Source organism: Balaenoptera acutorostrata, chromosome 2, assembly GCF_949987535.1.
Source record: "Balaenoptera acutorostrata chromosome 2, mBalAcu1.1, whole genome shotgun sequence".
Lineage (NCBI taxonomy): Eukaryota > Metazoa > Chordata > Mammalia > Artiodactyla > Balaenopteridae > Balaenoptera > Balaenoptera acutorostrata.
Window position 1 is genome coordinate 131,217,172 of NC_080065.1, and position 144,179 is coordinate 131,361,350.

At 40.3% G+C, this 144,179-nt stretch overlaps 2 protein-coding genes across 6 annotated transcripts; both read left to right on the forward strand.

The window, feature by feature from the left end:
- The first annotated feature begins 545 nt into the window (after nucleotides 1–545).
- RBM27 (RNA binding motif protein 27) lies at nucleotides 546–68,412 on the forward strand. Of its 5 annotated transcripts, none has more exons than XM_007194176.2 (21): nucleotides 546–811; nucleotides 13,070–13,188; nucleotides 15,452–15,576; nucleotides 22,841–22,932; nucleotides 23,604–23,797; nucleotides 24,545–24,808; nucleotides 26,661–26,948; nucleotides 29,440–29,574; nucleotides 38,760–38,924; nucleotides 41,502–41,651; nucleotides 44,316–44,460; nucleotides 44,904–45,057; nucleotides 47,081–47,356; nucleotides 48,739–48,879; nucleotides 52,523–52,642; nucleotides 54,000–54,074; nucleotides 54,215–54,379; nucleotides 55,718–55,822; nucleotides 55,925–56,116; nucleotides 66,594–66,704; nucleotides 67,959–68,412. In XM_007194176.2, exons 1-21 carry the CDS (start codon nucleotides 753–755, stop codon nucleotides 68,040–68,042), a joined length of 3,159 nt encoding a protein of 1,052 aa, XP_007194238.1. In that variant the 5' UTR covers nucleotides 546–752; the 3' UTR covers nucleotides 68,043–68,412. The 5 variants fall into 5 exon arrangements, with proteins under 5 accessions (XP_007194238.1, XP_007194239.1, XP_028017668.1 ...); XM_028161867.2 differs by having other exon boundaries at nucleotides 547–811; nucleotides 47,081–47,377; XM_028161868.2 differs by having other exon boundaries at nucleotides 548–811; nucleotides 24,548–24,808; nucleotides 47,081–47,377.
- Nucleotides 68,413–118,538: 50,126 nt separating this feature from the next.
- On the forward strand, nucleotides 118,539–119,872 carry POU4F3 (POU class 4 homeobox 3). Its single transcript, XM_007194179.1, has 2 exons — nucleotides 118,539–118,658; nucleotides 118,976–119,872. The coding sequence occupies exons 1-2, from the start codon at nucleotides 118,539–118,541 to the stop codon at nucleotides 119,870–119,872; spliced, it is 1,017 nt and encodes a 338-aa protein (XP_007194241.1).
- The last annotated feature ends 24,307 nt before the right edge of the window (nucleotides 119,873–144,179 follow it).

A 144,179-nucleotide genomic window follows, 5' to 3' on the forward strand; every position in this document is an offset into this window, starting at 1 on the left:
GGAGTCCAAGGCATGGTTGCCATAGCATTTTGCATAATTTAAGCACAGCAGCAAAGGATACCGGTATGTGTGCCGAGCAAAATGAGTGTGCGAGGAAAAAAAGTAAAATTTTGCGTTCTGTGCGATATGTCGAACGTGAACGTATTGCACGTTGTGTTGCAGATTTACTACAGCTGAGTCATTTCGGGACACGAGTGTGTGCTTCCAGGAAAAAACGAGAGGAAGGAGCCAGGCTGAGGGTCTCGCCGGGTTCCCCCACGCACTTCCAGCAGCAGACAGCGGTATTCCGCGGCGGTCGGCGGCGTGGTCAAAAAAAAAAAAAAAAAAAAAAAAAGGCGCCGCGGTCCCTTTAAGAGCCACAGCACCTTCTCCAAGATACCATCTTGCACCAGGAGTTCACTTAAGCTCTCTACCTAACTTGCTAAATCCCTCCTCCTTCACTGGGTACGACCGGCGGGCGGGGCGAACGAGCCTTTTCATTGGCTTTGCGCGCACGGCCCCTCTGTCTCCTATTGGTTCCTGCGCCCGCCATTTGAGGCTGTCTCCCGCCCTTCTGTGCCGTCAGGCTACGTTGAGTGAGGGCTCTTGGGTTAGTTCCTGTTAGGCCCCGGCCGGGGGAGTAGGTTGAAGTCTCCTAAGATGCCCGGTGGGCTGGAGCACTGAGAGCTGTGAAGAAGGCGTGAGGAGGCGGCGAGGGGTGACCCGCGGCAGGCCCGAACAGCAGCGGCGGCCGAGCCCGCCTTCCCTGCACCATGCTCATAGAGGATGTGGATGCCCTCAAGTCCTGGCTGGCCAAGTTATTGGAGCCGATGTGAGTGAGGCAGGCTGGGCCGGGGCTGGCGAACGTGGGCGTTGGGGGCCCGCGGGGGTGTGGGGGGAGGGGAAACGGCGTGGGGGAGGGCGGAGCGGAGGGGCCGCGGTCGGGAGGTCCCGGCGATGTCTTCTCTGTAGTACTATCACCATTGTGAGGGTGGGGGGGGAGGGAGAGCAAGGGGCGTAGAGGCGGTGTGGCTGGGGGGCCGGGGGGGGGGGAGGAGGGCGGGGAGGACTACGAGGGTTTTTTAAATGTAAATATTGGGGTGCTCAAAGGGGCAGAAGGAAGTGAGGGAATTTAAAACATTGCTCTTTGAGAACTGAGGGAGAAAGCGGGGCTGTCGAGGGATTTTAAAATTTGAATATCGGGATCTTCAAGGGAGTATCAGGATACCAAGAGCTTTACAAATAATATTATTCCGGGACTAAAAGATCTAGAAGCAGAGTATCGAGGACCTTTTGAAAACATGAGAGGAGAAAAGGAGAGTAGGGACATTGAGAGATGTATAGCGATTACTGAGCTCTAAAGGTTCAAGAATATTGAATTAAAATAGGGTAGTTGAAAGAAATTTGTCGGCATCGAAGTGTTTTAGGAATTATCGGGAACCTAATAAATCTATTGAGGGATGTTATTATTGAGGAGTTGATAGTGCCAGGAGAGCTGATGATTTTTAAATACCATTAGGGGTTGGGAAAATTGAGATTTTTGTAAGTTTGGGGGTTGAAAGGACTACCCTGGTATCTAATATTATTGGAGGACGGGCTGGGAGGGGTATACCGACAGCTTCTAGGGATTTTTGGATACAGGTATTGGAGTGATAAAAGGGGTAGTAGGAGGAATGAGTTTTGTAAGTCCTGAGAGGGCAACTGAAGATATTGGGGTGTAGGATTATCGGTTCAGGGCTTGTTTTTTAAAAAATATTTTGGGTAGTATTGTGGAAATATTGCTGGGACCCTTGAAAGGAATAGTGGCAGTATCAACCTTTGGTTGGTTTTGTAAGCATTTTCAAGGGGCAAGGTTGTGAAGTTCTTATTTGGGACACTGGGGCACAGGTAGTCTCCAAAACACATCTCCATGAGCAAAGAGGGAAAGCTGGGGAGGGTTGGAGAGAGGTGCTATCTAACCCTCTCGGGAAGGAAGGCATGGGAAGGGATCATTTGCTGCCCCCTTGTCATTTCTCCTTCTTACTTATCCTCCTAGTGGAGGGGAGGGCTTTCTGGCTGAAAGAAAAGGGGTAGACGAAGAGAAGGGCAGGCTTTGATTCGTTAGATCAGATCACTTTAGTGGAAAAATTGAGTTTTTGCAGAGACGGAAAGAAGGGGTAGTTGGGGAGGTGTGGAGGTATGGTGAAGTTGGGGCTGTTGGGAGACAGCTACTTCCCTGTTTGTCTATTTCCTTGTCCTCCTGAGAAACCCTGTTAACTAACTTTTGTTGTTTTGCCGTTTTGGTTTCTTGGGTTGGGATGGTAACACCTAGGAAGACTCATCTGTAGTCCAGTGTGTCAGCCTTGTGAAGGAAGTAGGATGGGAAAGGGAGACAGCATTAGGAGCATTTTGATGTCTGAAATGATATTTATTTGCTTTCTGAGGACGAGGAGTGTGTGAGTAGAGCACAGGTATGAATAAATGTACACTAAGGGCCTCTGAGTTTTACATTAATGATGGTTTGATTAAAGTGAAAGGGACTTCTGGACACCCTTGAAAGTTTTATAGAAGAATATGGGCCTCTTGAGTGTTCATCATACTTTCCCTACACACAGTAACAAGTTTGGAGCACAAAGATGGAAATGAAGGTGGGAAATCATGAAGTAGATTTAATGAAATTGACCATATATGGAAGAGGCTAGAAATAGAAAAATGTGTATTAGAATATTCTTTACCTTTGTGTTTTTAGTTTTTTGGTAGAGATCCTTTTGAAAGTATTAAATGTGTACTTTATGTTTTGGGTAGAAGGTGACAAGTTTTAACATTATAGTTAATTGCTATTTTTTTTAAAGTTCCCTGAAATGTTTTGGTCTGGGTAGTGTTATTTGGTTTCTTTCTTAATGTCAGAATTTAGTTTGGGTGGGAACTTAAACCTACTAAGGGTGTTTTCACTAGGTTTTTTTTTTTGACTATTTACACTGATTTTTTTCATAGATATTCTGTAATTTTCATGGGTAAAAATTATCTTTCGAAATGATTATTTCTGTTTAGTTTCCCCATTTGTTTTGAGTTATATGTTCAACTTAAAGCTCACATCATGCATCTTTTAAGAAAAATTTTGTTACTTTTTTAGGGTTAAAAAAGATCTAAAGTCACTGCTTAGACTTTAATAATAAAAATGATTTTCCTAGAACTACAAAATAAAAATACTTATTTTTAACTCATATAAGTAATGATTCTGGATGAAGGTGTTAATAAATAGTAAATGCAAATGCCGAGGTCACGTATATTTTCATTCTTAGTATGTTGTCATGGAAGATTATTTTTTGTTTAGACATACTAAAATGTAATAAATGATATGCTGAAGTGGGTTGTATTTGTAAATTTACTTTTTGCATATTCCAGATTCAAGAAAATTTTCATAGGAGATTGGCATGTTGCTACAACATAGCATTTCAGAGCAGTTGTTAGGCTTTCATATAATGTAGTTGCAGTGGATATGTTGGAATCATACTGTAGCTGTGTACATTATTTCCTATTGCACTTTCTTATTTAGCTTAATTTGAAGTTAACTCAATTTAGGGAGTTCCCTGGCGGTCCAGTGGTTAGGATTCTGAGCTTTCACTGCCGTGGACCCGGCTTCAATCCCTGGTCTGAGAACTAAGATCCTGCAAGCCACATGGGTGGCCAAAAAAGAAAAAAAAAGTTAACTAAATTTATAAAAGTTTTTGATTTTTAGGGATTTTTAAGCATGGTCCACCTCGTCATAGTGAAACGAAGGCACGTAACAGGATATTACTAAGCCAGTCCAGTTTGTATGTGATTATTCCCTGTAGACCAATAAGAAATCTCATGCTGTTAGAGCTTATCTGTTTCCTTCCACTCCTTTTGTAGGTGTGGGACATATCTATTACTTTACTAGAGGAAAATGAGAAGGAGGGAGGCTAGAAGAAATGACTTCTTAACTGTCTGTGAGAAACCCAGTACCATTTTTGTTGGCAGTGCAGTAAACGGGAGAGAAACCATCTTAGTCAAGGAGTTTGTCTCTTCCTACCACTGCATGAACAGACTGAACTTACAGATCTTGTTTGGGGTCCTCATCTTTCTTCACTTTCAAAACCTCCTAGGTATCCTAGTTATAGAGACTGTGTAGGGATTATGCTTAAGTAGGACATGTTGTGGTTTCTTTTTATTAGAAATAACTGCTCATTTTAAGTATTTGGACTCCTTAAAGGTAAGGGTCTAAGTAAACCTCGGGGATAAATCAATCACTAGAGAAATTTCTACAAGTTTAGAAAATGTTCAGGCAAGCATTTTTCAACAACAAACATGCATTTCTACCAAAAATGCTGTCTTTTTTTTTTTTAAAGTAGTTGCTGTTTATTTTATTATTTTTTAAATTTATTTATTTATTTTTGGCTGTGTTGGGTCTTCGTTTCTGTGCGAGGGCTTTCTCTAGTTGTGGCAAGTGGGGACCACTCTTCATCGCGGTGCGCGGGCCTCTCACTATCGCGGCCTCTCTTGTTGCGGAGCACAGGCTCCAGACGCGCAGGCTCAGTAGTTGTGGCTCACGGGCCCAGTTGCTCCGCGGCATGTGGGATCCTCCCAGACCAGGGCTCGAACCCGTGTCCCCTACATTGGCAGGCAGATTCTCAACCACTGCGCCACCAGGGAAGCCCAAAGATGCTGTCTTTAATGAGGAATGTTTTAAGTTATTTATATTACATATATTAAATACATACAAATACATCTAATTTACTGCTGCTTGTTAGGCTTATTGTAGAAATTTGTCTTGTGATGGTCATTTTGTAATGTATAGAAATATTGAATCACTATGTTGTGCACCAGGAACTAACATAAGTGTTGTAGGTCAATTTTACTTCAAAAACAAACAGACAAACTCATACAAAAAGAGATCAGATTTGTGGTTACCAGAGGTGGGGGGTGGCGGGAGGGGAATTGAAGATAGTCAAAAGGCACAAACTTCCAGGTATAAGATGCAGAAGTACTAGGGAAGTGAAACATAACTAATATAATTAATACTGCTGCGTTACATATGAAAGTTGAGAGTAAATCCTGACTTCTCATCACAAGGAAAAAATGTGTATTTTTTCTTTTATTTTGTGTCTGTATGAGATGATGGATGTTCACTAAATTTATTGTGGTACTCATTTCATGTATGTAAATCAAATCGTTAATGCTGTACACTTCAGATGTATATAGTTCTGTATGTCAATTGTATCTTAATAAAACTGGAAGAAAAAAAGCTATGAATAACAAAAATTTGTCCTGATAATATGTTTTAAAAAGAGTGATGGGGGGCTTCCCTGGTGGCGCAGTGGTTGAGAATCTGCCTGCTAATGCAGGAGACACGGGTTCGAGCCCTGGTCTGGGAAGATCCCACATGCCACGGAGCAGCTGGGCCCGTGAGCCACAGCTGCTGAGCCTGCGCGTCTGGAGCCTGTGCCCCGCAACGGGAGGGGCCGCGATAGTGAAAGGCCCGCGCACCGCGATGAAGAGTGGCCCCCACTTGCCGCAACTAGAGAAAGCCCTCGCACGAACCGAAGACCCAGCACAGCCAAAAATAAATAAATAAATAAATAAATTAAAAAAAAAAAAAAAGAGTAAATTCTATATTAAAAAAAAAAAAAAAGAGTGATGGGGTTTGTAATACTTTTTGGACAGTTGTATCCATCTATTTATCTATCATCTATCTATTTTAGTAGAGCATCATTATGTGACTTAGGGCATTTAGCTTCTAGTTCTATATGTGATTCACTGTTTGACTTTGGAGAGATTGTCTAACCTTCCTGTATTAAACAGAGTTAATTACTTTAGCCTTTTACCTACCTCACAAATATGATATGAGTATTATGATGCAGACTATAAAAAGTGCTTTGTGTACCTCAGAATCATTAAATATAAATGAAATTTTATGGTTTTTGAAATGTGAAAATATGTTGAACTCTTTGCAAAAAGATTTTACTTACTAATGTTAAGCGCTGCTGCCTCTTACAAAGTAATCAGTCTAGTGCATGACAGGGTTAGATTCTCCTTACAGGCCCTATAGGTAGGGACAAGAATTGCTGGTGAAAGGACTTGGTGTGCAGTTTCTGTGAGTTCAGGTCTTTGTACCTGACTGTGTTTCATTTGACTGTGTTTCATTTCTGAGTGTGATGGAAAAGGCAGCAATAAGGTTCACTGAGGTCATTTTATGACTCAGTGGTCAGCAGGTGTATACTTGGGTTGAACTCTAAAGTTTACATGCTGCTTATAGGTTTGCAGTCCTTATCAAGTTAACTCTGACTAGTAATCTCTGCAGTTGCTCAAATGGGAAGAAAAATCACCATGTAGCAGCTGTTAGATCACATCTCCCTGATAAATAAACTACAAGGGTAAAATGAGTATTTTGTAAATATGTTCTTAAGATCAAAAAGTAGTGATAATTTTCTGAAATGTATGTAGTGGCTTTATAGAATTGGTGTGCCTGTAAAGTCCCTTGGGACTTGTTTAAGGAGACCGTTCACTATTTCATAGAAAGAGACTTATTTTGACCGGAAGACTTCTTGGCAAGTTATAGTATACTAAGTTAGGAAGGTATTTGTTCTTATGTCCTTTGGTCTGCCTCCTAAATATTTCTGACTTCATTCTCCCTGGCCCAATTGTTGTAGGCTAGAAGCCATATATTGCTTTTATAGCCTTATGTTTCCTACCACTGTCTTGTCTCATCCTCTCACAGTGTTGTTACTTCATTATTAATCTCTTTTTTTAAACCATTTGATATTTTGTACTATAATTATTTGTTTTCATTTCCATCTCTTAGCCTTGTGACTGCAGGGCAAGGTCTGTGTTGCTCAAAGTAATTCCATTACCCAGCAAGATGCTTGGCATTTTGTTAAGACTCAGTAAATGTTTAAATGAATCAATGTCCTCATATGTATATTTAGGTTGGTCACAATTAGAAAAGTAAGATTTTGTTTTAGTAGTCTAATTTTCTGGGTGTGCTTAGCTGGGGGCTACTGCACTAGGAGCCATAGTCCAAGTATCACAATGAGATACAACTGAGAGTCATATATTTTCCCCTCCAGATAAATCTAGGGATATTTTCTTCTACATCATATTCATTTATGAAAGCCCCTAATTAATGAAGGGGAATATGAAAGCTTTCATTTGAAAAGAAGTAGAAGTACCAATATTTGTGTTTCTTAATATGAGTTAACAGGTTCTTAGAAATTAATAGTTATTTATTCACTTATACTCTGATAAAATCAACTCAGATTTTACTTATTTTTCCAGTACTTTCTTATCAAAGGAATATTCTGAACATCGATCTCAGTGTCAGACTTCCTGTTTTTTTACTTTTTTATAAGTAGAAATAAAAGCATTATTGCATTACAGAAAATGTAGAAGGGACAGAAGAGGATAAAATTATTTGTATATATTTATTTCTAGTTTCTCTTCTGTGTATGAACTTTCATGTAGCTGTAATTAGACTCAAATGTAAAATTTTTAAAAATTTTTTTTTATTTTTGGCTGCATCGGGTCTTTGCTGTGGCACGTGGGCTCTTCGTTGCGGTGCGCGGGCTTGTCTCTAGTTGTGGTGCGTGGGCTCCAGGGCACATGGGCTCTCTAGTTGAGATGCATGAGCTCAGTAGTTGTGGTACGCGGGCTTAGTTGCCCTGCAGCATGTGGGATCTTAGTTCCCTGACCAGGGATTGAACTCGCATCCCCTGCATTGGGAGGCAGATTCTTTACCACTGGACCACCAGGGAAGTCCCTCAAATGTAAAATTTTTTATCTTGATTTCTCCAGTTGATGTTAGCATTTTAATATTTGTGTATTGTTTCTATAATAATCACTTTGGATGCCTAATGTTTCATAAACATTCAACAATAAGAGTGGTTACTTTGACTTTCCTTTTTCTGTTAAAAAATAATGCTGTTTTTATATAATACATGTATATGTATTTAGTGTCTCTTAGGTACCCATAATGTTTTCTACATTTGGCTTTATTTCCTGAGGTTTGTTTCCCATAAGTACAACTACTAGTCAAAGCGTATGGACATTTTTTTTAAAATTAATTAATTTATTTCTTTATTTTTGGCTGCATTGGGTCTTCGTTGCTGCGCGCGGGCTTTCTCTGGTTGCGGCGCTTCTCTTGTTGTGGAGCACAGGCTCTAGGCATGCAGGCTTCAGTAGTTGTGGCACGCGGGCTTAGTTGCTGTGCGGCATGTGGCATCTTCCCAGACCAGAGCTCGAACCCGTGTCCCCTGCATTGGCAGGCGGATTCTTAACCACTGTGCCATCAGGGAAGTCCTGAGTATGAACTTTTTTTTTTTTTTAATTAATTAATTAATTTATTTATTTTTGGCTGTGTTGGGTCTTCGTTTCTGTGCGAGGGCTTTCTCTAGTTGTGGCAAGCGGGGGCCACTCTTCATCGCGGTGCACGGGCCTCTCACTATCGCGGCCTCTCTTGTTGCGGAGCACAGGCTCAGTAATTGTGGCTCACGGGCCCAGTTGCTCCGCGGCATGTGGGATCTTCCCAGACCAGGGCTCGAACCCGTGCCCCCTGCATTGGCAGGCAGATTCTTAACCACTGCGCCACCAGGGAAGCCCCGTGAGTATGAACATTTTTAATGGCTGTTGATGCACATTAGGATCAGGAGGTTTTTTTCCTGTGGCCCAGTAGCATAGTCATTAGTTGTCTCACCTCTGAAACAAAAATCACACTGAGGTAGAACTTAAAACAGCCCACATTCAGAAACATGTAGGTTTTTCTGAAAATGGATGAGGTTTAGGTAGCCCTGGCTTTTTCCTAAAGTAGTTAGTGGTGTTTCTTGGCTTGGGACTTAAAGTAAGGGAGAACCTTTACTCTTTGTTCTTGGGATTGGGTATATGTCTAAATCTGTAAAGCTGAGGTGCTAGCTCAGTAGATGTGTCAGTACCTGCAATGGAGATTTCATTTAGAAGGAAAAAGACAAATTTGAGGTTTTTATAGATAAGACATTTTTAGGACAATATTTCTGTTCACTTCCCCTGATAAAAATTAATTCTAGTCAATTTTTATTTTTTAAATTAAAAGATAGATAATTGAAACGTTCTTAGGACATTATTATGCAAGATATGAATTTTAAGGAATCCTCATTTGTAACTTCCATTAAACTTTAGGAAATTTCTTTTGTTGGTTCTTTATTTTAACTGAAAGGTGATTATTGGTTGAGATTTACAATACATTAATTTGTTGTGCAGATAAACATTTGAAAAATGTATATGCTGTGATAGATTTTACTTGCATGGAATTGCAGCTGAGTTTTAGTTCCACAGGTAAGCTGTCTGCCTGATCTTGAATGGATCACATGATTTGTCTTTACATATTTACAGATTTAGGTATCTATAAAATGAATAATAATTGATTGATTGTGCTGTTAAGGTCTTTTAAAGACTACAGTAGAATAGTAATTTTAGGTGGATATTATTACCTTTTCTAATCTCTTTGTTATAATGGAAGCCCCTTTTTGTCTAGAAACGTGTGTATTTAACATAGCCATGGCTCCAGAATTTTAAAATCTCTTTCTTTCCAAAATGTACTTGTCCCTGTAGTTAAACAGAAATGAATTTCCATAAGCTTTGGTTACAAATGAAGAGCTAAAAGGTTTTAAATACTCTTCTTGGGTACTGCTTTTTGTGTAAGAGAAGTAGGAAGTGGCCCTGCATTTGTTTTGTAATCTACCAAGGATCTTAAACATGCTCAGATTTTTGTGACACACTTCTGGAAGTCTTGTTGGGCTACTATTAGTATTGGTACCATAGCTGCTACAGTATTGTAATTGTCAGTTTTTAAAGATTATATGGTAAGTGGTGATGAAAGAATAAATAAGAGCAATCATAAAGGTACAGAAAATTACAGCAAAAAACTCCCTAATGTATTTAAGTTTCAACATGACTCATTATTTCAGACTGGCAATTTCCTTCACGGTGCACTTTATGGATACATATTAGGAGCTGTTAAATTTAAATGGTCCCATTCCTTTGTCTGTAAACATGCTTTTGTATTTGGTGCAGAATTCTAACTATCAGTTATTAACAGTCAGTTGTTCACTCACATTAAACAAATATTTAGAATCTGTGATCACTCTTTTTTCTTGGTGTCTAGTCTTTTTTTACTCTTTTACCTTCTTGTAACTATTCATCTTGAGGTTTGTTTTTTTTTTTTTTTTTTTTGGCTACGCGCAGGCCTTCTCTAGTTGTGGTGCACGGGCTTCCCATTGTGTGGCTTCTCTTGGTACAGAGTACGGGCTCTAGAGCGCAGACTCAGTAGTTGTGGTGCACGGGCTTAGTTGCTCTGTGGCATGTGGGATCTTCCTGGACCAGGGATCGAACCCGTGTCCCCTGCATTGGCAGGCAGATTCTTAACCACGCGCCACCAGGGAAGTCCCATCTTGAGTTTTTTTGGTTTTTTAAAAAATTTTATCCATTTATTTTTGGCTGTGTTTGGTCTTTGTTGCTGCCCATGGGCTTTTGCTAGTTGTCGTGAGCGGGGGCCACCCTTCGCCACGGTGCGCGGGCCTCTCATTGTGGCGTCTCTTGTTTCAGAGCACGCCAGGCGCGCGGGCTCAGCAGTTGTGGCTCGCGGGCTCTAGAGCTCAGGCTCAGTAGTTGTGGTACACAGGCTCATTTGCTCCGCAGCATGTGGGATCCTCCCGGATCAGGGCTCGAACCCGTGTCCCCTTCATTGGCAGGCGGACACTTAATGACTCCGCCACCAGGGAAGTCCCCCATCTTGAGTTTTAACACTATCACATCAAGAAGTATTTCATCAGAAGCTACCTAACTCTGCATTTGTTTTTCAGAGTCTGAATACTGAATATATGTATAAGATATCTGGGTGTGTTTAACTCACCTCATTTATCCAGTAATCTGAGTTTTGCCTGTTTCTCACTAGATACTTCATATCCTTACCCAGTGTTATACCTGTTAGGTCATGAGACTCCTTGAAGGTCCCTGTAACATCGGGGAAAATAACATTGCTTCTTTTCTTCCATTCTTACTTATTTTAAAAAATCCTTTCTCTCTGTGTTTAGAATATCTTCCTTATCCAGGATCTGAACTTTCTAAGTAAAGGTAGAGATGTAATTTCTTTTTCCTCTCCTCCATTTGAATGTTGATTAGAACTATACTGATCAAACGTCTTACTGTTCTCAGGAGTGAAATGAAGTCTAGCTACACATCTCTATTTTAAGCTGTTTATGGAAGTGCCAAGGTGGGCATGGCATGGGTAACATTTTTTGAAGGTGGAAATGCTATATATCCATTTTAGAATTTAGCAGTTGGATTTACTAAGGTAATCTGTTCATAATTCTACAAAATGTAATAGTTTTTACTTTAAAATTCCAGCTTTTTTTAAATTAATATGTAGCTCATCATCTGTATACTTATACTCCTAGTGCACTTTGACCTTTGCCCATCATTTTTTTTTATAGTTTTGAGTTTTGTAAAATTGAAAAAATTACAATTTGCTCTCTTAGAATTTGGTGCATAAATGAGCACGGATATTTAAAGAACCAGCCTTGCCTGAAACAGTGTTAATATTGACAATGAAAAAAGTCTGCTATTTTATTGGAATTATTAATTTTAAAAGTATACATTACACTAGAAAGGAAGTAAGGGTGCTGGTGCTTGTTTTTTATTTACTAATCTCATTAAGTTATTGGAAATGTGATTGATACCTTGAACTGAAACTTTTTTTTTTTTTAATTCTTGACTTTTTTGTTTTAAATTTTATTTATTTATTTATGGCCGTGTTGGGCCTTCGTTTCCGTGGGAGGGCCCTCTCCAGTTGCGACAAGCGGGGGCCACTCTTCATAGCGGTGCGCCGGCCTCCCACTATCGCGGCCTCTCCTGTTGCGGAGCACAGGCTCCAGACGCGCAGGCTCAGTAGTTGTGGCTCACGGGCCTAGTCGCTCCGCGGCACGTGGGATCCTCCCAGACCAGGGCTCGAACCCGCGTCCCCTGCATTGGCAGGCAGACTCTCAACCACTGCGCCACCAGGGAAGCCCGAACTGAAACTTTTTAACTTTCTGATTGATGGTAGAGGCCCAAGGATTATAGAATAAGATTAGTTAGATTTGAATAGTGTATTATAGGGATATGATCACTTTGCTTGCATAATGATTTTATTTACTGTCATTCTGAATTTTTTCATTTTACCTTCACAACAGTGCTGTGAAGCCACAAAGGATGTTACTTAAATGTACATTTATGGGGAAAATAGAATATAAATATATAAGTGTGTATATAAATATTTTTTATAACATGGAAACTTTCTATTTCATGTAATATATATAAAATGTTAAGTCTGGCAGATTGCTACTCAAGGATCATGTACCGCCCTGGCATAGGAGATAATTTTGAATGTCAAAGTCAGGTTACTACTGACTAGAAAAAAAAAAAGTGATGCAGACGAAGGTTATCTCTGCTGCCCTTTCACCACTTCTCTTGTCCTTTCTGTTCTCCCAGATCTTTTCTTTCTTGCTTATAGCTGCTGAAGTGTTTGCCAATAAAATTTAAGGTGACATCCTTCTTGTGTTCTCACTTTTTATCTTAAAAAGATCCTTAAGATACTCACTGAGAAGATTAGTAGTGGAAATTGATTGCCGTTTTTAGATGTTGGTGCTTGGGGTTATAGGGAATGGGGAAAGCTGTCGCATCACACTTTCCCTGCTTCTTCCTCATTGATCATGTGGAACAAATAGGTCCTGAGGATACTCATAGTGCTTCTACAGGCTGGGAGTCAAGCTGCAACTTAAGGGTCCATTGCCACTCTTTCCCTATTACCACTGAGAGCAAATAAATGTAGATTTGGTCCAAAATTCTGAGTGTGATTAGAACATTGAAAATAGGAGACAAATTATTTTATAAGAATAAGCAGAAAAAGAAAAACTTACTTGTACTATATATATGCTGTTTGTTAAAATAGTCGCCTTTGTTTGCAGTCACTTTTTAAAATAAAGTTTTTGACTTAAAGCTTTCTAAAATAGGGGTGACTTCATTAATGACATCAGTGTTTGAAAAAAAATGTTTAAAAATTTTTGTTTTCTCTTTGTTTAACTAGATGTGATGCTGACCCGTCAGCCTTAGCCAACTATGTTGTAGCACTGGTCAAGAAGGACAAACCTGAGAAAGAATTGAAAGCCTTTTGTGCCGATCAACTTGACGTATTTTTACAAAAAGGTAATTATTATAGGCCTTCAACCAAGTATTTAAGTAAAGATTTTAAATTTAAAACTTCCCGATAAAATCTTGAAGATAAAGCTTGAAAGGAAGGAAATTGGTCAGGGTCCTTTAAATACTTGAATATACCTATTCATGCTTAATTATTTATTGTGTATTTTGGCAAAACTTTTTTTCCCTTTCCTTCTCTGCTTCTCTCCTATATTGAGGCAGTGGTAACTCAGATGCTTTTTAGGTGAATGAATCCTTTGCAGCTTGTGGTAGAGCCTGGTTGATGGTTGAGGGGTAGCAATTTAAGGATAATGAAGTTGCTTATTCTTACTGTTTATTAGGACAATGAAGGTATCTGTTTTTCTTCTTCTTGGCTGGGGCTTCTTGATATGCAAGAAGAAATGGGCATGATCCTCTTCTCTCTTTGTGTCTTTAACTTCATCATCTTATCAAAGTCTTGTCCGTAGTCTGCGGAGCTTACTAGGGGCCTCCCTGCTGCTTCTCTGACCTCATCTCCTACCATTCCCCCTCACTTTTTCTATTCTAGCCATATTGACCACCTTGCTGTTTTTTCAGCATGGCAGACATGTTCCCAGCTCAGGGCTTTTGAACACTGTTTACCCTTGCTTGAAACATGGTTTCTTATGGTTTCTGGTCTCTTCTCAAATGTCATCTTCTTGAGTGGTTTCCCCTGAGCATCCTGTATACAATATAGTATACCCCATGCCCCTAATCGCTCTCTCCTCTTCCCAGCCTTGCTTTATTTATTTATTTTTTCATGGCACTTGTTACTCCCTGTCATGTCATATGTTTATTTGCCTGTTTATCTGTGTGTATCTCTTTCCCCACCTCCCCTTTGTCTTTCCATTTGTTGAGATTGGTGACTCAGAACCTACAGGCTTGGCATGTAGAAGATACTCATTAAATATTGTTGAATGGACAAACAAGAATGTGGATAATTCATACTTACTAGTTGATCTAGCTGTTGGTAATGAGACGATACCCTTTAACTCAAATATTTACTGAGAAAGAAAAGATAGTAAATATGGCTTCTCAATCTAAAACACAGGATTACATATTTTTGGGGGCATTTTTAAGGGTTTTTATACATAATAAATCTAATACAGGATTCTTCCAGTACCGATGAGTATTTTCTTTTCTAAATGTATTAATTTATATTACTTAGTTTTAATTAAAGATAGTCACGATATATGTCTTTTAAATTACAAAAGTAGTACCTGTTTTAAAAAATGCTTTAGAAATACGGAAGCATTTGAAGAAGGTCTTCTGATCATGAGGGCTTTTGAATGGTCTGATTAATTTGTCTTAAAGTTATGTGTAACAAGAGCTCACAATTTTATAATCATGGGAAATGCTTACTGCACAAATTAATAGCATAAAAAAGTTTATGAAAAGATGCTTTTCTGAAGAAAAATTACTTTGACATTTTAGAAATAGCTATTTATGTAAAATGTGTAATAGTTGCAGTGTAAGCAGAGTCTGTGTTGTACTTCTAATATGCTCTTTAGCTGTTCCTGAGGGGTAGGACCAATGAAAGTGATTTAACTTTGGTTTGAATAACATAATATAAATATTTTGACATTTAATTTGTAATAAATTCATCAGTTTCTCCCCAATTAGTCTGAAGAGTTACAAAATAGAGCAGCCCTTAAGTAAGACACAAAATGATATTTTCATATCAATTCTCATGTCAAAGTTTATTTTTCAACTGAGTTAAAAATATTTTTAATTAAATTTTTGAGTAGGCAGTACATTTAATCTAACAATATAAAGGTATGCCATGAAAAGTCTCTCTCACCTCATCTGCTCCCTTCCCACCTCCAGTGCACAACTTTGTCATTTTTGTGTCCTTTCAGGGTTTTTTTTTAATGCAAATATAAATAGATAAAATATTTAATCTTATATCTTTGAGAGTTGATATTATCAGTATGCATTCTTTTTATAGCCACTCTGTGTTCTGTTCAGTTGTCATATAATTTATTAAATAGTCTCTTATTCATGGACATCTGGGTTGTATCCAATCTTTTACGTACTCAAACAAGCAATCTTGCATATAAATCATTCTGTACATGTGCAAGTATGTTCAAAGGGTTTAAAACCCAGAAGAGGGGTTTTCCCCCATAAGGGTTAGGCTCATTTTTAGTTCCACCAGCAGTGTATGAGATGTCCCACTTTCCTCAGCTTTGCCAATAGTGTTGTCAAACTTCTGGTGTTTGTTTGTGTAACATTTACATATTATTTCTTCTCCTAGAGACTTCAGGTTTTGTGGATAAACTATTTGAAAGTCTCTATACTAAGAACTACCTTCCACCTTTGGAACCAGTTAAGCCTGAGCCAAAACCACCAGTCCCAGAAAAAGAAGAAGTTAAAGAAGAGGTAATGCAGAGTTTTCTTTTGCTTGTGGGCGCTTCTTAGATCTTATTACTAGTATCATTCTTAGCTGGTAGTTGGCCTCTTTAGAACTCTCTTGATGGAAGTTTCTGGGTTTGGGGCATGGTGCAGATTCTTTATCAGGGCTTCTTAGTTCCTTGGACTTGAGGAGTTGGAAGAATTTCAGGTAGCTTGTTTAGTGTTACAAGAAATATTTTAGTAATATTGAGGAGTTCAGGGAAATCTTTTCCAGTGACTTTTAGAAAAAGAAAACTTGGTTAAAAATAGGCTTGACTACCTCAATGAGAAGCACTGCAACGAAGAGTAGCCCCCGCTCACTGCAAGTAGAGAAAGCCTGCGCAGCAACAAAGACCCAACGCAGCCAAAAAAAATAATAAAATTAAAAAAAAAAAATAGGCTTGACTGAAAGTAAAGTATTAGTGAAACCTCAAGAGAAATCATTACATCATTTTCATGTGAAGAGAAACCATTTCTTCTTTTTTAACCATATAGTTTTTTTTACTTAATGGAATTATAAACATCACTTTCAACATAGGAAAGAAAAGGAAAATAAATGTTTTCACAGTGTTGAAGTATAAAAACATGATTTAGATGGTAGTCTAATTGTTTGAACCAAGGAGGAAATTTTACAGAGTTCATTTGTAATTCTTTTTATATATAGATATCGTAGTATTTAGTATTACATGATGAGAATATGGGCTCCAAAATTAGGCTGTATGAATTAAAATAGTAGCTTTAAAATAAGTTATTCTTTGTTTCATTTTCACGTCAGCAAAATGATGATCATAGTAGTACTTATCTCATTGAGGATTAACTGAGATTTATACACCACCCCCCACCCCACACCCTAGTCCAGTGCCTGGCACATAAATGTTGGTTATTATATAGAAGTACTTCCCAACTTTTGTTTTTATTATAATTATTTAATAAACTTTTTATTTGGGAATAATTTTAAACTTACAGAAAAATTACAAGAATAGTACCCAAAACACCTGTTTGTCATCTACCTGGATTCATCTATTGAAGATTTGCCCTGTTTGCTCTCTTTATATATCCTCACCCAGAACTATTTTTTTCTGAATCATTTGGGGGTAAGTCAGATACATCATGACCCTTGATCCCCAAATACTCTGTGTATTTCATAAGAATAAGGATATTCTCTTAGATAGCTTTAGTACCGTTATCAGTTTCAGTAACTTTAACATCGATAAAACACTTTTTAAAAAATATTTATTTATTTGGCTGCACTGGGTCTTAGTTGCGGCATGCAGGATCTTCATTGTGGCTTGTGGGATCTTTTGGTTGTGGCATGTGAACTCTTAGTTGTGGCATCCAGGATCTAGTTCCCTGACCAGGGATTGAACCCAGGCCCCCTGCATTGGGAGCATGGAGTCTTATCCACTGCGCCACCAGGGAAGTCCCCTAACATCGATAAAACACTTTAATCTACTGTCTGTTTTCCAGTTTTGTCAGTCGACCTGACAGTGTCCTTTTTTTATAGCATGTTTTTTTTTCTCTCCGGTACAGGATTCATTCTGAAGATCACATGTTGCATTTAGTTGTCATTTCTGATACATTTTTATCCTCCTTTTTTTTTTTTGTGGCTACACCATGCAACATGCAGGATCTTAGTTTCCCTGACCAGGGATCGGACCCGTGCCCCCTGCAGTGGAAGCGCAGAGGCTTACCCACTGGACCACCAGGGAAGTCTCTTTGTTACAGTTTTAAATGCTAGCTTGATTGAACTGATCCAACATTAAAAGAAAACAAAATGTAGCTATACTTAATTAAGATCACTTGAGATTACTGTCACTTTTTTGTTTTTGGCTCATGCTCTCTAGTTGTCTCATAAAGTCTTTTTAAAATAGAAGGGGCATGCAGCTAGAGATTACCATACCAAGTGAAGTAAGTCAGAGAGAGAGACAAGTACCATATGATATCACTTATATGTGAAATCTTAAATAAGGCACAAATGAACCTGTCTATGAAACAGCAACAATATCATGGACATGAGAACAGACTGGTGCTTGCAAAGAGGGAGGGGGCTGGGGGGGGTGGATTGGGAGGTTGGGGGTAGCAGATGTAAGCTTTTATATATAGAATGGATAAACAACAAGGCCCTACCGTATAGCACAGGGAATTATACTCAATATCCTATTATAAACCATAATGGAAAAGAATATTAAAAAAAAAAGAATATATATATATATGTGTATAACTGAGTCACTTTGCTATACAGCAGTAATTAACACATTATAAATCAACTATACATCAATTAAAAAAAAAAAAGAAGGGGCTCCCAGTATGTTTCTTCAAGTAATGGAAATAGGAAGAAACTTTACTTCCATACTTGATAGTGTGTAATTTTTGGTTTAAGGTATAGGTTAGGGAATTCCTGGCTCTCCAATGGTTAGGACTCCACGCTTTCACTGCCGAGGGTGCGGGTTCAATCCCTGGTCAGGGAACTTAAAAAAAGGTATACGTTAAATCTTTTTATAATAAGTTAAAATTTTTGCAGCGTATGTCCTTTTTTACAGTCATTGAAGGTCAGTGGATTGGAAGTGTCTGAAAGACAGCTCATTTGAATATGAGGAAAATTGCATTATTTTGAGTTTTGAAAGAACAGTTTAAAAAAACCAAATTGTTGCACTATTTCATTTTGTATCTTTGTAGTAAATTCTAATTTTGAAAATTATGAAAAATGGATTTCAGCTTCTGTATATGTATAACTACCCCAAATGATGCTGCCTGGCATTTTCCCCATTTTCCAAGCTTTTATACGTAACTTAATTGTCATTACTAACAAATAATAGCTTGTAGAATAGTGTGTAAATATGATAGTTTATAGTAATTGTTAGATAACATTGAAGGAAGGGGATTTGAGGTAGCACTGCCTTTGGCTAATTATCTCTTTTTCTGGTCTGTGCTCAGTTGATGCAGTTGCTCTGAGCACGGGAGCAAATCTGAGGACTGGCTGTTTTAACTTTCTTCCTTGGTCCCCAGCTACACGATACCATCAGTTTTACAATAAAACTATTGGTCACACAGGGAACCAGGTGGGAGAATTTGGATCATTGGCACAACTCATCCTGAGGCTGGAAAAATACTTGGTATATATGTGCCATGATTTATGAAGCACAATGTGTTCTATCTGCGTTTGGAAAATTACTTCTGAATTTGCTGTGGTTATAATTAGCTGTCATCAAACCCTTTACCCTGTCTGTCTGAGTTCATGAACATGCAAAAGAATAATCATGAAAATAGTGGATCTTTGATATTATAATTCCTTATTCACACTATATCACAATCATCTGAAACGTTAGAAGGCAGTTTTTCTTAGACCCAATGCATGGATTTATGACTGGAAATATGAGAGCCTCTGGCACAGTTTTCCCCCTGTTTGGTTTTTCTGAAAGTACCTTTATTTCACTTAATTTAAAAAAAAGCAGCCCTGTTTTAGAGAATTTTCAGTACACATCAAAAGGAGACAGAATAGTTGAATGAATTCCCAGTATTCATCACCCCAGCAGCTCATCAGCCCAGGGCCAATCCTGCCTCATCCACATACCTGTTTAGTATACTTTTATATCTAAAATGGTCCAGTGGAATGGAGGCTTTCACACTTGTATAGCCCTGATAGACGAAGATAATAAATAATTAAAACTTCTTAAATATGTGTGTAATGATCAAACTTCTAAAAGAAGATGTGAGGTAGAAGAATTTAAGTCAGGTGGACAACATAGAAGAAAAACTTTTAAAATTAGTGTGTCTGGTCATAATCTGATTCTATAAAGAAATTTACTTTTCATATTCTTAGAATACTAGGCTCAAAGTAGGTAAGAGGTTTTGGAGTATGAAGTCTTTACATATACTTCATATTAGTTCAAGAAAAATATGACAGTTTAGTGCTGTGTAACTCATTTCAGAGTAAAAGTTTTAAATAATTGTGGAAAAACATATCCTTACCGCCGGAAGCTCTGGAAATTTTATTTAAAATAGCAAAGAATACAGATTATTTTTGTTTAACTTATATAAAAAGTTTTTATTATGAAAATGCTTGAAAGAAGGCAAAATGTAATGAGTCCCCATGAAGCCCTCATTTCATCTTCAATAATTATAGATCCATGGGCAGTATTTTTCTGTACCTTCAACCACTTTCCATCCTCTTAAATTATTTTTAAACAAATTCCTGACATCATATTATTTCATCTGTAAATACTTAGCAGGTATCTCTAAAAGGTTATATTTTTAAAACCCCCAAGTATTCTTTCTTTTTTTTTTTTAATTTATTTATTTTTGGCTGGGTTGGGTCTTTGTTGCTGCACACGGACTTTCTCTAGTTGTGTTGAGCGGGGGCTACTCTTCGTAGCAGTGCACGGGCTTCTCATTGCGGTGGCTTTTCTTGTTGCGGAGCATGGGCTCTAGGCATGCAAGCTTCAGTAGTTGTGGGATGCGGGCTCAGTAGTTGTGGCACGCAGGCTCAGTAGTTGTGGCTCTTGGGCTCTAGAGTGCAGGCTCAGTAGTTGTGGTGCACAAGCCTTTGGTTGCTCCACGGCATGTGAGATCTTCCCGGACCAGGGCTCGAACCCATGTCCCCTGCATTGGCAGGCAGATTCTTAACCACTGCGCCACCAGGGAAGCCCAAGTATTCTTACCATGTATAAAAATAACAGTAACTCCTTAATATCATCAGATACTGAGTGTTTAAATTTCTATTTGTTCATAAATGTCTACTTTTTCCCCATTTGTTTGAATCAAGATCTAAATCAAGTTCGTTGAACTGCCTTTTTTTTTTTTTTTTAATTCCCTCTTCCTCATTCTCTCTCACTTCCCTCTCCCCAGGGTTACTACTACTATTATTTCTAATACCATGTACTCCTGTTTTTTTCATTTTATGCAACAAGAATCACATGGACCTTTTTTTTTTTTTAATCTGTACAAATCAAGCATTTTATTTAGTTATATAGCAAGGGAGCACTCCTTTATTCTCCACTTAAATACCATGCTTGAGATTTAAAATCATGTTTGGTAGTGTACTACAGGATGCTAAATAAGACTTCACCCATATTGCTTTGGATTTCTTGATATCTTTTTATGTTTTCCATCACCCATTAGAACGATTAGTTTAACTTCCGTAACCTAAACTTGGCACTTCCTGGATGTAGAAGTCATACAGTCCTTTGTCTAGCTTCCTTGTTATGAGATTCATCCATATTGTGCATGCCCTTTGACTTTTTTTAAACAGCTTATTGAGGTGTAATTCACCAACTTTACAAGTCACCTATTTAAAATGTACAAATGTGATGATTTTTATTGTATTCAGAGTTGTGCAGCCGTCTCCACAATCCATTTTAGAACATTTTCATCCTCCAGAAAAGAAACCCCATACTCATTGTCATCACCTTCCAAGTGCTTCCCTTCCTAGCCCCCACCCCAGGCAACCACTAATCTATTTTCAGTCTCTATGGATTTGCTTATTCTGGACATTTCATATAAATGGAATTATACAGTATGTAGTCTTTTGTAACTGGCTTCTTCCACTTAGCATAATGCTTTCAAGGTTCATCCAGGTTGTAGCACGAATCAGTACTTCTCTTTTTTTTCATGGATGAATAGTACCCCATTTTATGAATATATCACAATTTCTTTATCCAGTCATCAGTTGATGGATATTTGGATTAATAGGCAAATGGTTAATACTTTTTGCCTATCATAAATAATGCTGCTGTGAACATTCATGCACAGGTTTTTGTTTCGTTTTATGTTTTTCTTTCTCTTGGCTCCTTTAACTTTTTAAGAATAGTTTTTCCTATTAGAAAGTAGTTTAGAAAATTAGTTTCCGGGACTTCCCCTGTGGTGCAGTGGTTAAGAATCCGCCTGCCAATGCAGGGGACACAGGTTTCATCCCTGGTCTGGGAAGATCCCACATGCTGCGGAGCACCTAAGCCCGTGTGCCACAACTACTGAAGCCCGCGCGCCTAGAGCCTGTGCTCCGCAACAAGAGAAGCCACCGCAATGAGAAGCCTGCACACCACAACGAAGAGTAGCTCCCGCTTGCCACAACTAGAGAAAGCCTATGTGCAGCAACGAAGACCCAACGCAGCCAAAAAATTAAAAATTAAAAAAAAACAAACAAAATGAAAACTAGTTTCCTAAAATTAGAAAAATTCAGAGTGAATTAATACATGTCCATCAAAAAAACCTTAGAAAATACAGAACAGCAAAAAGAAGGAAAAAGTTCTCCAAGTTGATGTCTTTTAAGTCTCTTTATGTCTTTAAATTCCCCCTTCATACTTACCTATATATCTATCTCTCTTCTTCCTTTCTTCACCCTCTTTTTTTCCTTAAATTTTGTTTTGTTGAAGAAACTCAGTCATTTGTCTTATGGAGTTTTGACTCTGGATTTTGCTGATTGCATCCTCTATTTCCTGTAAATTGATAGAAAGAATGATTTTTAAATATAGTCTAATAATTGTAGAGTGTTTTTGTCAGCACCATATGGTTGCCATATTGTGACTGCCATTTTATGTTGCCTGAGTTTTACTAAATTGTTATCTTCTGTTCCATTCATTCACTTGCTTATTTGTGTATTTTTAAGTGAGCTTCTCCATTAGATGGGCATTTGTTTACCTCTTCCAAATGTCTTTACTTCATTTCTCTCTGGTAAAGGCCATATATTTGTTTTGAGATTAACTTCTGTTTACAAACTATAAGAGAATCACTAGTTCTCTATTTCTGGTCAGTCTTGACTGTTAAGTTTTAAAAGAAGCCTTAACATTTCCAATAATTCCAATACCATTTTTCCGTAATTCACATGAAATACTTAGTTTTATAGCAGTGGTTAACTTAACCATTTGTTCCCAAAACGTTTTCTGTGAAATAAATCTGAAGTTCTCCTCAAATGAATTAATGTGTGAATATATTTTGTAATTAGGAAAACACACACCATTTTACTATATGATACTTAGAAATAGAGATTTGCTATTTTTACTGTTTCGGTTTAAAGAATGAGTTGCCGTTTTCCTCCTATTCTCTATCTTAAGTTAGCATTTAAAAATTAACATATTGCTGTTAAAGTAATTTCAGCATCTTTTTTACTTCTTCCTGTTGACCAGCTTTTGGGGATGTGATTTGACTTCAGTATTTCAGTATATGTGTGCCCTCTCGTGTGCCAGAAAGATTATCAGGTGGATGTGTTTTATAATTTATAGAAGGACTCTTCTTGTTTCTAATGAATATCTTCACGTAGGTATTTCAGGAGCCAGCAGAGGAAGAACGAGATGGCAGAAAAAAGAAATACCCTAGTCCCCAGAAGACTCGTTCAGAATCTAGTGAACGAAGGTTTGTGTTTATTTTTAATTAGGAAGACATTGATAACTCACTTTTCAGTTACCTTAGAAGGGCATTAAAGCGATTTTTAACATATGCTCTACTCCTCTCTCTACGCTGATTAAAGAAAGAAAATGTTTTTCCTTCCATTCCCTCTTGTTTTTTGTCTTTGTCATACTTTCTCTTCCTTTTATAAACAGTCTTCATTATGTGCTTTCCCCAAGAGCTCAGGGGTGGGAGCAGTCTCCTTAGAGAATATTAATGAAATGTTCCATTTTGTTAGGGGTGCTCAGTATTAAAATCATCTGTAGCATTTTCTCTTACAAGTAGTGCAGTTTATATGTTGAATCATCAGCCTACCATCAAAAAATTAGTCTTTGTTTAGGAAAACTTTGTTTTGAGCCTTTTGTCTTTTCTAGTTTTAAATATGTTTTTCTCTTACCCCGCCCCATACTTTGGATTCACCTCTTTTTTTCATTTCTCCCCACCCAGTGTACTTGAAGGGAATGTTTTTTTCTTTTTAAGAAATGGATTAGAGGAATTATATGGTGGTTTTATGGCTTTCTGGAAAAGTATAGAAGCTATGAATTTTGGTGAATCAAGGAGGATATTTCATACTACTGATTTGTTTTCAGACTTGGTTTCTATAGCGTACATATGGCTTTCATATCTGTGTATTATAGGACACGTGAGAAAAAAAGAGACGATGGCAAGTGGAGAGACTATGAGCGTTACTATGAGCGGACTGAATTGTACCGTGAGAAGTATGACTGGAGAAGAGGCAGGAGTAAGAGCCGGAGTAAGAGCCGAGGCCTGAGTCGAAGTCGGAGTCGAAGCCGGGGGCGCAGCAAAGACCGGGATCCCAATAGGAATGTTGGTGAGTCCATGAGGCTTCCCCAAAAAACTCCGTAGTTGCTTATCTTCCTGTATCACAAGGGTGCCACAGTGTCCCTTAAAAGTAAATGTACCTTTAATGTGTCTGAACAATGTAAAATCTGGAATTGTCTCAAAAAACTTGATTTTTGTTACAAAGACAAGGCTCTATTCTCAGGTTGGAGTTAAAGGAGTTTGACTAAAAAGAAGCTATACATAAGTGCATCATAATATGTGAGTAGCCTTAAGTTATGTTGTATAATTGAAACAAATGTCCTTTAGTCAACAAAGCTGTCACTGGAGGAAGAGGGTTGCCTGCTCCCCTACCCCCACCCCCGACTGAAAATAATTGATTTGCTTTAAGGTTGCTTAGAGTATTTAAAATTTAAAAGAAAGAAATTTAAGTAGATTACTGGGATCCCAACCACTGATCTCCCAGGATAGCAGTTTGGAAGTCAGTTCTTGGATAGCATTCTTATTAAATGTCAGTAGAGAAGCAGGTCTTTCTTCATTTTGTATTGATGTTGATGTTATAAAAGATGATTTTATGCAAGTTACTGGTCAAGATATGTCACACTGTTGATGTTCCTGGTTTTAGGATATATTAATAATGAGAGCACTTTGAAATATGGACGGCTCAGGAAGTTTACTTCAGTATTCTCATCTTTCTTTTTCTGTGAGAAAATAAATGTAGTTTAAGAACATAGATGTCTGATCTTATTTGTTTCTTGTTTTTATTTTGTCTCTGAAGCAGAACATAGGGAAAGATCAAAGTTTAAGAGTGAGAGGAATGACTTGGAGAGTTCCTATGTGTCTGTGTCTGCACCAACTCCGAACTCTTCTGAGCAGTATTCCTCTGGGGCACAGTCTATTCCCAGCACTGTTACTGTGATCGCACCTGCGCACCACTCTGAAAACACAACGGAGAGTTGGTCTAATTACTATAATAATCATAGCTCTTCCAATTCTTTTGGTCGAAACCCTCCACCAAAGAGGCGATGCAGAGATTATGATGGTAAAAGTTCTCTTCTATATTGTACCCAAAAGTACTAGTAAAGCAAATGTTGCTAGTAGTGCATACCTTTTCATTACAGTCTGGATTTTATTAAAAGGGATGAATGAGGAGGAGAATCTCTTTTGGCATATGCTTCTTTACTTGTTGAGTATAATAGTTTGGCTCTTGTTAACAGAATGTTTAAATTTTACCCTTTAGTTTGTTTTTTGTTGTTCTTGTTACTTCAAACACTGTAAGTATACCACAAACTTTGGTAGACACTAGGAATTGTAATTTCTTTGTGTGGTGTTTGTCCCTGGGAATTTGTTAATAAGCATGTATAACCTACTTACAATTTTAACTTGCTAACTTTCCATTTGAATGAATGGATCAGGCTGTGTGTGTGCATTCATTTATTTTAATTTTTTTTTTTTTTTTTTTAAAGAATGTAGTGTTTATTTATTTATTTATTTTTTGGCTGTGTTGGGTCTTCGGTTCGTGCGAGGGCTTTCTCCAGTTGCGGCAAGCGGGGGCCACTCTTCATCGCGGTGCGGGGACCGCTCTTCATCGCGGTGCGCGGGCCTCTCTCTATCGCGGCCCCTCCCGTCACGGGGCACAGGCTCCAGACGCGCAGGCTCAGCAATTGTGGCTCACGGGCCCAGCCGCTCCGCGGCATGTGGGATCTTCCCAGACCAGGGCTCGAACCCGTGTCCCCTGCATCAGCAGGCAGACTCTCAACCACTGCGCCACCAGGGAAGCCCCATTTATTTTAATTTTTTATTATCGAAATATTTAAATATTTACAGAAGTTGACAAAATAATATAATTAACCCTAGTGTATCCATGATCTCACGTCAACTCATGGGCAATCTTGTTTTTGTGTATACTTCCACCACTTCTCCCTGGCCTGTATTATTTGAAGCAAATGACAGACATCATAACATTTTTTCTCTAAATATAGAATGTATATATTTTTAAATTTTATTTATTTTTAAGTAAGGAATAGAATCACATGATTCAAGCATTAAATCACTCTCACCCTGGTCTTCCAGCCACAAAGATCTCCTTCCCAAGGACAGTTTAATGCTGTCAATTTCTTGTGTGTCTTTCCAAACATAGTCTTTGCTTGTGTACATAAACAAAAACATATATTTTCCCCCACTTTCTTTTTTACGTAAATGCTAGTATGCTATATACTATTCATACTTCATTCATACTATGCATAATGTTTTTTTCACTTAGCAATATTTCCTGGAAGTCATCCTGTGTTAATATATAAAGAGCTTCCTCAGTATTTTTTACGCTTCTTAGTATTCTGTATGTACAAAAATGTGTTTAAACCTGTTTCTTTTTGATGGCACTTTTGAGGTGTTTCAAATACTTTGCTGTTACAAACAATGCTGCAGTGAATAACCTGGTACATAATGCTCAGTTGAATAATTTAAAGTTTCACTTCCTAGATGTAGCAAGAATGGTTGCTTTAGAATAATAGCATGAAAGTAGATAGTTGAAAGTAGATCATCTAATTCAAGTTCCTTATCCCTCCCCACCTTTGTTAAATTGTTATTTAAAATATCTGAATTTTTATTATGAAAACTCAGTAGCAAATGGGTTAATCTAATAGTGGTTGGTAGCCTGTTTTTGATCCAGTTATTTGCTATCTCAACAAAGTGTAGTCTCGCAGTATAGAAAGTAGAGAGTACACCTGCCCCTACCTCAGGGATATGCGATGGTTAACAGAGTAACACTAAGAAGGCTTTAGACTCCCTGGAGAAAAAACACTTCATAAATCAGATTGGTGGGTGTTTCAGGGACTTGTTTGTTTTCTGAACTCTGGGTAGATCATAATAAGATTTATCTTTTATTCTTACAGAAAGAGGATTTTGTGTACTTGGTGACCTTTGTCAGTTTGATCATGGAAATGATCCCCTGGTTGTTGATGAAGTTGCTCTGCCAAGCATGATTCCTTTCCCTCCGCCTCCTCCTGGGCTTCCTCCTCCACCACCTCCTGGAATGTTAATGCCTCCGATGCCAGGCCCAGGCCCAGGTCCAGGTCCTGGACCAGGCCCAGGCCCAGGCCCAGGTCCTGGCCACAGTATGAGACTTCCTGTTCCTCAAGGACATGGCCAGCCTCCGCCTTCTGTTGTGCTTCCCATACCAAGTAAGTATATGTTGAATATTTCTTTAGTGGAGAATTATATTTAGAAGAATCCATCCCTTTTACCTAACTTGACACTGGATTTTAAGTTTTTGAAAAATAAATTATTAATAGAATTTGGAATATATTCCCATAATTAAGATGTTTTTCTTTTTTTTCTATCCAGTGTTACATTGCATTATTTGTAGTACCTCCAAGTGTAAATTTTATTAAGAGTGGCCTAATCTATATTGACCTGGAGTCAGAATCTTGCTAATTGATAGCATCTTAAGAAAGCCAGTGTTTTGAAGAGGTCAGAAAAAAAAGAATATGCCAGTATTTTAGTGAAATTTCCGTCTTTAAAGAAAATCTCTGCGAGAATATTGAAATAATCTTTAAAACATTTTATTATGGAAATTTTCTTTTTTTTTTCTTCCAGTTTTATTGATATATAATTGACGTACAGTACTGTATAAGTTTAAGGTATTCAGCATAATGATTTGACTTGTATACATCATGAAATGATTATCACAATAAGTTTAGTGACCATCCATCATCTCATATAGGTACAAAGTTAAAGAAATAGAAAAAAAAATGATTTTTCTTATGGGGAGAACTCTTAGGATTTACTCTGTTAACAACGTTCATATATAACATACAGCAGCATTAATTATATTTATCATGTTGTACATTATATCTCTACTGCTTATTTATCTTATAATTGGAAGTTTGTGTCTTTTGACTGCCTTCATCCCATTCCTTCTCCCCTCTATGGAAATTTTTGAATATACACAGATGTAGAATAATAATATACCATGTACCATCATCCAACTTCAGTGGTTATCAGTATTCAGCTGTTTTTGTTTCATTTATTCCTCCCCCTCCCCCCACACAATTTTTTTGCTTATTTTTTTTTTTTTTGCTGAAGTAAATTTCAGATGTCATAGCATTTCACCAGTATGTACTTCAGTATGAATCTCTTCAATGATAAGGACTTCAAAAAAAAATGATCAATATGCTGTTACCACATCCACCAAAATTAAGAGTAAGAAATGTTTTAAAATGATCATTTTAAAAAACTTAACAGTTGCTGGTTTAGCAGAAACAGAAATAAGACTAAATTTTTAAAATGTAACTGAAAAAATTCTGGGGCAATAAGTTTACATGTGTACAAAGATATAAGAAAATACCTGCCCAAAGACATATAATGTTTTAAGAGTTGGCAGATTATTTTAAAAAATGGTTGCCATTCAATTTATTTAAGTTGTACTTTTTCAATTTTGGGGGTTTTTTTTAATCTTAATTTTTTTTTTTTTTTTTTTTTTTTAATTAAGGCAATCTTTTTTTTTTTTTTTTTAATTTTTTTTTTTTTTTATTTATTCATTTATTTATTCATTCATTTATGGCTGTGTTGGGTCTTCGTTTCTGTGCGAGGGCTTTCTCTAGTTGTGGCAAGTGGGGGCCACTCTTCATCACGGTGCGCGGGCCTCTCACTGTAGCGGCCTCTCTTGTTGCGGAGCACAGGCTCCAGACGCGCAGGCTCAGTAATTGTGGCTCACGGGCGTAGCTGCTCCGCGGCATGTGGGATCTTCCCAGACCAGGGCTCGAACCCGTGTCCCCTGCATTGGCAGGCAGATTCTCAACCACTGCGCCACCAGGGAAGCCCAATCTTAATTTTTAAAATTATTGCAGACTCACAAGAAGTTGCAAAAATAGTTTAACATGATTCCATGTACCCATCACATAGCTTTCCTGCGGTAATATTCTTTATAGAACACATTTCATTAAAGTTGATAAAGATTCGGAGACATTTAATACATAGATTTGGTCAATAGCAATATGGTTATTTTAACAGTGTTTGTTAGTATTTAATATTGTCACATGAATGGTATAATTATGAAGCTCAAGGTGAGATTTTATTTCCCAGATTAAAAGGCATCTTTGATGTATAGGAATTCTCACAATAAAAGATCTTAACCTCATTTTGGGAACATATCTGTTTAAAAGTTAAATCTAAGAATGTCATTTCCCCCCAACATTTTGCTATGAAAAATTTCAAGGAAACAAATACCATCTAGGTTCTACAGTTAACATTTTACTATATTTGTATTATCACATGTGATCTCTCCATTTTTAGTTTTGATGCATTTCACAGTACATTGTAACATCAGTACACTTAAACATGTTTATCATTAACTTGAGAGTTCTGTAGAACTCTATCACCCCAGAAAGTTTGTTCAGGTCCCTTGGTAGCCATTTTCTACTCCCCCTCTAGATGCAACCAGTTCTGCCATTTTTCCACCCGAGATTAGTTTTGTCTGTTATAGAACTAAAATGTCATTTAAATTAATTATGTACCCACTGCTTAAGCCTGCACATATCAAATTCCTTAATTCTGTTCTACGCCAAAGTAGGTATTTTAAGTGTGAATATCCAAATTAATACTTGGTGTAGAGAGTATTTTTATTAGCTAGGAAACATTAATGCTCTACCTTTCACTTTTGATTGTCTGTAGGACCACCTATAACACAGTCAAGCTTGATAAACAACCGTGACCAGCCTGGGACAAGTGCAGTGCCCAATCTTGCACCAGTGGGAGCAAGACTACCTCCTCCTTTACCCCAGAACCTCCTTTATACAGTGTCAGAACGTAAGTATACGTTTGATTTAAAATTGCTAGGGTATAGAAAAGCCAAGTTTTCTCAGAACAGTCTTACACTTAAAAAAAATACAATTAATTTCTATTTTTATGGACTGTGCTATATAAAAATTATATTTGTGTTTACAGGGCAGTTTACTGTGTGGTTATGATATATAACTGTATTTTAATTTTGTGTGATAATGGGAGAGAAGGGTAAGGCCTTCTGTATTGGAGAAGTCTACTCTGCTGTAGAGTAGCAACATTCCTCCACTAAAGGAATTTTATTTTGAAGCTTCTGTTCAAAAATTGTTCCTCTGATTGAATTTCCAAAGGCTTATCTCCTAAGAGTATACAAAAGGTCCGATAAAATATACCTAATTATTTAACTTGTAATGCTGAAGTGAAGATAGCATCATTTAAACTGTAATATTTAGTGGTTAGGCTGTTTTGTAACATTTATGTTTAACTGTAATAATATGTTTTTCTTGTATCCTAATTCTCTTTTATTTCTTAAGTGTTTTTTTTGTTGTTGGTGTTGGTTTTAGTTGACTAAGCCTTAAAAAAAATTTTCTTCAAAAACATAAAAATAAGGTGGTTGTTTAAAATGTCAGACTGTGAGATTTTCTTTACAGAGCTAGGTAACTTTATAGATAAATTCATCTTTTTTTGTAACTGTGTTTATCATAAACATTTCTTCATCTCTGTCATGACCTGGAGAGGCAACTTAGAAAAGTAATTAAGCCCAGGTTCAAATTCTGCTTCCATCACTTATGTCATTGTGACCTTAGGCAAGTTACTTAACCTCTTTGTATCCTAATTTCCTCTTTTGTAGAATAGAAATAATAATAACATTACTCACCTCATTATGGTTGTTTTGGGGAAGAAATGGATTAATACCTATAAAGCATCTAGAATAGTATCTGGCATCTAGCAAGTTACACGTAAGGAATAGTTATTATAGTTTTGTAGTTATCATTGTCTCCATAAATTTCAGCCTCTCTGAAATCAAACCTGTTATCTTCCCTTAAGTCTCTACTACCTCCACAATGCCTGTCTTTCTTTGTTAATGGAAATAACACCCACCTTATCACCTAGAATTGAAACACTGACATGACTGACTCATTGCTTTGCTTTTTTATATCTAGTTAATCAAAAAATTCTTCCTCTTTTTCTTTGAAGCATCCCTTTCTCTCTCTTCCTGCTGTGGCTTCTGCCCTCATCCACACTTGAATCACTTCACATGTCAGATTATTGCTACACTCTTCTTGACTCCATTACATTTCACCCACATCTTCCCCCCATGTCATACCACATAATGCTGCTAAGCTAGTTTGCCTAAGAAAACCAGCCATGACAGTTCCTTATGAGAACTCTTCAGTGGCCATTATTTCCTCCTAGACCATAGATGAACCCCCTTCTATGGCTTCTCTTTCTATAATCTATTCCTCACTTCTTGGTAGTCTGTTTTCACTATTCCCCCATGTGCATTTTCTGTGGTCAGGCCAATTATAACCTTGTCTGTGCCCCTGTCATGACTCAACTTTGTTTTCCTGTCTTCATTATTAGTAACGTACTCCCTGTCCTGTTTTTGCAAGACCCAGATCTTCTAAGTATATGGGGAACATTATTGCTCTGTTCTGAACTCCTACAGTACCAAAAAGCATTTATTACGTAATGACATATAATTGTACGTAGGCCTACTATTTGATTTCTTTTCATTTATGTAAATCTTATGTTCAGCTGTTCTTCAGAACAGAAACCACATCTGATAGTTAAGTAATTGTCCATACTGTTTCACTTTTAGTATCTCACCGTCTTTAATTACTATAGTGTCTTGTTGCAGTGCTTATTTGTTTTACTGCTTCTCTCATTTTTTTTAATTATGGGAAATTTCAGACATATATAAAAATAAAGAAGGTAGTATAATAAACTGCCACGTTCCCATCACCCAGCTTCAACATGTTTCATGTTGACCAATCTTGTTTCATCTATTCCCCCCTGAATCAGCTCTTAACATTACTTCTTAATGCCTTTTATTTATCTGAGAGTCTTTTGCAAATGACACATTTTCATATTGTTAAATTTAACATTGTGACTCACAATAAAAATTCCATTTTGTTTTTAATTTCTAAAAAATCTGGCAATTACCATTTATTTTAATATTGTTAAATTTAACATTGTGACTCACTCTATAAAAGTTCCTTTTTTTTTTTTTTCCCCAGCATGAGATTTTTATTTTCTATTTCAGATAAGTTATGGGGAAATGTATATCAAATTTTGTGCCCCGAAGTCCAGCTTTTTTTTTTCTTTTTTAATTTTTATTGGAGTATAGTTGATTTACAGTGTTGTTTTAGTTCAGGTGTACAGCAAAGTGAATCAGTTATACATATACATATATCTACTCTCTTTTAGATTCTTTTCCCATATAGGTCATTACAGAGTATTGGGTAGAGTTCCCTGTGCTATACAGCAGGTCCTTATTAGTTATCTATTTTATATACAGTAGTGTGTACATGTCAATTCCAATCTCCCAATTCATCCCTCCCCACCCCTCACCCCTTTACCCCCCTGGTAACCACAGGTTTGTTTTCTACATCTGTGAGTCTATTTCTGTTTTGTAAATACGTTCATTTGTACCATTTTTTTAGATTCCACATATAAGTGATATATGATATTTGTCTTTTTCATCTGACTTCACTCAGTATGACAAAAATTCCATTTTGATTTTAATGAAAAGATATCTGGCAGTTACCATTTATTTCAATGACTTAGCCTAATATTCATTAATTCAGCAAATATTTATGGAGTGCCTACTCTGTGCCAGGCATTGTGCTACACCCTAGGGAGCCAAGATGAACAAAATGTCTGACTTCATGTTTGAAGGTGATTTTTCTGTTATTTTTTAAAGCCAGACTATTTTTGGTATATCAGTAAAGTCCTTTTAGAACTGAAGTTTCAAGTTTCTGTTTTTCAGGGGCTGATAACATTTCCAAGAAAATTTTGGGGACCAATACAGTTAGCAGCTTCTTATTTTGCTATGTTAAGGACTGCATATGAAGACATCTAATATTTCGATTTTAAAAATACATTTTTATACCAAATAAATCAGAATAAACGACAGTCCTTTTAAATTTGGCTTTATGAAATATCACATTTTTTTCCCATTTTTGTTTCAGACCAATAAAGGGCAATAGCTTCCTATTGGCATTTGTGAATTAGTGCTTTAGAAGATAGTCTTATATGCTGTGTCATTGTTTATAAAGAGATTTAGTTGGTGGGCAACTGAACATTTTGAAACTTATAGAATATTCAATATTGGGAAGTTTAAAACTCTACTATGCAAACTGCTTTCTTCCTTTCTTTACAGTTAAAATGTGATTACAAAATTTAGAGAGAAATTTGAAAACCTAGGAGATAGTTCCTGATAATCTAAACATAAAAAATTTTTTTTGGTGAGTGTAGTTTGTTATTTATAAATTTTTTGTATCTTTCTATTCAGTTGATTTTAAAACAGCTTTTTTTTTTAATTACCTTTGAGACAGATAAGTTGAATTCTTCAAATTGTTCAGGTTTACTTTTTAAGCACTGTAGTTTATAATTTCAAGAAAATTAGAACTTGCTTCAGTTCAGATGAAGTAAAAAAGCTATATGTATGTTTGCAATGTAATAGAGAACTTAAGCTATCCTTAAAGTTTTACAAGTTGGGAAAGTTTAAGTTACAGATTTTTTTGGTCATTGAAACTATCGTTAAAACTCACAGCATAGAAAATGTGTGTAAGTGAAGAACAGCATATCAGATGGTATTTAGTTGTGAAAATTATGTCAATAGGGACCCAAATAAACATAGAAAAATGAAATCTGGATTTTTGGAGGTAAGAATAGGAGTCTACTCAATGCTAGGTACTGGGAATATACAGATGAATAAGAAATGATTTTTCTCCTAAGAAGCTAAAAATCTAATAGTGGGAAAGAAATATGTTAAAAATTACAAACCCACAAAAATCAATCATAGTGTATTTTGCTGTTAAAACTAAATGAACAGAGTGCCTCAGAAATGCAGGTAACAAAGGAACTAATTCTGCCTAAAATAAAACCTTCATCTAGTCTGTAATTATCACTCATTTTTGAAGAGGTCAATTGAATGTTGAAAGAAGAAAAAGAATTACCCTACTGGAAAACTGGGTAGGATACATGGGGCTCCTGGTAATGCCATTCAAAACTTAATGTCAGAAATGGTTATAATTTAGAAAAAGCTCTGAAATTTGGTTTTTGTGGAGTTAAGATGTCCCAGATACTCTGAAAAGGACTTAAATAATGAAATGTAGTTGGAATTGTATGCAAAAACACCTATTAAAATCAACTATTTCCTTTGAAGTACTTAAACATTTTACCCAAATTTGAAGTCACCAATTCAGTGTATAGTTTTGGGGTTTTGGGTTTTGTGGGTTCCCCCCGCCCCCTGCACAGGACAGTACCATTTTAAAGTATACTCCCTTTTCTGCCTTAAATCTGACCTGTTTATTCTGCTTCTTTGAAGAAGTAGTAGTAGAAATATTTTGTAACTGCTAAGCTCGTTGTACTGGGTATGTGAAAGAGTAATAGTAAAATATAACATCCTAGATTTTAGAGACTGATTGTTGGGTTGAAGGCAGTTGTCAATCTTCAAGTGAATTTACATAAAATACTTTTATCTTTCGGAAAATACATTTCCTGTTATTAACTATGTAAAATTATTAAAACATTATATTCTTAAACGGGAGATTCCTCATTTAATTCTGTGGAATACATAACATTTTTCTGTGCACAATCATGGATTTCGATGTGTAGAAAAGTCATTCTCCAGTAGAGTCGTCGTATATTCTCTAGAGTTTCTCTCCCCTTGTGTGTTACTTGGATTTGTGTTGCATTAGTTGTCATTATTGCCCATTTCAAATAATGTCTAATGAATATCAAATAAAGGTATTCATCCAAAGAAATACTTAATTGTCATTGGGATACTTTTAATAAATAAACTTTCATCCCTTCTTTAAGTATTGAGTCCTACTATGTTCCAGGCACCATTTAGGCCCTGACCTTTAGAAAGTGTGCCAGGGACCTTGTATTCTAATAGAGAAGACAACATGATAAACATGGCCAATGATTGGAAGGTATAGCTTTTTTATTTTTTCTGATTGAGCTTTTACTTTAAAACTCAGGGGGACTTCCCTGGTGGTGCAGTGGTTAAGAATCACCTGCAGTGCTGGGCACACGGGTTCGATCCCTGGTCCAGGAAGATCCCACATGCCACGGAGCAGCTAAGCCCGTGTGCCGCAACTACTGAGCCCGTGTGCCACAACTACTGAAGCCTGCACGCCTAGAGTCTGTGCTCCGTAACAAGAGAAGCCACTGCAGTGAGAAGCCCGCGCACTGCAACGAAGAGTAGCCCCTGCTCGCCGCAGCTAGAGAAAGCCTGTGAGCAACAACGAAGACCCAACACAGCCAAAAATAAATAAATAAATAAATTTATTTCTAAAAAAAAAAACAGGATTTTTTTTTCTTGTGACTAGTCTTAAAGACAAAATCAGGAGAATTACAAAGTGTAGCTAAAATTTTAGTTAGAATAGACTGTCTTCAACTGACTAGAGTTAACATTAAGAATGTGAAAATGTTGCTGTCAGGCATGTAAGATATATGAATGACTCAAGATAAGAGTATGAACTTAGGATGTTGGCAGTTTGGAATTATTTAGTCGCTCTACACTGATCAAAACGAAATTGAATGAATATGGGAACTATACTCAATATCTTGTAATAACCTATAATGGAAAAGAATCTAAAAAAGAATATATATATACATACGTATATATGTTTAACCGAATCACTTTGCTGTACATCTGAAATTAGCACATTGTAAATCAAATATATTTCAATAAAAATTTTTAAAAAACTAAATTGAATGAAGCTAAATTGTGACTGGCTTATCTTCACCATTATTGTAACCAATTTGATTTTTTTTTTTTAAAGGCTTTAAAATTAATTAATTAATTAATTTTTGGCTGTGTTGGGTCTTCGTTTCTGTGTGAGGGCTTCTCTAGTTGCGGCAAGCGGGGGCCACTCTTCATCGCGGTGCGCAGGCCTCTCACTATTGCGGCCTCTCTTGTTGCGGAGCACAGGCTCCAGACACGCAGGCTCAGTAGTTGTGGCTCACGGGCTTAGTTGCTCCACAGCATGTGGGATCTTCCCAGACCAGGGCTCAAACCCGTGTCCCCTGCATTGGCAGGCAGATTCTCAACCACTGCGCCACCAGGGAAGCCCACCAATTTGATTTTTAAAAACTTTTTATTGTGGAAAATTTCAAATACAAGAGGAGAGCAAATAGTGTAGTTAATTGTCATTACTCATTTAGTGGCTTCAACATGTATCAACATATGGTTAATCTTGCTTTATCTGTAACTCACTCCTGACTTGATTATTTTAGAACAAGTCCCAGACATAACATTTAATCTGTAAAATCTTCATTATATAGCTCTGAAAGATAAGGGATAAACACTCATGCACACAATTACTATACTTTATCACAATCCCAAGATATTTATAACAGGTATTATTGTCAAATATCCAACCAGTGTTCATTATTCCCAGTTGTATCATAGATGTTCCTTTATAGCTGGTTCATTTGAAGCTGGATCCAAATAAGGTTACATATTACATTTAGTTAATATGTTTTTAAGTCTTTATTTTTTATTTTATTTTATTTTTTTAAGTCTTTAAATCTATAACAATTTCTCCTACCTCTTTTTTTTCTCCTTGACATTTATTTGTTGAAGGAACAGATCATTTGTCCTGAAGAATTTTTCCACAATCTGGACTTGGCACATTGCATCCCCTGGTGTTATTTAACACATTCCTCCATCCTCTGTATTTCCTGTAAATTAGAGGTTTAGATCTAGAGACTTAATTAGGGTCACATTTGCTTTTTTTTTTTCCCCCCCCCTTATTTTGCATGAATATTTTATTGATGGGGTTTTGTACTTCCTACTGCAGTATATCATGATGTACATAATACCAAGTTGTCTCCTTTCTGTGTTACAAATATTGATCACTGTGTACAGGTGTTTTCATCCTGATGCATCCGTTTAAAAAGTTGCTCGTGGTTATTTGTGATCCCTGCCTAGATCTCTTGTTTCATTTGGGGTTATAAAAGTGTGATACTCTAATTCTATGATTTCTTCTACATTTATTGGCTGGCATTCTACAAAGTAAAACTTGGGAGTTAACCATTTCTTTAACCTGAAATTCACTTTTTACAGGAAAGACAGGATAAATGCTTGTGTCCTTTCATTTATCACTTTTTAGAAAATGAGTTTGTTTCCTAATATCTTCCAAAGGGACCACTGTATTTTTTTTAAGTATAATTATGAACTCATGGATTTCTAATGTTTAGTATGTTTCACTCCATTATGGCCCTTTTTGATGTTCAAATTGTCTAGTTTATGACCATGGGGAGCCTCTTCATGTTGGTTCTGCAGATTGCTTTGTTTTGTTTTTGACATGCTAGTGTTTGGTAACCATCTTGCTTTTCGAGGGACAGGGTATACTAAGGTGTACCAGGCTCATGTTAGAAGTTTTCTAACCAGTCCTAGAATCAGCCTTTTATCTGAGGAACTGTTTCTTTTTGAAATAGTATTTAGAGACCTGAATAGATGTTGTTAAAGAAAATCAGGCCTCATTTGAATAAACAGCCATCTTTCTGAAGTGTCTGAATGCATGTTCTTTGTCACTCGTTTTAAAAAGACATTGTACAAAGTAGCCTTTTAGTTTCTAATTTACTTTGAGACAGTTATTAATTAAATACACATGGTACATTGAGTGCTGTATCATAAATTTAAACTAGTCATATGGACTGAGATTGTACTTCCCATTTTTCTCTTTAGCTCACTACTGCATTCTGCAAGGAATTCTCTGCAGTAGGTCATGCTTTAAACTATTTTCAGATCATTGAGGATATGTTAAATTGTTTTTGCAATGTAATGATTGGTCCTTTTTTCAGTTTTGAAAGGATTGGTGCTAAGCCCCCAGTTATGTGGTCTGCTTATACAGCGTGATGTGTCACCTCCTCTGCTCTGTATATAGGAAGAGAAGGGTAGTGAAGTTTAGTACATCTATTTCTTCTCCACATTTACTGTGAAATCAAGTGGTGCTTTGTGACTTGTCTTATTAAGGTGTATTAAAAGTCTTCTGGATTGTTCACTTTATAAGGACATTTCATCAGGTATAAAAAAAATTCTAAATTCACTTTGTTTTGTGTCACATAGTGAATCTCTGACTTTAGATATAAAATATTGAGTAAATCTTAAAAGTAGGTCTCATACGAGGTAGTCAGTGAAAAAGATACTATTAAATAACCAACCAAAGGGGGCTTTGCTCCTTGATACCTTGTCTTTTTTAATCTTGTTCTACGAAATTTGGCTTCATTGTTTCTGACATTTCTTGCATCTATAAATATAGATTCTAAATGTGCTTTCTTTCCAAAAGTGGTCCTTAATATCTGAGGTAATTTCATGTGTACAGTGGCTAGTCTGTTCACCTGGGATTTTTTCGTTTTTTTCTTTCTCTGTGTTTGTTATCCACCTGCTCGTAGGATAACAAATTTTCACTGTCTTTAATTTTTTCTTTTGAATATTTCTTATTCTCTGAGGGTATGCTTGTGGTGGGTTTTTTTTTTTAAGTTCCTTTATTATTTTTCTTTTTCTGCTCTCAGATATGGGAGTATATAGTTTGTGCATACCTGAAATTATATGAGTTTGGGGAGGAGTGTTTTTAATTTTTTTAAATGGGTATGACAGCTTTCATAACCACATGTCTCATTGGATACAAAACTCTACATGAATAATAGCTCAAGGTTCTGTTGTCTAATAACTTGATATGGTTGATTGTTCAGTTTCGGGTAAATCAGCACGTAATTATTCCATTTAAGATTATAAAAAATGGACGTTTTGCAGTCACACTATCTAATTCTTACTCTTTGTACCTCAATGCATCCTAACCAGTTGCATGTCTATTTCTTGAGTTAGAAAGAATCTTAGTAACATCTTTCTTGAGTACAGTTCCCATTGGTATACTTTCTCTGTTCTTGACTCAAGTCTCAGGAAGTAGATCATTGCGAGAAGCTTGTGACTCTCAATCCCAGCTGCCCTCCTATTCTTTCCTCTGTAGGACAGCCCATGTACTCTCGTGAACATGGTGCTGCTGCATCTGAGCGACTTCAGTTGGGGACACCGCCTCCTCTGTTGGCAGCTCGTTTGGTGCCACCTCGAAACCTCATGGGATCCTCCATTGGGTACCATACCTCAGTCTCCAGCCCCACCCCTCTGGTCCCAGGTAAGCTTTGCTACAGATGGCCATCCACCTCTGATCTTTTGTACCATAAACTGGCCAACCTAAGAGGTGATCTGGTATCCTGATCTGCTCTCACAGATTCCTATTAAAACTCCTAGGTAGTTTTATTTTCTATTTCTCTGCTTCTTTGGTTTGTCCCTAGTGGCTCCTAGATGATTAGGTCTCCTGTGTGTCTGTCATCTCTGGTGTCCTTTGTATTTACTTTCCGTGCGTCTGTAACTAAGGTCATGCTAGTTCCTTGAACTAGTTTCTAATCCGATAGATAGGAAGAGAGTATCTACTTGAATGGTTTCTAATCAGTTACATGTTACAAGAAAACTAGGTTAATTTTTCTTTAAAACAAAACAAAAACCTCTGGTTTCTTCCTGATCATGGATGAAAATGTCTTTTTCCCGTCTGTCCCTTGTTGTATGGAATGGCTGTGTATAATGTGATTTCTTGAAAACTCTTCCCTCCTATTGACATGTACATTTTGAAGATCTATGGAGTGCTTTGAGGGTGTCTCATGAGGTTTTTAACATTTCTCACTTTGCGTTTAGAGCTCAGTTCATCATGATTAAAGGGCTTTCAAGTTTCTTAGGGTTCTGTGTATTCCCAGGAATTATCAGATCGAGACTATTTGATTACGTAACTTCTTTAAAACTTTCTGCAACCTCAGTGTAGATTTTTCTGTCAAGAGTACCAAGTGGTAACTGAAAACTTTTAAATCATAATTCGCTGATCTTATACTCTGGATTATAGAACTAATCGGCTAGTAATAAAGATTTGAATGTACCTTATCTTGTAGCTGAAACCTAATACGAGCAACAAAGGAGTTTTTCCACTAAGAAAAAAAGATGCAAAGATTTATATTGAGGGCTTCCCTGGTGGCGCAGTGGTTGAGAATCTGCCTGCCAATGCAGGGGACACGGGTTCGAGCCCTGGTCTGGGAAGATCCCACATGCCACGGAGCGACTAGGCCCGTGAGCCACAACTACTGAGCCTGCGCGTCTGGAGCCTGTGCTCCCAACAAGAGAGGCCGCGATAGTGAGAGGCCCGCGCACCGCGATGAAGAGTGGCCCCCGCTTGCCGCAACTGGAGAAAGCCCTCGCACAGAAACGAAGACCCAACACAGCTAAAAATAAATAATAAATAAAAAAAAAAAAGATTTATATTGATAAATCACAACTGTGAGAATCAGCATCTTCACTCCATCTTAACCTTCTTTCATTTTATGTAGGATGAAAAGGATATTTTGGAGATAAGCACATTCAGAATTTTTTTTAAACGCTAACAGGATATTTATTTAGCATAAGAATTTTAAAAATTAAATTTTTAGGGACTTCCCTGGCAGTCCAGTGGTTAAGACTCCATGCTTCCAATGCAGGGGGCGTGGGTTTGATCCCTGGTTGGGGAACCAGGATCCCACATATTGCACAGTGCGGCCAAAAAGAAATAAAGAAAAGCAGATAACCAAATTAATAGATTGGTTTTTTTTTTTTTATAGCTACTTTATTTATTTATTTATTTTTGGCTGTGTTGGATCTTCGGTTCGTGTGAGGGCTTTCTCTAGTTGCGGCAAGTGGGGGCCACTCTTCATCGCGGTGCGGGGACCGCTCTTCATCGCGGTGCGCGGGCCTTTCACTATCGCAGCCCCTCCTGTTGCGGGGCACAGGCTCCAGACGCGCAGGCTCAGCAGTTGTGGCTCACGGGCCCAGCCGCTCCGCGGCACGTGGGATCCTCCCAGACCAGGGCTCGAACCCGTGTCCCCTGCATTAGCAGGCAGATTCTCAACCACTGCGCCACCAGGGAAGCCCAATAGATTGGTTTTTTTACCCCAATTAAAAGAATACCTAGGGCTTCCCTGGTGGCGCAGTGGTTGAGAATCCGCCTGCCAATGCAGGGGACACGGGTTCGAGCCCTGGTCTGGGAAGATCCCACATGCCGCAGAGCAACTAAGCCCATGCGCCACAAGTACTGAGTCTGTGCTCTAAAGCCTGTGAGCCACAACTACTGAGCCCGCGCCTAGAGCCTGTGCTCCGCAGCAAGAGAAGGCACCGCAACGAGAAGCCCACGCACCGCAACGAAGAGTAGCCCCCGCTCGCCGCAACTAGAGAAAGCCTGTGGGCAGCAACGAAGACCCAACGCAGCCAAAAATAAATAAATAAATTTATAAAAAAAAAAAAAAAAAAGAATACCTAGAAATTAGGTGAGACGTGATAACAAAGGAAACTCAGCCAGTCATTTGTATATGGCGTTCATGTATGTGAAAACTTCTCTTAAAAATGTGCATTTAAGTTTGCATTAGGTGATTAATATAGAGGACAAAAATGACTAGGTAAACGAATCCAGAAATATATCAGTAATTCAGAATGGATTTGCATGTCTGTGTTTTGTGACTGGAACATTTTTGTTTCTTTGACTTCCAATAGGTTTACCTATATACTATATTTCAAAGAGAGAAATATATATGATTTGATACATTTGTTGAAGAAAATTCATTTTTGTGGTTATTTTATAATAGGAAATTATTTAACTACTGTTATTTGTTACATGTTTTATTGTTTTGTTTTCCCTCAGATACCTATGAACCAGATGGTTATAATCCAGAAGCTCCTAGTATTACCAGTTCTGGTAGATCTCAGTATAGGCAGTTTTTTTCAAGAACACAGACACAGCGCCCAAACCTGATTGGCCTAACCTCTGGAGATATGGATGCAAATCCAAGAGGTAAGAATGCATTTAACTATTTCTCATGCTAAATGTCATTTGGGCATAGCATTTCTGACCTCACTAAGGTCTAAAAATACTTTCAACAGTCTCTTTTTGAAGAGTGCTGTGTAATGATCTCAAATAAATGTTTTTGAATATCTATCTCCAAATTTTACTTTAAAGCTATAAATAAAATAAAAATAAATATATTCTGCTTATATTTATTTTTAAATAAAAATAATACTAGTGTTAATTAATTGCTCTTTTTGTAGGACTTTAGGCTATTTTAGGCACTATGCTAGATGTTAGATATAGAAAGACGACATGATCCCTCGCCCTCAAAGAACTAATCATTTAATGGCCTACTTTGTGTTTTAAGAGCTGTGCTTCACACTAATAACATTGAGAATTTTAAACACTATGATAAAATTATCCTTTGACCATTTTTATTATTTATGATTATAACCATATGTTAGGACCTTTATAAAGCATAGCCACAAATCTTAAAAGATTAAATGCGGGCTTCCCTGGTGGCGCAGTGGTTGAGAGTCTGCCTGCCAATGCAGGAGACACGGGTTCAAGCCCTGGTCTGGGAAGATCCCACATGCCGCGGAGCGGCTGGGCCCGTGAGCCACAATTACTGAGCTTGCGCGTCTGGAGCCTGTGCTCCGCAACGGGAGAGGTCACGATAATGAGAGGCCCGCGCACTGTGATGAAGAGTGACCCCCACTTGCCACAGCTAGAGAAAGCCCTCGCACAGAGGCGAGGACCCAACACAGCCATAAATAAATAAACTCAAAAAAAAAAAAAAAAAAAAGATTAAATGCAAGCACTGCCTTTAATATGGGTTGATACCATCCTTTCACCTCCGCTCAAAGAAAAGTTTGGTTAAAGAGTTTGATGAGATTCCAGTTTCTTACTTATTATTATAGTTAGATTTCCAGTATTTAATTTCAATTTGAACGACTGGCCATGTGCCATCCTGAGGATATTTTCCTGATTTAATTATATGGTGGACATTTTCCTGTTCTTACCTTCTTTCTTATCCTGATTTTATTAACTCTTCTTTACTGCCATTAATGACATTATTGCCACTACCAGTTAACAGTTTTGTGTCAAGATTAAACCAAATCCGTTTTAATATATTATTATCTCTAATATTCCTTACCAACAACTTAAATTAGGTACTATTTTTATTCTCTTTTTTATAGACAGACACTGAGGCGAAGAGAGGTTAAAGAACTTGCCCATTATTAATTCTTTTCTGTTCTGTTCTATTCTATACATCAGTGGTCTCCAGCCTTTTTGGCACCAGGGACAGTTTTCTTGGAAGACAGTTCTTCCACAGACGGACGGTGCAGCGGGTGGTGGTGGGGATAGTTCAGGCGGTAACACGAGCGATGGGGAAGCTTGCTAGCCCACTGCTCACCTCCTGCTGTGCGGCCCGGTTCCTAACAGGCAGCGGACTGCTACTGGTCTTTGGCCCGGGGGTTGGGGACCCCTGCTATACATGACAGAACTAGCATTTGAACCCAGGTTTATCTAATTCCAAAGAATATGCTCTACTCCAATAAAGATGGTAAAAAAAAAAAAAGAATATGCTCTTACGTTCTGTGCTGTAATGCATATATTGTTACCAAATTACCTGAAATTAGTGGGAAGATCATATTTTCAGCCCCACAGTGATTATTCTTTGCTGCTGATTTTACTTTTGGTGGAGTTGCTAAAGTTATGGAGAATACTCAATACAACATGCGCAGTTTTGGGTTGGTATTTGCTTTTTTGTTCAACACACCTCTTTCCACTGACAGGTAACCTATTGTAAGGTCAGCGTCTTATAGTATTTTAGTCTTAACTGTTGTGAATGGAATGTGTTAATTTATAACATTGGCTTTGAATTTTCCTTTCAATGTTTAGGTTTGAATAATTTTAAACCTACAAAAAAATCAAAAGTGCAATAAACACCTGAATACTTTAACTTAGATTCACCAGTTGTTAACATTTTGTCAGCTTTGGGCATGAATGCTCACTTGTGTGCACTCTTCTCTCTGCCTTCCTCGCCTTCCTCCCCTCTCCCTTCACATTGTTTTCTTGAATCACTTGAAAGTAAATTTTGGAGATTGTGACACTTTAAGATCCTTTAGTTTACATCTGAGAATAAGACACAGTACTACATACGCGCAATATCATTGCCACACATAAAAGAAAATCATAATTCCATAGTAATATCCTATCCATGTGAACTTCTTGTTGAATCCTATAAGGAGATAAATATTTCACTCCATTTGTGGCCTAATAAGTTTGATCACTTGCCGTAATTGTTAAAACTCTCCATTGTAAAGTAAATAATTTGTGGAGTGGTACTTTGGCATCAGATAAATATCTTATTCTCCAACACCCTTTCACTGATTTTTTTTTCCTTCCATTTATGATCCTTGCCTGAATCAGTCATTACATTAGAGCTGGCTAGGACTTTTTAAACATGCATATTGTATTTTTGAAAAAGGAGAAAAAGGAGGCAATTGATAATTTATTTTTGCTGTTAAACATTTCTGAAAAGGAAATGGTAGTAGTTAGGTGCTATTCACAGTGATTTTTAGCTTTTGGACTAAATAATTTTAATCATTTGAAATTCCCCAAATACAATGCCTGGTCAGTAATGTTAATTTTTGTTTTCTACAGCTGCTAACATTGTCATCCAGACTGAACCACCAGTTCCTGTTTCAATTAATAGCAACATAACCAGAGTAGTTCTTGAACCAGATAGCCGGAAAAGAGCTATGAGTGGTTTGGAAGGGTCGCTGGCAAAGAAACCTTGGCTGGGAAAGTAAGATAATTTGCTAATTAGTAACATCTAATTGATGTTTCTGGTTTTTTGTTTGCAGTAGTAAATTTGTAAAATTAAGAGTTGTCATTAATCATTAATTTTCAGTCTATGTGCCTCAAAGCTAAGGTTCCCAGAGGCATCATTAGTATGTCTTAAATATTGAAAAGTTAACAGAATATTGATAATAGATATTAGTAATTTGTACTAATTTCTAGGCCTAACCCAGTATTAGAATTATTGAGGCATCAGTCTTCTTTCTTTCTCTCTACCTGTTTGGTTCCCATGTAATAAGGATAATGTGAAAATTACGTAGTCATTTCTGAAGAATGTTAAGTGCGTACAGAGGATACTTGAATAAATATAAACTTACATTCTTTGCTGATTATCTCTTGCCTAGGCATAATGTAGGAGACTTAACCAAGATCTGTTAATATTCCTTTCAGGCAAGGGAATAACAATCAGAGTAAACCAGGATTCTTGAGAAAGAATCAGTATACAAACACCAAATTAGAAGTCAAGAAAATCCCTCAGGAATTGAACAACATTACCAAGCTCAATGAACACTTCAGCAAATTTGGAACTATTGTTAATATCCAGGTAGGTGTGGCTATGTTGGTGACAAAATCCATGTATATAATGTATCTTCAAAAATATTCCTATCAGCCTACCTTGCTTAAACAAGCCAGTGATTAGTCTGATCATCTCTGCTATGTGTTTTAAATTCCACTGTGTATCTGTATGCCCAGCTTCATGACAGAGTTGTTGTGCTGAATTTGTCCTCTGAATTCATTTGGTTCTTTTCTGCAACCTCTTCCTGAAAGACAGTGGGCCAGTTACTGTATTTTTGTTCATAGTTGTATCTCTGGACAGATGACTTTTTTACCTGCTTTAGTGTTCTAACTAAGTAGGTGAGATTTTTGGTAACTTCTAAGATTGTAATTTTGTTTACTGACTGGCTTTTATTTTGTGAAGTATTAATTGGTTAAGGATGGTTCTAATCTTGAGAATTTTAGGCACTGTAACATATAATCTAACATCAAATAAATCGTAGCTTTTATATTTTGCTGTGTGTTTGTTAGGTATTTGAATTTATCAATTTGTGGTTGGGTGTTATGCTGTAATTGAGGGTAGTAGAAGGTCTGTTTAAGTTGGGATTTCAGTCAGTTACCCCTGACACTCAGTGTTGCCATCAAACCAAAATATGATTTATGTATCTCTAACTACCTTTTTTCTCTTAAATTTTTCCTAGGTCATTATTCTTTATGGCATTTAGAAAAATTAGGAAGCTTTTAATGTAAATGAGTATATGAGTCTGCTTGGGTTGCCATAACAAATACCATAGACTGGGTGGCTTAAACAACAAAAATTTATTTGCGGGGAATCCAAGATCAGAATACTAGCCAATTTGGTTCCTGGTAAGGACTCTCTGGCTTGGAGACATCTTCTTGCTGTGTGCTCACATGATGGAAGGAGAGGGAAAGGAAGAGACAGAGAGAGAGAGCTCTTCCTATAAGGTCACCAGTCCTGTCTGATTAGGGCCCCACCCCTTTGATCTCATTTAACCTTATTTACCTCCTAAAAGCCCTGTCTCCAAATACAGCCACATTGGGGGTTAGGGCTTCAACATATGAATTTGGGGAGGACATAACTCAGTCCATAGCAGTAGGCCATAATTTATATAAGCACTATTCTCTATTTGGGGGATTTTATGTTGTTCTTATTTTTTTTTTATAAAAACAATGCTATCGTGAGCCTCCTTTTGTATAAACCTTTTATTTTTCTATGATGCATTGCTGAATTAAAGGGAATTTTTAAACTTTTTATTTGAACTGCCAAATTGTTCTCCAAAAGGGTTGTGCCAGTTGATACTCCCTAACGCAATGTGTGAACCTCACCAAAGCTCTAATATGGATCCATTAAAAACTTTTAGACCAGTTTCATAAGTGAAAAATTGTACTTGCTTTAATTTGCTTTGTTTTTATTCCTAGGTAGACTCTAATTTATATAGACCATTTGCAGTACTTTTGGATTTACCTGTCCACTGTCTTTGCCCATTTTTTTATGAAGGCATTTATAATAATGCTTTTCCAAACCTTTGCTTGTCATATATATGAAAATTACTTTTTCGTTTTGTCATTTATTTTGTTTGTGGCAGGTTTGGACTGACAGTGGTTTAAAATTTTATTTGGTCAAATCCGCTGTTTGTCTTTATGGGTCCTACCTTTATGGTGTGCATAAAAAGTCTTTCCAAAGCCTCAGATTATACAGATATTCACCTTTTTTCCCTGGGTTTTTTTGTTTGTTTTTTGTAAAATGTTTTCTCTCTCTGGAGTTTATTTGGATGTAAGATACCAGGGAGGAATTAACAACTTTTCCCCAAGTGGTTATGTAACATCACTAGAATTATTTATTAAATAATCCAATATTCTTTCATATATAATGTTGAAATACACATGTTATCTTTTAAGGGATAGCTAACTTTATTTACATAGGATTCACAATGGATTTCAGCAGGCTGTTTTCTACCTCTGAATTTTTTATCAATAATTTATCAGTATTTGCTTAGCTACAATCATTAATTTATGTGTGTTGTTGTTGTTGCTGTTGGTTTTTCTTATAGGTTGCTTTTAAGGGAGATCCAGAAGCAGCCCTCATCCAGTATCTTACCAATGAGGAGGCCAGAAAAGCCATTTCCAGCACTGAAGCAGTTCTAAACAACCGGTTCATTCGAGTCCTGTGGCACAGGGAAAATAATGAGCAGCCAGCACTACAGTCGCCAACACAGCTGCTCCTGCAACAGCAGCAAACACTTAGTCACCTGTCACAGCAGCACCATCACCTGCCGCAGCACCTTCATCAGCAGCAAGTGCTGGTGGCCCAGGCTCCTCCCTCAACGGTACATGGGGGTATTCAGAAGGTAATCCACTAGCTCACAGGGAATTAATGGTCCTTTAATCCCATCCTCTAGATCATTGTTTCTCAATTTGTGGTCCTGGGGTCTTCTGTATCAGAGCCATTCAGTTTGATTTGTAGACCGGCAGCATCTGATCTCCTAGGAGCTTATTAGACATGCAGTTTCTTAGGCTTCACCGCAACTTACTGAATTAGAATCACTATGGGTGGGGCCCAGTAATCCATTTTAACAGGCTTTCCAGGTGATTCTTATGTACCTTGAAGGTTGAGAAGTGCTGTGTTGCATCAAAATCACTTATCTGGGTGCACATTCCTGGGTCTTACCTTCTCAGATCTACAGAGTCAGTCTCTAGATATGGGACCCATAAATCTGCATGTTTAAGAAATACCTTTAGTGATTCTTCTCAACACTAAACACTCTCATACTAAAGTATGATAGCCATCCACGACTGAACAACTTTGAATCTAGAACAGCTTCTTTGTTTTGTGTTAGAATCAGTCACTCTTATAGCGATCCTTTTGTCCCACTTTTTCTCATATAGAAAAATTCTGTTCTCTTTAAAACTGAAATGGGAGCTCCAGGAGACTGGGATTTTGTCTGTTGTATTCATTTGATCCCTAGTGCCTAAAACAAGGCCTGGCACACAGCGCTCAAAACATATCTGAATGGATAGATGAACGAAGGAAAGAACAAACCACCATGCATTAGAACCATTCAGATATTGATGATAATGTTAATCTCTTCCTAGCCATTCTCTTGTTTGGATTAAATGCATTCAGATTGAAAAAAAAAAGTATTCTTTAACAGTACATAGTATTAACTCCAATTTATCATCGTGTTTATTTGCAGTTAAGCCTGCATTTCTTTTGTCTCTGTCCCATTTCATGTTAGGGCCAAAGGTAAATGTTCCCCCAGGTGTTGGCTGAATGGTGTATGAAAGAGTGATACAATCACCTCTGTGATCCGTTAGACCCTGTTCTGTTAATGCAGCCCAAGATTATGTTATGTTTTTAGGGTGGCCATATCACAGTTATTCTTATTAAGCTACTGTCAATTAAAACCTTAAGTCTTAAAAAGCATTACATATTGAAGGGAACATTAAGAAAATTATTAGAAAGTTTTTTCTGTATGAGTATATACACATATGCATGCATAATTTCAAACATCCAAAAAAGTATGGATACTAACAGTCATTTGTATATCCACCTCTTCACTTAAAAAAATCAAACCTTACAGATGATTGAAGCACCCTTCCTTCGCATTTCCTTATCTTCCTCCCCAGGGTAATCACTGTCCTAAATTTGTATCATTCCTAGGCATTTAAAAAAACTTCCACCATAAATATGTTTATTTTGTATATGCAGATGATGAGCAAACCACAGACATCGGGTGCCTATGTTCTTAACAAAGTTCCTGTGAAACATCGTCTTGGACATGCAAGTGGTAACCAGGGTGATGCAGCACACTTGTTGAATCAGTCAGGTGGTGCTGGAGATGATTGCCAGGTATATATTTCTGTGGACCTTTAAATCTGTTTAGAGTTGTTCAGTGACACAAAGAAATTAACAAATTGATTATCACCCAGATTTGTAATGTCTTATTTCCTCAACCAAGATAATTGTGAGAGCTAACCTAAATGTGGCGGTAAACTTCCCTAATTTCCATAATTCCGCCAGAAATTTGCTAGTTAAATTTTCTTTTCCTATTCAAAGCTAAATAGGAATTTGAAATTTTTAGCCATTTATTAATAGATGTCTTTATTAATCCATTTCTTTTATAATGTTTCTTCTTTAATATAATTAAGAACATCATGAAGGGGATTCAGTCATAGTCAATTCAAAAGTCAGATTTTGAAATATGTTTTTAAGTCGTTTCCTTTCCTTTTGGGAATATATCTATATGATGACTCTCCAGAATGGTGATTTTTTTTTTCCAAGAGAGCTAGGAAAACTGAAAAAGAACAGGTGGGGTTAGCCCTCCTAGACATTAAAAAATACTGTGAAGTCAGTATAACTCAAACAATTTGATACTGGCACATGAAGAGAAAGGCCAGTGGAATAGAATCGAAGACTGAGATTATAGACTCACTCGCAAATAGGAATTTATCATGTGCTAACACATTATCTCAGTTCAGCGGGGGAAGTATGGACTCTTTGGTAAATGGTATTGGGATAACTTGATAGCCTGATAGAAAAAAAAATTAGATCCATTTTTAAAATTACATAATAAACCAGGATAATGTCCACAAGGACCTGAAATTTATATGCTGACGGTAATGCTAAATGGTACAGCCTCCGTGAAAGGAAATTTGGCAGCATCTAGCAAAATTATGTATGCATTTACTCTAAACCAATAATCCTCCTCTAAGAATCTGTGCCAAAGATATACTTGTCAAACTATGGAAAGACATATGAGCAAGGCTAGGGAATGTAGACTCTCTTCAATAGCAAAAGACTGGAAATAATCCAGTGTCCATCAGTATGGGACTGGTTACTTAAAGTGTAGTACATGCATACAATAGCGTATGTGTAACTTTGCAAAGGAATGACGAATATCTTTATGTATACCATGAGGTGATCATCAGGATACATTAAGTAAAAAAAGCAAAATGGGACAAAAAATGTAGAGTCGGCCACTGTTTATTTAAGAAAGTAGGGGCAATGAATACGTATAAGTACTTGCTTATGATAGAAAAAAAACAACAAAAAAAGTAACCCATATCATTTAAATCTTGGTGGTTACGGCAAGGATAGAAGAAACTAGACAACTTTAAAAACCTCCAAAACATTTCTTAATTCTGTCCACCAGAAAGGTCTAGAAACAATGACCCAGCCTGATGGTAATGAACCTTGACATGCCCCTTCCCCCAGCTCCAAAAGGAACCAGGGATCCTTGAAGAAATGGCTGTCCCCAGATCTGGGGCTGACAGTGTTCCAGTTGAGCCTAGAATACTTTGTCAAACCAGAAAGCGAGGAATTTGTCAAAGATTACTAGCATCCTATCAAAGAATGAAAAAATGTCATAAAGGCTCTAGAACTACTCACCAATTTAAAGGAAATTCAGAGGACAGAGGGACGTGTTAAAGGATACCATAGAATCCTGTGGTGAATACTACAGGATGAATGACCTGGTTTCTTCCAGAATTGATTTGCAAAGAAAAGAAAGATACGGAGAGGGAAACTGAATTAAAGGAGACTTTAAAGAGATATAACCAATTGCATTTATATGGACCTTAGTAGGTCCTAATTTAAATGTGAAAAAAATGTTTAGAAAATTATAATAGAATCTGGAAATGTGACTATTTAATGATATTAAAGAATTGTTATACCTTTTAAGTGTGACAACGGTATTGTGGTTTTACTTAAAAAAGAAAGGAGTCCTTATCTTTTAGAGATACAACTGAATTATTTACAGATAAAATAGTGTGTGTGTTATGATGATGTAGTTGGGGATTTAAATAAAACAAGGTTATTTTATATAAAATCATGTAAATTAATTAATGATTTTACATAAAATAATGTAAACTGATGATTGTTTCTGCTTGCTGATGGATACATCATTTTTTATATATAATTTTGTACTTTTGTTTGTTTCAAAAAATTTGATACTAAAAGATAGAAAAACAAAAGCAATCTCAGACTTTGAAGTCACACAGCCCTGACTGACTTGACCTGCTTCTTAACTAGCTCTGTTAAATAACTGGCGAGCATTGGTTTCCTTTTCAATAAACTCAGTTGCTATGGGGATTAAAAAATTTCATGTTGGTAAAGCATAAAAGAGAAGTGTTTGTTCGCACATAATAAGTGCTCAGTAACTTGCAGGTGGTGCCGTTTTTATTTGGATAAATAGTAGTAACAGCACGGACATCATCTCTGCAGGTTCCTACAGTACTTGAGAGAGCTTCCTGTGGATTTAAAGTAGCTTAATTTTTAGGACAATTAAGTATTGTATGATTGAGATAAGTTTTGTATTTGTATATATTGCATGATTGAATTTTCCATGAATTTCTTAGTATTATATCCTGTGTCCCTTATATCATATATTCAAAGTTAATTTAAAAATAAAAGAGTGGAGTATGTTAGGGAAGACTTGAACCAGAGAGGTGTTAGTACACCATATTGCTCTGCTATGCCTTAAAGAGGGGAAGATTAACTGGAGTCATCTGTTCAGAAAGGAATCTAAATACCAAAACAAGCACAGTAAAGATGGTCACCATTTTACTTGCAAAGTTAGATCTGTGAGCTAACTACTTGTCTTATGGTTGGTTGTAAACTCATATAACATTTGATTAAATATAATATTAAGACTATGACTGCAAAGTACCTTAATTCTTAGGAGGGTTTGCAATTATTAGAAACATGCGTTCTTATCTGGCATTGTGGAAAATAGCTTAATGACATTACCCCCACAAAGACCTCCAGGAACACACCTGTAGTTGAACAACTCCTACTCAGTGAGGGAGTATACACAGTGAAACCATGGAACATCTCATTTAGAGGGTGTTAGCAAGGACTTATTTTAGGATTGGCTGTGTTAGGTGATTTGTTGGAGGGTTAAAGGAAACAGGAGTAATTCTATGGTCAGACTTCCTAATACATTTACCGAGAAGGAGGGAAGACTAGAATTACGCTAAAGCTGTAATTGGTAAAGAAGCTGTAGTCATTCATATTAGCCAGGGTAGAGAGATGTTTAGTCATTTTTTATGGTTTGGATAGTGTTCATGGTTTGTGTGTGTGTGTGTGTTCAGTCGTGATAATGGAGTGATCTTGTTTTTGCCTTGATCCACCATGGGCACAAGAGTGACCTTGTCTGAGGTTGATGTTCTATGAAATTGTTTATGTTCAACAAGGGGACACTAAGGCCTAGCTGTGAGTGGCAGTCTGGCTCCTAGATGTCAGGAGTTGTTGTTCTTTTTCCCACAATTAAAAAAATATAAAGAAAAGAAAGATAAGTGATTGTATTCAGAAACACAACATTATTGCTTAAAATTAGTTTTTGTTTTTATATTTGAATGACAATTGAGTTTATGTATAAAGAACTTGTTTTATAAATGAAGTTTTTAAATGTAAAAAAAATATATGGAGTCTTTTTAAAAAATGATTTTAAGGTATTGCTAAGATTTAATTTAATTATATTTGTGTTTCATAGATATTTTCAACTCCAGGCCATCCAAAAATGATCTACAGCTCCTCAAACTTAAAGACACCTTCAAAACTTTGTTCAGGATCAAAGTCTCACGATGTCCAAGAAGTTCTTAAAAAGAAGCAGGTAACAGCCTCAGTTCTTCTTTCCTTCAAGAGGAAAGGATCTATTGAATTCTTTTTTTTTTTTTTAATAAATTTATTTATTTTTTATTTATTTATTTTTGGCTGCGTTGGGTCTTCGTTGCTGTGTGTGGGCTTTCTCTAGTTGCGGAGAGCAGGGGCTTCTCTTCGTCGCGGTGCGTGGGCTTCTCATCACGGTGGCTTCTCTTGTGGAGCACGGGCTCTAGGCACACGGGCTTCAGTAGATGTGGCACGCAGTCATCAGTATCTGTGGCTCGTGGGCTCTAGAGCGCAGGCTCAGTAGTTGTGGCTCATGGGCTTAGCTGCTCCGCGGCATGTGGGATCTTCCTGGACCAGGGCTTGAACCCGTGTCCCCTGCATTGGCAGGCAGATTTTCACCCACTGCGCCACCAGGGAAGTCCGGGATCTGTTGAATTCTTAAGTGATTATATTAACACCTCTGAACAGTTCATGTTGTTATGGAACTACATTATAACATTTATTTAGCTGCTGCTTGATGCATTGTACACTTGAAAAAAAGATGAGCAAACAGAAAAAATGTTTTGCAGTTGCCTTTCAGTGGCTACATCAAGCACAAAGAAAGAACTTTTTTCTATGTGAAAGTAAAAGACACTGAGCTGTCGTCCCGTCCATCTCCCCCGCCCCCAGCAAGGGAGAGAAACAAATACTTTTATTTCATTATGTTCTCTTCTAATTCCTTTCTGGCTTCATAAGTTAGATAATATTTCACATGAAGTGTAACAATTATGTAGTTATTATTCATGTGACTCAGTTCTGAGTTTCATTATCATCTTAGATTTAAACTCACATAGAGTTTTTCAAATAAAATAGTTATTTATATATATTATCTCAGTATAATTGGAGATTTAATTAACAGAGGGGTTGGAGGCAACATTTTCCAGGCAAAAATCCATAGATTTTGCTATCATTTCTAACCTATAGCTGCATGTCACTTTTAGACTTTAGACTTCATTTTTAGACTTCAAACTTCAAAAATAAGGATTTCGCTTATTATGTGGGGAAGTGAAAACAGCTCTTGTTTTTCTTTACATATATATTCAGGTCATTTAAGTGAATAAACCTCATAGATACAGCTAATTAGTGTTCAGTATTTTAAATATTAAAGTACAGTTACAAACATAAACTCTTTTATATTGGAAGTGTGGGGGAAAATAGGTTTAAAGGTTTCATCTCTGGCTTCAGCTGTTTTTTGATTAGGAGGAAAATCTGTCTCGTATAAGGGGTGACTCAGAAGAAATGAGTTGAGACTGTAGTAGCCTTATGTATCATGGGCAAACTTAGTTATTCATTACTGATTTTTTCTTTACCTGTTCATACAGGAAGCAATGAAGCTACAACAAGATATGAGGAAAAAGAGGCAAGAAATGTTAGAAAAACAAATAGAATGCCAAAAGGTAAGATAAATGTTCATTATTTGCATGCTGGAATTGATGTATGGAATGGATTTTACAAAGATATCCCCAATAAAGTTTTAAAGGTTATTTATATTAAAATTTACTAAGCATAGTTTTACTTTTTTCTGTTTATTTTATAGATGTTAATATCCAAGCTAGAAAAAAACAAAAACATGAAACCAGAAGAGAGAGCAAATATAATGAAGACTTTAAAAGAGCTTGGAGAAAAGATCTCACAATTGAAAGATGAGTTAAAAACATCTTCTGCAGTCTGCACACCATCTAAAGTAAAGACAAAAACAGAGGTACCTATTTGCATTTTTCATTCAGCATAGGGTTATTGAACATCTGTGGTGTGCTTGGCACTTTAAAAGTGCAGTGGAACCCTTAGGTAGCTAATAGTCTAGTGTGAGACAATTATAAGTATCTTTTTTTTTTTTTAATGTTTCTGTAGATGCTGTACACTCCCTCTGAAAGAAGTGATAATACCGGGTTTGAACAAAGATGTTTTTTAACTGAATTTTTTTGTTCTCCATGCTGACGATGTAACTGCTTAGAGTGATGGCAAGGAAAGAGACATTTCCTATTTCAGCAGCTTTTTTTTCTAATTTTTTAATAATGTTGTAATGCATCCATCCCTTTTAATATTCAAAAGATATCATTGACTTTAGTATGGGTAAAAATATGGCTTTCTATTGAAAAGAATAATCAAAAGTTCTAGATCCATTTAAGTCTAATTTTGTTCATTTCTATTTGTTTCCTTACTGTAGAAGAATACTTGCTTTTACACCATGGTTCCATCATTATTCTACAGCTCTGTAGTGGGATTTTAGATAAATTTGCAGCCCTTTGAGAACTGGGAATAAGTTTGTCAGATATTTTTTATGTACAATATTATATTACATTTGAAATTGTGGTTCTCTGTTATAAAAGGAATGTAAAGTGTTTCATTAAGGTTGCTTTTACACAACATTGTAAATCAACTATACTTCAATAAAAATTTTTTGAAAAAGATTAATTTATGATCTAAAAAAATGATTGCTTTTTAAAAATATAATAAAAATGTTATTTTAATTGAAATTTCCCCCAATTATAAAAAGAGTATTTAATTATAGAAAGAAATTTAAGAGAATATGGGGGAAAGAAAATCTCTCATAGTCACAGCAGCTAAAGGCTGATAATTTGTTTCTTACCAAAAAAAAAAAAAAAAAAAAGAGTGGCAATAGTTATAGGGTTCAGATCTGAAAGCAATTATGTAACTGTTATGTTTGTACTATTAGTGAATTTTTATTGTGTAATTTATTTTGCCCTATTATGTTTCACTTATGATGCTTTATTATGTTCTCAGGTCCCTCATCTCAGATGACTGTTTCCAAGGTCTGATTTTTAGGCCATCTTAAGCATTTGTAATACTGCTTGCTTATTAAGCAGTAATACTGTTTATTGTTACTACTGATAACATTATACTCTCTACATGTTTTCAGTATTATATCTGTAAAGTTACTTTCCTTAAAACACCCATGTTTATTGCGTACTCTCACATTTACCCAGAAGAGATGTTTGTCATTCTGTAAGTGTCATATTGTGAACAAGATTTTGTAAGTTGTCTAAAAAATACATTTTTACTCTTAATTTTTCCAAAGGCCCAAAAAGAACTATTAGATACCGAACTGGACCTTCACAAGAGGCTATCCTCAGGAGAAGACACAACAGAGTTACGGAAAAAACTCAATCAATTACAGGTTGAGGTGAGATTTAAGAGGAGTTACCCACTACATTTAACATCTCAAAATAGTTTTCCAAGGTTTAGTCTGACAATGTGTTATATTCTGCTTTTTGTTGTTATTCAGGCTGCACGATTAGGTATTTTACCTGTGGGTCGAGGAAAGACCATGTCCTCTCAATGTCGAGGAAGAGGCCGAGGCCGTGGAGGAAGAGGAAGGGGTTCACTAAATCACATGGTGGTGGACCACCGCCCTAAAGCACTAACAGTTGGGGGATTCATTGAGGAGGAGAAAGATGACTTACTTCAGCATTTTTCAGTAAGTTTTTAAAGTAGTAAATGCCAACTCTAAAAGCATTGTATTTAGCATTTCCTTGTTGCCTTCTGTATAAATGTCAAATGTTTTATAGATTAGAAAATTAAGTTGTAAAATCATGGATATTAGCAAATTCCTATTAATATATTTGAAGGTCAAGAAGCAGCTCATGCTATGTTCCATAATACTTCACATAAATGCATTTGTCGTAACAAGCTGTTCGAAAGCTATATTTGATTTTTGCTTTAGAGTTTATTACATGGTTTACCTGGTGTTTATAGTCAATAAGTGAAAATAGTCTGGGATGGAGACGAAATCCAAAGGAAGAATTTGTTAGGAGAAGAGTCATGTTTAGTTATATTCTGTATACAGTGGTGACCACTTACTTTTAGACAAATATGCAAATAGATATTTGCCACAGGAGAATGTTTTTATTATTTTGCACATAAACAGTATATTCTCTTTCTAACCACTCATTAATGCATTCAGTAACTATTTTTTGAGTGTTATTTGTGCTAGAGCATTTTCATACATGATCTCATGTAACCTTAAATAACTGTATAAAGTGCAAGTAGAAACCCATGTGTACAGATCGGAAAACTAAAGCTTAAAAAAGTCACCCAAGATCATACAGTTAATAAGTGACAGGACCAAGGTAAAAATACACAACTGACTGTTAACATCCAGATGCCTATTCCTCAAACAACTTTTTTGAGAGAAAACATTTTCAGCCCTATTAAGTGTTAAACATGGTGAGAGAAATCTTAAAGAGCAAGACTTCACTCCCTAGTTTCTTCTTAGTTTGATGCTCATTAATCCTGTTTCACCCTGGCTATTAGAGAATGGTGGGTTGTTATAAGATGTCCAGATTTGAGAGCCACCTGGGCTGCAGTCTGTTTACTCTTGAGCCAGTTTTTTCACTAGCCTGACTGTTATTTTCTTTTGTGGTAAAGTGGGAGATTGTCTTAAAGTGACTTCTTTGAGGAGTAAAGAAGATAATGTATGGAGGAGCACTGTACATGGGCAGGGTGTTCTTCTGGAGGCTGGGTGAATGTTGATTTTTGTCTCTCAGTGTTGAGTATATAACATTCGAATCTCCTTGCCAAAACGTGGGCATGGGCATTTAGACCCACTGCCAGCTCTGGTGAGGTGCATTAAATAATAATGTATAATAATATAAAGCAGAATTTTTATAAATTTGGCTCTGTAGAAAGTTTTAGTTACAAAAAGTAGGTAATTTTGTTAGGTAGGAAGCTGCATGCTCTACCCTGAGGGTTATATATAAATCTTTACATTTTAATCCAGAAGTCATGCTCAAATGGCTCTCTTTCCTTCTCGTAAGTAGAGTCATTCTAGAGTATCTAATAATAACCAACTTTTTTTTTTTTTTTTTTTTATAAATTTATTTATTTATTTTGGCTGTGTTGGGTCTTCGTTTCTGTGCGAGGGCTTTCTCTAGTTGTGGCAAGTGGGGGCCACTCTTCATCGCGGTGCGCGGGCCTCTCACTGTCGCGGCCTCTCTTGTTGCGGAGCACAGGCTCCAGACGCGCAGGCTCAGTAATTGTGGCTCACGGGCCCAGCTGCTCCGCGGCACGTGGGATCTTCCCAGACCAGGGCTCGAACCCGTGTCTCCTGCATTGGCAGGCAGATTCTCAACCACTGCACCACCAGGGAAGCCCAATAACCAACTTTTATATACATACATTTGTTAAGTCTGAAATACGGCGCTTGGTTTGCGGAACGGGGCGTGTCCAGGCATTTGGGGAAGGAGCAAACGAAGCGAAGGCCGGTAAGGCAACTTCAAGAATGAGACACTACCATTGGTTTCGATGGTGTTTTGTAGTTTGTTTTTTGTTTTGATAGGGTGCTATCAGACAGTCTTGAGTGCTAGAAACACACTTACACTAGTAACAGATACTTGGGCAGTATAGTATGCTTTCTTTGAAAAAAATACAGAAATACATATGCCTAAGACATTATTGAAAGTAGATTTAGCAAACCTATAGGGTAACTCTTCTTCAGGGTCTTTTATAATCCCACAAAGGCTAAAGTAAAATGTATATTTTCAATATTCTTTTACTGTCCTTAATGATTGTGAAAGGATCATGGATCAACCATATCTGTATGAAGAGGTGATGGATGGGTGTTAGTGAAGCTGTTCTGAAGTGTGAGGACCTAATTCTAGAGTCCTTCAGTTTATTCTTGTATTCATTAATCCAGTGGTCCCCAACCTTTTTAGCACCAGGGGCTGGTTTCATGGAAGACGATTTTTCCACGGACCGGAGGGGAGGGGGGAATGGTTTTGGGATGATTCAGGCCCATTACATTTACTGTGCACTTAATTTCTATTATTATTACATTGTAATATATAATGAAATAATTACACAATTCACCATAACGCAGAGTCAGTGGGAGCCCTGAGCTTGTTTTTACATGCCACTCACCGACAGGGTTTTGATGTGAGTCTGCATGCAGTTGATTTATTATGGTCTCTGTGCAGTCACACCTCTCTGCTAATGATAATCTGTATTTGCAGCCGCTCCCCAGCACTGGCATCACCGCCTCAGCTCCACCTCAGATCATCAGGCATTAGATTCTCACGAGGAGCGTGCAACCTAGATCCCTCACATGCACAGTTCACAGTAGGGTTCGCGCTTCTATGAGAATCTAATGCCGCTGCTGAACCTGACAGGAGGCAGAGCTCAGGTGGCAGTGCAAGCAATGGGGAGTGGCTGTAAATACAGATGAAGCCTCACTTGCTCACCTGCCACTCACCTCCTGCTGTGTGGCCCGGGGTGGGGGGGTGGGGGGGGGTTGAGGACCCCTGCATTAATCCACTTTTAAGAATTTATCATACGGAAATTATGCAAACGATTCTGCAAACTGTAAGTGTGCTCAGTGTAGCACTCTCTATAATAGTGAAAATGAGAGCTATCTAAACGCTCAACAGTACTTTGCTGCTATTAAGGACATGTTTTTAAAGAATAATGACATAAGAAAATTCTCAGGATTGTCTTTTAGGTTAAGAAAAGGTGGGATAGGAGAGTATACATAAACTTGGAATGGAACTGCTTTAAATTGTTAGTTCTGGGTGGGAGAATTCAAGTTAGTTTTAATTTTTTTTTCCCTTCTAGGCTCTTCTCTGTTTTCTGTGCTTTCCAAAGGAACATATCTTATTTTTAAAATCAGACTTTTTAACTGCACATGCATTTTTAAGATGAAGCACCAGCATTTTTATACTCTATATGTTAAAACCAAATTTGAGGATATGTGTTAATCTTGGGCTTTTAGGTCCCAGATACGTACATGAAAAATATGAGTAAATTTAAAAATTGTTGACCTTTGAGCAGCATGGGTTTGAACTGTGCTGGTCCACTTATACACAGATTTTTTTCAATAATAAGTCTGACAGTAAGTTATTACTAAGATTTTTGACCGTGTGGAGGGTTAGCACCCCTAATCCCTGTGTTGTTCAGGGGTCAACTATATACACAAATTTAAAATCCAGAGAATGTTTATATACAATGGAAGTTATCTATAACAACATAAAACATGTATAATAATATATAAATATTTTAATAGTATATATCACTAGTCAGACTTTTTCTAGTAAAGAACCAGATAGTAAACACGTTGGGCTTTTGAAGACTTCGTACAGTCTCTGTCACATTTTCTCCTTTTCCTCCTCTCTCTAAACCTGGCCTTCCCTCTTCCTCTTCCTTCTTCTTTTTCCTTTTCTTCTTTTAATAATTTTTTATAAATGTAAAAATAATTCATAGCTCACAGGCCACCAAAAACAAGGTGCTGGGCCATGTTTGGCCTAAAGGTTGTAGTTTGCAGACCCCTGGTATATATTATTGTATTACTTTATATATTAAATATTTAAGTTCAAAAATGGGAAATATGGGACTTCCCTGGTGGCACAGTGGTTGGAACTCCACACTCCCAATGCAGGGGGCCCGGGTTCAATCCCTGGTCAGGGAACTAGATCCCACATGCATATCGCAACTAAGAGCTCACATGCCACAACTAAGGAGCCCACCTGCTGCAACTAAGGAGCTGGCGAGCCTCAACTAAGGAGCGTGCCTGCTGCAACTAAGACCCAGTGCAACCAAATAAATAAATAAATAAATTTTTTTTTTAAAAAAAGGGAAATAATATCATGTAATATATAAATAGAATTTTGTGTATTTTAAAGATAAAATCAGTGAGTCCCAAAAGAACATTTTTTAAAAAAGCATCCTTATTTATATATCTCTCATTTGACAGAGATAGGAGGGTATCAAAGACCTTCATGAAGAATTTCCTTTAAGTATTTTAATATTAAAGTTTAGGTAAAAGCTGCAAATTTTAAGTCATAGAGCCTTGCTTAAGGGTACAGATAGGATGAGAGCTTAGGGTGCTTTCCTTCACTCCTGGGTAAAGAGAGGTTCAGCTAATTTCAACAGGGAAAGTAATTTATACTAAATGTTTGGAATACTTGAACTGTACTTTGGCATTTTTTCAATAGTATGTATCATTTAACTACAAAGATTTTGAGCTATGGTAGTGTGGTTTAGAGTTGTACTCAGTAATAATAGAGTGGAAGTGGATTTTTTAATTTTCTTCTTCCTGATTATGAAAATAGTAAATGCTTCTCAGGATGCATTTAGCTGCAAGTAACAGATAAATAACTTGGAAAATGTGGACATTTATTTTCTTTTTTTTTCGAGAAGTCTAGAGGTAGGGAGGTTTCAGGATTGATTATTTAAGAAACTGAGCTACACAGGTTCTTTTCATATTTTTCCTCTACTATCCTAGTGTGTTGGCTTTCTTTCTTAGGTCTTTTTCTTCATGGTGTCAGTCAGGATGGCTAGTTAGGGTGTTTCCTGTTTTTTCACTGTTATGGACAATGTTATATACATCTTACTGGATTTGGCGTTTTTGAGTGAAATAATTTGTTATGTGGACAGTCCTGTGCATTGCAGGACCTTTAGCACCTCTGGCTCTCACCTACTAAATACTAGTAAGTGCTCTTCAGTCAGCGTGACCACCAAAATGCCCTCTAGAGTAACATTATCGTCTCCCACCGAGAACCATTGCCCAAGGTTAGTTCGTAGGAGCAAGATGACTGGATCGAAGGCATGCGTATGTGTATTTAAAATTTTGGTACAGCTTGCCAGATGACATTCCAGGAATGTTGCGCTAATTTAAACTTGTAGTGACATTGGGTGAGAGCACCTGCTTGCCCATATCCTCAACAGCACTTAAGTTTTGTTTTTTCATCTTTGCCAGTCAGGGGATTGATGAATCATGACTGGCACAGATTTGGCATCAGTTTCTGATCTGGGAAAATGGCTGTGTAGGTGAATTTCTCTCTGTGTAACTTCTGCCTCTAAGGTTCTACATACTTCTAAGTTACTGCATATAATTTTTTATTGATGATATGTAATTGATTTGCTCATATTCACACATATATTCATATATGTTAATATTTGATTTATTTTGGGGGCAACACACATATACATAGTCAAAAAGAAAAGTATGTACAATGAAAAGTAAGATTTCCTGAACTTCTCTGGCGGTCCAGTGGTTAAGACTCCATGCTTCCAATGCAGGGGGCACGGGTTTGATCCCTGGTCGGGAAGCTAAGATCCCGCATGCCGCGTGGCGTGGCCAAAAGAAAAAGAAAAGGAAAGAAAAATAAGATTTCCTTCTACCTCCAGTCATTCAGTGCCACTCCCCATAGGCAATTACTGTTAATTGTGCATATGGTGTTGCTTTGTTTTTAATGGCTGCATGGTGATTTATTGTATAGATGTACTGTACTAGATTTAATTAGTCCTGTATTGATGGACATCTAACTTTTCTCCAATATTTCATTATTTCAAGCCGTGGTATAGATATGCGTGTGAGAGAATATATATGTGTGTATAGAAAAATTAGATATTTTGATAGGTATATGAGGCAAGTCCTAAATTTTTTAAAGTATTTTTAATTAAAAAAATTAATACATGCAAAGGGTTAAAATTTGGTTAATAAAAAGTAAAAATCTCACCTCTTAATCTTGGCCTACTCTTACAAGGTAGTTATTATTCTTGGATATTTTTATAGAAAAAAATTACGAATATAAGAATACATATATTAAGTCTCTCATTAAAAAAATTTTACCGGGGCTTCCCTGGTGGCGCAGTGGTTGAGAATCTGCCTGCCAATGCAGGGGACATGGGTTCGAGCCGTGGTCTGGGAAGATCCCACATGCCGCGGAGCAACTGGGCCCGTGAGCCACAACTACTGAGCCTGCGCGTCTGGAGCCTGTGCCCCGCAACAAGAGAGGCCGCGACAGTGAAAGGCCCGCGCACGGCGATGAAGAGTGGTCCCCGCTCGCCACAACTAGAGAAAGCCCTCGCACAGAAACGAAGACCCAACACAGCCAAAAATAAATAAATAAATGTATTAAAAAAAAATTTTTTTTTTTACCAAAATGGGATCATTTATAAATACAGAGGTGCATTCTGAACATTGCTTTTTCACATAAATATCTTGGCTAATTGGTATTTTCTTGAAATTATGAAGATAATACTCTACTCAAAATGTTTATTGAAACAAACTATACCAATAAGAAATGTATAGTTAAGTGATTTATCAGAAGGTACCATATTACCTGCCCCTCAGGTCAAGAAATAGAACATTCCCAGCACCTCAGTAGTCTCCTTCTGCCCCCTTCCAGTCACTATCTTCTCTCCTCCTCTGAAAAAGTCTAGCCTCACTTTATTATAATCACCTCCTTGCTTTCTTTATACAGTTGATTCTCATTATTCGTAGGTACTGCATTGCACATTCACCTACCCACTAAAATTTATTACAGCCTCAAAATCAATACCTGAAGTGCTTCTGTGGTCATTTTCAGACATGCGCAGAACTGTGAAAAATTTGAGTTGACCAGTGCACAAGTTCCCAACGGAGGTCAAATGAGGTGATGTTCTGCCTTCTCGTCTCAGCTCTCATCCTGTAAACAAGTCTTTTTTGCAGTCTATTTAGTGCCATATTTCTCTCATTTTTTTGTGCTTTTCATTGGTGATTTCACTGTTTAAAATGGCTTCCAAGTATAGTTCTGAAGTGCTGTGTAGTGTTCAGTCAGGTAGTGATGTGCCTTATGGTGAAGATGTGTGTTAGAGATAAGCCTTGTTCAGGCATGAGTTGTCACGCTTTGGGCCATGAGTTCAATGTTAATGAATCAACAGTATATATTAAATGATGTCTTTAAACATAAAACAAGGTTACATATTGATCAGTGGACAAAAATGTCTTGACCAGAGGCTCATAGGAACCTAACCCTCTGTTTCCCCTAGGAACAATGGTTCAGTGTTTGCTAATTCAGTGCTTGGGTGAACTTTATGTGACTACTGCAAATAACGAGAATCAACTGTATTTTTATCACCTAAATGTGTGTTCCTAAATGTTATAGTATTACTTTGCCTATTTAAGAAAATTTATATGTATGGAACCACAGAGTATATATTCTGTTGTGTCTACTTTTTTTTTTTCTTAATATTATGTTTGTGAGATTCATTCATGTTATTACATGTGACAGTAGTTTGGTATTTTTATTGCTGTATAATTTTCAGTTGTATAAATATACCACAGTTTATTTTTCCATTCTCCTATTGATAGGTATTTGGGTTATTTCCATTTCAGTTTTTTTTTTTTTTTTTAATTTATTAATTTATTTATTTTTGGCTGTGTTGGGTCTTCGTTTCTGTGTGAGGGCTTTCTCTAGTTGCGGCGAGCGGGGGCCACTCTTCATCGCGGTGCGCGGGCCTCTCACTATCGCGGCCTCTCTTGTTGCGGAGCACAGGCTCCAGACGCGCAGGCTCAGTAGCTATGGCTCACGGGCCTAGTTGCTCCGTGGCATGTGGGATCTTCCGGGACCAGGGCTCGAACTCGTGTCCCCTGCATTAGCAGGCAGACTCTCAACCACTGCGCCACCAGGGAAGCCCTCCATTTCATTTTTATGAACAGTGTTGCTATGAACATTGTTTTAAATGTCTTTTCATATATACGTGTACATTTCTGTTGGATATACATGGACTTGTGAAGTGAACTGCATCAGTTTTATTAGTTTAGATTCCCACCAGTGGTGTGTGAGAGTTCCTGACTTGGTATTACTAGAATACATCTTTATTCTATTTATTACTCTTATTTGTTACAAGTTAGGTAGTGGGAGTTTTATCTTCTTAGTTCCTGACTGCATACAAATTAAATGTCTCCTTCTTCCTTCAATAATATATATGCAGTATATCTAATGCCTTAAAATTTCTTTTGGAGGATAGAACTGCTGCCCTCTTTGGAAAGCAACCCAGTTAATATAGGTTAAAATTTTTTTTTTTTTTTTTTTTAAATGTAGGGAAATTCTTTTTATTTATTTATTTATTTATTTATTTATTTATCTATTTTTGGCTGTGTTGGGTCTTCGGTTCGTGCGAGGGCTTTCTCCAGTTGCGGCAAGCGGGGGCCACTCTTCATCGCGGTGCGGGGACCGCTCTTCATCGCGGTGCGCGGGCCTTTCTCTATCGCGGCCCCTCCCGTCGCGGGGCACAGGCTCCAGACGCGCAGGCTCAGCAATTGTGGCTCACGGGCCCAGCTGCTCCGTGGCATGTGGGATCTTCCCAGACCAGGGCTCGAACCCGTGTCCCCTGCATTAGCAGGCAGATTCTCAACCACTGCGCCACCAGGGAAGCCCCAGGTTAAAATTTTTTATATTGCTTTTTCTTGCTAATAAAAGTAATATAACTTTACTTAAAAATTCAAATAACAAAGTCTAAGGACCTAATGTATAACATGGTGACCGTAGTTGACAACACTGTATTATATAATTGAAATTTGCTAGGAGAGTAGAACTTAAATGTTCTAATAACCCCCCTCCCCCGCCCCCCCTCCCAAAAGGGTAATAAATACGTGAGGTATGCATGTGTTAATTAACTCTATGGGGTTTCCTTTCACAGTGTATCAAATCATCACATTGCACACTTTAAATATATTACAGTTTTATTTGTCGGTTATACTTCAGTAAAGCTGGAAAGAATTTAAATAATATAGAAATGAACGAAATACCGAAGAAATCTCTATAATTGGGCTGTATGTTAAAGGATAGAGTAAGGGCAAGGGATGTCTATTATACAAATTACCTGCTTTTTCTTTCCCCAAGGTTTATTGAGATATAATTGATATACAACATTGTATTATTTTAAGATGTGCAACATAATGATTCAGTATACATATGCATTGTGATTACTAAAATAAGTTTAGTTAAAATCCATCACCACACATAGTTAAAAATTTTTTTTCCTTGTGATGAGAACTTTTAACGTCCACTCACTTAGTAACTACCTGATTTTGAAAAGATGGTAAATGTATATTTGGGTTAGGGCCATTTTGATATGTCATTTTAGTTTGTCCCATGAGTCAAAATGTTTGGCGTCAGGTTATAAACATTTAACCACCTACAAGGGATAATAGGAGTTTTTCCTTAAATCACAGGCTGTGATATCAACAGAGACAGTAATTGACTGGTATGCATCTGGCCTAATGTACACTCTTGCCATGCAATGATCTGAGTGTTCTATGGAAATATTTTGCAAATGCTTCATGAAGTTTATCAATATTTTTCCTAGAAAAACTAGGGTGAAACCCCAAATTTAAAAGAGCCCCTTCTATTACATATTTTAGGACTGAACCAAGAATTGGGGATATTCTACAACCCAGATCTGTTGATAGGAAAGCTGTAGGAATGATTAAGCTTTCACTTTCATGAAACTTTGGGTCTTTGTTCTTTTGTCTCTGTGGCTTTGTCCTTAAAATTAAACTTTTGGTTTCTCTTACTGAAATTTGCTGGGGAGGAAAAAAATGTTTAGACAGTAGTAACAAGAAATACATTGGAAACTGCATAGTTTTACCCTGAGATAGGATAGTAGGTGTTTAACATTTGTGGGATGTGTAGATGAGCTGCAGAGTATTTGTCATTGTTATATAGCATTTCAGGAAAAGAAGTGGGAATAGTTTTAACACGTGTAGATGGGGATATAAGAGATGTCATGAGATGAATAGATAATTTTTAAATTACTTATATTTGTAAGGTTTTACTCTAAATATGTAGATTATCAAAGATAGAGGCCAATAATCATATTAAGACAGTATTTGTTGTCCTCATCATGACCTTTCTAAGTAGAATGACTATATAATTTATCATCCAAACCAAGACAGATCTTAAAATTTATGTGACATCAACATTAATCATGGACTGTCCTGGGAAAACCAGACATGTGGTCTTCTAATTAAAAAGAACTTCACTTTTTCTAGCTCTCATTGGAGATTATTTGTAGAGCCATTTTAACAGATTTTTTTTTCCCTCAAGTCATTAAACTTTTAATAGCACACAATTTGAAGAAATTATTAGTAAATGTGAGTACAAACTTTTGTGTTCTTCTAAAATCTGTTTTAGCCTGCAAACCAAGGGTCAAAATTCAAAGACCGTCGGCTACAAATATCATGGCACAAGGCCAAGGTGCCTTCTGTATCCACTGAGACTGAGGAAGAAGAAGTCAAGGAGGAGGTAAATTTAACGATTGAAAATAAGAGTTGAATTAGATTGTTTTCCAGTTATATGCTTTTCTTAACATTAAAGTAAGTAATATAAATTTGAAAATAAATATTGAGTTTTTTCATGCATGTAATTAATTAAGACTAGTCTAGAAGTTTATTAAAGAATCAGATTAGGTGCAGAAATAAAAAAGCTCTTTTGGGGGTTATTTTCTGGTGTAGGAGAGACTGTACTTTTTTAAAAATTTGCATTTATTTTGGCTTTATTGGGGCTCTGGACGTTTTTATTTTGGTAAATGAAGACATGGATTGAGTGAACAAATTAAATTTTATCTGATCTAGTTTTCACTTATTCAAGTTCTGTAAGTAATAGATTTGAGTTTCTTATTTTCTTTCTACGTATAGTTGGTTAAAATGAGAGTGTAAAGAAGATGGACATAAGAGGGAAGAATAGCAAAACCAAGGACTTAAATAATACAAGTACTAACCAGCTTCTTAAAACATGAGAATTAATATTGCTTTTTTACTCCTGTATTTCTAATTAGTTTATCAAAATGGACACTTAGGCAGCATTGCAAGTTATTCCTCATTCATCGTAATTTTGGTTTTAAAAGATAGCGAGCATTTATGGCTGATCAAGAGTCTTCCTGACCAAGTGGGTAATTTTACATAACAAAAGCAGAAACATTTCCCTTGTTTAAAAAAGAAAGAAAAGAAAAATCTTGGTATTTCGGGAATGTTTGTAGATACTTTTACTTTGTGTAAGATTTTAGATTTTTATGTAAGATTTGGAATGTCAATGTCATAGGGAAGGTATTATATTCGTCCCTCACAAATAATCGGGTATTAGAGGAAAAGTTTAGAAGTTCAAATGGTTATTTATTTTCCTCACTTTTAAGATAATAGAATAAAATTAATTTTATCAAAAACATGTTTCATAGATATCCCTCTCCCCCCACTAAATGTTCATATGTTATTTACTTTATTTTTCTGATGATATTAGAATGGAAATCTTCTCCTATTAAACTAGCAAAATTAGCAGGGGAGAAGAATATATGTGTGTGTGTATATATATATATATATATATATTTTTTTTTTTTTTTTTTTTTTTAATGTTCTGGGGTTTTTTTGCCCCAAAAAGATACTTTGCGTCACTTGTAAATCCAGCCTGGGCTTTGTATACTGGTCTGTTTGTCCTTTGGCCTAAAAAGCATTTTACTTAACTTTCTTGTGCCACTGAGCAGATTTTACCCTCTCTTTTCTTCAGGAAACAGAAACGTCAGATTTGTTTTTGCATGATGACGACGATGAGGACGAAGATGAATATGAGTCTCGTTCATGGCGAAGATGAAATCTGATGTGAGCTGTATAATTTTTAGGAATATTGTTTAGAAGAACAACTTTTTAAAATTATTTAAAGAAGTCAATGAGCCAAAAAAATTGTTTTTATTTTTATTTTCAACACAGTAGGTTTAAGGACAGCAAGTTTGGTATTTAAATACATCTCATAACTGTTCATGATATTAAAGCACCAAAGGCCTAGTGACTTTTACACAGTTGTGAAGATCCACAAGAATGACTTGGATAATCTCTAGAGCCTTATTTTTCCACACCACCTGTTTTTGTTGCTATTGGTGTTGGATTATGATGTAAATGACAGGGTGTTCAGAAATTTTATTTTGGATTATAATCTGCTGATAAAATTTCATTAAATGTCAAAATCGCCTGGAATCTCTTATCTCTTAGCTATTATAGATGGGTCGTCAGATAGTAGGAGATATTTGTAATTAAAATACCCTTTTGCTTTCAAGAGTTGTCTTGGAAGAAAAGTAAATTTAATTATTTTATTGAGGAGGAGCCCAATTTGTATTCAATCTAAATTTCGGGGGGATTTAATGTGCAGCAGTAAGTAATATTTTAGTGTAAATTGTAACTGTTCTTCAATGCTATAAGGCAATGGTAGCTAGCTCTGTGGTATTTCCATTCTGTCATCATATTAGCTCTCCTGGACTTCTGCCACTGATTTTTAGTTTGCTTTGAAATTACTGAGCACTGGTTCAGTTGGTCCTTTTTTTTCCTTTCTTTTTTTTTTTAACATTCTCAGAATATAAAAGGCTTTCACCTGTTGCCCCTTTCTCATCCCCATTTTCTTTCTCCTGCCATTTTATTAATAGCCTGACTTACCCATTATTGAGATAAGTTATTCTTTTGGGCCACCAAAAGTCAGTCCCCAATGAAAAGTTTAAACCAGCACCTTGATAAACAAGTGATATTTTGACGAGAATAATGGAAGGATTTGTGGGGAGAGAGAGTCATCAGCTTTTTTTTTTTTTTTTTTTTTAAAGCTTCACTTTAGTTAATAGTTATGCAGAAGGGTTTGAAAGTGTGTGAAATTCTTTCCCTAAATTTAAACCATGATGATGAGGTGACTGGGGATAGGTTGGGGGTGGGATGGGGTAGGGGGGATGGGTATGCTAGTAATAAATGGGAGTCATAACTTGACTTTGATTAGATGACCTTATATTTTCATAATTTTGTAGCTTGTTGCTATCCATGAACATATGCATCCTTCAGTAGACGGCTTCCTTCACTGTGTGCATTTTTACTGTACACTGTATAGAGTATCTGTTAAGTAAAATATATCTGTAAATTTATGTCCTTGTGTTCTGAATGTTAGATGGAAAAGCAGAGGAGCAACACTACACTGTACTGACCCCTGGGGAAATAAAATGATTAATGTACATAGGACGTCACTTTTTCAAGGATATGCACAGCTATGTTTTTATAGTACGTTTGGCGTGAACATTTGAAACCTCCTGTTGGCTTCAGAAGGTTCTTGGTGATCACTATGTCAAGGATTTTGTTTCCTGAGGTGAAGACTGTTTCTCAAAATAGAAACTATTCACTAAGAAACTTAAAACCATCAGGACTCTAGATTTACTTGGCTACAAGAAGTTAAATCCCATGTTCTGACGATCTTTCCTCTTCTACATGTTTTCCTGGAATGATGTGTCAAACCAGGATCATTTTTAAGTTTTCATGTAATTTTCCCTTCATAATAATAAGGACTTCCTCTTTCTAGGTTATTGTTATATTTCTGATAACACAAAGCTAAAATAAGCTTATAAAGGAAGGAAAACATTACTGTGGGGTAGGGGTACCTAGAATAAGCAATCTTGCTCCTTCCTCCCCCGTCATCTCTAACAAAATTTTCCTGATGTCTGTGGCTCAGTCGGTATATATTTTGAAAGATTCATTGTGGTGAATATTTTGAGTCCTGACAGTTTAAACGTGATAGAGGGAACAAAGGATTTATATATTTTTTGTACAAAGTTTTTTCTTAAACTGTATAATTTTGTAAATAATTTGTTTGGTTTTTTTGTGTACTAAAACTACCAGCGTATAGATTTCAATAAGAATTGTTGTATTTTTGTATTTGGAAACTGAAAATTACAGTAAATTAATGGAGCTGTAAGGAAATTTTCAGTAGACTGACAATTCAGCAGAATGAGATTCCTTTTCATATGATTTTTTAACCTAAAATTGACATCTTATTACACTCTCAGTACAGACAGAGTTGAGGATTTGTTTGACCTTTTTAGTTCTTGGGGGAGAGGGGGGTGAAAGAGAAGGATGTTAAAGTGAGGAATAGCTAGACACTTTTTCGAGTAAGTTTTGAGGCCCTTTATATAAAACTTAGTTTTCGATACACCTAAAATACTTCATAAACGTCTTTTCTAAGACTTCTAAAACATGTTTGACTCTCAAAAATGTATTCAAAATATGCATTAAATATAATATTAGCAAATTTAAGTTAAGGTTAGCATAAACTAGTTAAATGTATATATTTTTTCCTTTAGGACTGAGATCCCCAAGCATTAGAATTTCTCTTAAAAGCGAGTAACTATGACTTGTTTTCTTGGCATCTTCACTTACAGAAATAACATATACCATCTGAGGCAAATTCTGTTCTTTTTAATGTGTATGACATCTTTCTAAGTAGCCGTTGAGCAGTAACAGCCACCAGCCTGGCTCTGTCATCTTGGTTAACTAGTGGATTGCTGCCCAGGCTTAAGAGGTAACCCCGGGGAATGCAGAATTTCCCTCAATTTCTTCATGCTGTAACATTGAGAAAACATTGTCACTAGCTAAGGTGATAAATTGGAAAACGTCTTGTTAGGGTGAAAAAAAGAGGTCCATGGTGATGGATCATTATTTAAAAAAAAAAAAAAAAAATCATGTGAAAAGGAATAGCGGTTCCTCTTGATGTATAGTATGCCTGTATTATAGTTTTTACAAAATTGTGAACTTGTGTAATAGTATAATAGGAGATATTGTTGAATTTCTAACTGTTTATACATTTAAATTCATATATGTAATATTTGTTTTATCAATTACAATCTGAATTTCTAAGAAGCATGTTGACTTTTGCAATAAAGATGCAATATGGAATGGTTCACAATTGGAAAAAAAAAGATAAAAGTGTTACAAATTTAAAAGAATTTGGAAAATTTATGAACCATTCCAAAAATTATAACAATCACCAAAAGAGCTGTAATTCTGGCTTGTTCTGGAAAGAAAGAAAATGTATGTGTATGCTTGCTTGAGTGTGAGAATGAATGAGTGATGGATATGTATGTGTGTTTTATGCTGGGTTCATGTACATGAGAGAATGCCACTCAATATGAATTTGGGTACCGAAGTCACTGGCTATTAAATATTCAGTAGAATAACTCCTTTGACAGAGTGGTCTTGAAAATGAAAGAGAAGGGCATTAAAGTGTTAACTTATAAGTAAGCTTTAATAGCCATATTTCTTTGTTCATGGATGGATCTTGGTATCCCAGATAAAAAGCACAAACAATTTTATAAAAGCAATTATTTTAATATTATCTTGAGGATATTCAAGATGCCTGCAAACAATAGGAAGGACATTTTCCTTAAGCACAATAGAGAGAAGGGAAAGAACACCTTGAAGAGATGATCTAAAGATATGACAGTTCTAATTGTGATGGATATTTGTGAGGAATAAGAAGAGAAGGAAGTGATCTTACCCAAAAGGACTATGTGGTGATGGGAAAAGGACGTATATATCACTTGGGCTCCTATTTTCTTGTTTTAAAAACTGCTTTTCTTATAAAATCCCCCTCCGAATATTTATGCATTGTCCAAGAAGAGTCGTTCTTTAATCTCAGCTTATACAGGAAAATAATAAAGAATGGAGTAAATTTCATTTTCATTCTTTTCAAATAAACAAGTTTTATTCATATTTTGTGAATTAAGTAAATGGCAAATAAGCTGTGTGACCATTTGTTTTGAATAGATGATAATTTATCCCATAGATGTTTATCATAAACATGAGTCTAGGGCTTTTGGTGGGGGAGCCAGCATAATTTTGAACATAGTTACATTTGTTTAATAGTAACAAATAGTACTAAAATGAGCTCTCATTAAAGAAATTATTGGTTTTATGTGATTTTTTTTTTTTACTGCTTTGGATGTAAATTATTCTGTAGCCAAAGATAAATTTTGAATCACAAGCCCCAGTTTACTATCTAGGCTGGATCTAATTATGTTCCAGTAAACATAAGACATGAGTGAGTATGTCAGCCTGCAGGATCATTTTAGATCAGAGAGTCAGGGTTGCTTTAAACAAGTGGACCAACATTTTGCAAGTCAAATCTGCCCCATTTGGCATCATTTTTAGTCTCAAAGATCTACTTGAGGGGCCAACCAACACTGACTCAGAAAAAGGCTATACACCGCTAATCCATGTATTACGAATCACCTTCATTTATGCTAAATCCATTTATTGCCAAGTGATCTCCTTTCTACAGGATCATCTACCATTTGGCCTCTTACCTGGTTCTGCAATCGACCTTAGGTTAACTAAACCATCCCAAGCATTCTGAGATAGGTGATGTGATACAGGTGAAATTAAGGTCAGGATAGTGTTTGATAATTGTTTGCAGGATATTTGTGGTTTGAGTCTACTCTTGTCTTAGACTTCCACAAACAGATTTTTTTTTTTTTTGGTTGTGGTGGTTAGGAAGCGTGATAAACACTTTTTCTTTGTATTTGTTATATTTTTCCTTTTATGAAAGGTGAGCAAGGGAAGAAGGCCCTAATCTAATATCCTATTAGTTTGTTTTCAATGAAAGTCTGTATTCCTACATCACTGCAGTTTTCTAACCACTTTATAGAGTTCTTTTTTTTTTTTAGGCCACACTGCGCGACACGCGGGATCTTAGTTCCCTGACCGGGGATGGAACCCGTGCCCCCTGCATTGGGAGTGTGGAGTCTTAACCACTGGACTGCCAGGGAAGTCCCCATAGAGTTCTATTACTTTGATAGAGTGATCCATTCGTTCTTAAAACATTTGAGTTGGGGTAATGGTTAGTGCTTGATTGTTCAGAATTTTTGTTCTTTACTCAAATCTTTGTTGGGGAGTAGGGTTATAGAAATAAGCCTTTTAGTTGCCTAGCCATGTTTCTGTTGATTGAGTTTTCAACACTGCTTTGTAAGCACCTCGTAAAAGTGAATGTCTTTTTAACAGTTTTCTAAAGTCCTTGTGATTCTATCTTTTCTTAGTTTGCCCCCAGACGAAAAAGACAAAAAAGACAGCTTCTTTTGTGAGATACTGATATATTTCTCTCAATTTGAAATGAAATTGGATAATAAGGGCTAACGTAGACCTTGCCAAATAAATGCAGTTTTTGAGGATGATTTGGCTTCAAGATTGAGGCTGCTCACATGTTTACTTTGAGTTCTTAGACCAAAGGCTGCTGATTTATCTGTGTACGCTTCTGATCCTGTGTAAACTCTTCAGTGCTAGTTCCTGAACCAACCTCCAACGAAGGGTTATTTACTGTAGAATTCAAGATTTTAACATTTAAAGCCTGTAGGGGGCTCCAGAAGGCAAAATTTAGTGGGCCTTAGACCAGTGACTGAATCTTTTTTCGCAGCAACTCAACAGTGAAAAACACATTTTGCACTGTGACCCAGTATATATGTACACACAAACCAAACAAAAGTTTACCAGACAATGCTTATCCTTGCAACCCAGTATGCACCTGATATTTTATTCTTGTCAGGACCCACTACTTGGCTTTCAAAATTGCAGTTTGGAAAACACTAACCTATTGAGTTTCAGGGTGAATTGCATTTTTAAATCCCTCTCTCTGTGACATTGTCAGTACTATTTTGAGTATAAAATGATAAAATTTTATCTTCTGTGCTTTGCTTGGAAAAGTAGTCTGGGGTCTGAAGTTGACCTTTAGTCTAAAATTAAAGGTGAAAATAATGTATACATCAATCTCTTTATTGATTACTTGATGCTCTTGAGCATGAAGTTATTTTATAGTTTTTAATTTTTAAAATAGACAACTGTGAGTGACTTTTTAAACTTGCCTGTAGTTTTATATTTTTGTCATTATTTGCCCTGGGAAGGGAATGGAATGCTAGAATATTGGTGCTACTTTTTATGAAATCTAAGGCACTTTGCAGAAATTATTTATTTAAAAAAAAAAAAAAAACCTGCCCACGAAGTCCAGACACCTACAAATATTTAGTGTCTGTGAATCAAGAAAAGATTATTTGGCTTTGAATTTAATTTTGCATTTAGAGTTCACCTTAGCTATCAATGATTCAAAACAAACCAGGTTTGATATCTCTGAGAAAATTGTACATGTTCCAAAATTGTTCCATTGAATTTCACCCTTTTAAAACATATTCTCCCATAGGTTCATAAGAAATAGGAGATATTGATAAACTCATATAAAAAATAATTACTTAATCCTTGCCACTTTTTTAAATCTTGGGCAAGTGTGTCATTTGTGTATTTACATGTCTGAGCTTTTCTAGTTTCTAAAATGTAAAGAGAAAGATTGAGAACATGTCAGTGAGAAGGTTGCCATATTTTCAGAAATCCATAGAAGAAAACTACTGTCTGCAAAATAATGAAGTCAACACTGATCATGGAAATATGTTATTTGTACATTTCAGTATTTCTATCCTCTTGTCCATGCACATTCCTTTTCAGATTCCTTAAGCAATAAAACGACTTTCCTCTAATACCATGGTGGCAAGTAAATATTTTCAATTAAATTGGTTGATAGTTTTAAGCTATTCACTTTGTGAATTCAGTTCAGTACATGTATTGAATGCAGACTGTGAACCAGATAATGGCTTAGTAGTTTGCCTACATTCTGCTTGCAGCCTTTTGAAGAAGGTGCTCCCTGTTTGGCTTTGAAAACTGAGTTTAGAAGAGATTAAGTGGCTTCCCAGAGGTCACACAGCCTGTAGTGGTGGCACCAGGATTTGAACATGGGTCTGACTCCTGCGCTCATGTGCTTAACCTCTGTGCCCTGCTGCTTTTAATAAAGTGGGATATTGCAAGTCTGTAGAATGTCACTGGTTTTTTTTACTAGTGTCTGTCAAACACTGCCATTCTGGCTCCATCTATCTCATCTGCCCTGGATTGGAACCAGGCTCCCTTGGGGAGTGATACTTTAGGTAGCATATTGGAAACCACAGAACATAGCGTTTATAGATGCTAATTTGTGGGGAAGCATTTTAAAGTAATAATTTTCTGTGACCTCCATAATGTACAGCCAGCCAATTTGATACCTTTGACAATAATTTGGCTGTATCATAACCTATGTTTATTTTATGTTCAATTTTATCTTAAATATTTTTCCTATGGCAAACAGAATTATGATAATCTTGCAATATTTCTACCTTGCTTCTTTGTGTTTTTCAATATTTCTGGTGCCTTCTTTCTTTTAACCTTGGCATTAAAAAAATCATGTATATAAATAAGTTTACATACTTTAATTTAATGATGTTTTCATATAGTATACTGAATTTTCTAGGCAGAAAGTGCTGAGAAAAGCAGTGTTTGTTCACAGTTCTGTTTATGCCATAGATTTTTTTTTAAAGAGTATATTCTCAGTGAATAAAACTGATGTTCATGTCATTGTTCTGTTGTTTATAGAGTTATTTGATTCTTTTACATGTTCAGATTTCTTATTTTAGTAATGTCATTCTGAATCCTTGTGGATTTCTGATTTTAGCTATTTTGGCAACTATGAGATGTTTATTGACTACTAATGATATGGTAATAATTGTCATCTGCAAAAAGGAAAAGATGTTAGTACCCTTGGGAGAAAGGGGGCTTTTTATTCTTTGACAGCCCATGAGAAAAGTAGGCATGTTCTAATAGATTCAACAGAAAAAGTTTTTTATTCTTGACAAATTTAGCAGCCATTGGGAATATTTCCAGTATGGGAACTGTATCAGGGAAATTGCTGAGACAAAAGAGAATGATTATAACATTCTGCTGGTAAGAGTACAAGTTTTTAGAAAGGTGTTTCCCCCCAAGTTTTGGATTATGTCAAAAAAAAAATCTCACTGTCGTCAAATGCTAAAAAAGCATACATGCTCTTTTTAAAGCATTATCAACATATTTTGCTTTGAAATATCAAAGATGGGGAAGAATTTTATACATAGAACTTAATTTCTTAGAATTTTTTTTTTTTTTTATCTTTTGAAAAATTTCTACCAAGAACTTTAAGGCACTTCTCTCCCTGTGATTCATTTAAATCTTAATAAATTATACATTTCTGCACTTTAGCCATTCATGTGAAAATTATTTGGAGTCATTGCAATAGAATGGTGCTGTGTGGTCTCCTGAGACCCCAAGTATGTCAAAGAAGTTTCATCCACTCTTAGTTTTACACTTTTCAGTGACTATTATTGATAAAGTAGATAAAGCTGGACAAAAGTCTTTAAAGATTGAAGTAAATGATTCAAATCTGTGTAGAAGTGAAGACTTAATTTATGTAAGGACTCTATGTTTATGACTAGCTTTTGTGCTTAGCTCCTAGTGTTTTTGGAAAGCTATTTATGAGTTGTAGGCACCTATTCATTTCTCAGAAATGGCTGTATCTAGGGAAAAAAAACAAAAAACAAAGAACCCAACTGGTATGATCAGACATGTCCAGAAAACTTTGAACATTGTCTGTAAAAACAGTTCACAGTGTATTTTGTCTCTCCTGTTTTACAAACCAGGAGGATTGCCTTTTTATTCATTTTGAGGTTCCCATGATCATCGCTGGCTGTAGCTTGATGCTTCATAGACAGGGTGGAAGAACTGGTTACAGTAGAGAGTTTCACTTGTTTTTCTTTTTTTGTGGCCTACGTGAATCAGAATCCAAACAAAATTTGCACACTTAAAATAGGAGAAAAGTACAACGACTTTTGATAGTGTTCAACATTTTTGTAGGGCAATCCTTGACCGTTTTTGCCCAGAAACATGATGGGGTTTTTTTGTGTATGCCATAAATAAGAAATTAAGAAAACATGAGACAAGGAAAAATAGCCTGCACACAGAAGCTCTTTAATAACCGTTGAAAAAATGACTTGAAGAACCAGGAGAGGTCATAAAGAAAAACCTATGTCTGCCTTTTATTTAGTGAATTTTTGTTTCATTTCACCACAGTCAAATTTTAATGGTGCTAAGAAGAAATAATTGTAAACTTGGAAAGGGAATTGTGAAGGCTATTTTTATTCCCTGATGTACTCCTATAAATTGTTATTTTTCAGTTTAAATCTTGGTTTCTTTAAGCATGGTACCATTTGTGTGTTGTACGTTTAATGTCACTGTTCCCACTCAGGGAGGCATGGCGAGCAGACCTCCGAGGACCCACAGGTCTGATGGAGGTAACTCCTCTCCCACGGCGGAGGTGTTCCTCAGCCTTTCAGGGGTCAAGAGAGCCCTAGCCTTGGTGTCAGAATAATATTGGCTGCGATTTCAGTGCTCATCATGTGACTCACTGTGCTGTATGGTTTCAAGCATTCTTATTTACTCTACAAGGTATACTATGATTTTTCCCTTTCTGTCCAAGGGAAATCTGAGGCACAGGCAGGTCACCGTCTCAAAGCAAAGCCAAGATTTGAAGCCACAATACATCTGACTTCAAAGCATGGCTTGTAACCACTGCTTGGTACTGTGCTCTTGTCCCAATAGCTGTGTGAGCTGAGGTTAAGTATTTAGTCCTTTGCTCAGTTTACTCATAAAATGGGCCTTATAATAACAGAGCCCGTTTAATGTTCGCAGGATTGCAATAAGCATTAAATAAGATAGTATCTCTGAAAGTACTTTGTGAAATGTTAACCACTATTAGCAGATCTTCTAAGCTTCATCAAACTGTCTGAATGGAGCTGTTTTCAACTACAAGTGAATTTCTTACATTGGTTATTAAATCTTGTGGAATCACCTAAATAAATGTGCTTAGCAAATGTTGGAAAAAAGAGAAGGGAATACTTCATACCTGAGATTGCATCTTTATATTTCTTTAATATATCACATTAATCAAGTAGATAAAGACAGCCAGACTCTGGGTACTGACATTTCCTAATCCTTAGCAGTTGTTAGTGAATATTACACATAGCCACGACGTGGGTCAACTAGCTCATGGTAGACGGTCAGCATGTTCTGACCGTCTTACAAGCCTCTAACTGCAGATGGGTGAAGGGGCTTCATTTCCTGTCTAGAATCCCCTTACCAGTCTTCCACAGAAGAACAAAAGTATTATATATACTTATGTAATGTACCACAGAAAAGCCTAAGTATTCCCCCAAAGTCTCAAGCCCTTTGATCTGGGAATTTACTTAACAGAGCCAGTACTTCAGAATCACCCTCTAATGGTTGTTCTGTTTTTTGCCATATGATCTGCTCCCGCTGGATAAGTGTGAATCTCTTAGTGTGAATCTCTTATTTACGCAAAATGAGATTTTTTTCCTTGTTTTAACAATTCTGTTAAAATTGTTAAATTGTGGTCAGTGAATTATGCTTTAGGCTGTGACCAAAGGAAAACATTTTAAATAGAAAAATGAATGAAACTATTTTTCATAAAGAATATATTTGGAGGACACTGGAATTAGCTCTTGAATAGACATATCACCAGTACAAATTATGTGAAATAACCGCATTGTTCATGGGTTTGGTGTTTCTGCGTAAAAGGCTGAAAATATTTAAAAGCAAGCTGTCATTTTCTCCAACTCTTTGTAAAATTATCATCCAAATGTGTGAAAAGAATCACGTTAAAACTCTTAAACATTTCTTTTTTAGTGGGTTCTACTGTAATTATTTAAGCAAACATATTGATTTATTGAACATTCAGGAAGATAAAGGTTTGGGGGTTTTTTTCGCCACGCCGCTCTGCAGGAGGGATCCTAATTCCCCCACCAGGGATCGAACCTGCACCCCCTGCACTGGAAGTGCGGAGTCCCAACCACTGGACCGCCAGGGGAGTCCAAGATAAAAATGTTTCAGACACTCAGATTGAAAATATGCATGTTTTAGGATGGCACCTTCCCTCTGCTCGCTTCCCCTCCTCACTTCGGACTTAACTCCACTATTAAAGTGACCGGAGGGAGACTTTCTCCTTTGCGACTCTTTCCACATCTCTATTTTACACTGCCTCAGGACATCATCTCTCTATTCGTAAACCTGCAGGACTTTGTCTTCTTTTTTTTTTTTTAAACCTATTCCCTGTAACAGAGGATTCCCCTTCAGGAAGAAAGGAGGTCATAGCGACAGGCTTCTCTCAGGGATCACCAGGGGCACCAAGCGTAATTCACTGCCATGATGGTACCATGCTTAAAGAAACCAAGATTCTTTCTTATTGTTGGAATGACTAACCTAATGTGAATATCCAGAAGCCAGGGGCGGAGTTGCACTTCAAATTTAAAATTAAAGCAGGGGGATAGCAGGTGTGAACTTTTTGGTACTGGCTCTATCTGGACTAGATCTGGAACATTAGGTGAAGGGATGTTTTCCACTGGTAATGAATGTTACCTGTGGATTCCATTCTAATACTACACTGTAACCCCAAAGGGTAAGCACCGCAGAAGAAAAATGAGCCTCTCTTATAACCCACACAGAGCTTTTTTCAGGCAACAAACCTAAGAATTATGAAATCATTCAAACCTTTACAATGTTATAGTACTTTTCACCCTGGAATAACAGGTTATGAGAGAGGCTGGGGCGTTTATGGAAGCAAAGATCATTTACTGTTGTCACTCTATGCATTGGTGCTTATACTGAAAAGTAACTTACAGAATTTTTGAAGAACTTAGCACCAACTGCATGGCGTCAGGAACAAATGAGTGTCATCTGCCCATTTGTTTAAGGAGTATATTAACTTACACGATAAACACAGAGGGAAGATTCTTTCCCCTCATACGAGTTGATTTTGCGTAACCTTATCAGCTCAGATTTTTATAAGAATTATCTCCTTCTTTAAAGCAATAAGAGCCTGGCAACACTGGGAAGAAGAGAAATTCTGGAATAGCTCTTTAATTTTCTTCCTTTCTCCCACTAGCTGGTTTAATTGTTATTGCAATACACTCTGCAGGTATTTTAGTAATGGGTGTAATTCTGGACGTTGCTTTTTAAAGGTGATAGTATCTGTCCTAAAGTAAAAATACCTGAGCAGAAAGAAGCTTGTGCAGATCACTGTAATGGAAGAGTGGTCTGGAAATTGTAATTTTGAATAGCTTCCTAGGCAAATTAGAAAATTTTGCTTTAATGTGGTACAAAACATGAGTATTACCAAGTTTGGGTAATTAGCAAATATTTATCTCTTCCACCTTTTTTCATTTTTATGGTTTATAGAGTGTGATTCTCCTTCAGATTAATTCCATTCTGCACTGTGAGAGTTTATGTGTTTTTACAGATCACATGGCAAATAAGCATGTCCTTTGGGTTAGAAATGTGTAGAGAGAGAAATGGAAATGTGACTGGTGTGGGTAGAAAGACCTAAATATACTGTTGCCATATATCTGAGTGGCTCTTTGGATTCAGTTGGTCTGAGTACAGAAAGCAGTGCCAGTTACATGGCCCGACAGGTCGTGTTGTTTAATAAAACATAGAAGTGACACAGAAAGCTTTGGCAGCATGTGGGTTTGATTTTGTTAGTACAGCTAATGGCGTGTACGCTTTGCCCAGCTCCTGCATGTTTTCCCCACGTTGGACAAATGCGCTAATGTGCTACTTCCAGAGAGCTTGGTTTTAGGTAATAGGCTCTCCTCTCTTTGTGGTATTTCTATTTTAATTCCACAACCTGGTGACTGCTGCAGGGTTCATTGATGCTAAAGGAGTAGGTGCAGGGGATGGTGGAAAGCAGCAGAAGGATGGATACTAAAGGAATCTGTTATCCTTGTCTTGTTTCATGTCCATTTCCTCTACTATTTTGTGTGGGTTCTTGGCTGAAGCCATCTCAGCTGAGTAGGCACAGAGGGGAAAACGGACAGAGGCGTTAAAGAGAGGTTGATTGTGGAGGCAGGGCGGATTCTTGCCTGTGAGAGAGATTCTTGTGTGAAAGGGGAGACAGTCATTCTGGCCCACAGGAGACCAGGATGCTGGTCTGCTGCAGCGAGGGCAGGGTCTGCCCTGCCCCACCTGGTGGGTGACGCATAATTACCTGGGCAGCATGCTCTGCTCTGGTGCATGTATTGTGCGAGGTACGGAAAATAGCACCCGCCCCCCATTTCTTCTGGTAAGTAAAGCAGTGTTTCAACCACATTCACTAACGGCCCATCAGTGGCACTCACTCATTCGAGACTCCCGCAGCGATTAGACAGGATGCCGGTTTATGCCCCAGCCATATAACTCCTCTTCTCTCCATACAATAAAACATTAGAGAGCGCGAGTGAGGGAGAGTGACTTCATTATAGGGGATAACCTCAAATCCACCCTAATTTATGACAGCGGATCTTTCATAAATGTGGACACTCTAAACCACAGCAAATGATGCAAGACATGCAAATGTGCTCTGACACAAGGTGTTGAGAATCCCTGCCTTGGAGTAGAAGCTCCAACATCTGATTGCACACCAGAAGGTTCTGGGGAACTTTAAAAAATACAGGTTACTGGGCTGCAGCTGTGAAGATTCTATTTCTGTAATCCTAGAGAGGGGCTTGAGTATACACACACATACACACACACACACACACACTCAATATAAGTATATTTTTAAATTTAAATTAGAATTTTTTTAACTTCCCCAAGTGATTCTGGCAGGCAACATGAGAAGTACTTCCTAGGATCACTCCATATATTGATGACATATATTTCAACAGGCAGGACATCCCAAAGAGGGGGTCATCATTCCCTGTGACCCTTTGGATCCAAGGTCTGAGTGCTGCAAGGGCCTTTGAAAAGATCTCATCCTTAGTCTCCAGCGTGGGTCGGGAGAGGAGCGCTGGAAAAAAGACAGGGTTAGCACACCAGCCTCCTACCAGCTCCCATATTGGTCCCCATGTTGATACAACCATTTCGCACACCTTCTGTGGAACATGTGGGAGGGGAACTGGGTTCTACTCAAAGGATGATGAGAAACATCATCATGACCGAGACTGTGAGTTAGCAGGCAAGGTGGAGCTGTCACTATACATCCATCACAAAAGCTGTGGCCGGACAGAATGTGAATTCCGTGTAGAAGACCCAGTCCTGTCATTCCGTAAACTGGGTTGTCCTGAGAATTCATTTTAAAACCTTTTGAGTTGGGTCCTCTTATTATTCCATTTTGCCGATGAGGAAACTGAGGTAAGGTACTGAGAGGCCAGCTTGTCCAAGTTACAAAGCTATTAAGTGGAAGAGCCAGGATTTAAATCCAGATGGTCCAGCTCTCAGAAATGTCCCCACTTTAACAGCAACTCCCATACTGCGGCTCACAGGACTGCAGGCGCTGCTTTAACACAAAGTTTGCAACTCAGAAAAGGAGCCAATAGGATTTTGTATGAAGGCAAAAATGAAGGTTTGAATCACTTCAGAATTGGATATGATGATTTAGAAATTTACAGCCTTACTACTTATATAACCTCCGTGAAAGAGGCTGCTTTTAGAATGTTTACTGGAAATTGGGCAGTTTTCTAAATGCTGTTTTCAAGAGGGACAGGCTCATTCTTTTCGTTCTCCAGTATTAGTTTTAGCCCCCTACATTCATCTCCTATTATTATTGCTTAATATAATCCTTAAATATTGGAAAATGTGAACAGAACTTGCTCTGGTAATTTTATTGTGCCTTGCAGCTTAAACAAATATTGTCTCGGGGGCAGTGATGTATCCCGTTTTTGTTTCCTGTCATCACTATATATATATATATGTATTTTTTCTATTTGTGCCTCTTTTATACTCATTCTATTCTTCAAGATTGTCTTTATGAAGATACATCTGTTTAGCTTTGGTGATTAGCAGAAACATTAGCAGACCTACTGTTTCAGAGCATAAATAATTAACGGCTGTTCCTCATTAATTTCTTCTGAAACCGACTCTTGTTAGACTACCGTCAGATATATTTCTTGAATTAAGAGAAGATCTAAGGAAAAGGTTCTCACTGTCTATTTCAAAAACAGATCATTTACTTTTGAGGGAAAATTATGACATGTGAGTTCATAGATGGCAATAAAAAGAAACCTCTTTTAATGAGATACGACATATGTCTTTTGTTTGCTAAGGGCCTTCCATCACAAGTTGCCTGTTCTGTGACCTGTTTCCCTCATTTCCACACAAACCTACCTTTTTTAATTTTCATTTAATGCAAGTAGTAACTATTTATTGTATTGAAATATTTATAAAATATTACAACACACCTGCCTTTTCATCAAAACAAATCCAAAACCCAAAGGTCCCCTCTGTCTCTGCATTGATCCCTTTCTTCCCTTTGCTGTGAAATGGCCCCATGTCATTACCTGCTGGGGGCTTCCTCTCAGTTGATAAGCAGACAGAACCCTTGCCCCAGTTTAGTCTTTAGTTCCCTCCCTTGCTATTTATTAATGCACACGCACTTTAAATCTGTTCAAATTAATGGACAGACAGTAAAAATACAGGTTCTGAGACAAATAGCCCAGTAAAATACTTCCCTAAGCTCTTTAGCCTAATTAATAGTTACATTTCCTTCTATTAAAAAAATCAAATGCACATCAGCGTTTGCGTGGTTCTGACACCCAGAACAGGCAAAGCTTCCCCCCGCCCAAATATCAACAAAGTACCCTCTTGGGCTTCCCAAGGATCTTCAGAAATTATTCAGCCTGGCTCTGAACTGGGCTACACTTCACCCAACCAAAGGCAAATTGTGGTTGATTTAAAAACACAACAAAAAAGCTAGTAGAATAAGTTTACAATACAGAAGTAAGTGCCTCCAATGTAGTGATAAAGTATATCTCCTTTATGGCTTTGCTAAAATTCTAAGTAATGGCAACCACTGCAAGCAAGGAAAGCTGTGTTTCTTAGATGTTTTCTTAGCCATGGTGGCCTCTGAAGGTTTATCCCAAAGTAACAGTGCCAGGTACTGAAACTTAGCAGGACCCTATGGTCCTTTGCCCCCCATGTCCTCCACCTGCCTTTTGTCTGTGGAAAAATTTTACCAAAAGAATAAGTTTAATCAGAGAAGTGAGAAAATGCAGAAACAAAGGAAAACTGTCAAAGGAGACCAGATAATAATAGTTTAGTCGTTAAGCATAGTCAAGGCCCTTTAGTTTCTTCTCAAGGGCTGTAGATAATGTTCCGAGCCACATCCTGTGAGCTGTCTTATAGATGCTGAAACCCTCACCAGGTGGAAGAAGTTAACTACATGATGACCAGGCTGTAGCCATGACATAAGCTGCCACAATTCCGAGAATTGGCATCAAAGAAATGGAAACAAAGTGACCCTGGAACTGAAGACTAACTGTACCTAAACAATCAAGATGACGCTGGTCAGACCACCGATGACCAATTTCAAGATGACTGTCAGAGCTGACTGTGCTGTTTCTGCATGTAGCCCCTCCCTCTGCCTATAAAAGCTCTTGCCCCCTGATTGTCAGTGGAGGGAAGTCAGCCTCTGGACAAGCGACCGCCCTCCTGCCACAGTTGCCAGTATCCAAAATAAAGCAAACTTTCCATTCCACCAGCCTTGCCTCTCTAATGGTTTTTAAGCGGCGAGCAGCCGGACCCCACTTTCTGTTACAGCACTAATGAGAAATGTTGGTGTCAACCTGAAAGACCAGCACTATTAGTAGATTGATTAAATAAATTATAGTTTGGCGATACAGCTGAATAGACCCATCCATTATAAATAATGTTGTCGTAATGAAAATAGCTAACTTTTTGAGCACATTAAGCATAGTGCTAAGTGTTAAATAATAGTTTTAAAGGACGTTTTAAAAATGTTTCATTGAATTTTACAATAATCCTTAAGGTGCATATTATTATCCCCACTTTACAGATGAGAAACTAAAGCACAGAGAGATTAAGTAATTTGCCCAGGGTCACACAGTGAAGAAATGGCAGAACTCAGCTATGAATCCAGGTAAGATGAAATAAAATTGTCCAAATGGATTGTTAAGGGAGAAAAAGACATCATGGAACTGATTATCTAGTTAGTTCCCATTTTAATTAAAAAAAGAAGACAGTTTTTATTTTCTTCTTTTACTAGAGATCATATATCACTTTTGCATTTTTGTAATTGGAAAAAAATTACTTTGACATTTGAGATAAAATATGTTGGGTTATATTTGACATAAAGTGTGTTGGCTATTTATAGGACTACACCACAATGTCTATTTAGTGTCTACTCAATGACATTGAGACGGCATTCCTTTTTTTGAGCTTGCTGTCTAAATTCAGAAAAGACTAGGCAACTCATTGAAAGAACTCTGGAGAAAAGCATAAAGCCCTAGTTTTCTGTGAAATTTGTTTCCACTATAATTTAGAATTGGTTCATTAAAAAAAACCTAGGCAGTAACTCTCAGCTGTCTAACCAGCTGCAACGTAGCTGGCAGGCTGTGGCTGAGAGCCCTCACGTCAAGAGTTAGGTGAAGGCGCACGACAGGAGAAGCGCACACCAGCACACTCACGCCGCCATCGCGATATTGGTTTCTTTAATGAATGGTGCCTTAAAGTTGTATTGAAGTGACTATACATTATTTTTTTTTTTTTAAGAAATTCGCGTTCTTTTATTTATTTATTTATTTATTTATTTATTTATGGCTGTGTTGGGTCTTCGTTTCTGTGCGAGGGCTTTCTCTAGTTGCGGCAAGCGGGGGCCACTCTTCATCGCGGTGCGCGGGCCTCTCACCATCGTGGCCTCTCTTGTTGCGGAGCACAGGCTCCAGACGCGCAGGCTCAGTAATTGTGGCTCACGGGCCCAGTTGCTCCGTGGCATGTGGGATCTTCCCAGACCAGGGCTCGAACCCGTGTCCCCTGCATTGGCAGGCAGACTCTCAACCACTGCGCCACCAGGGAAGCCCCGTGACTATACATTATTAGCATCGCTCACCATGTCTACGATCCACTGCACAACGAAGTGCCATAAAAAGCAGAGTTAGTACCAGTTAATATCCAATTGCTCATCAAACTGTAATTCGTATTTGCTTTCCCCTGATAGATACATCTTTTATAACTGAAAGGCTCCATCCCATTATAACATATGCTATCATTCAAGGCACGTATTTTAATCACTCTGCAAACCAGCATGAAATTGTCTAATAATTCACCCAGATTTTGTCACAAGTGCCTGAAGTTACAGCCGTCTTTTCGAAGAAGCAGTGGTCCTCCTCAGAACGTTTGGAATTATTGAAACAGCGGGTCGGATCCTTGGCTAGGAAGCAATCTTGGCCAACTGATTGATGAATAAAATACTGATTTTTTTTCAGAGGCGTGAAGTTTATTTCCTTTTTTCACCCAGTGGTTTGGAGTTTGGTAGCACAGCCTCAGAATAGAATTAATAGCTGCAGGGCTGTGGGAGTAGGTTTGGGGGCAAGGTTGCAGTTGAGAGGTGTCACCTGTCAGCTTGGTCCTGCAATAGCAATTTTCAGTAGCTACTCATCCACAGCCAGTGCGGATTTGGATTGGACATAAGGAAAAAACAAACAAAACCAGTTATCTTTCATGTTACCTTCTATTAGGCCTTCTACAGAGAGTGAATAAAGCACCATGCAGGAGGCTTCTTTTTGTCTGGCTGTCAACAGCTTGAGGGTTCTCCAGGGCACCTGAGGGGATTGCCTGCACACAGAGTGACCTACAAGACCCTGGCCCTTCCCCTTCCCCTTCCCCCCCCCGAGCCCATGCAAGGCTTTTTTTTTTTTTTTAATTATTTATTTATTTATTTATCCATTTATGGCTGTGTTGGGTCTTCGTTTCTGTGCGAGGGCTTTCTCTAGTTGCGGCAAGCGGGGGCCACTCTTCATCGCCGTGCGCGGGCCTCTCACTATCGCGGCCTCTCTTGTTGCGGAGCACAGGCTCCAGATGCGCAGGCTCAGCAATTGTGGCTCACGGGCCTAGTTGCTCCGCGGCATGTGGGATCTTCCCAGACCAGGGCTCGAACCCATGTCCCCTGCATTGGCAGGCAGACTCTCAACCACTGCGCCACCAGGGAAGCCCCATGCAAGGCTTCTTAAGTGTCTAGGTCACTGCCATGTTTTAAAGGTTCCTGCTCTATTAGAAAATAAAAGAAGTAACCAACATGAAAATATGAAATCGGCATATTTAAAATCCTCACATTAAATAATATAAATGCTTTAGCATTTAAAGAAGAGGAAGAAGAGAAGGAAGAAAGAAGAGGAAGAGGGAAAAGAAAAATTACAGTGACTCTCAGTATAACCTTATTTGGAGAAAAATCTCAAAGGTCTAAAGGCCCCCGCCCCCCAAAAAAAATCCTCTTGGCCAACCACACGGTAGATCCCGAGCCTTAGCATGGGAGATACAGACACTGGGCAAATGCCTGTGTTCGGTGGGGTGGGAGTGGGTACGGGGTAGTGTCTGGTGCTTTGAACATTTTTGTTATGTATATCAAACCAGCTTATAGTGAGAGTGAAGAAGGGCTTGGGCAGAGTTACAATCCCGGTGCTACTTTAGTCCTTCCATCCTGCCCTTGGCATCTGGGTGAGAGTCTCTTGAGGAGGGAACAGACAGTCAGAGCGTCCAGACCAAGCCATTGGCACCCCGCCCTCTCCCAACTATGGAAAAATACAGGAGGGTGGTGAGAACACGAATCCTGGGGTCAGACAGGCCTGCTTTCAAATACTGGCTCCATACCTGCCTGCATGTCAGATGTTGGCCATGCCACCAAATTTCCGGGATATCAACACAGGATAAAAATGACACCCCCCCAACCCCGCAGTGTTGTTATGAGGACTAAGTGAGGTCAGCCTCTCAAGGCACATGGCACGGCCCCTGGCACAGCATCCACGTTCAGTAAGCACCACTAGGCATTATCACAAAACTATGAGTTGCTGGGCTCAAGCCTACAGAGGCAGGAAAGTGGGTGAGTGGGCGGCTGCGCTCTGCTACCGGGACAGCCACGTGTTACTGCCAGAAGTATTATATGTCCAGCAGAACCTGAAATACAGCACTGACTTTAGTTTTTTAAATCATGAAATATTTCTGACTTCCTATAAAGTTGAGAAAAGAATCCAGCGAACACCAGAGGTACCCATCACTCAGCTTAAGAAATAAAACATTACGAAGAACAAAACGCTCTACGGCTATTAAAATGAAGGAACGGGAGGGATGTGGATAAATCTCAGAAACAGAACTCTGATCCATAAGAGCAAGTGGCGGTGGGCTGCATACAGTACGATGCCGTTTATACCGAGTTTGTAAACTGGCCCAACGATGCCGCGGACGAGCAGTTTAGTGAAGCAGACAGAGGTAGTAAAAGTGTCAAGATACGCAGGGGAATGAGAAGGGATGCCGGCTTAGGAAAGCTTTGAAGGATGGGGGCCCTTTCATTCTCAGGTGTCCTGGCTTTGTTCTCAGCAGGGCCGAGGCCAGGAGCCCCCCTCCCTGCTGTCTTACACAGATGTTAGCCCCTGTGGAGGCAGCACTCTAGGCAAACAATGTTAAATACACCGAAAGCAAAATTCTTCCTTTGAATGTGCTCGGCTCCCATTAAAATCCAGGGGCGCTCTCTCTGCAGGCCTCCTGCACACCGTGGCATGACATATCCAATCTGAATTCTGAAGGTTGGGTGTGACATAAAAGCAGCCAACCAACAGCATAAATGTATATGAAATGAAATCAATAAAAAAGTGTATTTTTTTCGGCTCTTGAAGATAGTCCTGCGAGGGTACATCACAGGAGCAGGGACAATGCTAGGGAGATGCAAACAGGAAGGAGGAAGGGAGGGAGGCCCTGGGGACAGAGGCGGGGGAGCTGAGGGGAGGGGCTTGGTTAACGCTAATATTCACTGTGTGAATCAAGGTTTAGGGAGAGCTGTTCTTCCTTTTCCCTCATCACCTAAAAAAAAAAAAATCAATTATCAATGCTTATACCATGAAATAAGGATATCTGGCTTGTTCATTCTGCTTTTACCTAAGAGGTCATCATAATAAAGAATTATTTCTGAGATCAGATTGATAATCGCAAAAGGTTGATATCAGATTATGAGTTTATGGTGGATTAAAAACTGAAATCAGGCAGAGAGAGAGAAATGCCTTTATCCATACATTTTTTTCTGCTATAACAGTAGTGGAATTTTTATATCTCAGAAAAATAGAATGCCAGGGTACAGCCACTATGGAAAACAGTATGGAGGTTCCTCAGAAAACTAAAAGTAGAATTACCATATGACCCAGCAATCCCACTCCTGGGCATATACCCAGACAAAACTCTAATCCAAAAAGATACATACACCCCTATGTTTATAGCAGCACTATTCATAAATAGCCAAGACATGGAAACAACCTAAAAATCCATCGATAGGTGAATGGATAAAGAAGACGTGGTACCTATATACAATGGAATACTACTCAGCCATAAAAAAGAATGAAATAATGGCATTTGCAGCAACATAGATGCAACTAGAGATTATTGTACTTAGTGAAGTAAGTCAGAAAGAGAAAGACAAATACCATATGATATCACTTATATGTGGAATCTAAAATATGACACAAATGAACCTATCTATGAAACAGAAGCAGACTCACGGACATAGAGAACAGACTGATGGTTGCCAAGGGGGAGGGGGTTGGGGGAGGGATGGAGTGGGAGGCTGGGATTAGCAGATGTGAGCTTTTATATATAGAATGGATAAACAACAAGGTCCTGCTATATAGCACGGAGAACTATATTCAGTATCCTATGATAAACCATAATGGAAAAGAATATTTTAAAAAAAGGATGTGTGTGTGTGTGTGTGTGTGTGTGTGTGTGTGTGTATATATATATATATATATATATATATATATATATATATATATAACTGAATCACTTTGCTGTACAGCGGAAATTAACACAACACTGTAAATCAACTGTACTTCAACAACAACAACAAAATGCCAGGCATTGCAACAAGGCCTTTGCATCGGTTATTTTATGTATCCCTCATAATAAATGTATCAGGTAGCATCGGAGAGCTTATGTGGAACCAGAGGTACACTGGAGAGCCAGGATTGAGCTTGGGCATCAGACTCCAAAATCTGCCCTCTATCACCATGCGATATACCTACTCCCATTGAAAAGTAGGCTGTGAATAAATGTTCTTTGTTTACTAATAAAGTAATCCTCAAACTGTACTTAAACTTTACCACAGTGCTGTATTGCTGGTAGGGCTTTGGAAATTATCTAACGCAACCCTCTCTATCATAAACCTCGTATTCTAAGTGATGATGTGGTCTGGTGGTTGAAACCTTAGCCTGGGAACTTGGGACCTGTTTTCTGATCCCCTTATTATTCTAAAATTACCCTGCTGTGTAAGACACCCCTTTCCCCTTTCGTAACTGTTCTCTCCTCCCCCAGGCCTGGGCTTCTGCGTCCTTTTTTATATGACATGACCTTGTCCTCCTGTGACCGCAGGTGATTAAACCATAGGTGGACACTTGACCTAGGGGAAGGCAGTCACTGGTGGGCAGAATCAGCCAGACTGTCTTCTGGGAATTTGGACAGAGAGGGTTGAGGAATAATATTGTCTCCTTTCTAGATCTTGGTGTTGTCATTTAGAGATACCTGGAGTCATCAGCTTTATCATTCCATCCTAAAGACCAGCTTTTTTGATTCTCAGCCTAGAGCAGTTTGTATGTTATATCATCCCATCTTTGCTTCTTTTACCCTCCTCTCCCTTTCAGAGCTTTTTACTTGGTGGGGTCACAAAACTTTGCTGCTCCATCATCATTGCTTTGGGTTATGTTTTCCAGGATTTCTGTTCATTTTGCATTAGTTGTACATCAGAATGTTTTTCTTCTTATAGCAGATGGTGCTGGTGGACTCATCTTAATTTCAAAAGTGTGCTATTTTCAGAGCACTATATATGTATTATGTGTATATATGTATTATGTATGTGTATATATATACAGTATATATTCATTTTATTTCCCGGGAATAATAGATATTTTCTGACCTTTTCCCACCAGATCCCAGGCACATATGTGCCATTACCCAGTATCATCTTGTGACTTTGCAAAGACTCAAAGCGCTGGGTGTGAAAGTGGTCCATGAAAAGGGGGCTTTGTATCTCTTTGGGTTCCTTGGTTGTGAGCAATAGAAACTAAATCTGGTTAACTGAAACAAAAATGGAACTACTAGAAATATAGAGTAGCATACAGAATTGAAGAAAAGCCTGAAAATCTCGAGGAATGGCGGAAATCAGCCAGTTCTGAAGCAATAGGAAGGAAGGGGCCCAACTTTCGGGTGTTACAATTGTGGTGAGTGAGCTCCTACAGCCCTTCTCGGTCCACTCAGGACGGTGTTCATGGAGAAAACACGGGCCCGGCTGACCTTGAGTTCTATTCCAAACCATCACCCAGAAGAGGGCAAGGCTCTTGACTGACAGTCCCACCAAGATTGCTTCCACTCAGGAAGGACTAGCTGCCCAAAGCAAAGTTGAAGTGTAGAACAGCAGAAGGGGGAATGGAAGATGGTCAGGTTAAAAATAGTTGTTCATTCTATGCTTTCCACATTTCGTTGGCACCCTTCCCAAGCAGTGTACGAGAGGAGCTGCCATATATGGGCTTGTTACCATCATAGTCATGGATCCACCACACTTAGCTCTATGTTACTTTGCACTATAGGCTTGTACTTGGTATTCATGGGCCATGAGAGCCTCCAGACTTACATGAGTGTGGTGCTAGGGGCTGGGTTGGTGACTGCTAGTATAACATGAAGAGATAATCGGCTCTGTGACTGAGACTAAATTCTATATCATCTGCAGAGAAGGAGACTGATCTATAAGAATATCTGGAGACAGAGTTTTCTAAGTGGTGATAAAGAAGTCAATAACTATTCCTAATCAGGGCCCCGAATATGTCTACTTCAAGTCAGGAAATGTCTTCTCCCTTTGATTTACTTACATCTTTCCAATGAAAACAAATATTTCATATTACTCAGTTTTGGATCATGTCCATATACATAACATGAAAGCTTCCCGGTTTATTCGCTGTTTAGGTTCACAAAGATCATTGTCCTCTAAAATATTCATCATTTACTTTAAAGTAATTTTTAGCGCTCAAGTAATTTATGTGCGTTGTAGAAAAATCAGAAACTAGAGATTGGCCAAAAGGAAGAAAGTGAAAATCTACAGACAACCACTTGATAATTGTGTGTATGTGTGCCTCTAGAGTTTTTTCTCTGTGTTTAATGTATTTACGTATATAGGTGCTCAAAAATTTTAAACATGGAATCATGCTGATTGTGTTGCTTTCATTACCTTTTTCATTCAACAATAAGTTGCTGTCTTTCCATAATTACAAAAAGTATTTCTTTTACATTGTTTTCATACTTCTAACAGGCTTCCTATTTTAATATCACTTTGCTTACTGGTTCACTGTGGCACAAAGAAAAGACAATTTGCCACATACCTTATTTTTCATCGGTGCCTTCATTTTGATTTGCCCTCTTTATGTGACCATGAAACCTAGATTTTTCTAAAGTGACACAACAGAATCTCTGACACAATAATGGTTTTTAAAAATAATTAATTGCTCTGGCAACAAAGTTTCCTTTCTGGATGCCCAGACGTGTTAAAAGTAAACACTCGGATGTCTTCTTTCTGAGGAAGAGGCTAGCATTGCTGTCTCTATTTTACCACTAAAAAAAAGGAGAGCGACAGTTTTGAGGCCCTGGGAGAAGTCATTGGCAGAGCCCAAAAGAGGACATGAAGTTCTAATGGCCCAGTCCTCTAATCTAACCACAAAGCCACACTACTTCCCCTTCCGCTGCTTCAGGGCTGGGCTGGAAGAAGAAAGTGCCACCTCCCACTGAGGGCTGAATGGTGATTTGCCATTCACCATCCAGGTCGAGAGAGGCACAGATGCCCCAGCTCTCAATTGCGGGTGGAAGCTTGTTATCATGTGCTGGACCCATTGATCTGTTTTGACAATGACTCCTGAATTATATGGCCCCTAAATGTTTGCTGCCAGAGAGATCTATACTGTGGATGCAATGATGGGTACTTACTGGAAACTATTGTCTGATAGATGAGTTTTGCTGTTTTGTCTCAATGAAGTATTCCTGTGCACTTGGAGATCTCTCTCCTCCCAACTCTTTCCCCTGGTTCTAGTATAATGTGTTGTGTTAGAAAATAGTGAAATACAATAAGGTTCAAACATCTTAACATTTAAAGTAAAGCCATATTGGTTGTCTGAGCGCAGAGTGACAGAAGCTTTTCAGAAGATGATTTGTCAATTCATTAAAAAAAAAAATCTTAAAAATTGTGTGTACCCATTTACCTCGTAATTGTGCTTTGAGTAACTTATTTACAGCGAATAAGAGCGGAAGACGGCAAAGAATGAACTACAAGGGTCTTTTCTGTAGTGTCATTTACAGGATGAAAAAAAATTGAAGCCATCTCAAAGCTGAACAATAGGAGATGGGTTAAATGAATTATGATTTGGTTATATAACGGTATTCTATGCTGTCATTAAAAATAAGTTGTATTAGTGTTTATAATGACAAGGAAAGTTGTTTGTGATATACTGGTTAAATTTAAAAAAACAGGCTATGAAACAATTTGAGTTTGATACTTGTTTTGTAAAAATAATACAGGCATACACTCTCCCCCAGACACACACAAATGCACATCGCACAGAGCTGTGGTACTGCCTGTCTGTCTTGCTGCCTCTCCTACTATTCTCCGGCTACCCCAGGCCCAGTGCCCAAGAAGTCTTCCTTCTCCCTCTAGCTACACATCCTTCAGATGTTGGCTTAAACATCACTTCCCAAAGATAGGGGCCAGATCCCTATTCTACATTCTCAGAGTCACCATAGGTGAAAAGGACATTTTTTGCATAGCATGGTGAGGGTCATTACTGCTGCTGATCAAATGCAAGGTATTCAGAAGTCTGGAAACAAGAAAATATAATTCTCTCACAAATTGTAATATTAATAAACTGTTCATTAGGATTCTCCTATGTTTTCAGACTTTGCAGACACTTTGTACTTCTGCTTCCCCGCCATCTAGGGACAAAATTGGATCAGGCATCCCTTGCCTCCATGGAGTTAAGTGTGGCCATATGACTTGCTTTGGCCCATGAAATGGGAGCAGAAACATGTATCAATTCCCTGTAAAAGCATTTAAGAAACAGTCCAGTTTGCTCTAATCTCTCTTCCCTGCCATGGACTTGGAATTGTCCAATTGTAAAAACTTAGTCAACCTTTATTGCTGAGTGAGGGTGACCTGGGCAGAGACCATCTCCCATTCCCACTGGAGTATGATGGACACATAATGTGAGAGAGAAACAGCTCTTTGTTATTTGAGATGACGGAGATGTGGGGGTTGTTTGTTATTGCAGCATAACCCAGCTTATCCTGACTAGTACATGCACTTATCGCAGGTGTAGTTTTACATTTGCTAGTGCAATTTTTAGTCTCATCTATGGCGCCTGTCTCTTACGTACAGACACTGTACTAGAACATGGAACCTCAGCAATGAACAAGGTAAACAAAGTCCCCTGCTCTCATGGAGTTTCATTCTGATGGGAGAGACAGATCATGAGAAAATAAAGCAGAGATCTGCATGAAAACAAGTCATGTGCACAGTATGGGAGTAGAGGGCTCCAGAGAGACGGATGAGTGAGTTCAGAGTGGGGTCCTGAAGTTCCTGAGGCTGGGGTGTGGGAAGCAGGGTAGAGAGTGGGAAGTGGTGGAGATGAAGATTGTAGAGGCAGTGGGGGAGGGGAGAAGATCATATAGGATTTTGTAGGCCCTGGATAAGTCTTGGGACTTTATTCTTTTTTTTTTTTTTTTTTTTAAAGTCAGTATGTTTTTTTTTCTTTTAATAATTTTTTTTAAAATTTATTTATTTATTTATGGCTGTGTTGGGTCTTCGTTTCTGTGAGAGGGCTTTCTCTAGTTGTGGCAAGCGGGGGCCACTCTTCATCGCGGTGTGCGGGCCTCTCACTATCGCGGCCTCTCTTGTTGCGGAGCACAGGCTCAGTAATTGTGGCTCACGGGCCCAGTTGCTCCGCGGCATGTGGGATCTTCCCAGACCAGGGCTCGAACCCGTGTCCCCTGCATTAGCAGGCAGATTCTCAACCACTGCATCACCAGGGAAGCCCGGACTTTATTCTGAGTGTGATGGGAAGCTATTGGAAGGTTTTGAGCAAAGGTATGATATGATAAAACTCTTTTTAAAAGGATCACTGGTGGGCTTCCCTGGTGGCGCAGTGGTTGGAAGTCCGCCTGCCAATGCAGGGGACACGGGTTCGTGCCCCGGTCCGGGGGGATCCCACGTGCCGCGGAGCGGCTGGGCCTGTGGGCCACAGCTACTGAGCCTGTGCGTCTGGAGCCTGTGCTCCGCAACGGGAGAGGCCGCGACAGTGAGAGGCCCGTGCACCGCGATGAAGAGTGGGCCCCGCTCGACACAACTGGAGAAAGCCCTTGCACAGAAACTAAGACCCAACACATCCACAAATAAATAAATAAATAAATTTATTAAAAAAAAAAAAAAGGATCACTGGTTATTGTTTGGAGAATCAGAGAGACAGGGAGATAAGGACAGAAGTCAGGAGGTCAGTTAGAAGGCAACAGGGGGTGCTGGTCTAGACATGAGTGATGACCTTGGAAGTAGTTTGGAAAGTGGGAGAGATAGGGATTGGTCAATGGATTGGATGTGGGGTGTGCAAGAGAGGAATCAAACAACATTCCTAGAAATTGTCCTGAGCAACTAGGCAAATGGTGGTACTGTTTGTGAGATAGGCAACATCGAGGGAGGAGAGAGCTTAGAGGGGGTGGTAGAAATGAACTGTTGTATGAACGAAAACAAGTGTCCAGAAGATAAAAAAGAGCAGGATGTTATTTATTAACTGCTATAATAAGCACACAATAAGAAAAAATATTTCTTAGAGATAAGTTGTATTTTTCCAGTTATAATTTGGGGATTGTGGGAGTCCAGCAAAGTTCTCTGAGAGCCCTCACCAATCCTCTAATGTTTTAAAATTTGTACTTTTCTTCCTCATTCAGCAGTACCCACTCCCTTTGAAATACCCCCAGGTCAGTGATCAGTATGACATGAGAAGGAAGAAATTGAAGGGAGAAAATATAATTTAGAGAAATAATATTTTTCAGGGTAAAAATTAATTTTTAACTGCAAAACTGCATAAGCCTAGTACATGCTTGAGCCCACCAGTTGTGTATGAAGTTACTTCTGCCTGTTCTAATTGCTTTCTGCACCACTGGAGGCAGTATCCTCAGGAGGGCAGCCTCTGAAGTCACTCAGCCCTGGGTTCAAGTCCAGGTTTTGACACTTCTTCTCTCCATCACCATAGTTATTTAACAATCTGTGCCTCTGTTTTCACACTGGCAAATGGGGAGACAAATAATACAAGCTGCCTAGGCTTGCCATGGGGATCAAATTCAATAGTGCCCTAAATGCTGAGTACGATGCCTGCCCTTTGTAAATGCTGGTAAATCCTGGCTACTGTTACTGCTGTTGTTGTGAGTTTGGGGAGGGACTAGGGATAGAATAGCCTCATCGTATGGGGACTAGCTTATTTTTTAGTACAGGTTGTAATGAGTACTCACAACTAACCCTGGGAGGTAGGTACTAATAGTACCCCTACTTTACAAATGAAGAAACTGAAACTCGGCCCAGGTCACACAGCTGGGAAGAGGCAAAGTAGGGCTTCCAGCTCCTTTCCCTCTGCCTGTAGGGCTGGTGCTCTTAAGCCATTATTGCACACCGTCTCCCAGTGGAGCTGATAACATGCTACGCCTGTTGCGTGTATCCTCTGGGTCCCCATTTAGGAGAGTGCATTCCTTGTTACCCATCTGCCATTCTGATTGTAGCAAACACATGCTGATGGAGCCCTTCCCAACCGCACAAAATTGTTGCCAGAGCCTGACTCACTGTCTTAACTGCACCTCACCTTTCCAGCACCAGCCACTACCGTGGGCTAAGCAGGGGCAGGTCCCTGGGGACAGACTCTGTTACTGCCTGGGGTGTTTCGTCCAAACATTTTGTTTTCCAAGTCCATGAATTTAAAGACTTTTTTGGAGCTTATTATCATACCACAAGTTTGTTTTTTTTTTAAATAACTTTATTTATTTATTTATTTTTGGCTGCGTTGGGTCTTCGTTGCTGCATGCAGGCTTCCTCTAGTTGCGGCGAGCGGGGGCTACTCTTCGTTGCGGTGCACAGGCTTCTCATTGCGGTGGCTTCTCTTGTTGCAGAGAACAGGCTCTCGGTGCACTGGCTTCAGTAGTTGTGGCTCAAGGGTTCTGGATCACAGGCTCAGTAGTTGTGGCGCATGGGCTTAGTTGCTCTGCGGCATGTGGGATCCTCCCGGACCAGGGCTCGAACCCATGTCCCCTGCCTTGGCAGGTGGATTCTTAACCACTGTGCCACCAGGGAAGTCCCATTGCAGGTTCTTAATGGGAGTTGGATACATCAATTCTCTCTCATCCATTTCTGTTTTATGGAACAGACTCCAGGCACTAGCTCTATTGCTACCACGCGTGGCTACCACTTAACGACACAGAGAGAGCTAAGGCATGCTCACAGGTTCACAGACACAATTCTGAAATGCCCTGGGCAAAGTGTATAACAATGATGCTTTAATCCACAAAGAGTAGAACTGATCCATCGGGAAGGGACTGTGATGTGTGACTGTGGACTGCACAAACCCTTCCCCGGCCTCAGGGCCCCTTCAGTGACTGAAATGGCCCTTTGCAAAGTGTTGCTAAAGTGGCCTGATAAACCTTCTCCCACGCACATCCCTGCCTTCCAGAAGCCTTGGGGGAAACCATGCAATTAGAACAAGGCAAACATCACACCAGAAGTCATGGGAGGACACAGTAAAATGTAGAGCAAAGCTGTAACTTATTCACATAATTAGAAGAGAAACACAGACCTCCTTGTTCCAATTACAGTGATTTTGGAGAAAGCCTTCAAACCTCCGATGAGAAATAAAAGCTTTTGCTTCATTTCAGAACCAACCATGTAATACATTCCATTTGCCTTAAAAAATGTATATTGGGAGAAGAGATCATTATAAGAGGTTTAAAATTGTTATATGTCTTTAAAAAGTGTATGTGATATTTTAAATGTGCATGTTTACACATTTAAAATATATAAGATACTGTATAGCACAGGGAACTATATTCAGTATCCTGTGATAAGCCATAATGGAAAGGAATAGGAAAAAGAATGTATACATGTGTAACTGAATCACTTTGCTGTACAGCAGAAATTAACACGACACTGTAAATCAGCTATACTTCAATAAAATAAATTTTTAAAAATAATAAAATACATAGGAACTTCCCTTCGCTGCCCCCAAAACTTCCCAAATGAAGGTGGCACATAGTTATGATTATTTGCATGTGAACATGTGGATTCTTAGACAGTCCACTTGCCCGTTGCAGTATAATAGAAGGGGACACTGTCCAGGACACCATGATTATATAAGGGCTGGGGCTGAAATTCATACTCAGGCTCTTAATAACATTTAACTAGCTGAACATAACATTGATGTTTGCAGTCTGGATACTGTTAAACATTGCAAAGCATAAAGAAAGATCTAATTTTCTTGCTTTAGAGTGGTGTCATCATGTGCTAGGTCTCTCTGGGATGCTTAATTAGTGATAACATTGGGAAATTGGTTTGTCTGTCATTTAAAGATCAGCTGGGGGCTTCCCTGGTGGCGCAGTGGTTGAGAGTCTGCCTGCCAATGCAGGGAACACGGGTTCGAGCCCTGGTCTGGGAAGATCCCACATGCCGCGGAGCGGCTGGGCCCGTGAGCCATAACTGCTGAGCCTGCGCGTCTGGAGCCTGTGCTCCGCAGCGGGAGAGGCCGCGATAGTGAGAGGCCCGCGCACCGCGATGAACAGTGGCCCCCGCTTGCCGCAACTGGAGAAAGGCCTCGCACAGATGCGAGGACCCAGCACAGCCAAAAATAAAAGAAAGAATTATTAAAAAAAAAAAAAAAGAGTAAAATACTTAAAAAAAAAAAAAAGATCAGCTGGGTGAGACTTTCTTCAGCAACTCTAAAATAGTACTTCATTTATATCTACAAATGTGTGTGTTTAATAAGGACTTTCAGTATCTGATTCACAGCAGGGACAAGTGATTGCAAGTAAAATATTTACAAAATATTTAAAACTATTTTTCTTAATACATATGTGATACATTATAATCATTCTAAGAAATTCAGAGAATACAGATGAATAAATAAATCACAAAATATCCTTACAATGGAATACTACACAGTCATGAAAAGGCTAAGACAGAGCTTTATGTACTGATGTGGAAAGATGAACATGATAACCACTGCCACCACAACAATGGTAACAGCTATTAACGTTAATGAAGACCTACATGTTTCAGACCCTGAGCACTTTGCACACATTGATCTATTTTTCCCCTTAAAACAACCCTACGAATAGATACCAAATACTATATTCTGAATGCAGATGAATTACTCTCTGTAACTTTCCTACCCAAGGGTAGGACTTTCTGGCTCCTAAGCTTGAGTTGAATTCAGGACTGAACAACTGAGTGCCATCTGAGTGTACTGTCCACCAGTTAAGTCCCTGTAACCACTTGGTGGGCAAAATAGACACAATTTACGATGTGAAATTTCAACAAGGTATTTCAAAATCAGTGAACATAAGGGGGCTGCCAGTTCAACAAACTTCATCCAGTGTTCCATGGCAGAGTAGTTCCTCTTGGTGGTCTAGACAGGCCCAAGCATTTGCACTATATATAGACTTTAGCTAGTTCTTAAGAAGTATATGATGGGAACTTCTTAAAATTAATGTTATTTACCTGCTAGGATGTAAATGCTAAAAGGATGTGGTCTACATTATGGACAAGGGCTCTGTAAAACGTGATATTAGAAAATGGAAATTTTACGAGTTCTGGGAACAGAAACAGGTGATGTGACTGAAATGGGAGAAAATTCTAATTTTTGCTGCCTTGCTAGAACTTAATCCAAAGTACTTTATTTAAAAAAAAAATCATGAATAATAGAACTACAACATTCCTGGTTTAATTGTGCTCACTTTGGCTCCCTTGAGTTGCCTGTTTCTGAGAAATAACCCTCCTACTTAAAACAGTGGTCCTTTACACGGGTGTTCATGGGGTTAGAATCACAGAACTTCTAGCTATTGAGGCACTCAGGGCTGTCAATCCATCTCCTAGCCTGAGGCATGAATTCCTCTTCGTTGGGGGGTTATGTCGTCTGGCTTGGAGACTTCCACAGTGGGTGGCAGTAGTGGGCAAGACCTCAACAGACTTTGCTTTCAAATGGTCCTCACTAGCTCTGTGAGGACCTTGGGTGTTGCTTAGCCTAAGATTTTGTTCAATGCATTTCTAAAATGAGAATACCTCATGGGACAGTTGGAAGGATTCAATGAAGAAATCTCAGTAAAGTTGGTGATGGAAGTGCCTGACAAAGCATCAGTAGCTATCTTTATCCTCATCATCATCATCATCACCAACTTCACAGGGAGGAGTCACCGTGAGAGAGCTGTCATGATGTGGGGCTTCAGACTCCTGCTGTTGAAGAGAGTGATAAGGCCCTAGTGCTATGTTTGATCATAAACCACCCCCTTGTCTTGAACTAGAGACCAGTCTCCACAAGCCTGGTCCTTGTGAGAACTCTGTCCCCTCGTTGTAAAGGAATCCTTATGGCGCTCTTCTCCTATTTTGAATGTTACTTGACATCAAAAAGACCTACCTCGTGCAAGCGCTTTCTGTAGTATGGACAGAACAGAAAACCAAAATTACATCTATCAAAAAGGGAAACAAGCTGATTGATTCTGCCCACTTCCCTCCCACCCTCCCCAATTAAAGCCTAATTCTTCGAGTACAATATTAACCTACAACATAGTTATAAGTATATAGTGATAAATACTTTCTCATATTTTATTTCATTCAATTCTTTCTAGCAAACCTGAGAGGACGATAGAGCAGAGCATACATTATCATCCTTGTTCTATAGATTAAGGAAACAGAGAGGGAAAGCAACTAACTTGCTTAAGATACACAGTTAGTGATAGAAGTAACATCAGAATCTCTACCTATACGCCCATTGTCTTTTCACTGCACCAGAGAACACGAACATATGCAGCCACTTTCTCACTCTTCACTTGTAACATACATCACTGATCAATCACCAGATTCTCTCCCACCACCTGAACGTCTGCTCAGAGCCATTCTCATCACAGTGTTCCAGACAACCATCAGCAGTTGAGTGTAAGTGACATGGGAATATAACAAACTTATTTGCCATTCCTGGACAAGACTATCTAGCCTTCATCACTGATCTCATCAGCTAATTCGCTTGGCATATCAAAGCTGGAGGGAGGATCTTTCCTTAGAAATCTTATGCCAGGTCCTGTTTCCAGTGGATATGTGGTCAACTTTTATCGTGAGCTCCTCCAGGCCAGAATCCTGGGAATTTTCATTTCCCATAATCTGGAACGGAACCTGACACAGATGAGATGTTGAACCATGCTTTGATGGATAGATGGATGGGTTTAGCAATTGAATAGGCCCATAGAAACAGGTCCAGGGTTGGGAAAGAGCCTCTACTGCCGATGGTTTTATAGACTTTCACTTCGGATGATAGCTTGACGCCTTTGTGTCTCCTAGGATTGGGCTGTCAATCTAGAAAGCACTGTCCACCTTCCAAACACTATTTATCTCCATTTATCAGGGGATATTATTAGACATTGTGCTGCTGAGGTAGCAAATTAGTTAGGGCTTTTAGTTCTGGGTCTGTGATAAGGATTTGGGGGAAATGTGTTCCGCCAGGGGAGGGCAGGTCCACGGTCTCTCTATTACTCTGGCCTGTTGACAGCTGCTAGCACTCTGCTGAATGATCAATAACTGGCTGCCCGTCCAATTACTCCTCACTGGCTATTTTAAGGACTGCTGCAGAGATCCACCGTGGACTCATGAGGAAATATTCCGATCAAGGAAGTCCATTGTTCCTCCTCTATACCAGCTTTGACCTCAGTCACAGAGCCCAGGGATGCACGCAAGTCCAGGAGACCCCTCCGAGGGGTACCACTGAAAGCCATTTATGATGGGGCTGAGGATCAGCCATTCCCATGCACTTAGACATCGATCAGGGTGCTGTCCCACTGGCGCCTCGACTTCAGCATTGTTGGTGAGAATTTGAGGTTCCAGTTATTTCCGCCTTCCCTGGATTGCTTTCCATTTTAGTTGCCTCTTTCTCAAATAAAGATAAAAGGAATTTGTAAGAGGTCCAGACAGTCACCAAAGAGTCTTAGTTTATAAGAACATAAATGTTCTTGCTTTTACAAGTTGCTTTTACAAGGACAGGTTTTTTAAAAACAGCATTTCTTTCCTTTACTTACTTTGTGTTTTATATACAGAATCTCTGGGAAGAACTTACAGGACTGGGGAAAGTTTTTGACCTAATGACAATTTTTATGGGCTTGGAGTTTATTTACCCTGCAATATGTGCTAGAATTGGTATCACATATGTATTTCCATTTCCTGTACTCTTTTGGAGAACAGATGTTACAATCTCCTTTGTGGTAATGATGACTAATAAAAAATACTTAGTGTAGACTTTAGTTAACTTTATTTTTTAAAGTGAAATAGTTCAAAAATATGAAAAGGCATAGACAATAAAATTAACCTATGTATCTATCCCCAGCTTAGAAATAAAATATTATAAATACAGTTCAGTCTCCCCAGTGATATTCTTTACTCCAACCTTCACCCCTACTCCCAAGGGACTCACTACACTGATTCTGGTGTTTTTCATTCCCATGCATGCCTTTATGCTATATGTTTGTATCAGTAGACAATAATATTGTGCATGCTTTAAAGTATTATATAAATGGCAACAAGTCAAATGTTTCTTTCTGGGAATGGATTTACTGAACTCATCAACATATATATGAGATTTTTTTCCCCATTGGTACATGTAGTTAAAGTTAATTTTTGACATCAAGCAATGGATTTTTCCAGGACCAATTTGAGAGTCCAAGAGGGGAGACTTCTCTAATCCCTAGACCAGGTTAGCTCTCCCTGTTATGGGATTTCATCACACTCTGCTTTTCTCCGTAATGTTTAATTACACTGCTTTTAATTAGTTTTGTTTAATGATTAAATATAAGTCATTTTGGATTGATGTCATGTCTGTTTTCCCTGCTGGAAGGTAAGCTCCCTGAGGTCAGGGACCATATATCTCTTGCTCACGGCTGTATTCATCACACTTAGTTCAGTGCCTGGCACAGAGCAGGCGGATGAATGGAGTGGGCTTTCCTGCCTCCAGTATAAAACTCAGCTTCCTCAGAATTACATATGGCATATTTAGTGATCTGGTTCCCACTTCTGTGTCTGGGCCTAATTCCTGCCCTCCTGTGACCTGGGTCCTACCCCTTTGTCCCGCTAAAAAGTTTGCAGTTCCTGGGACTTCCCTGGTGGTGCAGTGGTTGGGAGTCCGCCTGACAGTGTGGGGGACTTGGATTCGAGCCCTGGTCCGGGAGGATCCCACATGCTGCGGAGCAACTAAGCCCGTGCGCCACAACTACTGAGCCTGTGCTCTAGAGCCCGAGAGCCACAACTACTGAGCCTGCAAGCCACAACTACTGAAGCCTGTGTGCCACAACTACTGAGCCCGTGAGCCTAGAGCTCATGCTCTGCAACAAGAGAAGTCACCACAATGAGAAGCCTGCGCACCCCAGTGAAGACCCAATGTGGCCAAAAATATAAATAAAATAAATAAACTTAAAAAAAAAAAAAGTTTGCAGTTCCTGAACTCCCTTGGGACTCTTGATTTTGCACATGCTGTCCCTTCAGACTGGAACATCTACCCACCTTTGTCTGCCTGTCAAACTCCCTCTCCTCCTTCAAGACTCACCTGAAATGACACCACCTCCGGGCAGCCATCTGCAACAATTTCAAGCATAATGCAGTCCTCCTTCTCTGTGCTCCCACAGAATCATCAAAATTCCCTCATGCTTTATTCATTAATTTACTGAAAAATATTTACTGTGCTCCTATGAGCCAGGCCTCTCTCTGTGTTCTAGAGATGCAGAGATGAACAAGATATGGTCCCTGTCATTTACAAATAAGTCAACAGGATCTATGAAGGCCTTAAATGGGGTCATGGGACATGGTCCTTGGCAGTCTTCTTTAGGGAGGGTAATGGAGGAAGGCCTGGCTGAGAAGTTGACATTTGAGCTGAGACCTAAGAAGATGCGAACAAGTCAGTCCCGTGTAGGGCTGTGGCAGTATTTTCCAGAATGCATGTCCTCATGCCCACTCCCCAACCCTGAGGACAGGAATTGCTTATAATTTATCTGCTTCCCCAATGCCAGCAAATGACCATGAAAAGTATTTCATGGGGAATTAATTCCCTGGTGGTCCAGTGGTTGGGACTCTGCACTCTAACTTCCGAGGGCCCGGTTCCATCCCTGTTCGGGGAACTAAGATCCTCAAGCCATACGGGGTGGGGGGTACAGCACGACCAAAAAGAAAAAAAAAAAGTATTTCATGGGCTTCCCTGGTGGTGCAGTGGTTAAGAATCCACCTGCCAATGCAGGGGACACGGTTTCGAGCCCTGGTCCGGGAAGATCCCACATGCCGCGGAGCAACTAAGCTCGTGCGCCACAACTACTGAGCCTGCGCTCTAGATCCCGCGAGCCGCAACTACTGAGCCCACGTGTCACAACTATTGAAGCCCGCGCGCCTAAAGCATGTGCTCCACAACAACAGAAGCCACCGCAATGAGAAGCCCGCGCACCGCAACAAAGAGTAGCCCCCGCTGGCCGCAACTAGAGAAAGCCCGCGTGCAGCAACGAAGACCCAACGCAGCCAATAAGTAAATAAATAAATAAATAAATAAATTCTTTAAAAAAAAAAAAAGCATTTCATGAATGAATGAATGATGGAATGAAAGGGCCAAATTATGCTGGTTCAGAATGAACCTTAGTTATCAAACTCACAACAGCTTCACTTCGCATGAAATATTCACATCAACCCAAATCAGGCCCTTCTCAGGTGCTAACAGCTGTGGGAAGAAAGGAATTCCATTGAACCCTACGACTAGGTGATACCCAAGCGTAGCGGGAAAGTGGCTCGGCTTGCTGTGGAGTCTGTATGCACGCGTAGAGTTTCCCGTGCAGACACTTAGCGCCAGGCCTGGAGGGGCCGGCTCCGCTGTCACCGCTTGTCATTAATATTTCCACAGCGTTAAAGATCATTATCCCCTGTGGAGTGGTTAGCACGAGCCATGCATGGCCTCACGCAATCCTCATTTTGCTCCCATTATTATCTCTGAGAAAATGGAGGCTCACTGAGGCCTTACATCTGGTAAAGGTGAAGCCTGGGCTCACCCGAGTTGGTCTCACTCGGAAGCCTGGGCTCTTAGTCCTGCAACCAGGGCCCACTGCAAGGGCGTGTAACCTGCACAGTTGTACAGGCCTTATGCTTGGAAGGGCCCCGTGCTTGGTTTAATTGTCCGCTGTTGCCATCCTGAAATTCTTCATAATTTTTGAACGAGGGGATTTACATTTTTATTTTGCAATGGACCCGGCAAATTATGTAACCGGTCCTGCCTATACTACATGAGGCCCTGGAATATTGGATATAGTGAGCATCCTGATTTTTTGATAACCCTGCGTCAACCCCTGTATGAGCTGAATTTGGAATCACAAGCTCTTTTCCTCACGATCTGTATGTTCAAATCTGCTTTTTAAAAAAATTTATTTATTTATGGCTGTGTTGGGTCTTCGTGTCTGTACGAGGGCTTTCTCTAGTTGCGGCAAGTGGGGGCCACTCTTCATCGCGGTGCGTGGGCCTCTCACTATCGTTGCCTCTCTTGTTGCGGAGCACAGGCTCCAGACGCGCAGGCTCAGTAGTTGTGGCTCACGGGCCCAGTTGCTCCGCGGCATGTGGGATCCTCCCAGACCACGGCTCGAACCCGTGTCCCCTGCATTAGCAGGCAGATTCTCAACCACTGCGCCACCAGGGAAGCCTGATTTATTATTATTTTTTTTTAATTTTTTGCTGCGCCATGCAGCTTCCCTGACTAGGGACTGAATCCAGGCCCTCGGCAATGAGAACTTGGAGTCCTAACCACTGGGATGCCAGGGTATTCCCCCATGAGTCTTTTTTTTTTTTTTTTTTTTTTGATTATAAAAGTTATACAGGCAAATACTGGAAGTAGCAGTCAAGGGGATTATAGTTTTATCTACAGTGGAACAAATTTTTATAAGGAGAAAGTTAAGTACGTTGCATGTATAAAGCTTCGTGTCCTCTATACAAACTTTTGTATCCTGTTTATAAATTTTCCTGTCCTTAAAACGATTTTTAGACTCAGTCTCAGATGGATGCCTGAAGAGAAAAATCCAAGAATTTGTAGCACCCAGGGGATTTTTTGTTATGCTTGTAGTGTACTTTTGCTCAATTATATGCTAGATAAGCATCTTTGACTTTTAACTGACATATTAACAGTACGTGTTGTAAAATATTCTTACTCTTCCTGGTAAATATTGCTCTCATTTGGAAAAGGTGATTTAGCTTATGTCTTTTTTTAAAAATTTTTATTGAAATATAGTTGACTTACAGTGTTGTATTAGTTTCAGTTGTACAGCAAAATGATTGTTATACATATATATATTCTTCTTTTAATATTCTTTTCCATTATAGGCTATTACAAGATATTGAGTATAGTTTCCTGTGCTATACAGTAGGTCCTTGATGGTTATCTATTTTATATATAGTAGTGTGTATACTTTAATCCCAAACTCCTAATTTATGCCTCCCCCGCCTTTCCCCTTTGGGAACCACAGGTTTGTTTTTTATGGCTGTGAGTCTATTTATGTTTTCTCAGCCATAAAAAAGAATGAAATAATGCCATTTGCAGCAACATGGACGGACCTAGAGATTATCATACTAAGTGAAGTTAACCAGACAGGGAAAGCCAAATATCATATGATATAGCTTATATGTGGAATCTAAAAAAATGATACAAATGAACTTATTTAGCTTCTGTCTTGTACATTCCTTCCGATGTCTCTAAATCCAGCCCATCTGCCCTCAACCCCCTTCCCGTTGCCAAAGCTGAAACTAGCCCCAGTGGGCTTTACCACTTGATCTCTCGTGCTGGTGATCCCTGGGCCCTCTCTTGCCATGAAAAGACTCATATTGTGGAGGTTGCAGTGTTGTGGGCTGGTCAGGTAACTTCTGTTACTTAGCAACTTTCTCCTGCTTTGTTAAGTTGGGCTGTTCAATCTCCTTAATGAATAAGAGCATCAAGCCAGGTAATTGATGCCTGGACGTTTAGCTCATGAATAATTGACTGTCTGGGTAATCCTAGATACATTTCCTCCATCAGATTGTACAATGGAACAGTCATGTCATAGCCAGTGTTGAGTTTTTATTGTTTTTTGTCCTAATCAGTTTTATGATGTCAATAATCTGCTTTCTTGACCCAAAGGCTCAGGTGAACAATGGAAGCAGTGACCCTCCCAGGGCTGGGACATGCTTCCTCTTCCCTGTACGAGAGCTCAGCATTTCCCCTGGAGTTTGGGCTTAGAAAAGTTTCAGCTCTTCTTGTTTATCTTTTCGGTTATCTTTTCCCACATACATCGGGAAGGCAGTGTGCTCTAAAGGGGAGGAGGGAACTGGGAATTGGATTTCCTGGGCAATGCCAATCACTTACTCTGCACCTCTAGGCCAATCTTAGCTTGTCTGACTTATTTATTCATTTATGCATTCATTCAACACACGTTTTGAGCACCTCCTATGTGCCAGGCACTGGGGAGTCCATAAAAAACAAGGGTGACTTTGTCTGCTTTCATGGAGCTTACATTCTAGTGAAAGCACATGAGTGATAAGCATGTAAACAAGTAAAGGAACAAGTTATTTTCAGATAGTGGAAGAGCTAGGTTGAAAAACACCAATGGAGTAATGGAATAGAAAGTGACCAGTGGTGGGGGATGGGATAGATGGAAATCATTTTGATTGGGTGGTCAGCGAAGGTCAGGGATGTCCTCTCTGAGGTGGTGACCTTTGAGTTAAGAACTGAATGACAAGGAGGAACTAGCCAAGTAAAGAAATGGGGGAAGAAAATTCTAGTTAGAGGAACATGAAGGCAGAGGTTTAGAGATGGGAATGGGTTTAGCGTGTTTGAGGGACGTAAAGAGGGCCATGGGGCTAGAACAGAATGATGGGAGCACAGTATGAGGTGAGCTTGATGCCCACCCACCTTTGATACCCTTCAAGATCACAAAAACTGTATGGCCTCCCCTTAGACATGAGGGCCTGAATAAGGGATATGGACGGAGCTAACTTTTTCAAAGTCCACTCCTCATCAACAGTGCAGGCAGTGCCATTCTTTGTCTATAATAAGCAGGTGCTGTCAAAACTCGGCTCAGGTTAGTTCGTTTATTCCACACATACTTACTGAGCTTTAGGCAGTGTCTGTGACACTAGGTATGTAGAAGGGACTAAAGCCACACCCCTGCCCTTATCAAACATATTCTATCTGAAAAACAGGCAATAAAAATCATAAAACAGGAAAATACACCTATCTTATATGAAGTACATAAGATAATGAGTGTTATGGAGACGAATAAAGCAGGGAGGGGCAGAGGAAATGAGGGAGGAGGGCGAGATAGTTGAAATGTTAAAAAGAGCAGTCAGGGAAGGCTTCACTGAGAAGAGGACAGTTGAGCTGCCACAGGAAGGGAGTGTGAAAGTGAGCCCTGTGACTGTCCGGGGAGGAGAATTCCAGACAGAGGGAGCAGCAAAAGTACCCCCTTTTTTTCTGGAAAACCTCCCTGCCAGCAGCCTGCCTCTAGACTGGGTCGTGTCCCCTTTTATGAGACTTTTATCACAATATGTATCACTCTCCTGCTTCAAACCTCCCACTGCACTTGGAATAAAGCATACGTTTCTTACCGTGGCTTACAAGGTCCTGTTTAACCCCTTCACCTCTCCAAACTCCTCTCCCTCATTTCATTGGCTCCAGCCACAGCAGCCTTCTTCCCGGTCTCTGAACACGCAGACTCGTTCCCAGCTCACTGCTCTCTCTGCCTAGAAACTCTCCCCAGAGCTTGACCTATGGTTGCTTCCTTCTTCTCATTAAGGTCTTAGCAACTCAGAAAAGGCCTCCCCGACTCCCCAAATCCTCTGCCCATTCCCTATCACATGGCCACTTCCCACTCATAGCCTTTATCAAGGGCTCAACTATCCGGAAGACCTACCACTTATTCACAAAGGATGTAGTCATTTCCTACTGCACTGAATCTGGCCCATTATGTATAATACGCTCTTTGGAGAATAAGGAGGTTATAAATGTGAGATGAAATGTAACAGAGTACCCACCTACCATATCGTGAGGCTTATAGCCCTTCAGAATATGACATTCACTTCCAGATCCTTCTATTTACCACCAGACCTGATTTTGAATTTTAAAAGGCTCCACTGCAAATGCATGCAAAAGTCTCTACACTGCTCAGGAAGTAGGATGCAAGAGCAGAAGAAATGGATGAACTGCCATTTTCACAGGAAAAAAAGGTCTGGAAAAACACTAGAAAAGAGCTTCCAGGTTCCCTGTATTTCTAATCTACTAGAACTTGGATGTTGAACCCACTCATAAGGCCAGAACTTCATTGTCTTATTTGTTGTGTTAAAAAAATTGTTTGAGAAATATAATAAGTTATGGATAAATATACACGCGAAGAAGGGGAAGGGGGTAGTATTTGCTTATAGTGTTTTGTATTGTTTGTAAAGTGATTAATTTTAGCAAAGAGAAAGCAGCTATCTGTAAAACCCTTCTGGACTAATGTATTAAAATATGTCAATGGGAAGGTCAAATTATGTCAAAAGCTGAAATAATCTTTGACCTCAGTTCACCCAAATGGGTTAGACCAGACAGAAGACATGGGTCTTGGAAGATGAGGTCTCCACCACCATCACCACCACCACTACCACCATTAGCACCACCATCACTCCCCTTCTAAGTCCCATAAGTGAATCCACTAGGTGAAAATAATCTCAATGCCCAGGATGGCAACTCTTTCAGTAGTGCTGTGCTTAGGGCCACAGGACAAGCAAAAAAACATAGACACAATTTATCCTCCAGCTCAAATTTAATGGTGGAGTAAATAGGTGACTGTGTGTGAGTTTCTTTTAAACCCACTTTGCCGGGGGGAGGGGGCATATATTATCAGAGCATGGGAAATTAAAGAGCCTTCAAAAGGGAGCTGGACAGTTTCTCCTCAGTAAGGAATGCCCATCCTTGGTCTCTCAAGGAAAAGAAAGGAGGTTGTTTAGTTGGGGAAGGTTCTGTCTGCCCCACCTCCGGACGGAGAGCTGCTCAACATGGCTCTACTGGAAGGAACCCAAATGAAAGAAAAGGGCCACGGGGGCTGTTCTTTATCCCCCAGTCTGTCTACCCTCAGCCCGCTGGGTAAGCACACCCTCTCCCCATTTCCAAAGGTTCAACCCTGAGTGAGTCATCACTGTTATTTCCAGTTTGTTGGATTTTTTTTCTTTTCATATTCAGGAGGCCCATCAATTATTTAGGGCCCCAGGATGATCTCAGGTGGTGACACCTCTGTAGGTTTGTATGGCCTTTCTGAAGGGAAACCATCTGGCCTTCCTTAGCTTGTTCATCCCTGGGCTTCTCTCCCGGCTTGTAAGGTGTGGCAGCCACAGAGAGAGCCAAAACCATCAATATTTCACGGCCTTAATTAAAGTAAGCCGAGAGCCTCAGGCCTCTCACAACTGGCTTCCTTTTCCAAAACAAGTGCCTGGCGTCTTGAGCAGGGGACACACACAGGGAAATGGGAGTCTGACTAAAGTTGGGCTGGGGGAGTGAGGGAGCACAAGATTTCATTTACCAGGACCTTCGGGAGTTATAAGGCCGCCAGAAAGGTGCAGTATATTCCCTGGCGCTGGCGGCAGGGCGGGAAAGAGAGAAGGGGGGCTGCCTTTGTGCTTTTTTTGGACAACACTTGAAAGGGACTAGACACTGGGCAGCCGGCAACTGTGGCCAGGCTTCGACTTCGGGCTGCATCCACTAGTCTAATGTGAAATAGCTCCTGGGTCCCAGCGAAGGCTTCACAAAACACAGGGCGCGGCGGGGGGTGGTAGCTTTGGCGCAGGTCCCTTTGCTGCTGCCGCCCGGCCCCTTCCCTCGTGGTCCCCAGGTGCCGAGGAGGCCCGCGTCGCCATCCAGCGGGGCGGGCAGGAGAGCTGAGAGCCCTGCGATTTATACGTCTATTAATTACCTCCAGCATGGAAGAACTGCCTATAAATACAGTGGCACTTTAGATAAAACTTTCATGCAGCTATTTAGATCCCTTAAAATATAAATGATTTCCTCTAAATTTTTTATCATAAATCAGGGCATGGAGCTAGGCGACAAGACGCCGATTTCCCCCCTGATGGGAGCAAAGCCTTCACTTGTCTTGCCTTTTCCTTTTTCTTTTCTGCCTTTCTTTTTCTTCTTCTTCTTCTTTTTTTTTAATTTACAGAGGCTTGTTAATGGCTCTGCTTCTCTTCGCTGCATCCAGGGCTTAAAGGAAAGTGAACAAGTGGCAGAAGTTTCACCCATTTTCCTGGAGGCTGTCTAGTGTGTGTGCAGGAAAGCTTGTGGTCTCTGGAAAGCACACCTGAGTTCAAATCCTATCCCTGCCACTTATTCCTGTGTGACCTCAAGGAACACACTTAACTTCTCTGACTGAGCCTCAGGGCTCCCCTCTGTGAAACAGATGTAATAATAGTACCTACATCATAGAGAGGGTGGCTGTGAGGATTAAGTGACATAAAGCACAGAGCCAGGCTGGCAGAGTTAGAGCTCAAGAAACAATGAGCTGTGCACTGATAGACAAGTTACTTCACCTCTCTGAACCGGTTTCCTTATCTAGAAAGAAAAGGTGGAGAGATAATGCTCCCTTCTGGGAGTATTAGGAAGACTGAATAAGACAACAGCAGACTCTAAGCTTCTTGAAGCAGGGACCATGTAGCCCTTGTTTATCATTTTATCTCCAGACCTAGCATGTGCCGGGCGCAGACTAGGTGCTCAGCAAGCATATGATGGATACACAAAGCAACAGAAGTCCCTGCTTTGCTTACAGAGCACACTGCAGAACCATCAGAATGTGGTTTCTGTTTATGGCGATGGATATGGCCTCTACCTTTTCCCCAAGATCTACACTTAAAACCTTGAGGTATCCACACAGGTCCTGAAGGGGCCTGTGGAGCCCGTCTCCCTAATCCTGTTATAGTGATAAGGAAACTGAGGCCCAGAGACCATGAGTGACTTGTTCAGGATCACATAGCAGGTTAGTTATACATCCACATTAGAATCCACACTTCCTGTGCTCTGTCCACCACCCCTTGCTGCCTCTTCACAGCCAAGCTGGCTGGGTAAGAGAAATGGCCTAATCCTTTGGCCATGGAAGAGATGGCAACCAGCTAGGCCACAGGGGGATTGACTTTATGACTTTGAACTCTGAGACACCTATGAACTGGAGAAGAGGAAGGCGAAACCAGTCCTCATGTGCCAGAACCATGTGTTTATTGAGTCCAGGAGCTTGAGGGCAAGCACAGAGCTGGCCATGCTTCTCACAACACGTATGATAATGTCTAGAGCTCGAAGACGAAGACACAGGGGACCTACACAGGGTGTGGAGGGAGGAATACGAAAAAGCTGTAGGACGTTATTAGGAAGAGTCTCCTGGGCCATGACACCTCAAATTCAAACCATTGACCTGGATTCCCCATGAAGCCCAGGACTAAACCCAGAAAACTTGGGATCTCTCGCCTCCACTCTGGACCACCTCACCCAGTTCCTGCACAACCACCGGAAGTAGACCTCAAATCCTATCACCGTCCTGTTGAAATGCTCTGGGGGCTCCCCACTCTCCTTGGAGCAAATCCCAACCTCTCTGCAAAATCCAGCTCCTACCTTTTGACTCTGCCATTCCCCACATTCGCAGTTTTCCCACCACACTCCCCCCACTCTAGCCTTCCTGCTCTTCCCTGAACACCCCAAGCTGATCCCACCTCAGGACCTTCACACTGTGCTGTTCCCCTTTATCTTCCGTTTTCTCCTTCTGGCCTTGGCTCAAAGGGTCCTTCTCCCCTTTCTGTCCATGCATTTTCTGTTCCATCACCCTGGTTTATTTTCTCTGTAGTAGTTATCACTACTGGAGACTTTCTTTTTTACTGCTCATCTTCCGCTGAAGCATCAGACAGACAGTCGGGGACTGTCTGTTTCATTTGCAGCTGAATTCCTACCTCTTAACACAGTGGCTGCCACATAGTAGGCACTTGGTAAATGTCTTCAGTGAAAGAATGCAGGGTGGAGAAGGGCTCCTGGCGATCCCTTGGCTCGGTCCTCTCATTTTTCAGATAAGGAAACAGGCCGGGAGGAAGCAGGGACCTGCATGGAGCCCTATACTGCCTGAGAGCCAGCGCTTGGTCCGCGGCGGGGACCGCAGGGGAAGGGGAGGGCTCCTGGCGCGTGCCGGTCCCTCACGGATGCTCGGCCCCGAGCTCCTGAGTCCCACTGGGCGTCTCAGATCATCCAAGGCCGCGCAGACAATACGAGGCAAGCGGCCGACAGGCGAGTCCGCAGCAGCTGCGCAGGCGGCGGGTACATGTGAGAAGTTTGTGAAAGGAGACGAGAGAAAGGGAGAGGAAGGCGAGGCGGGCGGCTGCGAACACCTGGCCAGGCAGTCCCGCCAGCTGCCTCCCCGCGATGGCATCTTGAGTTCGGGCTGTCCTATCGGGGCCATCTCCCATTCCACCCCTTTTCTCTCTCCCCAACACTGGAAGGTGGAGGTTGGCCAGGGATGGAGGTGGGAGGGGGGTAGCTGCTGGCTTCTCCCTGTGGCCTCAGCCGGAAGCACGCCTGGAGCAGGGCCAGACTCTGAGCCTCTGGAAGCATGGCGTTCTGAGAAAGGAGTAAAAGCCAGCTCACCCCGCTCCCTCAGGCCCTGGGCTTGGGTGGTGGGGAAACTGGTGCAGTGCAGGATGTTAGTCAGCTTTCAGCATGGGCTTAGGAGTCAGATACCTGGGTTCCAGTCTCCACTCTACCGTGCTTACCGCCTTCAGGCAACTCAATCTCTCTGTGCCTCAGTTTTCTTATCTGTGAAATAGAGATAATGATATCAACCTCACAGGCTTGATGTGGGGATTCAGCGTATAATACTTCCAAAGCACTCAGCCCAGAGTCTGGCACACAAGGAACCACCCCACCAATGGCTCCTCTTGTTGTCACTATCACCACAGGCCAGAGTCCTGGGGAGGATATTATTCATACATTCATTCACTCAACACAAATTATTAATTCCCTGCATGTATACCTGTAGACACAGCAACAGATAAGACGCATCCTCAAAGAAGTCCCGGGGTCCTTTGAGAAACAGAGACCATAAAACATCATGTTCTTCCCAAGACATAATAGAGGAAGATGCAAAAGAGTCAAAGAAGGAAAACTGTCTCTTTGAGTCCTGGTGAAACTGACATAATTAAATCAGGGCTTTAACATCATCATCATCATCATCATCATCATATAACAAGTGTGCAGGGCAAGTTTTTTGAATTGATGGTCCCAGATCATCTGCACACAAATCAAGGATGTCTATTAAAAAAGCACCTTAGTCCTTGTAGCCAAATCTCTGTGTGTGGCCCTAGCATGCTGTATTTTAAGAGGTTGCAGATGATTCCTACTCATAGTAAAGCTGAAAGCCACTGGTCCTCAGGGAAAATGCCTCTCCCCACCCCGCCCTTCCTAGAATTCCTATAGGGCTAGTCCTTCTGGAGAACATGGTGCTTTGTGTCCTGACTTAGGGTTACATGCAGCAATTCTATTGTCCCCACTAGACTATGAGCCCCTGAAGCAGTGTGCTCTATACCTGCAGAACCTATACAAGGCCCAGCTGTCAGTAGGTATTCGGAAATGGCTGTAGCATGAAGAAAATGCCCCATTTAGGGTCACTTGCATAAATGCCCATGTGGTCCTTCCTTGGACCCTCAGACAGATTTTGTTTGGCCCATACGTGATGTGTGTGTGTGTGTGTGTGTGTGTGTGTGTGTGTGTTTTAACTGTAATTTAACCCCATGGGGTGGGGACATGTGCTCTCCAGTTTACCACAGTCCCAATCATCCCTTGTATACACCCAGCTAATTAATTTTACGAGACTTGCCCCTGACAGAATTTAAGTTTGCAAATCCCGTACAGTACAGAGGATGTTATCAACTGTGTTCTGGGGCTCTCCTTCCAGTTACTTTCTGAATGGCCTTTTCCTTCATTCTTCTCCAGTCTGTTATCTCCAGGGCCTTCTCAGTAAGAGTGGTCCCTAAGGACGGCAGCCATCTTCCTGCTGGCTGCTTAGAGCTGCTAGTAGACCCTCTTGAAGGGAAGGGTGGGAAAAACCCAGGGAACACAGGTTGTCTGATGCAAGCATGGTTTTTGATTTGTGATCCTAATGCCTCAGGATGCTGGAGTGAGGGCTGGTGAGCCAAAGGTCTGCACTGGAGGCCTAAGGGGGCTAGTTGGTTTTGCCCTGTCTCTGACCCCTGCCTGACCTCGATCCTGGCTAGTATCTCCCAGGCCCCTGAAGGGACAAAGCGGGGAAGAATGGATGTAGATGGGCCTTTCCCTTCGTTTCTGGGGGTTCAGCTTCACAGACAACTAGGGTCTCAGGGCACCGTGAAGCCAGGCGAGTTACAGATTCTTCTCCCTAGAGGATCCAGTATACCTAGCTTTTGTCCCCGTTTTCTCTTTTGGCTTCTAGTATTGGGCAGAAAACAAGAATGAGTGGTCCTAAATGCTGGTGAGTGATACAATAATGCTGCATTTAGCTTCTGGAGAGTTGAGGATTCCTGGAGAGAAGCTCCTGACCTGCTCAAAATGTATTTCATTTAAATTAACCAGAATGGTAGTCTTTTGCTACAGCTGGAAGCATTTAGCTATCATCTAGTCCAGCCCTCTCTTATGGGTAAATTGAGGCTCAGCCAGCATCACACTGACACAGTGTTTGAATGCTGTCCCAAGCCCAGGCCTCCTGAGGCTCACGGTTCTGGTGTGTATTCTGTATTTCAAGAATCCCACCAGCCTTGCTCTGTGTTTTGTGCATGAATTTACATCCGCTCCACTGCAGTGCAAGTGAACAGTCAATTTCCTGCAGTGGATTTTAGACTGGTGATCCTGTGAGGGCAGGGATTGTGTCTGATTCACATCTGTGTCTCAACCTTCACCACGGAGTCTGGTGCAAAGCAGGTGAACAGAGGAGAGCAAGGAACCAGTTTGCACCTGCAGACAAACCGTTCTCTAGAGAGAGGACCCAGGCCACTCCTGCTCCCAAAGGAGGGAGAAGAAGAGAGGAACAAACATTATTCCATGATTTCAGTGTCCCAGGCACTGTGTCAAGTGCTTATCTCAGTGCATTCCTCACAACAATCAGTGGAGGTGAAACTACGATGTCCATTTAACAGATGAGGAAACTGCAGTACCCAGACACTGAGTTGGCTCCTGGCCTCTTGAGAGCAAGATCCCAGGGCAGAGCCTGAGCCCCCAAGCATCAGGTTGTGAGGAAGTTGACTCAATGCTTTCCTTTCTACTCCAGCTGTCAACATCTGCACCAGAACCCAAGAAGGCAAATAGCAATGCAATTCCCATTTTAGAGCTCAGGAAACCGAGGCTCAGAAAGGGTTAGTGAAAGGGCCACACGTGGCTTCCTGCACCAGGGTTAATCCTCTCCGCTGGTTGGAGGACAGGACCCAGGCAAGGGGGTTGACTCCGATGCGGAGAAGAGGGATTATCAGGACCCGAGGGTGGGGAGGCCAGACCCGGCTGCGCTTTCTCTTAGGCCAGGGGGTGGCCCCTTTCACCCCGCCCCCCCCCGCCCCCGTTAACCTTCGTGGAATCCTGACTCAAAGCCCCAGGCGTGGGGTCCTAGCTTACAGGCTGCCAGGATCACTGAAACCCAAAGGCCGCTCCGCGGTGGAGGCGACGAGGTGGGCTCAGCTGGGCGCGCAGGGCTTTTCTCCCAAGCCGGAGGGCGGCGCGGCCTCGGTCCCAGGATTCCCCATGCATTATTCACGATGTTTACTAGCGCGGGGAAAGGAGAGGAGAGAAGAGGGAAGGAGAGGGGAGCAGAGGGGAGGCGAGGGCGGGGCAGCACTAACCTCGGGGCACGCAGGTCCGAAACTTCGGGAGGGAAAACAAAGTAGCTGAGTGGTTAAGAGCCTGGGAAGTCAGACGTGGCGCCTGGCACACAGTAGGCCACCAGTAAATACGTGTGTAACGGATAACGACAACGGAACGAGTGAATGGCTTTGCTCCCAGTTACGTTGTCTTGGGCTTAACCCAACTGACCCTCGTTTTCTTCGTCTATAAAATGGCACAACAGTAACTATTCCATAGGGCACTGAGGGTACCCTGAGCTAACTCTAAATTGCCCAACACACAGTAGGACCTCTAAAATGAACGCTGCTGTTGTGGCTAATGGGGCTTGTAAGCATCAGCGGCCCAGCAGAAGTCCTCTGATCGACTCCCAGGGCCGGTGGGCAGTCCTAAAAATAACCTGCAAGATTCCTTAGACTGGCGGCTTGGGGAAAGGGGGAGGGGAGGGCGGGAAATTGTCTTTCTCAAGCGAAGGCAAGAAAGACAAGTGCAGGGAGGAAACTTCAGGCCTCCTGCACTAGGCAGGCAGTTACTTTCCCCACCTCCATCCCGGGAGGTGGAGGTCACCTGGGGCTCATTCTGGTAGTTTCTCATCCTCCCCGGAGCCCGTCTGGGAGCTTGGAGGCGCCCCTTCGCTGCGCGGCTGGGCCGGACTCTGGTGGACCGCACCGGCGTGGGACCAGGAGCGCCCTGGAAATGGGCAGTTTGGCGGCAGCTGGGCAAAGTGTGTGTATGGGGTGGGGGTGGGTGGGTAGGGGGGGTGGTCAGCTTCCCGGCCCACGGCTGCCCTTCTATCTGGGTTATGAGAGTTGGGACAGGATGGAGAGGTTTGGGACTTTGGGGGAAAGAAGGTCCGAGAAGAAGAAGAAAGAATCCGGAAGGTCTGCGGGCTGGAGCCGGGCAGGGCGGGGCGGACGGGGAGAGGCCCGGCCCGGCCAGGGTATAAATGCTGCGTCTGGGGCGGCGGGGGCCCGCGCGGAGAGCTGCTGCCCGGCCTCGCCTCCCGGGCCGCCCCTGCGAGTCTCGGGCACGTGAGCACGCCTGCGCGCGCGCCCGGGCCCTTCCTGGCAGGCTGCTTGTAAGATGAGTGAAGGAGCAGGTGGGGGAGAGGGGAGGCAGCGAGCGAGAGGGCGAGGGGAGCGCGGGCGCTGAGCGGCGCTCACTTGGAGTGCGGCGAGCGAGCGAGCGAGAAGATCCATGTCCCTCGCTGCCTCCCTGCCCGGCGTGCGAAGATGATGGCCATGAACGCCAAGCAGCCTTTCGGCATGCACCCGGTGCTTCAAGAACCCAAATTCTCCAGCCTCCACTCCGGCTCTGAGGCCATGCGCCGAGTCTGTCTCCCAGCCCCGCAGGTACGTAGTGGAGCATAATTACCGCTCTAAGGCACATTTTCTGACAGGCACTTGGTTCATGTTTTTTTCATGTCGCCCAGAACAATCGCCGCTGTCTGAACCCCTCTCGTTGTCTCCCCCGTGCTCTCTCCCGGCGCGCTCTCTCTCTCTCATTCATGTCTCTGATCCACACGTCTGTTCCAGCAGAGCCTCTGTCTCCGTATTAATTTTTATGACCTGGGCTTTGAGGAGAGGCATCTCGGTTGCTTGAAAATGTGTTTTAATCCTGAGTTGACAGTATTCCCCACTGACCGTGCTGTGCGCCTTCTCGCTTGCAGCTGCAGGGTAATATATTTGGAAGCTTTGATGAGAGCCTGCTGGCACGCGCCGAAGCTCTGGCGGCGGTGGATATCGTCTCCCACGGCAAGAACCATCCGTTCAAGCCCGACGCCACCTACCATACCATGAGCAGCGTGCCCTGCACGTCCACTTCGTCCACCGTGCCCATCTCCCACCCGGCCACCCTCACCTCGCATCCGCACCACGCGGTGCACCAGGGCCTCGAGGGCGACCTGCTAGACCACATCTCGCCCACGCTGAGCGTCAGCGGCTTGGGAGCCCCCGAGCACTCGGTGATGCCGGCACAGATCCACCCGCATCACCTGGGTGCCATGGGCCACCTGCATCAGGCCATGGGCATGAGCCACCCACATGCCGTGGCGCCTCACAGCACCATGCCCGCGTGCCTCAGCGACGTGGAGTCGGACCCGCGAGAGCTCGAGGCCTTCGCGGAGCGCTTCAAGCAGCGGCGCATCAAGCTGGGGGTGACCCAGGCGGACGTGGGTGCGGCTCTAGCCAACCTCAAGATCCCCGGCGTCGGCTCGCTCAGCCAGAGCACCATCTGCAGGTTTGAGTCTCTCACTCTTTCGCACAACAACATGATCGCCCTCAAGCCGGTGCTCCAGGCCTGGCTGGAGGAAGCCGAGGCCGCCTACCGAGAGAAAAACAGCAAGCCGGAGCTCTTCAACGGCAGTGAGAGGAAGCGCAAACGCACGTCTATCGCGGCACCGGAGAAGCGCTCGCTGGAGGCCTACTTCGCTATCCAGCCGCGGCCCTCATCCGAAAAGATCGCGGCCATCGCCGAAAAACTGGACCTTAAAAAGAACGTGGTGAGGGTCTGGTTCTGTAACCAAAGACAGAAACAGAAACGAATGAAGTACTCGGCTGTCCACTGACTGCTGCGGGGCGCAGCGTCCGGGGCCGGGAGAGCTGAGTGTATGTCCCCCTGGAGTTGGGGGGCACGGTTATGGGGGCTCCGAGACGTCTCCTGGCAGGTCAGGCTCTCTCCCCCGAAGTCACAGACTTTCCCCTTTAACCCACCTGGTTGCCTCCCGGCCTTCTCTTTCCATTCTTTTCTTCCTATTCCCACCAGAAAAGTTTGGGCGCTAAGAAAAAAAATTCATGAAAGGCAAGCCTGGAGGGGCTTGTGCTGTCCGTGGTGCTGAAAATCGCCCTCGCGCACGCGACTGCGCGACCTCACAGCGGGAGCCCAAACGCAGGGGATGGTCAATTGGCCCGAACGCACGACTCTGGGGTGAAGGCACCACTTTACTAAGCGCGATTAGACAAGGGGTGAAGGGATGGGAAGGAAGCGATAAGGAATAACACAGAGTCTAAGTGGGGCACAAACATGTACTGGAGATTTATTTAGAGTATATAAAATACATGTATGTTTCCAAAGGATAGCCTTATACTCCCTTCGTCACCTAAATTTTATCCATTTCATCCTTTGGTTTGTTGTAAATTCTCTAAAGTAGCATAGATTAGGTTCAGGGAAAATGTTCGGGGAGTAGCGGGCTCCGAGCTGTTCTCCACCATAAGGTGGGCTCCAGAAAAGGTGGGCCCAATTCAGCGACTGAAAATGCTGGGATGGGGTGGGAGGGACCCTGTAGCTGCTTTGCAAGCAGCAGCCGGCCCCTGCTGTGGCCCGTCCGCCACGATCTGCTGGGTAATGACAGCAGTTTGAGGGGTGATGACCGCCTGCAGGAAAGCAGGGGATTGGTAGCAATCGGACTGAGGACTCTGACCCCAGCCAGACTCCCAGAGCAGCTGCGTAGAGGCAGCTGCTCGAACGAAAGTAACTGTAACTTTTCCAAATCATATGCAAGTCCTTCTAACATGTCTCACCTCATTGTGCTTTTATTATTATTGTTAGCACCGTTATTTACTGTTATTTATTTAACTCTACTTCTTTCCATCCCCCAACCTCTCGGTGGAGGTTCACTCATAGTTTTGAACGGAAAGAGGGGCGAAACCCCGGCCTGGATCTTTCTCACCCCAGTTCCTCTGGCCCCGTCACATGTTTTCTTTCGTTGCTTCATGTAATTTGCGTGTTGCTGTGTGACCTTTGGTTTCGTTGTCCGAATAGATACAAATAAAATATTGTTTCCTTCTCTCTTTACCCCTTGAATTAACTCCTAAAATAAATGCTTTATTTTTCAACCCGAATTGCAGTGTTTTTTCTTTCTCGGAGATTAAGGAGAACTAGTCTTGGAAAGGATTTAAAAGTAAGAACCCAAAAGGGCTGGACTGTCATTTCCGGGAGGCCAGTCTCCTGCAATCTTCTCTCCTTGCTCCTCTTTCCTGGCTGCCTCATCTTCTCACCCAGATCCTCCCCGGACCTCAGGGTTTCCAGGCCCTTCCTCCACGCTTCCCACGTGCTAATCTCTCAGCTTCTATTTGCTCAACTTGACTCAGACAGAAAACTTTTAGGCCTGACTGATGGGAGTAGGAGCCCCCAATACCTCCACTCATTGGCTGAACGATCCTGAAGTGAGTGTAACTTCTCTGAGTCTCCATCGGTTGTCTGCAGCATGAAGATGCGAATACTTACAAGGCTATTGTCAGGACTAAGTAAGATTATTTATTTAAGGTGTCTGGTAGTGCTTGGCTTTTCGCGGGAAACATTATTATTTTAAAAGATTCAAACAGCTAGATGGGAGGTGAGGAGAGAGATGCAAAAAGGGAAGAAAATGTTCTTTGCTGGGACAGAATCGTTTGGACTTCCTCGGGGTCACTTCAGAAATTCATTTGGAATTGTCACCCAGGAGGTTATTCCACGGTCTATCTAGGCTTCTCTGTGTGTGTGTGTGTGGTGGGGGGTGGATAATGAGATATTTGCCACAAAGATCCTGGCCTAGTGCCTATACACAGTAGGTGCTCAACAGATGCCCGTTTCCTTCTCTCTCTTCCACATACTCTAAAAGGGGGAGGAAATCTTATCTGTGAGACGCAGAAACACCTTCATGATTTAAAAATTAATGTTCCAAGTCCTGGAGTCGTCTGTACATTTCCCCACTGTGTCTTCAAAGAACTCTGCGTCATCACCTCTGGACTGAAATTCGAAGCAGAGCGGGTTTCCCCTCCGCGCGGTACGCCCCCCTACTGCAAAAGCAAACCTGGGGATCATCCCCAGCCCCTGGGTCTCACCCTGTCGCCCCCGCCTTGCGCAACAGCCCCAGCGATTCCTCCACCTCCCTCCCCATCGGGTGTCCTTTAATAATAAATGCCCTTATGCCATTACATTATATTGTGGGTTTTGAAAATTTAAAATACGGCTGATGCAATATTAATTGCCTATAGTGGTATAAAACACAGGGCCAGAGCCCAGCCGGGCTGCAGATGAGGTGGCCGTGAGCGTCCCGCGCGCCGAAGCGAAGTGCTCCAGACAGACGCGCCTTTGCTGGCTGGGAGGTTTCCTGCAGGTAAGGGCCTTCGGCTTTTTTGGCCCGGGGAAGAACCCGATATCCGCCTCCATCTCCTTTTCGGAAAGTTCCCCGCTGTTATATATTTGCTTATTCATTTGTTTGTTTTATTAATAACCTCAAAAGTTTGGGAGACTTTTTTTTGGAGAGGGTGAGATGAGTTGCCTGAATGCAAGGTCTGCGTCAGTAGTGGCCCGGCAGGGTTGTGAGTTGGAGCCGCGCGTTTGGGCGTCATCCGCTTCAGACGTCCGGGACCGTCTGCGCGCACGAGTACTTTGACCGGTTTCTACCTGCCGGCGGGAGCTGTGGCCAGGTCCACGGAGCGCCCCACCCTCTCCCACCCCCTGAGTGCGCCGGGCAGGCGCCGCTGCTTCTCTCCTTGGGCTCTCTCAGGAAGCGTTGGGAGCTGTGGTTTCTCTGAAACTGTTCAGTCGCCTCTGCCACTCGTCCGGTGGAGTGTGTGTGTGTGTGTGTGTGTGTGTGTGTGTGTGTGTGTGTGTTTGCGTGGCGGGGGCGGGGGTCTGGGTACCAGACGGTTTGGGATTCACGCAGGCCTGATTTGCATCCTGGTGGGTCATTTCCTAATCGTGTGACCTTGGGCAAGTCACATCACCTCTCTAAGCCTCTGCTGATGGCTGTACAACCGCACAAAAATTACTCTGAAGAGTAATTGAAAAGCACTCTGGAGCAGATTTTCTTTTCCCAAGTCTCATCAACTTGCAGCATTCACTGCCTAAGGCCCAGCTGGGGGTTTCTTTAGACTGTGCCAAGGGAACGTGAGGCCAATGTTCAGGGCTGCTTTTATGGAAAGCTGCATTTGGCCTCTCATGATGGGACTTTGAGAGTCATCTGTGGACCAGAGCAAGGCTTCTAGGCCCCTGCCTGGCTGGAACCAGGGCCTGACCTGGAATGAGCCAGGCATACACAAGCCAGCACAGCTGAAGCCCTGAGAGGCAGAATGTGGAGGTAGGAACCCTGGGCTCCTGGGTCCAGGCTGTGTGATCTCTGGCCGGGAGCTTCCTCTGTCTGTGTGCCTCTGGTAGTGTGAGTTTTGTCTGTTTCATGCTTAATGCCAGCTCAGGGTCTGGCTCAGAGTGGCAGACAATACATATCTGTTGAATCAATGAATGAGGTTTTGTTTTGTAAAATGGAAGGACCCCCTCTAGCCCAATCCTCTCTGGATTCTGGGGACTACAGGGGAAAACAGAGGCCGTCAAGAATAAACAAGTCAGGAGTAGGGCCAGGGCTAAGGGTCTGCATATCAAGCTTCCATTTAAAGACAGCCAGTTTCCTTCCTATTTAAATTAGAAGAGGCCTTGCTTCACTCTGTGGTGATCATGGGTAGAGATGGGGTACTCTTTGACATGGGGCCTTAGAAACTTGAAGAGGAATCTCTAGGATCAGGGTGTGACCTCTGGCCTGCTGAGTGTGCCTGACCCTCTCTTGGCCCTACTATGAGCCTGGGTTATTTTACTTTCCTGCTGAGACGTAAACTGCTCCAGCTCTGGAGTGGAGAGACCTAGGGTGGAATACCTACTCCATCTCTTACTTGACTAAGTGACTTTACCACTCTGAGCCTCGGTGCCTTCATCTGTGAAATTGGAAAAAAAAATGACTGTCTTTCAGGGTTGCTTTGATGAGTAAATGAAATCACAGAAGCCCAGAATGCCTGACACATAGTAGGCATTAATGGATACTCTCTTTAAAATATTACTTATACTCAGAAAAATGAGAGATTACATCGCAGTGGCAAATTTCAGGATTTGGAGTCAGGTGGGATTAACATTTTTCCTCTGTAAGCCGTCATCTGTTATGTACAAAATGAGAGTAGTGAGAGATGCCTCTGTCAGAGGCAAGCTAGAAAGCATAAAAGAAACTTCTTTGCATTCTGTTCATCCCATGACGGAAGGAACGAGGAATTCGCTTCCCAGGAGTCCATGGCGCGATTATGTAGTTCCTACTGAGAGGCTTGACCCTCTGGCAGTTCTCTGGACTCAAGCCTTCCTCCTCTGTAGCATGCTGGCAAACATCAACTGTCAGTGACAGTTCGAGACTCAGCGCAGCGCTTCCCCCGGAGGGGCGGGGCTCCAGCGGGCAGAGGAGGCGCTGAGGATGAGGTCCCTGGCTTGTTCTCCCCGCCCTGCACCCACCATTGGGCCCCGGGGTTAGAATGCGTCCGCCAAGACGCAGAGCGAAGAGCGTCTCTTTTCACTAAAGGAGAGGCTGAGGCCCGGAGAAGGGCGGGCAGCCTCCTTCTACCTTAAATTGTTCTTTTCCCCTGTCACGCTATCAAACTACGCCGTTGAATTTCTTTCTTAGTCCTTATTACTCCTTGATAGCACCCTGTTTGTTAATTGAGCAGTAAAAGTGCTTGGGGCGAGCAAGAACCAGGTCGGCCCAGTTCCCCCGTCTTCTTGAATCGAGTGTAGGGCAGCACACAGAGTGAGCGCTCCACAAATATTTGTTGGATAAATGAGTAATAATGATATCTGACACGTATTGAGGGCTTCCTGTATGTCAGGTTTTGTTCCAAGCACTTTATATGCATTGGTTTTATTAATCCTTAACACCGTTGAGTAGGTACCATTTTTAAGCCCAGTTTACAGATGAGAACTTGGAGGCACAGAGTGTTTATGTGACTTGCCCAGGGCAAGTCGTGAACTTAGCTGTTTGGTGGAGAGATCTGGCAGAAACCTGCTGATTCGCCTCACCCGTCCCCAAGTGAGACTCGACCCTGGCGAGGGGCAGGGGAGGGGGGCCGCCAAGGGTGGGGCGAAGCAGGCGCGTCGGATATGGCTGGAGACGCCAGGGGCGCAGAGGAGGTGGCGGAAGCCGAGGATGCCCGCTCTCCTCGCTGGGTTCTGGGGGGCTCCATCTCTGCGGGTCTCCCCCTCGCGGTTCTGCGCCTCTCACGTCTCTGTTCCTTTCTGTGTCCGTCTGTTTACTTATCTCCCACACACCCGCTCTCAGCTTCCCTCGGACCTCTCAGGCGCGGAAGTCTGGCCCCGAAGTGCAGGAGCGAGGCAGGCCGCGTCCCCGGGGCGAGCCCAGAGCCCTCTTCCCTTCTTTCTTCTCTTCCGCTGAGCGGCGGGAGCCCCCGCGGCAACCCGCCCGGCGGGCAGACGGAGCCAGCGAGGACCCCAGCGGACAAATTAGTCTCCCCTTTGATCGCTCTTTTCCGATCAGGTCAGGTTTCCCTCCGCCCCGCGACGGCGCTTCCGCACCGGCCCGGCTCCCTGGGCTCCCCCAAGGGGTCAGGGTTCGCCCGGCTCCGCCCGGCACCTCCGGAGGAGACTTCTGCGGCGTTCCGGGCCTGGAGCCCCCTGGACTTTGGGCGGGGCGTTTCGGAGAGGGGAGTGGGCGCCGGTCCCAGGCTGCTCCCGGCAGCCCTCCCCTCCTCCCCCCCATTCCCCCACCCGCGGCCGTGCCTCCGGTACTCAGCGCGCGGAGTACCTATCTCCCTAAGACGTCAGTTCTCTGCTCCGTCCCTCAGCCCAGTCCGGCCCAGTCCGGCACGGGAGGCAAGCTGGTACCGAAACAGCATTCTCTCTCTTTTGAGTTTTTCACTTTTAGAATTTCACACCCACAAAAATCCTAGTGTTCATCCTGGGAAAATCATAATTTCATTGGGCTTCTTTATACATAGTTAGGATTTAATATTGATTTTACTTTGAATTACATAGGGAGGGGGAACCACCATAATTTCAAGAGCTCTCTGCCCGAATCCCACTCCTAAGGCCAATATCTCTTTCCTCTATTGACAAACCCCGTGCCCCCCATCAGCCCAGCTCCAAGACCCAACATCCCCGCCGTGACAGTGCCCCCCAATGCCTGGGGCTTTGCTAAGCAGCTCACCTCTTGGCAGATAGAGTTAATGTCCAGCCCTCATAAATCAAGACCATAAAAAGCTTACTTTCATATGCACTCAATTTCTACAAAACCTAAACTAATTGCATAAATTCCTTTAGGCCACTCAGAGTTGCTCTCTGGGTTGCGATCTGATCAATTAGTCATTAGGCACTCCATTAGCTGGGGTTTAAGCTGCCTCATATAAATGTCTCCCGTCAATTTGCTTGTAATTGAATGAATAAAAAAGGGTACAGTTATTAGCACAGAGGATCAGAATGAGGAGAGGCCAATTTTATTCAAATATTCTTAAAATGTCTTAATCTAATAATATTAATAATAACAATAAGAAGAAGGCATTTGGACACCAGCCCCTCCATGTTAAGGAAAGCTCTGACCTGAGACACAGCCACCTGAGTGATATCCCAGCTCTGCCACCGTGGGAAACTAGTCGCCCCCACCCCAGTGGCCTGAGTTTCTTTACATATAAAACGAGTTGGTTGAGGTGATTTTCTTTCTTTTTTAATTAGTTTTACATTTTGTCAAAGTAATTTATGCACATGGTTAAAAATTGAATACAGAAGGGCAAAATGACCAACGCTCTCCTTAGCCACCTTTAGCTGTTTCTTTTGGAAGTTAATTATATCTAAATAATATATATTTAGCACTATTTAAAATTCAAGCTTTACGTATGCTAACACGTATATATGGAATCTAAAAAAAATAAAAGTTTCTGAAGAACCTAGGGGCAGGAAAGGAACAAAGACGCAGATGTAGAGAATGGACTTGAGGACACGGGGAGGGGGAAGTGTAAGATGGCACGAAGTGAGAGAGTGACATGGACATATATCCACTACCAAATGTAAAATAGATAGTGGGAAGCAGCTGCATAGCACAGCAAGGTCAGCTCGGTGCTTTGTGACCACCTAGAGGGGTGGGAGGGAGACGCAAGAGGGAGGAGATATGGGGGTATATGTATATGTATAGCTGATTCACTTTGTTATACAGCAGAAACTAACACACCATTGTAAAGCAATTTTACTCCAATAAAGATATTTTAAAAATTCAAGATTTATTTGAATATTATTAAGAATTTTAAGAAATGTTAAGATTTTGATTAAATAATACATGATTCAAATTCAAAAGAATTAGAAGATTTACAGTGAAAAGTCTTTCTCTCACCCTTGACCCAACTTACCCAGTTCCCTTTGTTGAAGGCAAATAACATCAATTTCTTGTGTATACTTCAGAGATGGTTTATTGGCTGCCATTTCTTGATTTGTCTTTCTTAGTCATTGTGCATTAACTTCTTGCTATGATATCAGAGAACTAGAGATATAATAATGTTGAATAATCTCCCCACACCAAGTATGCTAAGAAGTTTTGTATAAAATCAATAATTAAAAAGTATGAACTGCATGGGCAGTTGAAAATTCTGATTCTTTTGTGTGTGTGTGTGACCAAAAATTAATTTGGAGATGTGGACACCACAAATATATAAAAACTGCCTACTCACAAAGATAAAGAGTGTTTATAGGTTGATTTGAGTTCTACCCTTCCAAATAGAATTTAAAGCAGCCTATCTGGGGAAAACATGGATGAAATGATTTAATAATCCACCTAAGGTTAGGGATTGAGCATCGGACTACAGAAACTCCAGCTGAGCTCGCACATGTGAGGAAGCCAAGTGGTTTGGGAAATAAATTCTATCTCTGACAGAAGTTCAAAGTGGTGATCCTGATTGGCTGCTTGGAGAGGTACAGGGAACCATTGTTCCCCCGGCAGGATGGATTTGTATTGAGCCCTGCATATTCTCTCAGTGAATTCGTCTTGTAAAAATCTTGTACTGGAAGAGAGTTAACTGGGAGAATTGGAATCATCTCTGGTCAGCATACAGAGCACAGGCCACATGGTTCTTGGAAGGTACACAAAAAGTTCTGAATTCCAGGCCTTACTCTGTTCTACGTGACCTTGGTAACTCTATTCATTTCTCAGTTTCCCCAACTCTAACTTGAGGAAATTGACCTAGGTAGTAGTTCAGTTTTGGTGAGGGTTCATGGACTCCCTCGTGAATCTGAGGAAAACTCTTTTTTCTAATCCAGAAAAATGCACATCTGTGCACTCAAAAGTTTTGCTAACTTGTTGGAGTTCAATCATGGATTCCCTGGGTTCAACCCAGGAGTTTTTGGTCCAAGGTTAAGACCCCTTGGACTAGGTGATCTAAAGTCCTTTCTTTTTTTTTTTTTTTTTTTTAAATCTACTTAGTTGTTTTTTTTTTTTTTTTTTTAATTTTATAGCTACTTTATTTATTTATTTATTTATTTTTTGGCTGTGTTGGGTCTTCGGTTCGTGCGAGGGCTTTCTCTGGTTACGGCAAGTGGGGGCCACTCTTCATCGCGGTGCGGGGACCGCTCTTCATCGCGGTGCGGGGACCGCTCTTCATCGCGGTGCGCGGGCCTTTCACTATCGCGGCCCCTCCCGTTGCAGGGCACAGGCTCCAGACGCGCAGGCTCAGTAGTTGTGGCTCACGGGCCCAGCTGCTCCGCGGCATGTGGGATCCTCCCAGACCAGGGCTCGAACCCGTGTCCCCTGCATTAGCAGGCAGATTCTCAACCACTGCGCCACCAGGGAAGCCCCTAAATTAGGTCCTTTCTTTACGTGACTATCTGAATTTACAGTCAAATACCCGTAAACACTGAAACCAGTTTAGGAAACTGGAAAGAACTTTACTGAAGGCAAAAATAAAGTGTTAATTAGACTATGAGCCAATTGTTGATAAAGACTCCAAATGGCTTTGACAAAATTATTTTTCAGATCAATAGTCAGTCTCCCAAGAGGTAATGAGGTGGAGCGAAAAAAGCACTACATTAGGGGTCAAAATCTAGGTGTTTTTTACCAGTCTTCCAACAACTAGAATTGAGATTTTTGAGCTGGGGGCTTCCCTGCTCTGGCCCCCTCTTTTCTTATCAGTAAAATGAGAGGGTTGGACCACATGACTATTGAAGCTGTCAGCTGTAACTTTATGTGAGCTTATACGCAAAGACATTGGCATGTCTTACATTTGGTATTTGTTTTGGTTTATTTTATTTTTCTGTTTTGTTTTCAAAAGGATAGTTGTACAAAGTGGTGCTGGAAGAAAGGTTAGTTCCTAGTTCCTGGGTTCCTAAGCACTGAGGCTTCTAAAACCACGTGGCAGAAACACAACACCTAATGGAAAAATAAAAACAACAACAGTTTGTAAGTTTAAAATTTAAAGGCAGGGTGGGAGTAGGAGGCAGGATGAAATTAAAACATTTTGTTAGACTAAATAGTTCTGGCTCAGCCAAGCCAGTTCATCAGCAGGCCTGGGGAGACTCAGCCCAGTGGGTAGCAGAAGGCAGCTGTGGGCTGGGCAGGGCACCCAAGCCTGTCCCAGCTCTGGCAGGAATCCACAGATAAGAGAATGCTGACCAGGGCTCCTGTTGTCTGCTCTCAGATCTTCAGTTTTTCTACCTTCTGACTTGGGTTAGTGTTTGCAGCTGTGAGCTCACTCAGACCTTGAGGTTCTGCATTACTGGTCACATTGCTCAAGTGAAATGATAAGAATGTCATGTCAACTTCAACTCTTCCATTTCCAACTTACCAGAATTTCTCCTGTCTATTTTATAGTTTCCCCCCCCCCCCGTTTTATTGAGATATAATTGGCCTATAACATTGTATAAGTTTAAGGTGTACAACATAATGATTTGATATTTGTATATATTGCAAAATGATTACCATAGTAAGATTAGTTAACAGCTATTACATTACATAGTTCCAATATTTTTTCCTTGTGGTAAGAGCTTTTAACATCTACTGTCTTGGCAACTTTCAAATATACAACACAGTATTGTTAACTATAGTCATCATGTTGTACATTACATCCCAGGACTTATTTATCTTATAACTGCAAGTTTGAATCTTTTGACCACCTTCCCCTAATTCCTCTGTTCTGTAGCTTTTACGTCTTGAGTTTTTCAATGACAGTTCTTTACTGTTGCATTTGGTTTTGTGTAGTATGACTCTATGCTTCTACTAATGCTATTAGGTCATCGAGGGGCAGGTTTGTATTTCTTGACTGTCACAGTAGGGTTTTATCCATCACAAAAAAGAGTTTTAATAATATTTACTCAAGTTTTATATTGTCACTGTCAGACGCATGGAATCCTAGAATGTGAGCCAAGATGAATTCTTAGAGATTCACGGGCTGGAGAATATGATGTTGTCATTCTAGGGACCCAGGAATCTATATTTTTCACCATCTCTCCACATGTCTTTGATTATTTGCCCAGATTTAGGAAGATGTTTCTTATACTTTTTTTTTTTCCTCACCAAAGTGCCCTCGCACTGGAGTTTGGGTATATATCCTGAAACACAAAATTACTTTCAATTCTGATTTCATTAAATGTGGTGTAAATTTCGCATTCCATTAACAACATGTCTGTGACTGTTTTGCCCTGTCCACCATTGCTATGGTAACTTACTTACCATGGGGTAAATTGTTGCAACACCCAAAACCTTTGGCTACAGCCATACTCTGCACACTGATATGTAGCCTAGTTTGAAAGTAAATTCTAGTGCAACCTTTTTATTGTAGGGCAAAAAATGAGACCTAAAAGAAATTTAGTAAATATATAGTATAAAATATATTCAGTATATAACAGTAAAAAAAAGCAACACCTCTAAAAAAAAATGGTTCTGAAGAACCTAGGGGCAAGACAGGAATAAAGATGCAGACGTAGAGAACGGACTTGAGCACACAGGGAGGGGAAGGGTAAGCTGGGATGAAGTGAGAGAGTGGCATGGACATATATACACTACCAAATGTAAAACAGCTAGTGGGAAGCAGCTGCATAGCACAGGGAGATCAGCTCGGTGCTTTGAGACCACCTAGAGGCGTGGGATAAGGAGGGTGGGAAGGAGATGCAAGAAGGAGGGTATTTGGTGATATACGTATGCATATAGCTGATTTCACTTTGTTATGCAGCAGAAACTAACACACCATTGTAAAGCAATTATACTCCAATACAATAAAGATGTTAAATAAAAAAAAGCAACATCTCTACTGATCACTTTAGAATAATAGGTATTTAACAAATATTTGACACTAGGTCTATGAATGAGCGATTCTTACTTATTTTCTTCCTGACCACACCCCTTCCCCCCAAAGGTGAAGGAAGGCAAGGATGAAATTTTAAGATATGGAAGATTCCTATACTCAAGGTGCTGCCCCTTCTAAGATGTTTTACAAGCCTAGTTTAATCCATATTTTATAAATGTCCAAGGCCACACAACTGATAAGTGATAGAATTTAGGAGTTAAGCCCAGGATTGTCTGCCTCTAGAACTGACCTCTTTGCACTGTGCCATGCTTGCTCTTGTAGAAGATGATGGACTTATGTTTTTAAGGTAAAATCTGTAGGACTCTTACGTGAAAGAAGTCTTACTCTTGTTCTACAGGGCCACAGGGGGTATACTAAATAGAAAATGAAAGTCATGGAGAGGAAAAATTTAAGTTTCATAGAAAAAAGAAGACTTTGGTAGTCACCATGGTCCAAGGAGTGGGCTATACTGTGAGTCCGTGTGTTGGAGGATCCGAACAGAGATTTTAGTGAGTGACACTGGGGGTGGATTTCAGTATCAGACGTGTGGTTGAATGAGGTGACATCTCATTCCAGCCTGAGAGCCAGTGCTGCTCTAGATGGTTGTCCATTTCACCTCCAGTGAAAAATATAAAGGAATTATCTCATTAAAGAATGTACAACTCCCTTAAAGGAGTATGGGAAGTAAATATTACTTAAAAATATTTGTTCTTTGCATTTGCCTTTTGGAATGCCAAGATATATACTTGAAACTAACAAAAATTAAAACGTCAGGCTCTGGTCCTTTATCGACTTAGTGTATTAGAAGAAACTGACAACATTTGACCATCTGAGTGTGAGCAGAGGGGGTCACTAGAGACTTCAGGGGAGAATGGGAGGGTCACTGAGGAGCAGTTATTTGTAGAGTAGGGACCAGACTGGGGGCCCTGCCTGCCTTTTGCCTACCGGCATGGCTTTGTGTTCTCTCCCACCTTTTCCCTCTTAAAAAAAAAAAGCTTCTTTTTTTTTGTTCCTTCAGTTCTTTCTCTCCCTGTCTCCCTTTCCCTGATCACAGTGTCAAAGTGCTTGCAAGGACTGGTTACTGTTTTTTAAGTTTTTCATCTGGACCCTTGAACGCTCCAGAGGCAACAGACTATGTAGAACGCTCTGAGCCAGGGCTCAGTTACCAAAAGGCAATCTAAACATGCACTTTGGGTACTTGCAAAGGAAAGACATCCCAAAATAACGAAGGATGTTTTGGAAGACTTCAGTATTTGATATTTAAAAAAGCATCCTGGGAATTCCCCAGCAGTCCAATGGTTAGGACTCCAAGCTTCCACTGCTGGGGGTGGGGGAGGTGTGCGGGTTCAATCTCTGGTCAGGGAACATCCCACAAGCCACGTGGCCAAAAATAAATAAATAAATAAAAAAGTAAAATAAAAATAAAAGAAAATCATCCTTGTTGTCAAGTTCAAAAGGGTGCTGGACTTCCTCCCATGTGTTTTATGAGATAGTGTTTTAAATTTCATACAGAAGAATGGGTAACATAAAGTATTCAGGGTTTCAAGCTTCTAAAGATCTTCATTTGACCCAACATAAAATAAATACAATTATAAAAATGATTATGAATACTGTGCTATGTCTAGCTCAAGTTGACCAAAAAATTGAAGAAAAATGGGGTCTTTTCTGGTTTCCGTGGAGATGTTTGGTTTCGTCAGAAATAGCTGAGGTCTAATACAGAACAGACTGGTGATTGCCAAGGAGGGGGGGCTGGGGGAGGGATGGAGTGGGAGTTTGGGGTTAGCAGCTGTAAGCTATTATATGTAGGATGGATAAACAACAAGGTCCTACTGTATAGCACAGAGAACTATATTCAATATCCTATGATAAACCATAATGGAAAAGAATATAAAAAAAGAGAATGTATATATATATATATATGACTGAATCAGTATTTGGTATTTTAAAAATGTAACTTAAAATTTAAGTTAAATATAACTTAATTCTATAATACATATTATATATATATAACTTAAATTTATAATTTAAAAAATATATTAAAAATATATAACTGAATCACTTTGCTATACAGCAGTATTTAACACAACATTGTGAATCAACTATACGTCAATAAAAAAAATAAACAGCTGAGGTCTAGAAATATAATGAGTTAGTTCAACAAATATTTATGTTAATACTCTGTGACAGGCCTTGCTCAAGATGCTGGGGATTCAGCAAAAACCTCGGGACTCAGACCTCTCCCCCATGGAGCTTACACTCAAATTGGGGACTAGGTTATCTCGTTCCTGGGATTCAGGACCAGTATCTTTGTTAGGTGTCGACCAAGTTAACCTGACCTTTACCTGTCTGCAGTGTTTGAGAACCAGTCCTAAAGTTTCTGAATGTCTCTGTTAGCATACTATGTAACCTGTTAATACTGTTCTCCTCTCCCCCCACCCCTGCCCTCCTCTTCAGGGAGAAAAGTCATGGCGCTGAAAAGAAGAGACAGAAAATAACCTCCAAAGCCTGGTGATTTTGCATCACATCGGTTGGTAACAAGTTGTAGAACTTGACTATGACGTTTTGAAAAAAATGACAAGTGGAAGTAATAGTCAAGTGGAGAGGAACGTGTGTGTTCCCGGCAACCACACCAGATCATGACACTGATGGCGCCCCTCCCTCTGTCTCCCGTGGGCCACCAGTTGCATGAATCCAGCTTTTACATGGCCCTCCTCTTTGTACACGCCGTGTTGAGATGGAGGCCTCTTCTCCAGAACAAACTAACTGCTGACCTGTGTGCAGCTGGACTCTTCAGAGTTTAAACCCAGTTTAAATGGTTTCCTAAGCTGAGGAGAGTGTAAGAAGAGTTGCTTCTTTTCTGAAGGATGAGAGGTTTGATGCCAATAGGGTCAAAGGTTGTGTTCTAGGATTGCGATTAGTTAGGAACTAGGTGATGCTTATGTTTTTCCCAAGAGTCAGAGCAAGATTTCTTTTCTTTTTAATTTCTTTTTAAAATAAAAGTTATATGTGTCCATAGTTCCAAGATTCAAATAGTTCAGCAAGACTTGGTTTGATAAAGAACTGTCTTCCAGCTTTCAACGCTTCCAGCTGGTTCTTTTGCTATTTACCTCACTATCTTTATTTTATTTTATTTTTATAAATTTATTTATTTATTTATTTTTGGCTGCGTTGGGTCTTCATTGCTGTATGCGGGCTTTCTTTAGTTGGTTGAGTGGGGGCTACTCTTCGTTGTGGTGCACGGGCTTCTCATTGCAGTGGCTTCTCTTGTTGCGGAGCACGGGCTCTAGGTGCACAGGCTTCAGTAGTTGTGGCTCGTGGGCTCAGTAGTTGTGGCGTGCAGGCTCAATAATTGTGGCGCATGGGCTTAGTTGCTCTGCGGCATGTGGGATCTTCGTGGACCAGGGCTCAAACCCATGTCCCCTGCATTGACAGGCAGATTCTTAACCACTGTGCCACCAGGGAAGTCCCTGCTGAGCAATTTTCCATCTTGACATTCACAATTTTTATTACAGGAAGTTTTCTTGCATTATTTCTTTGAAGTTTTCTGGGTTTTTTTCTTTATATTTTCATATTTCTGAATGCCTATCGTTTTGATATTGGGCCATCTGTATTGATTTCTTGATTTAGTTATCATTTCTCTACTGTTTTTCTCTTTGTCTTTTTGTTCTTTTGTGTGATGTTTTCTTACATTTTATATTTCAAACCTTCTACTGAGTTTTAAATTTCTCGTATCATTAAAAAATAAATCTAATAGATCTTTTGTTCTTTAAATTGAGGAAAAAATATTTTTCTTGTTTCATGGATGCTATCTTTTTAATTATAGCTCTGAGTGCTATTCAGTTATATCTCTAATATTGATAATAGCTTCTCTTTAATTTCTCCTTCCCTCAGAGTCTATTTCCTCCAAAGTGCTTTTATTTTCAAAAAAATTAAAGCACTGTTCTGGTCTCTGTGCCTTGTATTAGGTATTGTTTCTTTAATTGGGTAAAACGTTGATTGGAAGCTCTGCACATCTCAGCTGGCCTTGTTTACTTTGGTTTTCTGTCTAGAATGACCTGGTTGGGCTGTTTCCTTGGGATCTTGGGGTTGTCTAATGGCAGGGGTTTTTTTGTTTTTGTTTTTTTTCTTTTTTGGACTGGCTGATTCTCTCAATTTCCTGTTTGGAGGGTATATGTCTGGTAGCTGATGTCCAAGGTGCTGAGTGAGGGAAAGGAATGGGGTTTTCAACATTTAGAATGTAAAATTTCACGTAATTCCTTTGTTTTCAATATGGTTTCCCACCCTTAACTATGGTTGGTGTCTCAAATACAATGACTTTTAAAAAACATTTTTTTCTTGTGAATAAATTACCAGTATTCTGCCAGGTTTGGGTGAGGCAGTTGCCTGCTTGTGCCAAGTGGGTGAGGTAATCTGAGGGTCTGATTGCTTCTTAAACAAACTCTCAACCAAGCCACCCATTTGCAGCTTTGTCTTAACTCCAGAGATGTGTGCTACTATCCCTTCCAAAGTCTTTTAGGGAATCTGCTGTGCATTTCAGTTTCCTTATCAGCTCTCCCCAGTGCTGACTTAGGATTCAGCTTTTTTGAGTCTCTCAAATCAATTACCTCTTATCTATTTGCTTTCCAGTGTCCTTTTTTTTGCAATTGTCTCCTTTCTCATTCTCTTCATCATCTTAAGTGTATGCTTTAAATGTCCTTTACTCATCATTTTAGGTTAGGTTTTGGGGGAGAATGGAGCTGATGTATGTGTCCAATCTCCTACTTTAACTGGAAGTCTCCAGAACTGAGATTCTGAACTAATGTCTCAGGACTCCTGGAAGAGTCAGAGATGGGTTTTATTTGTACCCCCTGAAACTGTATGAAAATTATGTGTATATTTCCACCCTTACTAAGTCTATAGCTTTTATCAAATTCTCAAAGTGATCTGTGACCTCAAAATCTAAGTATCATTTCTCTAGAGGCCAAGAATATGTTACCTCGGGAAGAAGATGGCATAGGTTTGAAGATACTCAAATTCGGGAGAATATTAGACCAGCCCAAAACTTTTCAATGCTGCTAATAGATGAAGTTTCCAACAGGGACTGTGCATTTCTTGAAAATTAATTCATTCCTATTCGTCACACCATATAGTCCTAGGTCCAAAGAACCACTGCACTGTCCCTGGGGACAGAGCACCCACATGTTTGAAATCATAGGTGGAAAGTAACTGTTGAAACCTTTGAAATGATCCTTTCAGATGAACAGATTCAAATGCCAGAAGGTCATGGAGATGAGAACAATGAGCCACACACAAGGTGGCAGAGAGTGGTGCAGACTGTGGTGAACTGAAGGGCAGGGGCCTGACCTAAAGGGGGTAGAAGTTACTCAGCATCAGCCAGTGACTGCCGTGTGGGGAAATGAGCCCAATGTGAGGTGAACAAATCTGATTTGCCAAGAGAAGCTGTAATGCTTCTAAAATGTGATATCTCCTTATCTCTCCTTCCTTAAAGTAAAGGCAAAAAAAAAAAAAAAAAAAAAAAAAAAAATCAGGTAGGTCAAACTGAACACATATGCAGGCCAGATTTAGCTCACAGACCACCAGTTTGTGAAATCTGATCTACTCCAATCTTCTTTTGCATATTGGGATCCTGTTGCCCAGAATGAGGAAGCTCCCATGTCAGTGTTATCCAAGAGAAGGTTCTAGACTGGTCCTTGGATCCCTGAGGGCAGCCCTGGGTCCTTCAATATAGACCAAAGGGTGGAAATTGGTGGCGCTGGAGAGTGTGTGAAAGAGAGGTAGAGTGTGGGGGGAAGGAGGGGAGGACTCTGGTGAGGAGATAAGGTGAAGAGACAGTGTTGGTTTTGACCGTTATAGTTATACTTCTCAGAGTTTGCTGGAAGAGTTATACAAAGTTGCGGCGGGGGGGGGGGGGTGGGTGGGAATTGTGAACAAGGCAACAATGACTGAGTAGTTTTAAAAGATTCTAGAAAGGTTCAATGCTGTCCAATAAAACTTTCTGCAATTATGGAAATGTTCTGTGTCTGCGCTGTCCAATATGGTAGCCACTAGCCACGTGTGGTTATTGAGTACTTGAAATGTGGCTAATTCAACTGAAGGACTGAATTTTAAAATTTAATTTAATTTAAATTTAGAAGCTACCTGTGGCTACTGAACTGGGCATTGCAGAACAGACCAATATATCCTGAAGTGTGTTATGTCTTCCTTTGCAAGTGACATGTGGTTAATTAAGACAGAAAAACATGTCTGTATTTGTAGCTACACCCACCCTCTAGACACACACACACACACACACACACACACACACACACAACAAACCCATGATTTCATGGATACTGTTGCCTGGATGAGACCAAGTTTAGAAAAGGAGTGAGTTAAAAATGTTAGTAAGCATTTTTAGTATTTAATAAATAGTATATGGGTGGTATATACATAAGGCAAATATCATAAAGGTCATACAAATGACTGAAATTTGGGAAACAATGAACTATATGGATTTTTATCAAGCTGTGGTCTTACATACCACTGATAATTCGTAAAGTATTGTTTCACTATAAAAAGTATCGCGTCAGAAAGTAAAATAAGTTCGGGAAATTTTCAAACAGGTTTGTTGTTGTTTCTGTTTGTTTTAACTGCAGAACTCTTTGGAGTCTTTTATAAGTTGAGATGAATGTGAACCTCTAGGACAGGAATCTAGACTAGAGCATTTCTCAAACATATTTGACCAAGGAATGACCCCCTCCCCCTTTTTTTTTTCTCAATGGTCATCATTGTTTCGAGGGAGGCTAGTTTTCCTTAGAACCCAATTTGGGAAACAATATGGCAACATAGTATATACTTTAGCCTTTATGGCCATACAGTCTTTGTTGCAACTACTTCACTCTGCCGTTGTAATGCAGAGGCAGCCCAGATAAAACATAAACAGATGGCTGTGTTTCTGTAACACTGTATTTATAAAAATAGGCAGTGGGCTGGATTTGGCCTGCAGGCCATTGTTTGCTGACCCTTGGTCTAAGATTTCTTCCAGGGTCTCCTGGATCTTTTCTGGGTCTTTTCTAATACAGATCTTTCCCGATATTAAGGCGATTCTTAGATCTTAGGTCTTCTAGAGGCTTCCTGAATGCTTTTGCCTGCTACCCTTTGAGTCATATCTACATCCTTGGGTGATCTTTGAGAGATATCTTGGCCTTGGAAAATGCTGAGGTGTTTTCGTTTTTGAAGAACTCTGTGGCCACAGAACATTCCCCCCAGCAAACCCTGTGCCTCTGGTTTTAAAAAGCCCCTTCAAACAGAAAATAGCTTGTTCTCCTAGAAGAGAATTGGGACAGAATCTTATCAAACAAAACTTTGGGTTGAATGAGAAATTCTATGTAGCTGTCGACTGGAAAAAAAAAAAAAAAGAAGGAAAAGCACAACATGAGAGTTGTGAGTTAAGTTTTATTTGGGGCAAAATGAGGACCATAGCCTGGGGGACAGCATTTCAGATTGCTCTGAGAAACTGCTCCAAAGACGTAGTGGGGGGGGGGGGGTCAGTATATATGTGATTTTGGTGAAGGGGGAGTACATGCAATCAAGCACATGTTTTTTGTAGAGGTTTCTGCTAGTCTTGTGAAGGTTATTGCTAGTCACGAGGAGCAGACGTCACCATGAAGGATTGTAGTGCTTTTCTAGATACAAGAAGATGCAAGAATTGGGCTCATAAAATCTTCTCCTGAAAATATCTGTCTGAAGACCCATTCTGCCAGTTTTTTTTCCAGAGCACAGAGTGCCTCATTCCTGAGCTCCACCCTGAACTCCTTTCAGGGGGTGTTGATGGTCAGCAGCTGTAGTGGCTCGTAATTTGATCCTTACAGAGGTAGATGGCAAGTGCCAATTTGTAGGTGACATAGCCCAGGCAACCAGTCTTTTTGGAGAATTGAAGGATCATGCCAAGTTTTACAAAAGACCATTCGTAACCCCTGAGAGACCCAGCTTGGAGCAGAGCCACTGAAACTTCTGTGCCTCTGTACCCTACAGAAACCTGTCCTGAGCCCAGTGTGGAGGGCGGGTGGGCTCGCTCTCTGGGGCAGCTGGTTTTTCCAGCTTCAGGGCCCCGGAAAGTGGAGGAAGACATTCTTTGGGAGATTGATGACTCAGTCAGAAGCACCTGTTAAGAAAGGTAGCCCCAGATCTTGGCCACTGCCAAACTGTACGGTAGCTGGAAAAGGGAAGAGGATGCAGTAGAGAGAACAGTACCTCAGGAGACACCTTGCCAGTTTCTAGTTTAACCAACCATTAACCTGAATTTGACCTCATGGCAACTTGAAAGTGGAGAGAGTGGAAAGAGCATGGGCTTTGCAGGCTGAAAGACGTGGGTATGAATGCCAGCCATGCCATTTACTAGTTATGTGAACGTGGGCAGGTCCCATGGCTTAGCCTTTCTGTTTTTATCTGGAAAATGAGAATGATGGTAATAGTAACTAACATTCATTGAGTCTCCACTGTGTGCTGTGCAGTCACTCAACTAGACTCTGGGCAAAGACAGATGAGATGCCTGCTCTCAATGAGCCTACATTTTAATTAGAGCATAAGAAGAGATAGGCAGTACACAGATAACGTAGAGACTTGCAAATTGTGATACATACATGATGGAAAGTAATTGCAGGGTTGCAAGTACGCACTTTAGCTGAGGTAAAAAGGGATGGGCTTCCTGTATAAATGACATTTAAGCTGAGGATGATTTTATTTATTGCGTCCTTACCACGAACCGGTCACCTACCTTTAAATGCAGGACCTCATTGGAGGTAAGCACCAGTGTTATCCTCATTTTATAACTGAGAAAACTGGCACAGAGAGGTTAAGTATCTTACCCAAGGGCACACAGCCTAGGAAAGGGCCAAGTAGGGACCTTAACTAGGACTTTCTGACACCAAGTCCCCTACTCCTTTTTTCATTCTACTTATCTTACAAGGTGTGCTGAAGCTCGAATAAGAATATATGTGAAGTGCTCAAGCTGCTTATTCAATAACAGCCCTATCCTTAATCCCACTTTTCCACATCTAATCTTTTGGGATGTCTTTCCTGGGGTCTTGAGGTTAAGCCACTAGAGAGCAGGTCCCCAGGCCTTGATCCTGGAGGATTTCTACAATGAAATAAATCTAAATGAGGTTCTGCAGCTGGGACCCCACCCCTTTCTAGACCACAGCCCAGCAAATGGGCAAGGGAAGTAGGTATCAGTTCAGGGCAGGAAGACATTAATCCTTACCTAGACTTCCAGGTGAGCTCAACAGAGTGTATTGTACCAGGAACGAGAAGCCATTGCCCCAAGGACTAGGTCTCTTAAGGGGGGTTTCGGAACCCTGCCCTGTCCCCCACCTCCTTTTCCCATTCTGGCATGCTCCTTAATATCCGGCTCTGCATCTCCCGAGAACTGGAGCCTTGGAGATGAAAGCCAAGAAAACGTGACGAGCCATCGGCGGCACTCACTCAATTGATTTTTACACAAAATTTGCCTTCATGCACGAAGGATGGAAAAATGATCCCATAAATAATGGATAACAAAAACAAATGCAGGGAGGAAATCAATAGTCACACACTTGATACCGCAGGGAGATGGGAGAGGAAAATATGGAGCCGGGTCCGGCTAAACTACACCCCAGGGAACCCCTTCCGGCTGGGGAGGGAGAGGCACATGTTGCCCTAGCAGGCCTCAGGGCACAGAGAGCTGGGAGAGTTTGAGCTTCTCTCAATGTGTCAGAGTCGATCTCAGGACAAAGGAACTATCTGCCCCTCAAGGATTACCCTGATTTGCCGCCCACAGACCAGGGTACCTGCCCTGGTTCTTTTCCTGAGCCGTCCATGGCCTCAGGAGCTCCATCTTTCAGAGATGCCAAAAGGCTTCCATGCTCTCTCTGAGGTTTTCCCCTTTTTCTATTCACAGCAAGTTGCCTCCAGATCTGGTTACCTGCTCTGGTGCTATGGAAGCCCCGTGAGTGGTGTGGGGTTAGGGGTTTGAATCCTGGTTCTACCATTTCCTCTACCTGTGTGACTGACTCTTGGTAAGTCATGTAACCTCTCTGAACTTTCGGTTCTTCATCTGTAAAATGGGGCTAGTAAAATCCTTTATGCTGGTAGGAAGGATTAAATGACTCGATGTGTATAAAGCACCTGGCATATAGTAAATGCTCAAAATAGGGCAGGTAAAATCACCCTCGTCTGATCCCCCGAATCTGTGCCCCTCCTCCATGCTCACCTCCACTGATTCCAGGGCTTCCCTGCCTCACGATTGCATGGGTCAGTAGCCTCGTAATTAGTCTCCCTGCCCCTGGCCTCTTTCCTCTTGGGTTGTTGCTTCTCACAATCTTCATCTTCCTGAAAAATATGTCTGATCATATCATAACTTTTTTTTTTTTTTTTTTAGTTTTAATCATATTCAATTCGTTTGACTAGGTGTTACTTTCACATGGTTCCAAATTGAAAAGGTGCCAAATGGTATACAGTTAACATCCCTTCTACTTCTCTTCCCATCCACCCAGCACTATTATCAATTTCTTGTGTGTCCTTCCAGAGAAATTTGACTAATTATAAGCATATGTATTTTCTTATTTATGTATGTGTGTATCAATACATATTTATGTATATGTGTTTTCATGTATTCTTTTTTTCTCAAGATGGTAGCAAACTATGCATACTGTTCTATGCTTTTCTTATTATACTTAATATATCTTGGAGCTTATTCCCTGTCAATATATAAGGAGTTTATTCTCTCTCTCTCTCTCTCTCTTTTTCTTTTACAGCTTCCCATTGTATTCCATTCTAGGGATGTATCATAATTTATTCAGCCAATCCCTGTTCATGGAACTGAAGGTTTTTTCCAGTCTTTTGCCTTCACAAGCAATGCTGTGATAGGTAACCTTGTACCTATGTGACTTCACAACTTATCACTAGGATAGATTACTAGATGTGTCATTCCTGGGTCAAAGGGGATATGCATTTGTACTTTTGATAGATAGTGCCAATTTGTTCTCCATAAAGCGTATGCCTTGAACGTACCGAACAGCAATGTGAGAAAGTGCCTCTGTCTCCCACCCTGGCCGGCATTCCCAGGATGTCTTCACCGTGCCACACAAGCCCCTTTACCCATCTTTCAGCCTCCACTCCACGTGCTCAGACTCTGCATGGATTCTCTGCTCCAAACATTCAGAAGTATCCCTGTTTCCTATTGTGTCATACTCTTTCCTGCTGCCATAACTCTCACATGCTGTTCCCTCTCCCTGGCAAAATTCCATCCATCCTTCAAGTCCTTACTCCAAGGCCACCTCCTGTGGGAGGCTTCCCTGTCTTCCCTGGGCTGAGTCAGCCAGTAGCTCCTTTCCCTGTTCTCCCACACGACATGCCATTTGTATAGCACTCATCACACATGTCATGTTTGTTTATGTGCGTATTCTCCAGGTCTTACTCATCTGTGTATCCTCAGTAAGAACTGTAAGTGCTGAGTTAATATTTACTGGAGGGACATGCAAGGTACTACACTAAACTGTGCTGGGGATACAGCGAGAAAAAAGGCAGGATCCCTGCTCTTGAGGAACTTGCAGAGCTTATTAGAACTCTTTGATCTTAGATAAGTGGATAGCTGTTCATTTTAATCATGTTTATAGCTGTCGCAGAATTCACGTGAACCTTGCAGTGAACTCTACACAGAGCTTAGGGAATGTATATGTGCCCTAGAGATAAAGGAGTACGCACATAAGCAAGCCCATCCTCATCTTAAATAGGTTTTCTTTTCTTTGTCCTTCCACCCTCCTTCCCTCCCTCCCTCCTCTCTTTCTTTTCTTCCTTCCCTTCTTTCTCCCTCTCTCCCTCCTGCCCTCCCTCCCTTCCTTCCTTCCTTCTTTTCTTCCCTTCTCTCTCTCTCACTCTCGCTCTCTTTCTGAAACAGGTAAGGGAAAAATGACTTTGCCAAAGTATATAGGAACTTTTGAAATGTCAGGTGCATGCCAAAAACACATTGTCCTGCTTTCTGCTTCTAATATATGTATTTCACTTTAAGACCAAATCAGAGAGCTCTCAGGAAGAAGTGATAGCAAATACAGTTTATACTTCAAGAAACCACAATAAGGTAAAGGAAAAGTTATAGGAAGGAGAAAACATTGACATGAGACAGAAGCCAATCCTGAGAAGTGAAGCTTTAGCCCTGCCAGCACCAGTCACTTCACTGAACTGGAAGAGAATTTTGAGCTTCTCATTCTCTTGGCTACCTGATTTGAAACCCCAAACCTAGCAGAGGAGCTTGATCCTTAATGTGGATTATTATTTTATAAATTATTAAGAAGAGCAATATCTCTCTATTTACTGAATGTCATAACAAAAGAGATAGGAGGGAAACCAAGACATTGTCTACCCAAAGAGCCCAGCATTTGGACAGTGTAAAGTCGCTAAATAATTCAGCAGCTATTTGAAAGTATAGTGTTTTGTAATTTCGACAGAACCGTCTTAGTCTGGCTCTCTGTGGCACAGAATTTTAAAAAGATGCTTGCCTTCGTGAAGATCTATTTCTAGGAGAAACGGGAGTCGGGTAGAAACGCTGGGCAGGAGAAAGAGGGCTGTCTAATTAGAGAGCCTTGTGTTTACTCAGATTTTAAACTTTCATGAGCCTGCCGAGGATCTAACCATTTTCTAGTAATATCTTTCTTTCTCTGTGCCCACACACGTGCTCTAACTATACAGATCTGTGCCCTGTATGCCCATGGAAAGGGAGACCATCGTGTCTGAGGTGATCATAACATATTGACAGAAAGAAGAATGGAGAAAACAAATGCAGCCCCATGAACTGTTGCA

What these genes read in the sequence shown, in the direction of transcription:
- RBM27 (XM_028161867.2), top strand. Translation starts at nt 753, where the DNA reads ATGCTCATAGAGGATGTGGATGCCCTCAAGTCCTGGCTGGCCAAGTTA. An exon ending in AAGAAACCTTGGCTGGGAAA is followed by an intron (nt 44,461 to 44,903) that starts GTAAGATAATTT and finishes TATTCCTTTCAG; the next exon opens with GCAAGGGAATAACAATCAGA. An exon ending in AAGTTCTTAAAAAGAAGCAG is followed by an intron (nt 52,643 to 53,999) that starts GTAACAGCCTCA and finishes CTGTTCATACAG; the next exon opens with GAAGCAATGAAGCTACAACA.
- POU4F3 (XM_007194179.1), top strand. Translation starts at nt 118,539, where the DNA reads ATGATGGCCATGAACGCCAAGCAGCCTTTCGGCATGCACCCGGTGCTT. An exon ending in TCTGTCTCCCAGCCCCGCAG is followed by an intron (nt 118,659 to 118,975) that starts GTACGTAGTGGA and finishes TCTCGCTTGCAG; the next exon opens with CTGCAGGGTAATATATTTGG.